Raw genomic sequence first — 144,179 nt, 5'->3', positions numbered from 1 at the left:
CATTTTTATGCAGGCATCATTTCCTTGCAGATATTTTGTTAGTGTATGTAATTTACAATGACAAACATAACAGGCCTTAAGAGATTTGGGGAGAAAGGAAACTGACACTAGGCAAATGCGTAACTCACCTCTACTGGGAGAGGTGTATGGAAATTCCACTAACTGGTCTATTCCTTGTGACTACTCAGTGTACACTAGGCACTTTACCACAAGAAGGAAACAGCATCAGTGACTCAATAACAACTTATAAGGTAGCACTTGTGGAAGATTAGCAATTAATAAAATAAGGATTTTTCTAAGTCTATATAGTAATTTAAAAATCTTTTTTAAAAATCTAAAATGCTTAAAGATGCCAAGAAATAATTTTAAAACCCTTTTCTTTTTTTCTTTGGGGTGTGTGTGTGTGTGTGTGTGTGTGTGTGTGTGTGTGTGTACATTTTGTAGAGAAATGAATTACCTGCACAACTGGAAGGGATCTTCAAGAGATCCAGCCCAGTTCTCTGCTTTTAGAGGAAAAGAGCCTGAGTGCTCTAGTGGATACAGTATTGCCTATAGGAAACCTTGGTTTTGGAAATCATCATAAAACTGAAAATATTTTTAAAGTGGCCTTATTTGAGGTGTATAACATTTCTACTAAGTTATCTAGATAACTTCTCAATTCTAATGTTTCAGCATTTGTAACCTATCTTTAAGTTTCAGGTAGACTTATGAAGAGAGGCTTTTGGTGCTACTTCTAATGCTTTTCCTCCAGTTAGAATAAATTAATTTCCAAAGCATTTGACATGCCAAATTGTTCACTGAGTCAGAAGACCGGAGAATTATTATATTTTCTGCCTCTGGGAAGGGATATATTCAGCTTATTTAATTATCAATTAATCTGTGATTTAAAATATATAGTAAACAGAGCTATAACTTGACAAAATTGGTGCTACCTCAAAGGAAATTTACCAAGAATTGGGTGCATTATCTTCATCACCTCTCTCTCCCCCGCTAGATAATCTCTCTAATCATTTTAAAGAATACATTTCTGTTGCCCCTACCATTTCTCCAGTCTCTTTCTAATTTTTCCCTTGGGCACCTTTACTTTCTTTAAATAAAATTATATGTATGTGCTTTTTTGTTTTAATTTACCCTTTTCCCGTAAGTATTTCCTATGCATTCTTAGATTTTATCTTTTAGAAATTCTCCAATTCTCAATATTTTAGCACAAACTCCAACACAGCACTGCAGTAAATAATCTGATATATTACTTAATGATATATAATTTTATATTATATTCTGTTAGTAACATGGTTACATGGACTTGTTAGAATTTTTTTGTAATTTTCAACTTACGGAAATTTAGAAACTTAGATGACTTTTATAATAAAGCGGGCAAATACTTTCTGACCTCCACACATATTCAAAGATTTCCCTTTTATCATATCAGTACTGCACTGTCACAATTTTTGCCCCCTAGTAATAAGAATTAAAAGAAATTTTCTGCAGCTGAATTGATAGATACATGTCTATTCTAAAAGTATGTATGATACTGATTATACTTGTTGTTGTCTTTTAAACTTCGTATCTATGGCCTCAAATTTTCTGGGCCTTTGTTTTTGATGAGTAAAATAGACTGTAATATACCAAGGTCATTAACAATTGTGCAAGTCTAAAGCCAGCATTAGGTAGGACATCCTGGAAATGGGAAAGTAGACTGGATGTAGATAAAGGAGGAAAACGAAGTTGTTTAAAAACTGAGTACTCAGCTGGGCACGGTGGCTCACACCTGTAATTCCAGCACTTTGGGAGGCCAAGGTGAGAGGATTGCTTGAGCTCAGGAGTTCAAGACCAGCCTGGGCAAAATAGTGAACCCCATTGGTACCAGAAATACAAAAAAATTATTCAGTCATGGTGGTGTGAGCCTGTAGTCCCAGCCACTAGAGAGGCTGAGGTAGGAGGATCACTTGAGCTTAGGAGGCTGAGGTTGCAGTGAGCCAAGATTGTGCCAGTACACTTCAGCCTGGGTGAGAGATGAGACTGTGTCTCAAAAAAAAAAAAAAACCTACATCGAAAAATGGTGGATTTACCAAGAGTATCAGTTATTTTTGGCTTGATATATAAAACCGCACTTTCCTCCACTGTTTATCATACTGAAATTCCACGTTTTCTATTTAAAGGTGGCAATCCAAATTTGGTTGCCGTTTAAATAGTGTCTAGGGAAATGTGCTTGTATTTTCTTAAATGTTAAATATAAATATTTCTATTATAAGGAGAGTCTGTGAAGTAGAGTGTTTTATATTGCTTGGTAACTTCTTTTTAAAGGAAAAGATTTGTTTGATCATCTGCACCATAACAAGACTCACTGCGGTTTTGTCCTTAGTGTAGCTCGTACTGCACTCAAAGATGGTTTCACATTGTTAGTTTTAAGACTTTTCTTTAAAGTGGCATTTATATAAACTTAACATTTAGTATTTATTATCACTTTCTAAGATTTCACCAGTTAAATAAAATATTTCTGGGTACCATTGGTATACCTCAGTATTAAATTATATTATTTTTTCAAAGTAAATAGGCATGGAAATACCCTCTGTGTGAATCACGCAATTTTTTCTTACTTTGTACATGACTTAAAAAACACTACCAAAAAAGGAAACCCCTCTTCCCTAAAATTCCTTAATAGGGACTTCCTAGATATATCCAGCCTTATTAAGCTTACCTGCTGTTTGTTGAAACAGCTGCCAGTCCATCTTTCCATCTTTTGCCATTTCATATGTGGTTAGCTTTGGCAGATTTGCTGCAAACAAATCCGATTGTTGGTTTTAAATTGCATGCCTCATTAAAGCCTTTAGTTATTTGAGCAAAAAAGTGGTAATAAGTTCTTATGTGTGACGTATTTGTTGACTGTGACATAATTTTATTCCCGAATCATAAAAACAATAAAGTGAGGACCTGACTTAATGATAGTAAGAAGATTTTTTTTTCCAGTGGGAAAAGTGTTCACTTCAGTTTCTTAGCCAATTTCACTATGGATAATTTGTCTCTTGGCTTGAATGTTGCTTTTGTTTTCACTTGAAAGACCTTTGCTTTTGCAAAATCTACAGCATAGTAGCATCACAATATATAATGTGTTTATTTTCTAAATTCTTACGTAACTGTGACATTGACTTAAAAAAATGAGTTTTCAGTTGTTTCTATTTTAAAGTCACTTTTAAAATTTTTACTATTTTTTCTGTATATATAAGAAATACATCTATTACTTGAAAGAAAAAATAAAATATATTATAAAAGAGATACACAATTTGATAATTATAAAAAGACTTGTCCTCTTCCCAATAATTTATATAAAACTTGTAATTTTAATGAACATGTTCTACTTTTTCTTCAGATTTGTAGATTTTATGTACTGAGAACATTTTAAAAGAACTTCTTTAGTTATTACTAGACAATAAGCTTAATTTCATTGTCAAAAACATTTAAAATTGTATATCTTGCAACAGTTTGACTTAAAATTTCAGATTTGTGTAGAAACAGTGCAGTCAATTGTTAGTTTATTAGAACAAGATGGATGAGAATAAACATTACTCTTTCAGAGGATCACACTGCATGAGATTTTCAGAAGCATAATGATTAGAGATGCACTTTAAAATACATATTTCTAAAAAGGAATGTTAACTGAGTTCATTGGCATTTTTGCAAACATTTAAAAAATGAATAATGATGTTGTCTCTATTTGGAGATGATATGATCTTTATACGTAGCAAACTACAACGATTCCACCAAAACCAAAACAAAACAAACTGTTAGAGCTAACAAATGAATCAGTAAAGTTACAGGATTGCAAATCAACAGGCAACAGACAAAAATCAATAACATTTTTTATATACAAATAAGCACTTAGCTGAAAAAGAAATAAAAAACACTTCCATTTACAATTGCATAAAAAATTCTTACGGATAAATTTAACTGAGGAGGTGAAAGATTTACACATTGAAAATTATAAAACATTGATAAAAAAATCGAAGACACAAATATATAGAAAAATATTCCGTTACTGGATCAGAAGTATTAATATTATTCAAATATTCATACTACCAAAAGAAATATAGAAATTTAATACAATAAATATCAACATTCCAATGGCATCTTTACAGAAATAGAAAAATACAATTCTAAAATTTTTGTGAAACCACAGAAAAACCCAAATAGCTAAAGCAGCACTGAGAGGAAAAAGGTTAAAGGCATTACACTTTCTGATTTAAAACTATATTGCAAAGCTATCCTAATCAAAATAGTAAGCTACTGGCATAACAACAGAAACCTACATCAATAGAACAGAATAGAGAGCCCAGAAGTAAATTTAAACATACATGGTCAATAATTTTACAAAAGGGTGTGAAGAGGACACAAGGTGGAAACGGTAATCTCTTTGATACGTGGTGCTGAGAAAGCAGGATTTCTACATGCAAAAGAATGAAATCATATATTTATCTTACACCACACACACAAATCAACTCAAAATAGATGAAAGACCTAAATGTAACACCTGAAACCATCAAGAGAACTTAAGGGAAAAGCTCTCAAACATTGGCCTTGGCAATGATTTTTTGGGTAACACACCAAAATCTCAGGCCAAAAGAGAAAAAAATAAATAAATGGGACTACATCAAACTAAATAGCTTCTGCACAGGAAGAAAAACAACCAACAAAATGAAAAGGCAACCGACAGACTGGGAAAAAAATATTTGTAAAGCATATATCTGACAAGGAATTAATATCTATAAATAACTCTTATAACACAATAGGGGGAAAATAACCTTATTAAAAAGTAGGCAAAGGACATGAAGAGACATTTCTCCAAAGAAGACATAAAAGTGGCCAACAGATATGTATGCAAAAGTGTTTAACATCACTAATCATCAGGAAATACAACTTAAAATTACTGTAAGATATCACTTCATTCCTGTTAGCATGGCTATTATCAAAAAGACAAGATATAACAGATGACGACAAGGGTGTAGAGAAAAGGGAACCCTAGAACACTGTTGTTAAGAAATGTAGATTAGTACAGCCATTATGCAAAACAGTATAACCGTTCTTAGGAAAATTGAAAATAGAACTACAGTGTGATCCAAATTAGATAAAATCACCACCACATAAAGATATCTGCACTCTCATGCTCACTGCGTTAATCACAATAGCCAAGATACGGAAATAGCATAAGCATCCGTACATGAATGAATGGATAAAGAAAACATGGAATGTATATACATAAAATGGAATATCATTCAGCCTTTAAAAAGGAAGGAGATCCTCCCATTTGTCATAACATGGATGGACCTGAAGGACATTATGCTAAGTAAAATAAGCCAGACACAGTAAAATATTGCATGATCTCACTTACATGCAGAATCTTAATTTTAAAAAAAGGTCAAATATTCAGAGATAGAGAATAAAACCATGGTTTACTCTGGGCAGAATCAAGGGCAGGGGCAGGAAATGGGGAGATGCAGGTCAAAGGATACAAAGTAGCAGATAAATAGGATAAATAAGTCTAGGGATCTACTGTACATAAGGACTACATTTAACAAAATTATATTGTATTAGAGGTTTTTGTTAAAAAAGGAGATTTCAGCTGTTCTTGTCACAAAAATACTATGTGAAATGTTAGATGTGTTCATCTGTCTCACTATAGTAACCATTTGACTATCTGTACATATCACATAACATTATGTTATAAGCCTCAAGTATACACCATACAAATTATTTGTAAAATAAGTAAATAAAATAAAATCCTACTTTTAGCTCAGAAAAATAAAATTAACCCTATAGGTACAAATATGATGTAGGCCTTACTCCATATCCTAAATCTATTAATATTACACTTAAATTTTCATATTGGGCCTGTGAACAGAGAACATGGGCACTATTACTAAATAATGCATTAAGTAATTACAAATATCTTTAAGAACATAAAATTAAGATTTTCTGCGTTTGTTTTTTTTTCCAACCATACTGGTTCAGCTCTTGAGCTATGGAATCAAGCTATTTTTGTTTGCAGCCTGATATTTCCATTTTCTACCTGTCTAATTTTGGCAAGTTTATTTGTGTCTAGTGAAAGTGAAGGTAATAATAGTACCAATTAATACTTTGTAGACTTGTGGTTAATAAATATCAACTTTACCATTATTATTATAGTTATTACTGCAGTTTTGGTGATAAAAGACATAACTCTTCTATATAATAATTTTACAGAGTAATTTACTCATTACTTATAGATATTGCAAAATGTCTTTACGGATGTTAGGTGTTATCTTAATTATGATACTTTTCTAATTATGAGAATAATAGGTATTCACTTTTTCTGTAACATACTTTTCCAACCCACTGAACAATATTTTCCAGACAATATTTTATGAATCTAACCACACCTTTTAAACAAAGATATACAACTTTCTAATACAGTTATAATGAATTTTTTTAAAAAAATTCTCTACTTACATGCATCTTGGGATTACATTCTTTGGTTGTTGTTGCCAGAGCGCTGCTATACCCTTTGTATTCTTGTTTTTGTATGTTTAATATTTATGGAAGTATTTCTTTTGACCAGATGTGTATGTTGTTTTGCTGGAGCATCAGATATATACATTTAAAATACAAATTGATATACATTTAAACTAGCAAAATTCCTTGTCAAAAATTTTGGATTGTTTTTCCTCACTACTCATTTACCCAAACCATTACTAACACTTGGTGTTAGGAATCTTTCATTGTTTTGTCAATTTCATAAATAAAAGTTGTTTTTATTATATTGATTTGTAATTTAATGATAAGGGCCATAAGTGGCTTTAATTTAGTGGTGATTTACATTTTGTTTGAATTGTCTATTCACTTCCTCTTTCCGTTTTGTCCTCTATTGATTTTTTAGAAGCTCTTTATTTGGATGTGTTTTATCATCTCTGTGTGACAAACATTTCCTCACAGACTGATTTTTTTCTTTGCTTATGGTATATTTTCTTATGCAGAAGTTTATATCTTGATTTGGTCAGATCCATTGAGAATATCCTTGGCAGTTTATGAATTTTTATTCTTTTTAAAGATTTTAATTTCAAGATTATAAAATAGTCCCTCATATTTTTTTTTAATCTTACAACTTTATACTTAAGGTTTTTTATCTCTTTGGAGTTTATTTCATTTATTTTTATGTATTTTCCTGGCCTCTCTATTCTGTGCTGTGAGGACAGAGGAATGACTCTGCTCTGATAGGCAGTTTGGCAGACTATGACAGATGTGTCACATCCCAGAACTGAAATTTTTATTCTTATGATCAACAGGAAGAGAGACATTGTGAACTGGCACACAAATGGAGTTTTTTTGTGTGTTTCTATCTCTAATAACATTTGTTGAATATCTACCATTAGGAAAACTATTCATTAAATAAACACCAGGCTCAAGTATCACATTAAAATATTACAAAAAATACGATTTTATGGTATATTGTTACTTTCGGAACAAAATTCCTAAAGAACATACATGTAAAATGTTGAGCTCTTCATAAGGAGTGATACGACATTTTTTTCCCCAGCTCTCTGCAAGTTTTTGCCTTTTAAAAACTAACGTTCATCTTTTTAATCTCTTCAAATATGCTTGACCCCTCCCCAAGTTCTAGCATTAAAAAATGTGCCACAAATGCAAAAAATGATGACAGCTAGGGCGCATTTTAGCAGAATTTGAAATAGGTGGTTTAAATTTTACTGTACTGAAATCCTAAAGAACCAGCTCAATTCATTTCTTAGTGAAAAAGTCCAACTTAATGCGTTGTGCCTTCAGATTCAGGCATTTTCTTATCTGATCTCTTCTTGGTTTGTGTCTCAGTCTTCGGGAACCAGTATTACTGTGGATATAGCTGTGATGGGCGAGGCCCACGGCCTCATTACCGACCTCCTGGCAGACCCTTCTCTTCCACCAAATGTGTGCACATCCTTGAGAGCCGTGAGCAACTTGCTCAGCACACAGCTCACCTTCCAGGCCGTTCACAAGCCCAGAGTGAATCCCGTCACTTCTCTCAGTGAAAACTATACCTGTTCTGACTCTGAAGAGAGCTCTGAAAAAGACAAGCTTGCTATTCCAAAGGTAGGTAATAATGACATGCTCCTTAAAGGGTTAAACTGTTTTTTAAAAAATTGTCTTTTAGGTCTCCTTCCTGTCACCCCAACTTCACCCCAACTCCATCTGCAAATTCGTATCAGTGACTCAGGCAAGATGTGTTGATCATGGTGACAAAAGTAATAAATATTTAAACATAAAGACTTCTGTCCTTATACTTGATAGTTTTCTATACATAAAAATTTATCTTTTTATGTTAGTTCTTTTATTTAATCTTTCATGTTACTTGCAAACATTTTTCTATATGCCAGGCTCTTTTCTAAGATGGTAAGGATATTGCCACCACAAAAAGAAAAACCCAAAAGGCAGAAATCCTTGCTCCTTTCTAGTGCAGATTCTGTTTAAAATCCATTGACTCCTAAGACTGAAGGTTGTTTTACTCTTATTTTCTTGAATGATATACTTCAGAATACCCTCTGGACTTTCCAATACACAACCACGTTTGAATCCAGAACAGTTTTAGTCAATTATAGATTAAAGATGTCCTCAGTGATTTCTATAAATTCATAATTTATATGTAAAAAGGAAATTACACAAATGTATTATTTTTATATATAAGGTAAGAGTATTACAAAAGCAAATTGTAAGAGGATCCTCACCCATTTTAGATCTCAATATAGATTAAAAATAAGGCATATTAAAGGGTAAAAAAATCAGAATGTCATTGGACTCTGGCATATTCAGCAGACACTTATTTAGTAAACAAGCAGCTGTCCTTTTGAGCTGGTAGTCAGTAACATCTGTGTTTCTGCTATTGTGAGTCCCTCAAGAATGTGATCTTCATAACTTTATCAATTACATATTTACACAGTTTCTGTCTAATGTGCAATTCCCTGATATAGATATACCTAAGTGTAATATGACAGTAAGGAAATGGAGAGAGAGATTAACTGGTTCCTTCAGGTCTCAAATTAGACCTGAGTTCAGTGACAGATTTAAGGCCAGAAAGCTAGTATTTAAGAGTGTTTGACTTCTTCTCTTCCAACTGAATTACCTACTAAGATGTACATTCAGATATGTAAGAGATACTAGAAACTATTTAGTATCAAAGCTATTCTTAAATCCCAAGGTGACATATAATTCACTTCTCAAAATTTTTTACCTTCTTCAGAAGAGCAGAATGTCTTTGTGAACTACGCCTATGTGGTTGGTTTATTAGGAGTGATTAGCCACAAACAAAAGTGGGTTGTGGTTCTGTCTATTATGACTGTTGGTGAAGTTGTAGAAAAAATACCTTCAGTTTAACTTACTATTTTTTTTTTTTTTTTGAGTTGGAGTCTTGCTCTGTTGCCTAGGCTGCAGTGCAGTGGCACAACTTCATCTCACTGCGTGTTGGCCAGGCTGGTCTCGAACTCCTGACCTAAAGTCATCCACCCGACTCAGCCTCCCAAAGTGCTGGGATTACAGATGTGAGCCACCACACCCGGCCCAGTTTAACTTTTAAGGTTCAGATCTGCTTTAGAGTATTGGTGCTCATCCTAGTGATCCCAGACTCTTGCCTCAGTACAGATGATGCTACGTATCCTGCTTAGGATATTTGGGAAACGAAATAAGAAGGGGAAAAGCAGGCTGACCAGCAGGGTCTCCTATTAAGAGAAGTTGACACTATTCATATCTCTGATGTCTAAGTTACATTAATCATAAGAGAAGTGGTGCATTTTATGAAAGACTTACATTCTTACACTTAGCTCCTTTCGTTTGTAAATGAAAGTAATATAGCCAGTATACTTGGGGTGTAGACTAGGGTGCAAGATGATATAAATTAATCCATGCCCCCAAACAAGTGACTTTTGAGGAAAAGCTTCTCATAACAAGTAATATAATACATACATAAATCCTGTTGGATAAATATAACTACAAAATTATCTCAGAGGTAATTGACTGTCACTCCTGTAATCACATGTTTGTATAAGCATTGAAATAAATACCCCCAAATGTTATTTTTATATGCATTCATTTTAGCCAGAGTCTTTTATTAAATTTCTGAGCACCCAAATTTTAGATAGGTGGTATTCAACCAATATAATTTAATCAATTAACTTCTCATTAAAAGCTCATTTCCTTCTATGATATTCCATACAAATTAAGAAATATAAAATAAGCTTGGTAATGAAGTTAAGTCTCTTTCCTAGCGCCTGAGAAGGAGTTTGCCCCCTGGCTTGTTGAGACGAGTTTCTTCCACTTGGACCACCACCACCTCAGCCACAGGTCTACCCACCTTGGAGCCTGCACCAGTACGGAGAGACCGCAGCACCAGCATCAAACTGCAGGAAGCACCTTCATCCAGGTGACAAATGGCTCTCGCTGGTTTAATGTCTCTTAGAGAAGTTACTTGCCAAAAATGAGTTATAAATTACAGGAGAAGGAAGGCCAACCAATTACATTTGGTTGGAGGGTCAGCTTTGAAAATGGAAAGGGTGCCTGGTTTAAATGCAGAGCTGTATAGGGGTTAACATCAGATAATCAGGCTTAACGTCTGTTGTGTGGCCTTAAATATAAGTCGAAAGAATGACCTGAGCCGGTCTCTGCCATTGTGACCTTGGGAAAGGTTAAGCCGAGGATAAAGGTAGGCTAATTTTATCTACGTTGAGATTCATATGGAGACCCTTAAATCAAAAGCATCTAACTTGACATTTGCAATTGATGTGAGATGCCCCTAGCCCAGTCCTTAGCCTCCCACAAGACCAGCTGTCTTTGCTTTGGACAAAAGACAAAAGAGCAAATCAAAAGTAGGTCATACTAAGAACAGCTAGATATGTTCAAACATTTGATAATTTAAACTTTCCTGAGTATATTAATTCTGATTTTTCAAAGCAACTTAAAAGCTAGAATTATCACAACTGAAGAAAAGGTTATATTAACATCTAAAAAGAATTTTGAAGAAAATAGCCAAGGAAAGTGCATTTAGAGGGAGATACTCGGTCCCTTTCTATTTAGAATAAAAATGTTATACTTATACTTTATTCAAATTCATTAATTGTGAGAACACTTACCATATGATTCAGGTTTTTGAAACACATATATCAGTTTTATCAATGACCTAATGAATGAAAAATATCCACATCTTTGTCATATTACATGATAGCAATAACAGAAGTAATTTTCTCCTGATCTTAGCCTGGGATATAAATAAACCAACATACTGAGTCTAATAGAAATATTTCAGATTATAAGAATTTAATGACTGCTGACTTTTCTTGCCTTTTTGATTAAAAATTTTTAATTGGCTTCTTCCACATTAATATTTGTGTTCTAATAAAACTATAGAACTGGAAGCAAACTTAAATGCCATTTTATAATTTATATGTCAGTATAATTCCACTGCATCCTATTACCAGGATTTTTGTAAAACTTGTAAACAATACAAGAAGAGATTATGCAGTGTTTCATGAACATTTTCTGAAGTTTGAAACAGAAGTCAATGGTAATATTTTTCTCTAAAAATATTGATAATTAACACTTTCTACAGCAGCAAATACTGATAAATGTTAATAGTATTATAGTTAGATATTGCTTAGTAAAATGAATTATGTTTTCAGTGTGTATCATTAGAGTGCCTCTTTTGCCAATGCACCTTGCTAAATTTCCTTTCATAGTATAGGTAATGCTTCATGATTTCCTTCCCATAGAATGACTCTATCAATACTCATGCTTTCTCAAATGTCTCCTTTCTGTCTGTTATTCTTTGTTAATTCTAGTCAAATCTTATTTCCCCTCCCTGTCTCTTCTCTTAGTCAGTTAAATTAACTTGAGAGTTTAAATTGAAATCATGACAAGGCAAAAAGTTCCAAGAACTTTTAAGAACTTAACACCCAACGATCTTGTCATTCTTCTTTGTAAAATGGATACATCCAAATATTTACAGTAGAGATAAGGAATATCATATGATCCCATCTACTTTCATTCTCTCATCCTAAAAATACTCATAGATATCTTGCCTGGGTATATGTTTTCATCACTGCCTAATATATTATCTCATAATCTCACTGTCCTGTGAAAAGTTCTGATGTAAAATCTGAAAGCAATAAAATTTCTTCACCATTGTGAAGAAAGGAAATTCATTCTGAGTAGAATTTGATCTCTTTAAGGGAAAACCATTTATTACTAAGTGGCAGTAGTACCACCACGAAACACAACTAGTTTTGGCTTGATTATAAACCAAAGTTAAAATCTTCTTTTGAGTTTTAGCCCTGAAATTTCTTCCCTTTTAGCCCATTTATTCCTTTCCATATCTGTTCATTTATTGGGTCTCTTTGAGGATGACATTGATCAAAAGAATAACAAGAATGAGAAATAAAAATTAGAAACACAACTTATATCCCTTTACATATACAATTGGATAATTTACTACTGGGTAATTTTAAATACAGTCTGGTAGAAAGGACACTGGACTGAGAATCTGAAGGGTCTTGGTCTTAGCATTCAGAAATGTATTATGTTGTTACGAGCAAGTCATTAACCTGCCAGAATCCCTGTACCCAACCACAAGGAGTCATTAGGAAAAAGGAGAACTATGACATAATTGGAGGGTTAAATTAGATGGAAGAATACAAGTAGGTGCTTACCAAATAGGCTTTAGAGAAATAGAAAAAGTTGAAATAAATCAGACCCTAAATCATTCCAAGTTGACCTTGCAATTGACCCCTGCCTGTGTATCAAGGCAAAAAGAAAGCTGTAACCTTGGCAAAAGAGACTGTTACCTGATCAGACTTTAAGGACTTAGAATGGAGTCATAAAGGGATAATAAGAGCAAAAGACCACCTTTAAGAAGAGGATTGAGATCTTCCATCACAAGCACATACACAATTTTCCTCTGCTGTGCCAGTGTGAAGAAACCATGTAAAGGCATTTCTAAGCTGTTCTCCTTTACAGGATCCAAATTATTTAATATTCATGAAATCTAAACCAGAATCAGGAACTAAGGGCCAATGAAAAGCTGAAAACTATGGTGAGGGTCTCATAAAGCAATATATGAAAGCTCCTGTAAACTCTAATTCACTGATACAGAATATAATACATTGACTTATTGTTTCATTAATAGTAAAATACAATCAATATTTACTGTATTAATGGGATGTGACTAGGATATTATTTATATTGTGTTCATTAAATTGATATTCATTAAAGATATTCTAACATTTTGCAAACTTTAAAATGAACACATTTTAAATGTTTTTATTTGAACAATTTACTATTCAACAATTTATTTGAATAGCTAGCCTTCATAATATATCTTTCTGAATAATATTAGGCATTGTCTTTTAAAAGTCTTCTTAGAAAAGTAAAAGTAATAACCTATTCACTGTATAATGTATTGAGAACTGCAAACGCTGAGGCCACATATAGGTTACATAATATTTCTTTGCAGTAAATGTTTTCAGTTAATGAGTCCAGCAAAATGAATTAAAAGGGACCAACACCACCAGAAAATAGTCAGTGTAGTTCTCTGTTTCAGATCCAAAGTTTCTTTCATTTCATTATTTCCTAAATGCCAAGAACTTGTGAAATACCTAGGATGTGCTTTCTGAAAAGGATGTCACACAAATATTTTTGTGCCTCACTTAATTGCATTGTATAATTGCTGAAGGTCATACCACATTTCAGATGTCCTCACATATGGAAAACTGCTGTAAGAAGTAAGGAGAAAAGATAAAGTTTTAAACTACATTGGTCAATAGTTGAAGAAAAATCTTTCTAAGATGGAAAAAAAATTGAGATAACAAGTGTTAGAGTGTCAAATTGACCTCAACTCAAATTACAGATCTTACCCATTGCCAAATTTACTAGTAATCAAAGGATACAGACAATAGCAAGACACATACTTAGCATTCTTTCCTTTGAGAGGCCTGTTATTGCAATTCCCTGAAAGTCCCTTTATTCCACATGTTCTGGTTTGGATTTAGCATGCAGGGTTTTAAGCAATGCATACATAATATTACTTGCACAGAGGGAACCATTTTAGCTCTGGAACCTCTCCAAATTATATCCTCTTAATTATACAGCTTATATGGCAATCTTCATGCATCCATGAGCCCATAATTCTATCAATTTCAGGTTTATTTACAGTAAGCCACCCAGACAGAGAGGAGGCATATCCTGCTTACATTGCCAATCTAAGATTGGCAAAAGATCAAATTGTCAAATCATATTTGTATAAATTATAGAATGTACCCAGTACCAAATTTACTAGTTCTTGAAAGGACACAGGTGTTAGCAAAACACAAACTAAGCACTTTTCCCTTGGAGCAGTCCAAGATTGTCAATACAACTTTCAAATTCCTTTTCTCCCAAATTAGTACGGAGTCTATTTCAGATTCAATATGTAAATTTTGAGCAACTCAGAGAAATTTTGTCTTGAAATACCTCCAAAATTTATAACCCATTAATTGCATGACTTACATAATATTCTCTAGCTCAATCTTCCATGACTCTGTTAATATTGATTCCACATTTATTTACAATAAGCAACCTAGGCAGACCAAGTACATCCTGGTCAAAGCATTTGCTAGATGAAGATTCTCCATTATCTTTCTCCTGGTACATATCATCAACTCCATTATTAGCATGTCCCTTTAAACAAATTCCCTTGAAAAAATATGATGGAGCATTTTTTCATACTGAAAATATACTTCCCTCTTTTTATAAGGGAATTTGAATGGATCATCACTTTTTTTTTCTAGGTTATCACCAGTAAAGAGAAATTGTAAGCTAAAGACCTGCTGTTAACCATTTCCTTCATAAGGAAATACTGGAAAAAAAAAACATTATTTTTGAATGATTTTGTGGTCAATTTTTGAATACAGATGCACCAAAAATGATAGACTACTGAAGTAAGCATTATGACACTTACAGTTTATGTAAATTCACCTGCATCTTAACCTTAATCTGCAAGTCTCTTTTAGAAAATCTGCAAGAAATATAATTTTAGAGTACAGTGAGAAGGTGCTTAATTATTATTAATTGGAAAATAAGAAAGTTATCTTTCCTCTTTGTTAACCCAGCATGCTTGATGAGTAACTGCTATGTCCCTGCAACAGAGATTGTTTTTACATCATCTGTTTCATCCTTGGGAAGTACAATGATTCTGTCACTGAACCTGAACCAACTCTTAGATTGGCAAGTCTATTACAGAAATGATGTTTGGGTTCTGGCAAGATTGGCCCAATAACTGATGAATAATTTCTTGAATTTTCTTTTAATCTTGTGTTTATGGTGCTGTTAGTTCTGATTCTTGGAATAATCCAGGGATGATGACCCTCACCAAAAGCAGATCCTTCACTTCGTCCTATGCTGTTTCTGCAGCTAACCATGTAAAGGCTAAAAAGCAAAGTCGACCAGGTAAGTAACTTAACTGGAGAAGGTTACTGTGAGTGTGGAGTCGTAGAGTCTACTAGACCTTAAGTGTTGAAATATTCTGAGGGCCTCCTATATTCAGATATGTTTGGTTTGCCTGTTCTAATAATCAGTTATTTTTAAAAGCCTCAATAACCAATTAGTTATTTAAATTTCCACCTATGTGATGATACAGATTCCTTCACAGTTGTTGTACAAGATTTTCCATCTTGAACTAATTAGATGCATAGGAAATCACTTTTACCATCAGGGATAATCTCTGGAAGCATCATCTCGTAATAGAAATTCCAGTTTTATTTTTAGTGTCTATTAAAATTACCTTTCAGGAGTATGATATTTATAAGTTCAAGGAAGTGTTTCATTTACTACATATGAGCTATGATAAGGAATTTAGATATCAAAAATTTAAGAGTAATAAAGCTTTAGATAGGAAGATGAAATGATATGGGGGAAGATTAACCTCATGTGTTCAGGGTCTGTGCTCACCGAAAACTATACTGTAATAGGAGTTTTTGTCAGATTCTATCTCTGAATTGCCTTTCTCTTTAGAAGCCCAATTAAGAACCTGAGGTATTTCCTCTGATCTTTCCTTTTTGGAATCTAACTTCATGGTTTCACTTCCCAGTATTACAGAGAACATCAATGATTTTTTCAGAAACTTCCTGATTAATCTACTGCCTTGAGCAGTTTAAGGGTTCATCAAATGGTTAAAAGGAAAACTGCCTACTTCCCACTGAGATATGAAACATTCAAATTCTGGCTGCCATGGCAACCCCAAACTCCAATTTTTATGTCATCAGCCTCATGACATTGCTAAAAGCTCTGCTGGCTGCCTCCCAAATGGCTGCACCCCTCTGTCTGGATCCTCCACTTCTTGCTCCATGCCAATAGTCAGTAAATAATGCTATGAAGGGAAAAACAGTTTGCAGGATTTTGGCTCACCTTTCTGAGATTCTCTTCTTCATGAGAACCTAGTCCCTCAGAATTGTGTGCTTTACCTTGATAGCTTTTTTTGTACCATTTTATTGGAATTACATCAGTAAAAGAAACCGTGAAAGTCATCTGGTTTTCCAACAACTAATCTGGTCCTCTCTGCTCTTTAGAAATGTTCATTAAATTTTATCACTTTTAGAAGTCACTGACGACCTGCTAATAAAATTGAGTTTTCACCAGGGCCGGGCAATGTAGGATAATGTAGGCGAATACTTAAATGGAGATATCCCTGAGGACAAATGCAGATTAGCTCAGTAATAAGGAGAATCATCTGGGACTCCAGCAAGGTGGAGAAACTGTATTTGAGAATTCCACATTAAACCTGAGACTCTTAAAGGCACACGAAGGTGGATTAAGGTGGTTTGGGGTGTGTAGGACCCCTTGGCTCCCTATACAAATATATGCAGATAATTTTGGAAGGAAAGCATCACCAATTAAGGGCCATGAGATTTTATCAGATCATATTCAAACATGGAGCTTACAACCAGGATCGCTAATTGCGCAAAGAAACACCATGAGTTTGATTTAACAGAAACAACAAAAAACTTTTTAGATCTGTAAGAGGGTTGAAATATTTAAATTGAAATGCAATTTAAAAATTTACACATTTAAGGCAAAAGAATAGCCATGAGAAAAGACATAACTGCAGAGCAGCTAAATATGCCTTTTTAAATGTAGGTAAGGAAATATGACATAGCATAGTAGACTACTGAAGAGAGAATTAGCAAACTGGGTAGAGAAAGATTTGAAGAAATTATCCAGGATGCAACACAGATGAAAATGGGAAGCTCTAATAGATTTTAAGACATACAGAAAAATTAGAAAGTCTAATATACATAATACATGTCATCGTAGTTTTAGTAGCAGATGGAAGACATGAAATACTTAGGAGGAGCCTAGTAAATGGAAAGAAACTCACACCTAAGTACAAAATAATGAAACTACATAACACCAAAGATACACACACACACACAAATCCTAAAGTCTACCAGAGAAAAGACAAATTTCCTTTTCAGGAAAAGCAGTAAGGCTGAAAGCAGAATTATCAGAAATACTGGGAGTCAGAACACAGTAGAATATTTTCTTCAAAGTTCTGAAACAGTATGATAGCCTAAAATTTTGTGCCTGGCAGATTCATCTTACAAGAAGAGGAGTGAACTAAAGTCAATTTGAGAGAAGTCAACACACTGCCACCTGCCAAATCTTTACTAAAGGAATTTACAATGGATATATTCTAGAAAGAAGAAGAAGAATAGGAAGTTTGAGATCTAATAAAAATGTTAAACAAATCTGAAAACCGTGGGTCAATCCAAACATTAAATTCATAAATAATAATATTTCCAGATTTGTGAATAGTTTTTATAAGATTTTTTAAGGACAGAACTAAAATTTCAGACAGTCATAATATGTAATTCAAGAGATGGCATATAAATTTAAGTGTTCTAAATCTGTGTGTAGCTCAGAAAGGGGATTTAGATGAAGAAACCAAGGAAAAAGAAGGTTAAGTGGCTTGCTTTCTCTAGGTCATATGATTAATCCTGAGTACTTTCTTTTATCCTAATGACTTCATACTAGAAAAAAGTGAGGATGACAAATTGTCATAATTTAAAATTAGGATATTTTGGGTTCTGTACTTGGCTGGGTACAAGACAATAGGAGGGTTTGGTTTTCTCACCCTGTTTCTTCAGTTAAGTAATAACATAAAAATTATTGAATAACCAGCATGATAATATCAAGAAGGTGAAAATTATGGTTAGGGCACACACTGGAAATAACAGAGCAAATGATGGAACAGCCTTATATTCCTGTGTCCTGCTCCCCAGTTTGTGTGACAGATTCTAGAAAAAAAGAGCCAAGTGTAAAAAGAAAGGACTGTTCACATAAGATACTACACAGACAGATGGTAGAAATTAGAGCCACAGGCATAGCAAGAGCCCCTTTCCATTCTTGCCATCAGGTGCATAAGCTGTTTTCATCATGATCATTTTGGAGGGGCTTTTGCATTGTGGCATCTTTAGACAGCTGTCACAGCACAGTTAAATGTTTATAAAATAACCTATATCCCAGGCATGCCGCATCCAACTAATTAAATTCCTAAAGGTCTGCCAAAAGAGACAAAAACATCTATCAAGAATCAGACGGCTGAAAAGAGACAGCAACTCTCCCTAATGAGACGGGAGCTTCTGCTTTAAAAATCCTTGCTTCCCTGTTTGCATTGATGGAGCTAAGTGGTTGTGACATGTTTGATGCAGTTGACTGATGCATCCTGGTTTTCCATAAACTAGGAAAGAAGCTGGGAAGAGCCCCCTTGTGGCAAAGAGTGTAAGCAAGTGGAATCAAATGAAATGTGAGGAGTCTGAGGACACATGTAAGCAATAGGCAATGAGGTGAAGAGGAAGCAAGTATGAAGTAAGAAGAGACATACTGAAAGATAAATACTCTGTTTCCAGAGAGGACCAATGAAATTTGTTCTTTGTGCAAATCAAGCAAACAGTGTGTCCTCTAGTTCAGTCAATCAATGTTAATTTTAAATAGCTGAAACACAATTTATTATTCAATTACTAATGTAAAATAAATGAATGAAATCACATAGGACTCCTTTAATTAAAGCTTAAAAGCAGGAGGTTCAAATATATTTTATGTTTTCAATTTTGCTCTTCTAGTATGAGTCACTGACATTGTGGAGCTACCATGATATTATTCTGCTTTAAAAACTCCGTGAATTTACAGTTACTTTATTTGCAGTAGTCCTTCCCCAGATTCTTGTAAGTTTGGCTGCCCATTGCAGTGACAACAGGTATCTCTATACCTATAATCTAGACTCTGTTTTTCCTATACAAAATTTGAAATCATAGAGAACTTCAACTATGGTATTGGGACTCTTTTTCTTTGGCATTGTTTTAGATGCAATTTCTGTTTTGGAAAAATATTTGGGCTGACCACTTTCATATGGGCATGGAAAAAAGAGATATCTTTATCAGACAAGCTGGTTTCTTTTTTGTTCAATTAAAATTAAACTGAGAGAGTTTTGTAGCACAAAACAGATGGATTCATTTAAATAATTCCCCTGCAGTATTGTTTATTTTCTCTCATTGATTGCCCAAAATTCCTTGTGTCTTGACACACATTTTCTCATGCTCTCAGGAATAAGGAATTAAAGGCAGAATTACTCAAAGGAGTTGGCATTTTAGACTTTATTTTTAAAATTGTATTTTTAATTTTTTGTTTTTCAATGTTTTGATTTTAAGTATTTTACATTAGGACAGTTTGAATCATTCAAAAATTCATATTTCATGAGCTATGTCTTCTTCCTGGAATCTGCTAAAATTAATCAAATATAAAGTGAAGATAAACATTAATATGTTTGAGAGAATGCATGTTTATCTGAATCCCTTCACTTGTGTGTATGTAAATGTGTGAGTGTGCGATATATAAAATTAGATGAGAGTTTCAAAGGTTCTAACAGTCATCCCTCTAACTTTAGACATGATTACATTGAAACCTTTTTAGAAAATTTGTTTTTAAAGGTTTCCAAAGGTTATTCCTCCCAATTCCTTTGATGGTCCTCTTCCTGTAACTGAAATCATTTATTTATAGTATTTATAGTTTATCCGTTCTATAAAAAAAATTGGGTAAATGCAGTTGTTATCTGCATTTATCTCCCTATCTTTTTGAAGACTGATACGTGTAAATATGCAGGCACATTCTAATTCTTCCTGTTTTTTTAAACTTTAAGTAAACTATGATAATGCACATTGGGATGGTTTGGCTTTGGAAAAAAAAAAAAAAAAGAACGTATACTTTAATAGCTTTAGGTTCTCACCTGCAGAATAAAGTTATCCCTGCTTCTCAGGTTTGTTGCCAAAAGCTGTGCTTCACCCAGCCTGGAGTGTAGCAGGGGCGCCACCTCGGCTAACGGAAACCTTCACCTGCTAGGTTCAAGCGATTCTTCTGCCTCAGCCTCCCGAGTAGCTGGGAATACAGGCATGCGCCACCACGCCTGGCTAATTTATGTATTTTTAGTAGAGACAGGGTTTCACCATGTTGGCCAGGCTGGTCTTGAACTCCTTACATCAGGTGATCGGCCCACCTTGGCCTCCCAAAGTGCTGAGATAACAGGTTTGAGCCAATGCACCCAGCTGAATTATGCTTTTGATAGTGTTCAAAATATGTAGGCTAATACTAACGGGCATCCCCAAACTATGGCCCGCGGGCCGCATGCGGCCCCCTGAGGCCATTTATCCGCGCCCCCCCCCCCCCCACCGCCGCGCTTCAGGAAGGGGCACCTCTTTCATTGGTGGTCAGTGAGAGGAGCACAGTATGTGGCGGCCCTCCAACGATCTGAGGGACAGTGAACTGGCCCCCTGTGTAAAAAGTTTGGAGATGCCTGCTACAGAAGAACTTCTCTGTTACAGGTTTATTTAAAATTTCATCCCAGCCAGTACATTTGGTATCTTAAAATCTGCTTGTTTGTTTAAATTTAGTTAATCCATGAGTTCCAAGAACTCTAATGGTGTGTGAATTTTAAAATTTGTGTTTGAAAGTGAATTGCATGTATCTGAGGCGTCAACTGGCAGCTACTAAAACTTAGCAATGAAAAAAATCATTCTCATAAACTGCCTTCAGAAAATACATGGTGTCAAGACAGAAATGGACAATGTTCTCATGGGCTTTGAACTATTGTTCTATTTTAAAAAACTGCGTGGAAAACTGTTCCCAAACTCGCAGTTTACTATCAGAATAACTAAGGAATTGCCTAACACAGTGTCTATCAGGAATCTCTTTTTCTTATGGCACAGCAATTACTTTGAATTGCTGTTTTTGCAATTACTTTTTATTGAAAAAAAAAAAAACCACAATTACTTTTGCTCCAGCCTAATAAAACTTTGCCCTGGGCCTACCCAACCCTAACCAGACTTGCCCAGAAACCCTCTGACCACATCCCCTGCCCCTTTTCCTTTTTTTGCTAAGCTGCCAGCCACTGACCTCCTGACTGCTCTTCTGACTCCACCCCCTCCACGTCCCTCTTTCCTGAACACGCTTTCCCCAGATACTTCTCTACATGTCTTGCTTATTTTATGAGGCCTCCATTCAGATTTTATCCACCCCCACCCCTTCCAAGCCAGAGAGGCCTTCCCAGACCATCTTATCTAAAGAGCATCTCTGTTCTTCTCTGCCTTCTACTCTATGCATTGTTTTCTTCTAATCACTTGAATTTGTTAACTTTTCTTTTCTTCCTTTTTTAACTTTTATTTTTTAGTTTCTGTCTCTCCTAAAAAAGTGGGAGCTCCATTAGAGCAGGGATTTTATTTTTATCCTACTCCACCCATGGAGCAAGACTCACAATAACTACTTGTTGAATGAATAAATCATTGCGATTCCAATACAGATGCTTTGGTAAACAGTCTGCCACATCATACTAGGATTCAGCTCCTTAACAGTTATAGTGCCTTTCTAAGATTATCTGGAGTCCCTGTCTAAATCCAAAAACTAGTTAGAATTACACCAATCCTTTTCAACCTTTACATCAGAGCACCCTTATATGTGCTGTAATATTTGTGAATCTCATAGCAGTAGAGAAATGGGAAGGGATTTTGAGTTTGAAAACTAGATTTCCTTTATTTTATAAAATTATAATGAGAAAATATAATTATAAACTATTAGAGATAACATTAAAAATTGAGTTTATTCTAGAGTTTCCAAATAAAATATTTCTTTTTTAAAAAAATTTACCACCATTAAATAATTCACAGCAAACGCTTCACATAATGATACATTGTCTGGGAAATTCTGAGTTAAAACCTTTGTGAACTTTTCTTTTTTGGCTTAAGGAGACTATGTAATGTGAAGGATTGTCATTATCTTTGGAAAAATAAGTTTTTTTAAGAGAAGTAGAAATTGAAATAAAAACAGTAAGTCATGACATAAGGAGCAATGTAAATGCTGCCTAATAGGTCATGAGTTTTACTTTTCCCTTGGGTAGTCTCTGATAAAGGTACTGGTTTCTAAACCACATTTTACTAAGAATAGCTAGGTTTACTCTCTATTCTCCCATGTACTAGTACTGTGACTCTGGGGGTGGGGGGGCGCGGTTAACTTGTCTGGGTCTGTCTAAGTGGTTTCATTTGCTTAGTAGAAAGGCTGCAAGGGGTTTGAGCTGCTGATGAGGAATTAACAATAGATGTGTTGGAAAGAACTACAGGAGTTGTTGCTCTTCACACTGAAGCAAGGGGAGAGTGAGATTTCTCATCTTTAACAACTACAACAAAAATAACAGTGCCAACAAGAAATTAAAAAGAAAATTGCACACGCTCACACAAAATCCCTCAGCAACTTTAATATTCTTTTCAGTGGACCAGAAAACCTTTGGTGTGACAATTCAAACTTTTGAGGAAGCTAGACCCTGGAAGCAAACTTTGCTGAAAGCCAGCTGCCAGCTAACCACACACATAATTCCATGATGTGAAGGTGGATGGCTGTAAATTTTCCTAAGTGGTGAGAAACAGAGAATTGACTTTTAATAATTTCATTTCATTTGCCCCACAGTACATTGTTCAGCCATAAAATCAAGAAAACCTGTAAGCAGGTTGTTGGCCAGAAGTTATTTCTCTCCTTTTTTCCATTTTAAGTGCAGGGTGCCTTCTCTGTGGTTGGGAGAAAGTAACTTCAAAAGGCATTGTCCATGTCTTCCAACAGCTACACTTTGAAATGTCAGCCAGTGTCCTGTAAAATTCTCACAATCTAGAGTAAATACAGACGGTTTGGCACAAATACCCACACTTGAAGTGGAGGCTTTAGGACTATTGTTTGACCTGAAATCGATTATATTACATTTTAAAATGTTTTCTTCCAAAATTATTTTGATCAAAACACTCTTTCACACCGAAAGGCCTTGCCTCACTGAAACTGCGAATGGTTAAGAACGTTAATTTCCTCTCAGTAATGTATCTTCTTTATTTACATATTTTAAGCATCTGATGCCTGGTGAACTCTGCCCCAGATACTGGTTAATGTTTAAAACAATAGCAGATCCTGTTCCTGCTAAAACCTTCACAACCTAAGAGAAAGTAAACACATGGGAATATTTTAACTATGATTTCCATGTCAGAATGACAAGAAACAAAAATAGGGGGACAAAATAATATTCTTCTGTCCTGAAGTTACTCCAGGACACCAAGGCTCTGGCTGTATGTGCCAGCATTGCCACCGATTTTTTTAATGGTGATTCATTCCTCCCATTTAATGCTGTGAAGACACCCCAACCACACTGGCTCCAGATGTTGGTATGTGGAGGAGGCCAGCCCGGTGACCTGAGCAGGCACGTGGTTGTTATTGAGTCTATAAGGGTCCAGGTGAAGTTCAACTGTTGCAGTATTGCATTTTAAGGACACTTGTTTAGTTGCTTAGCTCTCATTCTTTCTCAGGTGCCCTCGCTAAAACTTCACCTCCTTCATCGCCCTGCTCCTCACCTCTCCAAGGAACTCCTGCCAGCAGCCTCGTCAGCAAAATTTCTGCAGAGCAGTTTCCAGAATCTGCGGCCACTGCGGCCAAACAAAGCCTCGGTTCTCACAGGGCCTTAACTTACACTCAGAGTGCCCCCGACCTGTCCCCTCAAATCCTGACTCCACCTGTTGTATGTAGCAGGTAAGGATTCTTTATGAACGGAAGTGTAATAATAAAACCATTGATCGTTTTCCCCTAGAAATACCTACCACCAGCCCACAAAGCTTGGGGTAGGTTTGCTACAGTCCTTGACAACCAAGAATGGGATAATGTGATTTCTGTTGAATAGGCTACAATAAAAACGTAGGTTTTAGTAATTTTCTATTAACAAAGATTAGAATCCATGCAGTTCATACAGCTAATCTTTAGAGAGGATACATGATTCTTAGCTGTATATGTTGTCTGTTTCCTGATGGAGAATATAGAAAAAAATGTGACTCAAAATTATATCAAGTATTCTGTTATAATTCTTCATTTTGTTGCAATGTTTGTACTTGTTCTCCAAACATGTTACATTGATATTAGCCGTATTTAATCTTAGTTTGCATTTCCCATTTTTACAATTTAAAAATGTGATGAATAATACATTGCACAGGATGGCTGGACTCATATAGTTATCTGAATGCAATTTAAACAATTGTATGTGCTATTCTATCACGTTGAAACAAAATTATAAAATGTTATCTATCACATGAGTTGAGAAAAAATGGCTGGAGTAATTATTTTCCCAAGGTTGTCACTAAGGAATAATTCTCTCTTCTTACTGGTTAATGTATTTTTATTGTTCTTAAGTAATAGCTTGAATAATTTATCTGAAAGCATTATGGTATTATTTAAGTAGAAAAACAGTTGGGTGTTTTTCTAGATACTATGAGAGTACCTTGAATAAAGTAGTATTTCATTTCTGAGGTTAATGAGGATAACTATTTGAATAAATGAGTAACATGTCGGTGTTCTAGTATCAAATGTTACTTCATAGACCCAGGTTTTATCAATATATTCAGTTTTAACAAATAGCAACTATTACTGAGCCTCACAATTTTCATTTTTATATTTTTTAGACAGAAGCTCTGTAAATTTAATAAATGTTGTTTATAATTTTTGTTTTTATTTCCTTTCTCTTGACAATTTTAAATAAGAAATTATTTTCATTCGTTTGCCCAGAGCCAAAGTTATTCTACTATGCACAAGTTATTCTACTGCCCTCTATGAGTTGTTTTTAATAAAATGATTTCTGTGGGACATTAATAGCATCTCTTTTCCACAAAAAAGCAAGTTCTATAGTAAAATATTGAGAAGATATATCATACTTTACTCTTAAAGATTCATAACACATATGGCTTTGTTAAAAGTTCTTGGAAGTTCTGTTAAAAGAATTTCTCTTTATTTTTGTTGTTGTTGTTGTTTCATTTGATGTTTTCGGAATTTATTTGACCACAGAACCAGTTTCTTTAGGTTAACACCCAATAGTTGCCCATGGATCTAATGTTTGGCAGAACACAATTAAGAAGCATTGTTTTATTATATGCACCCTGAGCCAAGATGAAGCCCTGTGGAGTAATCTTCATCAAGGACATCTGTGTTCAGCATTTTTAGGGAGAATCTCTCACTGTGGGTTCCAGACTTTTGGGAAATATGTCCCCTAAAGAAAGGAGAGAGATGTTCAGAAAAGCTCTACCACTCAGTAGCTCTTTTCATCATAGTGGTTTTTTTTGTTGTTGTTTGTTTGTTTGTTTGTTTGTTTTTGTATTCTTAGCAGGTATTTTTATAAAAGAGGTTTCAGAGAAAAACAAGGGGATTTTACTGTCTACTTGTTCAGTAATGTTTATAAATCCAGTAGTGTGTGTTTTATTTGTTTGGGCTTTATAAATCTATAATTCAAACCAGGTTTTATTATTGCCTTAAAGGCAGCCACCCATGTAGGCACAGAGAGGTCCAGAAACACACGACTAATTGTTGTGGTTTCCCCTGCTGAACTTGAAGAGTTTGGCTTCGAATCCCAGTCTCTTGGCTGCTGTAAGGTCTGTGCAACAAGCTATTTTTCTGGCATGAGAGCTGGCATATTTGAAGTACTAATTTAAATGGTCCTTTTAGGTATTATTTTGCAACGAAAAATTTTAAGGCTAATAAACTCTACTTCTGAGCATGTAAGCCTACCAATTGTATCTACCTTCTTTTCCCTTTTTGTCCGATCATTTTCTTTTTATTCTCTAAGCCATACTGACAGATTTAATAATTAGAAATATTTTACATGTAATGTTTTTCTGTTTACACTTAAGGGTTGAAAAGTAAAGTTACTTAGTATGTAGATATATCTAGCTGGAAAACGCTCTTCTCTGAGTGCACACACAAGCACAATTCAGGAAAAAAAAATGATGAGGTATTTAAGATACGAAACAATAAGCTGTCACTACTTTTTTCATTTTAGAGTGGGTAATCTGTGGTTAAATAACAAACAAAAAGATCCTCTGAGACCCTTTGTAATATTAGTCAGACGGAAAGAACCCAGCAGCAAAATGCAGAATCAAAATCTAATCATGAAGTTTTTAAACAAGATAGAAGAGAGAAGAGCCAGTTTATGGCCTCTGCTAGGCCATGTATGGGGTTACTGTTTAATATCTAAAACAGTCCAACTTCATTCCTCCAACACCCTCTGTTAGAGGGCATTGCCTACCTCTCTTACCTTTGTTTTTCTTGGTGGTCCACAGTGCCTCTATGGCCTGTTTCTCTCAACCAGCATCCCATGTAGTCAGTGTAGTCAGTTATACATTTGCTTTTCCTCAAAATGCACCTCTCTTTTGTTCATTTTCTTACAGCCTTAACGAGTAACTGATCAATCTGAAAAAAAATTCCACTTTTATTGTGTAGCAAAACATAAAATTCATATACTATCATTCTATTTCAACCTATGTTGTCTTTTCTTAAAGGTCTGTTTAGATATAAAAGTATCATAACCCAAAGAAATAAATCTAATAATGAGGCTTTCTTTTTTGAGGTGGTATCTCACTTTGTTGCCCAGGCTGGAATGCAGTGGTATGATCTCCACTCACCACAGCCTCCAATTCCTAGGTTCAAGCGAGTCTCCTGCCTCAGCCTCCCGAGTAGCTGGGATTACAGGTGTTCGCCACCCCGCTTGGCTAATTTTTGTATTTTTAGTAGAGACTGGATTTCACAATGATGGCCAGGATTGTCTCGAACTCCTGACCTCAGGTGATCTGCCTGCCTCGGCCTCCCAAAGTGCTGGGATTACAGGCATGAACCAATATGCCTGACCCATAATGAGGCTTTTAAGCAGGCACAAGGTATTTTATGGGGGAAGCTACTGCTGTCCAATATAGGTTAACACCTGCAAAATTGGTACTGTAAGTAGGTAGCAGCCTATCCCAGTATTTTCTAAATAATCTAACAAAATTTTACATCACTTTTACCTTAAATATGATCTGGGGTAAAGGAGGAGGAGAATGAGAATCAGATGCCCTAATCCTTTGTATTTATTACTCTCTCACAAAAAAAGAAAGTAGTACATTGCATATCAGCATTTGTGTATCAAACAAAATGAATATTTTTACAAAACAAATAAGTAGAAGGTAGAAATATTTTATTATTGTTGTTTACCTTAATGTACACTTAGACGGTATGTGCCTATGACTTTTTGAAAAGAGCAGGATATACCTACAGCTCTTCCAATATTTTCTAGCTGTGGCAGACCATATTCCCAAGGGAATCCTGCTGAGGGGCTCCTGGAGAGAAGTGGGGCGGCCACTCGGAAATCAAGCAGAACAGGTAATTCATTGTTTGGGATCCTGTTGCCCAAAATGGAAATTGCTTTATATTTTTTTCCTGATCAAAAGTGACCTACATTTCTGATTTTTGGGGGGGGGCAATGGGGGACAGGGTCTCACAGTGTTGTCCAGGTTGGTCTTAAACTCCTGGGCTCAAGTGATACTTTCACCTCAGCCACTCCTAGGATTACAGGCATGAGCCATTGTGCCCAGCCTGATTTTTAAAATTACAGATTGAAAAGGACAAGGGAGAAAACTAAAGTCATCTATAATCCTACTCTCTGGAGTTAATCATGGATAAAGTTTGGGTGCAGAGCTTTCCAAAATGTTTTTATACAGTTAAACATGTGTATATTTTTAAAACACAAGAGGCCATTTTATATAATATATAGAACTATATAGCAATGTTATTTTCTCTTGCTACTTCTGACATTGGAAGTGCTTTAAGTGGTTCCCAAAACATAGCAAACACTCAATAAACCTCCTTCAGGCACCTTACTCAGCTATGAGAAATGACATAGGAGCTCAGAGAGCATAGACTTCAGACTCCGGGTGTTTACTGATTGGTCTTTTAGTTAGCACAGTTTACTGCTGACTGAAATGGCAACAGTGAAGTGGGACAGGTAAGAAGGCAGTCACAGGATTCTAAGAAATGGGATTGGATACATAGGATTTCCCTTGCCCATAAGCACATGCCATCACTCTGCTCTACAGAGCACTTTACTCCTGGGTGTGTCAACTCAATGTCTTCCACCTTGCATCCCCATTCTACAGTAAGTGTTATAGTCAGTTATTCAGTGGGTTAATGTTTAGGGAGAGAGAGAGAAAAAAAAAGAAACCTAAAGTCACAGGATTTGTTCAAGGTATGAACTGTTGCTCTAAAAATATTATTGAGGAATTGTTGAATGCCATGCAGATTACAGATTATAATTTCCATCTGTTTTACTTTGTTAACAGATGTGTGCTTTTCTCCACCCTATAATCATACAGGATTATATGTTATTATATATTATTCTTGGATTATAAGCTCATGAAAGCAGTATTTCCCTAAACACTCTATTTACCATAAGCATCTTAGCAAAGTTTGCTTGAATGAGCCCCCTTTCCCCATTGTAGATCTCGTAATAAGTTGTTCTCTTTTAATTGTAGATGACACTGCTCAAGTTACCTCTGATTATGAAACCAATAACAACAGTGACGGCAGTGACATTGTACAGAATGAAGATGAGACAGAGTGCCTGAGAGAGCCTCTGAGGAAAGCATCAGCTTGCAGCACCTATGCTCCTGACACCATGATGTTTCTGGTAGTCCTATATCACTTAACTCACTTGTTTACTTGAGAAATCAGCTTCTGTTACAGATATTGGCTTAGAACTGAATCTTTGAGGCCTTGCATGGTGGCTTACGCCTGTAATCCCAACAATATGGGAGGCTGAGGCGGGCAGATTATTGAGGTCAGGAGTTTGAGAATAGGCTGGCCAACATGGTGAAACCCCATTTCTACTAAAAATACAAAACACTTAGTCAGACGTGGTGGCAGGCACCTGTAATCCCAGCTACTTGGGAGCATGAGGCAGGAGAATCACTTGAACCTGGGAGGTGGAGGTTGCAGTGAGCTGATACCATGCCACTGCACTCTATACTGGGCAGCAGAGTGAGACTCCATCTCAAAAAAAAAGAAAAAAAAAGGAAGAAATGAATCTCTGAAACATATTTACGGATGTATTTCATCTAGATTACACATGTATTATAACCCTTCCCATACATATCAATATATTTTTTCTCTTTTCAAGCATTATCAGTCTCTTAATGGTTCTATTATCTGGTTATTAAAAGCTTAAGTATTTATATTTATACAATGATTACAGATATTTATTAACCCAATAGAAAAGTAAATATAGGACAAAATCATTCATTAAAACAGCAGTTCATAAAGAAAGAAAGATGAAGGAAAGGAGGGAAGAAGATATTCATTGTCTTAGGGCATCTGTTGGTTTTCTCTAGTACCTCCTTGATGTAGAACATGAACCAATATGTGTTTTTCTTGTTATATTGTCGGGCGTATATTGACACTAGCCACCTATTAAAATATCCCTTAATGATGACATATTCTGTGTGTTTAAAGAGATCCATTTAAGGAGGATGAAAGCATACATTTGAGTGAGCTTCATTTTAGGGAGGTGGCAAATGGTAGAAAATTGTTGACTCTCAAGTGATCATCAATGGCTGCTATTATCATTTTTCTTTTACTGTGTTTGTATTTCTAAGTCAGAGAGATTGTCAGGTAAAATAATTTGTATGTTTCCTTATCCTCATTATCTTTCTTTCCTTCTTAAATTTTTTTTTTTTGGCAAATGTACTCATTTGGGACCATGTTATAAAAAGCCTTTACATTTACATAGTGCATGTTTCTCAGGAAACAGTAGATCACATGAAATAAATTAAAATCCCTGGAAAATGTGGCAGTTGTTATTCTATAGGATTAATGTCCATTTTGAAGCATTAATATAAACAATAATAATAGGAGTGATTAAGTCCTCATGGATTTTTTTTTGAGAGTTTAAGGAAGGAGCCCTCATCGCAGAAGAATTTACATAATTATGTAGAGATATAAAATTACATGTAATTTCAGAATATTCTGAAGTCTTTAAAACTTTAAGAACCTTGTAGTAGATCCAAAGCAGTTATACTAACTTATAGAAGAAACATCCATGTTTTTGCTGGAGTGTATATGAACCAGTGATAGGCAAGCACTTAATAGTGCAAAATTCATATCTGAAACAGCATTAGTTCCTTTCCTCCTTACTTTGGGGTCAATGTCTTGTTCATCTTGACCTTTTTTTTGGTAAAGATCACTCATTCACCTTGGAGTTTTAAGTCATTTATTTCCAATAGCCACAGTATTTATTGAATTTAGCAAAGCACAAATTTCCCTGTAGAAAAGTACATGCTGTTTAAGTATTTTAACCTTAAACATTACAGGACAAACCAATTCTTGCTCCCGAACCTCTTGTCATGGATAACCTGGACTCAATTATGGAGCAGCTAAATGCTTGGAATTTTCCAATTTTTGATTTAGTGGAAAATATAGGAAGAAAATGTGGTCGTATTCTTAGTCAGGTAAGAAATGCATTCATTCATACTAATTTAAACATAGGAAAAACAATTCCTTAGTTACTTAAAGCTCTGTAAATTCTTGACACTTGTGGATAGGTGTTGTGTGGAGAAAGGAAGTTGTAGAACACAACATTCTGTAGATTTCTTGGTGGTGGGTTAACCAAAGAAACTGGAACCTCAAGTGAGTTGAATGTCATATTCTGCAATTAAAATACTGTTAATTTTTTAAGACAAAGTAGGAGGGAATAGAGCTATATAAACAAGGGACAAACCATCTAGGATTCATAGAATTAAGCAAGAGAAAATCTGACACTAGCCCCTAAAAGAAGAAAACTGCCTATTTAGAAATACTAACTTATTGTCTGAAATAATTTTCAATGACATTTTAAAAACTTTTGAATATTATGGAGCTTATAATAGTAAACCTTATCAAAGATAAGATGTGCCAAAATGTGTTTCCTCCTATGCTGTGAGAAACACATCAAATAGAGTTCTCTGTATTTGAAAATCACAAACTCCTTTATATATGACAAGAAATAAAGAATAATACTGTTGCTGCCTAACCAGCCTTTAAGCATTGTTTTCTTTAGGCTAGACTACTTTCAAAGCTTTTCACATAGGTAATTATTTGTTTTGCTGAAGAAGAAAGAAAACATATAAAAATTAAGAATTTGAAACTGTTTGCTTTAAACCACAAAACAAAGTGATGGATTTGCTGTACTATGGAATAGCTGTCAAAATACACACCCTTAATTAAACAAGGAGGATGGTGCGATAATACGTATCAGCTTATCTTCACATTTTAGGTGTATTCTTATAAATTTGAATAAATATCAGAGTAGAGATAGTAAGGACCACCAAACCTGTGAATATAAGACTTAGGAAAGAATTCAGGACCCAACCCAGATTTATTGGTGCCACTAACACTTCTCAGCAAAACACTAGAAGAGAAATCACAGAAATGCTGATTTCTATGCAGTGCATCCGAGACAAGCTTTCTTTAGATCACTCAACATGTGTCTGAATGTGGAACTCTGTTTGGGGTGAGGATCCTGATCTGTGAAGACTGAAGGGAAAAGATAACAGGTGTTTCTTCTAGTGTTGAATTCTACAAGCACATATGGCTGCCCAGTCTAGGGGTACACTAACATTATTGATGGAATATGAGGCACAAAATTCTTACAAAGTCTGTTTAATATTCAGTTATTGCCTCTGCTGGACTCTATTCTGTCCATGACCATGTAGAGGAATATAATGGCAGCCCTTGCACTTTACTAGGAATTGAGAGTCCTGTTCTTCTTCCTTTCCTTTATTCTCAGTGCTAAGCAATGTCTCTTGTATTAGCTCATCTTAAGGACAGAGTTAAGGGTAGCTGTTCTGTCCAATTTACCTTTGCCTCATGCCTGAGGGAACCCCCTGGGAGACTGTGTGATCTTTTTCTGAAACTCATGACAAACTGCAACTTTGAGGGAGTGAGCTTTCCTGGAAATAAGCTTGTAATGGTACCACAAGATGTGGCAATGAGTCAGGAAGCATCCCCCCACCTCCTATTTATTTATTTATTTATGTTTTTTACTAGGGAGTGTGTTCCCTGGTATGGAGAGACATAGCTCATTTTGTTTTATATTTGATGTATGTTTCACAGAGTCTCGAAAACTTAATCTTCACAGTGACTTCAGTGCAGTGTTTTTAAAATATTATTTTACAGAAGAAGAAACTAAGGCTTAAAAAGAGAATATGCTACTCTTCTAAAGTCATATATTAAATATTCAACCCAGGATTCAAAGGTAGATTTATCCATATCAGAAGCCCTGGCTTTTTACATTCATTCAATTTCTTCTCAGATTTTCATAAAACACCTTGAGCTATTGCATCTTCACATTCTCCACATGAGAATTTGGACCTAGTAGAAACGTGGTTATGATAGCAGTCAGTTTTACAGCACAAATGACAGCATACAGAATTTCATTGCAGGTATCAACCACTCTTTTGAAGTTCTGTGAGCTGGGAATGGGAGAAAAAACTGGACCAAAAATGCCACAAAATGTTTTCTAAGACTCATGGATACCAGTAGACATTAAAAAGATTAAGAATAATTAACAGTTAGATTCCTGCAAAGTTCAGTGATGTATCTTTTGTTCCAACCATGTCCCAAAAATAGAGTAATATATTGATATATGGTCCTTATTAGTTACCGCTTACTTTTCCAATTTGCTAGACATTAAATTTTGAAAAAATGCAGCTTCATACGACTTGCTAAGTAGAACTTTTGGGGATTTTTCCTTTTATTTGAGTTTACAAGAACAAAAATCATGAAATTTTGATTATGGAACATATGTATATATTTTTTGCCATAGTAAGACTAGGACAGCTGAAGTGAATTAAGGTGAACATTCCAAGAAATCACCTTTTGGCTGAGACTAAATGGAAAAAGTCTCATTTCAAAAGACTTTTAAAGAGACACATGCAATGGAAATGAGTTAGCAGTTTCAGTATACAGCCTGCGTTTTGATAATTATCATTTTTATTTTAACCAATGTAAAAGGACATCCTTCAGATTTTGAAAAGGCGTTTAGTCTTTTCAGTTGCCAATGTTTACTTAGTTTCAGAACTGTTCTCTTTATGTCTGACATACAACTAGGGATGTTTCATAAGGCTTTGTCTTTTCTTTTACAGGTGTCTTACAGACTTTTTGAAGACATGGGCCTCTTTGAAGCTTTTAAAATTCCAGTTAGGGAATTTATGAACTATTTTCATGCTTTGGAGATTGGATACAGGGATATTCCTTGTAAGTATATGTGATTTGTGAAATACTTTTAAAATATGTTGAATTTGCTGTGGGTAAATGGGATAGTGAATCATTAGCAGGTAGCACAGAATGACACAGGGTAAACACTCACTGTGGAGACATTATATGATGATTAGGAAATATTGCCTGGCCCCTTTACTTTTAAGCTGAATAAGACCCTAGGTTTTACTTAACCTCTAGATGCCTCATTTCTTAGTTCATAAAATGAGAATTATAATACCTGCTTCATATGATTGTTAGGATCAAATAAGATTATATTTTTAAAGAGGTTATTGTAGTACCTAGCACACAGTAAAGCCAACTTAAGTCCACTTTAATATGGCTATTTTTGGAAATAGATAAATATTAAATTTATTGCTCATTTAATAACTCATCCCTTTTATTGGGTGAATTCAACTTTTGTTGTGGCATCTGAAGAGTTAAGTCGCTATATTTGTTTTCTCAACATAAGATAAAGTGGGCTGGTGTTTAGAGGGTCAGGAGGATGATGGTCTGGTTAATAAAATAGAAAAGAGACATCTGGAAGTGGTTATGGAAAAAATGATGAGAAACATTTTTTAAAAATCAGGTATATGGGAAGACAAAAGGAGAACACACAGTCAAGTGTTCAGGCTTTGAGTCTTGCAAGGATAAGTTTCCCATTTACATTAACAAAAAATTGGAACACACAGAAGATGTTAAGTTTTCATTATGTAGCATTTCAGGTATCATCGATCCGAACACATAAGTAAAATGGTCCTACAATGCTACAAAATATATGGTTTGGGAGACATGTCTAAAGGTCCAAACAAGGAAATTGTGGAGATATTAAAAAATCATGTAGCACATCAAGGAAATAAATATGTGGAAAGAAAGTTAATCAGACATAATATATTGATTGGAGCATGTCTTAGAAACATGTTATTTAAATCATATTTAAGCTTTTAAGTTTAAATTTTCTTTTATGCACTTCAGACTTCAGAACCCCGTAATGTTTTATGTAATTGTGAAGAGCTGAAGTTAAATAAAAAGAAATTAATTAATACTGATAAAGCACATTTCCAGAAAGGGGTATCACATTAACCTAGGGATTTATTATGAGCATGTTGTTTTCAGAAATCCCATCCACATGTACATTGGAATAAATAGACACAGCTGATAGTGTATCATAGAAGAAGAGAATGAAGAACTGAATTTACAAATGAGATTTTTCTGAAGAATACAGGACCAAAATACAGGCAGAGTAGGACAGTTGGAGTAAAGAGAGCTTAACAGTATCAAGGCCCCTGGGAACATCTGGCTGACAAATCCATGGAAGTTAGAAGAGAAATATGAAAAAAGGGGTAGTTGGAAAAGATCTCAAGATAAGCTTTGTGTTCTTAATACAGTTTTCCCAGGGCCTACTCTAGTTGAATGCCAGTGATTGACCTAAGTGTTCATGACTTCTCAAAGGCTAAAGAGTTACATAAGTAAGCTTTTGTAGAAAGGAAACCACAAAGAACACTAAAGAACAGCTAGTCACTAGACTGAATTTCCAAATTCATTGTTATATTTTCAAATGTATTTTAATGATATAATTAGCCATAACAAAGTTCCATTGAGTTCAAATTGATATTAACCTCCATGGACATAATAACTACCAACTTTTTCACAGGTAGTATATCATTGAATCATAGTTGAAAGATGGCAAGTATTTAAGGACAAAAATAAGTTTTCAGATTCTAAGATTTATTTACTTTTATATTTTATTACATTTTTATATATTACCAGTAAATAGATATTTTTTTCTCTGAAATTGCGGGTTCTTTATTCCAGGTGAAAATAATTTGTTATAATAAACTTGATTGTTCTATTAGAAGTCCTAGATACTTTCCATAAAGGGAATTTATTTACATCTTTCTATAGGAAAGCTCTAGCTTCATTTGTGATCACTTTTAATGAATATTTCATATGTGCTGGGATTAATTAATATGAATATTTATTAAAAGCTTCACTTACCATTAATTATAGTTAGTACATATAAAAATTTGCTATGTAACTACTTATTTTAATATTTACTTTGGATATATTTCTAATGGTTTCTATCTAAATGAATCCAGAGTTGAAATGAAGCCTAAGAGGAACTGAAGTTAAAATGGGGTTGGATTGACTTTAATATGATAATATATGCAAATATTAAAAACTAAATTTCTTATTATTGTTCTAAGTGTACCTCTAACAGTTTTCAAGAGAAGGGAGTATGTAGGAAAGCTTTTAAATGTGTAGTTAGAATCCTGATAAAAATTGAAGAATCTAGATTTAAACAGAGAATAAAAGAAATAAGTTTTATTGTAGTAGCAATGGAAAGACAATAAATATGGGCAACTCAATAATGTAAATGTGATAAAAATATATCAAATATATCATAAGTTTCAATCAAACTTATGAAAAATTAACGTATGGTCAGTACTCAATTGCATAGGGAGATAAATAATGTTTGGTGTCATTCATAGTCCTTTTCAGTTGGGCATTTTGCTTAATAAAGAAAAATCCATTCATATTCATTTATTGATGCTGTTATTTTTTAGGGTAGATTTTTTTTTCAATTTTCAAAGAGTTTCAGCTCTAAAGTTTAATCTCCCTAACACCTCTCATCCTTATTGAAGTTTGAGAAATGGGGAGAATGCCTCAGAACTACCTGTGATCATGTCATTATTTCATGGCAGCAAGAAGAATAGTCCTGCTCAACCTGTATTTAGTCCATTTTAATTAAGCTGTACATGATGTTCCCACTGATTCTAAAGCTAGAAACTGAAGTGACATGGTACAAGCTACAGGGAAAAGAAAAAACATATTTAAAGTGTTACCTTTATTCTTTACTACTTCCCCTCACCCTATGGTGCATAGGAGTATAGACATAATTTTAAAACTATATAAATTTGGATCTTAAAATCTGTGAATTTACATACAACTCCAACCCTCCATACCAGCTCACTTCAACTCTGTGCTTGAGGTAAAAGGAGAAAGTTGAGAAAACAAGTGTATCACGACGGAAGAGGGAGATGGGCGGACTCTGGGAAAGAGGTAGGGTGTACCATATGCTAGTGTATGCATGTGCGTCTATATGTCATTAAAGAGGGCGATGGGGTTGACACGTGAGTGAGGGCAGCATTGAGAAGACTAGGGTAATTTGTCCAAAATGCGGAGATGAAGGAAGAGGTATGATGATAATAAGGATAAAACAATGATAACTCTGATAGCATTTCTTACCCTTCTCAGTTGCTTACCCTGGCCAGAACAAGAAGAGGAATCTTTAAGCATTTTTATGTATCACATAGAAACCAGTAACTTACATTGACCTTGCTGGCTTCTTTCCTGGGTGTCTTTGCTCTTGGGTTGAGTTACCAGAGAGTTAATGGCAAGAACAGTGGAGATGCCAGCACTTGGCATAATACTAAATACATGCTAAGTGAATATTTGATTAATAAGCATGTTATTGACTGCTAACAGGACAGATGGTTTTCTATTCTTCAATCTAAGTGATTGATGACAGTGTTATTCTCCTAGATATACAGACATATAACTAGATGTATATATTTAAGCAGCTAGATTTGGTTAGCGATTTTTTAATTTAGTACTTTTAAATCTATACTCTTAATTTAGTACTTTTATCTATACTCAAAAGCAAAAGAAACATTTTAAAATATATATACTGGCTTTACCTAGCTTTTAAATCAAGATTGTACCAGCCTCATTGCAGCTTTTCGTCTTATATTTTCAGCACTAGATTATTTACTTAGGATTGCTTGCTTGTTGAAAGTTTGTAAAACAGAAACAAAAAATATTACCTATAAAATTTTCTGGTCCTAGGCCTTGGGGTGGGTTCAGGGCAGGGAAGATTAGAGCTCAAAAGCTGCGGGTTCACCTGGAATAGATGTTATCACTTCCTTACCCCAAGCAGGCTCTGGAAACACTATGATACTGCCCCGCCATCCACCTCTGCAATGCTATGCTCATGCACAGGTTTCTCTGACTTTCAATAATAATATAAGTAGTAACTACTGGCATATAGCAATCTTCCCAGCTTGCAACAGGAGAAGATAATTTAACTCAAAAGCTGGCTTCCAACTTACCTCCCAAAAGTGGAACCCTATTTCCAGACCGCCATTTTCCTGCCATACCAGGTCTCATTTCTGTCTTCTGCCTCCTTATAGGTGTAGAAGAGATTTTATTTTATTCTTACAAATCCAGCAATGATTCTTGGAGAAAGCTGGTGATCTATACTAGTTTTATCTTGTTCTACAGTAACAGTTTATTTTACATGAATAATATTTACATAAACTGTAAGCTCACTGTGTATCAGGGCCCTTAAAATATATTTCCTTCTGTAATTGTCACAATTGTACTATAAAGTTGGTAGTATTATTCTCATATTTTTAAGATAAAGAAATGAGGCTTTTTACTCTATCTTATTTTTAAGATAAGGAAATGAATTTTAAGTAACTCAATCAAGTTTGCATGGATAATAAATATAGCAGAAGTTAAAACATACCTGTCCGAAATCCAGAAAATTCTAGTATGATCAATTTCATAAATAGCCCAAGTACAGACATAAAATATGATTGTAATTGTGTTGCCTGTGAATTATTTGTAAATGGTAATGGTCTTATATCACTGGATATGGTCTATACTCAGGGATATAGATGCCGGTCTTCATAAAGTTGCTCTTTATGAAGTGCCATACAATATTAGTATTCATATTTACAACAGACACAGGTGTACAAGTTTTGCTATTTGCTCCTCAGGAAGCTAGGAGTTGAGTTTCTTTATTTTTTAAATTTATTATTATTATTATTTTGAGACAGAGTCTCACTCTGTCATCCAGGCTGGAGTGCAGTGGTGCAATCAGCTAACTGTAACCTCTACCTCCGGGGTTCATGTGATTCTCATGCCTCAGCCTCCCAAGTAGCTGGGACTACAGGTACCTGCCACCACACCCAGCTAATTTTAGTATTTTTAGTGGAGACAGAGTTTCACCATGTTGGCCAAGCTGGTCTGGAACACCTGACTTCAAATGACCCACCCACTTTGGCATCCCAAAGTGCTGGAATTATAGGCATGAACGACCGTGCCTGGCCGGCGTTGAGTTTCTTTAAGCTTTTCTGATGAGATCTTTTCAAACCTACATCCAGACCTCTCCACTGAATTTCTAGGGTGTTTACCTAAGATTTAGCTGCATATTATCACTTAAAGACCGATTCCTAACAGCTGCCAGAAATTTAGCACCTACCTGGGTGCTATAATTGCTACATTGACCATAGGTTTCATCTTCCTTCCTTTACTAGGGTATAGGTGTTTCTTTCATATTCTTATTGTCATTCTTGTTCTCTCCTGTTTCTCTCTTCTTCTTGTGTTAAGTATTATGCAGAAATGTAATCTATTATACTAGAGAAGGAAACAGTATCATGGTTGGTTAGCAGAAATATAATATGTAAAGTTGGTATATTTAGAATAAAGCATACTAATCAGTGAAGTATTATGAGAGGTCTGATAAACAAACAGAAGACTTGGAAGAACTGCACAGAAAAAGAAGGCAAGGGCACCCTGGGCACGTGGTTAGGGTTTGAAAGAAGTTCAACTGCACATGTGGAGTATGACCCCCTTCCCATGATGATGGCAATATGATTAGTAAATCTGGTTTTCTCATAGGTTTTAACTCTTCTAAATGGCTTAGCTTTCAACATTACTATACAGAGGTTTTTCTTTTTCATTTTAGGTATTTCTTAGAACTATATTCTCAAATTAGAATTTCTAGATCAGAGAATATAATTGTGGCTTTGCATTTTGCTTGTGGATATAATCTACATATTGCAGTGCTTTAAGATTGATACAGAAAAATGGTATTACATTCTATTCTTAGATTATATTTGAGTACCGTTTATCAGAGATGGAATATTCTGTCTGATCTAGTTGAAGTGTGTCATAGCTATTACTTTTATTCTGGTTCTCTGCACAGTTTTATGCAGGAGCATGAAAATAAGTACAAGAGTAAACATTACACAGTGAGTTTCCTATATACATAGTTTGTGGTCAACTATTGACACAGATTTTCCTACTTCAGGTATCAGCATGCATAATTAATGTTACAAGTAGGGTTTTTTTTTCTTGTTACTATGGATATTACAGAGTTATAGAAGAGTAATCAAAGAATATTTGTCCTAGAAAGTTTGGCTTTCATGGAAATAGTAAAATGTTAGGACTAAACTGTTTGTCCAGTAGATGGCACTCTTAGTTCTTGGACCCCAGAGTTCGTAAATTGATGACTGTTGTGTTCACTGATTACAGATCATAACAGAATCCATGCCACTGATGTTTTACATGCTGTTTGGTATCTTACTACACAACCTATTCCAGGCCTCTCAACTGTGATTAATGATCATGGTTCAACCAGTGATTCAGGTATGTAGGAAGTGAATCTGCACTCCTTTGTGAGAAATGGGAGCAAGGGTGTTTTTTCAAAAAAAAAGTAAGTGAAGACAAATGATGTCAGTTTAATAGTTTTAAAAAAGATTTCTGTGACTCTCATTTTCTCTTCTCAGATTCTGACAGTGGATTTACACATGGACATATGGGATATGTATTCTCAAAAACGTATAATGTGACAGATGATAAATATGGATGTCTGTCTGGGAATATCCCTGCCTTAGAGTTGATGGCACTGTATGTGGCTGCAGCCATGCATGACTATGATCACCCAGGAAGAACTAACGCTTTCCTGGTTGCAACTAGTGCTCCTCAGGTAAATATTTAGATTTTGATTAGGAGAAATAATTTAAAGATTTCTCAAGAAAGTAAAGTGTGACTTATAATAGGCATGAAGTTTATATAAGCCAAACTATATATAGTCTTAAACCTGAAAATTCTCAGAGACCATGCTAAAACCATGAATTCTTCATTCTGAAAAGAAACCATGGATTCTTCCGAGATACTAATGGCAGGTACACAACTTCATTATCCATGGAAAGCATTTCTCAGTTGTCTTCTTAGGAAGAAAATCTATTTGAATTCATGTTAATGGACCCCTTCAACAAACAAAAGGCAACCTATACAAAAGCCCGTTTCTGAAAAGATAACCCAGTATTTCTTGGACTTCTAAGAATATAAGGCTTCTTTGTATATAAAGATCATTTTTTTGAAATATATTCATAACAATTATGATTCTTATGACATATCTATAGGATGGTAGAATTATAACGTCAATTTGTTTCATTTGAGGAAATTATTTTTGCCTCAACATAGATTCTAAAAGCAGTGAATAAATTTAAATTTCATCTTGGTGTATAATTCAATCTAAGTAAAAAATTCATCATTGAGTATCTAGACATGCCCATTTATACAATCAAATATAGCCCCTTATTTATTTAATTGGCTGAACCCTTTACTAAACATTCTGAGATCCTCTGTTCTTCTATAAGATCTAGAGGCCAATTTCATTCTATGTTACTTTTCTGTTTTCTTCTTTGCCTCTTCTGTCCCACTGGTATCCCCTTTCCACAGCTGATCTTATAGTCTGTTCTATAGTTTCCCTTGGATCTATATACAATAAAAATTATCTGATAATTTTTTCTTGATTATCTACCTTTTTTCCACTTGTTTTTCATACACCAGAATTATTTTTTTTAAAAGACAGGCAAAAATCCACTGGCCAGGATAATTTGCCATTCAGATTTTTCTACATGTCTACATTTTTATATACTTTAATATTAATATTTAGTGCTTAGTGCTTTGTTTTTGTCCTTGTGTCTTTTATTTTCTCCATAGGCTCTCTTGCAAATTAGTGTTTAGGCATTCTGTAGGCAGTGTTTTTTAAAAATTCTCTAATAAAACTACTCTCCACATTATTCAAACAAGTAAATATCATTTTATATCTTCAAATCCTAGAAAAAATGTAATATTTTCTATGGAGTGGAGTGGGAATGTTTTGAATCATGGACACTTTGAGGATTCCATTTATTTTTAATAGCTATCTGTGTTTAACAGGAGGTAATGCCATGCCAGATACAGAAAGTAACCTAGTTACCTCTTGAGGTATTGGTATAATTATATTTACATATATATGTGAATGTAATTTTTTTCTTTGTCTCCCTGCCTCCTCTTTCTTTTCTATTTGTATATCTTTTTGATGTTTAAATTCCTGTACCCTACAAAGAAATCTAAAGAAAAAATTTTTTAAAGTATCTTTTAAGATAGGCTAGTGCCCCCTCACAAGAGTTTCTGCTAAAGTTTCAAGGAAAGGAATTTATCTTATGAAAAAGGGAAATTTAATCAAGAGAAATAATAGAGTAATTATATAGTAATAATTGATTCTTTATAAGCAGGAGTCACATGATTACATTTCCTTTTTGTATGATTAAAAAGCAATTTCAGAAGCATTGCATATTACCATAATTTTTGTGGTATTTTCTTAAAAAGTTGAACTATTAAGTCTCTTATTTGCCTAGGCGGTGCTATATAACGATCGTTCAGTTTTGGAGAATCACCACGCAGCTGCTGCATGGAATCTTTTCATGTCCCGGCCAGAGTATAACTTCTTAGTTAACCTTGACCATGTGGAATTTAAGCATTTCCGTTTCCTCGTCATTGAAGCAATTTTGGCCACTGACCTGAAAAAACACTTTGACTTTGTAGCCAAATTTAATAGCAAGGTAAGTAGAGTTGTACCAGTCTTCATTTTATAGACACATTGAAAGATATCATGGAAGCAAACCGTTGAACAGAACATGTTACTATCAACTCTCATATGTCAAATGTGAAAATGGAATGCAATAAAATGTTTAACCAGAAGCGCACATATACATATTGATCTGATTCTAGATGCCCAAGAAGTTAAGATCCTGTTTTTATAGATTATGTTTTGTGCTACAGAGGAATAACACATTCTGTCATTGTGGTTTTGGTTTCATTTAATTTTTTCTCATCTCTATGGCATATTTATATAAATTATCTGGCAGCAGTACAGATCAAAAGTTGAAGCAAAATTTTATACCTCAAAAGTAAATGCCCAAATATTAAGTTATAAAAATGTTTATGATTTGTAACTATATTATTTTAATAGTAATTGAGAATAAGGCCCAGTGCAATGGCTTAGGCCTATCATCCCAACCCTTTGGGAGGCTGAGGCAAATGGAACACTTGAGGCCAGAAGTTCGAGACCAATCTGGCTAACATGGCAAAACCCCATCTCTACTAAAAATACAAAAATTAGCCAGGTGTGGTGGCGCACACCTATAGTCCCACCTACTTGAGGAGCTGAGGCAGGAAGATTGTTTGGATTCAGGAGGTGCAAGTTGCAGCGAGCCAGGACTGCGCCACGGCACTCCAGCCTCAGAGACAAAGTGAGACTCTATCTCAAAAAAAAATAAAAAACAAAAGTAATTGATTATATATGCCAATTTTAAAAAGCATTTAGTTGCTAATACAATAATTAATGATTTTTTAAATTTTTATTTTTGTAGGTACATAGTGTTTCTATTTAAGGGTTACATTAATAAATTCATGTAATGCATAATAGTCATAACAGTTAGTGTGGTATCTGTCACCTCAAACATTTATTCACTGTGTTATAAACAATCCATTTATGTTCTTTTAGTGATTTTTAAATGTATGATTAAATTATTTTTGTCTATACTCATCCTGTCACCCATAATTATTACTTTATCCATAATTGATCATTTTACTTTCCTGATGAACTATTGTTACCATTAATTTACATAGGCCAATAACACTTTAAAATAGCTGGAATTTCCCAATTATTTGGTATTGTGATCCCTCTATAATATGAAGACAATAAATGTTCTTTTGTTTTCTGTTCCACTTTTGTTTTTATTGAAGCAAAACGTATTTTAACTTTGTCTCAACTAGGTGAATGATGATGTTGGAATAGATTGGACCAATGAAAATGATCGTCTACTGGTTTGTCAAATGTGTATAAAGTTGGCTGATATCAATGGTCCAGCTAAATGTAAAGAACTTCATCTTCAGTGGACAGATGGTATTGTCAATGAATTTTATGAACAGGTAACTGACAACTGTTCAATATATCTCAGTCTGTACTTACAGGTTGCCTATGAATTGCTCAAAGCCTCTAATGGCTGTGAAAATATGATCTCTCTATTTTATCCTCATACTTTGATCAGAAAATGCATTGTCAATTTTGATCAGGAGATAAAAAGTGATGTGTAAACATTTGACTAACATATAATCTAACCCTCTATGATAAAGTTATTTGCAAGCATTTGGGGGAAAGAAAATAATTGAGAAAGTTGTCAGACATTAGGAAGCTCCTTGAAATACTGTTCTTTTATAGATTTATTAATTATCACAGAGGTAGTTTAAATGTATATGGGTATAGTTTATAGGTATATGGTAGTTTAAATGTATATGCATATCACATTAAGTTCACTTATCTTCCTAAAAAAATTTATTTATTATCATGGAAGGTAGTTTAAATATATATGGAATAGTTTATATGTATAGGGTACTTCAAATGTATATACATATTAAATTAAGTTCGCTTTTGTAAGAAAAACTAATAACAATAGTATATGAAAAAGCTAAAAAGAAATAGGCATTTCATTTGACATGATAATGTGAGAGTTAGCTGACTTTTTAAAAAGCTACCACAATTACAAAAGCCAGGAGTGATCCTCCTGACATTATCCTACACCAGTCAGATTGCACCTGAACCTTCCTGTTTGGAACTGTGAACCACTCTTAAAAAGAATGTGGAGGTGAAGAAGCATGCATAAAGGACAGAAATAAAAGACAGAAAAGCACATGAAGAAAATGAAGATATTTTCTCTGGGGGAAATATAACTATCTTCTGATATTTAAAGGAGTGACATACTAATTTAGAAATAGGTTAATCGTAACATTGCTGTGGAGATTAAAGAAGATAAATTATATAACATACTTAGCACAGGATCTGATTCATAAAAAGAAGTTAGATCCCTCTCTACTGCCCTAAAAAAGGTATGACTATAACCAGTCTATAGAAGTCATTGGGAAGTAGAGATCAGGTCAATGTCAGAAAGAAACTTATATTGTTAAAGGTGTCCAAAAATAGACTGAGACATCTTATTAATAGTATTAAATTGTCTGTCACTGGACATATTTAAACAGAGATTAGAATGAACTTTTATGATTATTATAAGTAGGATTCATATGCAGAATGAAAGGTTTGTGCTTTTAAAAAATAACGCATTGCCTTTCTTAAGAAAGGGATTTATTAATAATCATTCCTGAAATGTGGAAATGCAGAAAAATGTAAAGTAAAGGAAAAATTCATGTATTGTAATACCACTTCTTAGGCATAATTGTTGCTGATATTTTGGGATATTTCCTTTATTAATTTTGCTAAGTAACCTCTGGTTTAAAAATCTCCTTTTTTTCTGCTCAAAAAGATTGGAAGCACGTCAAAATAAAACATTTATACAGTAATATTATTAAATGTTTAGATAAATAAGAATATCAGAAACCACACAATCACAGAAGATATATTAATAATTCAAAAAAATCTGGGATAAGGTAAACCCCTTGAATTTAGCAATAAATTCTTTTAAGCTTTCTGACAGCCAAGGCAAAAAATGAATATAGGCTACATTTATATATTTTTAAATAATTATTCTCACCATTGCTTTTTTTTTTTTTTCTTTTTTGATGGAGTCTTACTCTGTCACCCAGCTGGAGTGCAGTGACACAGTCTTGGCTCACTGTAACCGCCACCTCCTGGGTTCAAGCAATTCTTCTGCCTCAGCCTTCTGAGTGGCTAGAATTACAGGTGTCTGCCACTACGTCCAGCTAATTTTTTGTATTTTTAGTAGAGATGGGGTTTCACCATATTGGGCAGGCAGGTCTCGAACTCCTGACCTCATAACTCGCCCACCTCTGCCTCCCAAATTGCTGGGGTTACAGGCATGAGCCACTGTGCCTGGCCTCACCATTACATTTTAATGCATTTATATTCTCATATAACAGACACTGACTTGTGTGATAAAAATATTATCTACTGTTACATAAGACTTTAGACTTCATGTATTTCTCCTTGATAAAAAGCAAAAACCTCAAGATCACAAAAGTGTTAATTAGCAGCAAAGTCTTTCTGTAGGAATCCTAGCGATTGAGGTAGGATTTTTAGCTGTCAAGAAACGTGTGCATTAATGTCTGGGGTTTTGCTTATTTACAAATTTCAGATGCCAAGTGAATGCTGACTTGACTTGTATTGTATTTCTAGGGTGATGAAGAGGCCAGCCTTGGATTACCCATAAGCCCCTTCATGGATCGTTCTGCTCCTCAGCTGGCCAATCTTCAGGAATCCTTCATCTCTCACATTGTGGGGCCTCTGTGCAACTCCTATGATTCAGCAGGACTAATGCCAGGAAAATGGGTGGAAGACAGCGATGAGTCAGGAGATACTGATGACCCAGAAGAAGAGGAGGAAGAAGCAACAGCACCACATGAAGAGGAAACCTGTGAAAATAATGAATCTCCAAGTAAGTTCTAAAATCTAGTTCTAATGTGTTTTCCCTGGATTACTTTCTTACTTTAGATGAATTTTATGCTTCTCATGAAATATAGTACTTCAAGTCTGTTTATCATTTGCCAAGTTTGATTATGGATAGCTCCCTTCCCCAGAATCATAATACTAGAAATTCCAGACTTTGGAATCTGTAATAATAATATATATCATACTCCACCACCAGTACCTTCTTCTTCATTCTCTGCCATCTGAGCATGAACATGGAGTGAGTCCTCCGTACTGCTTCCACTCATCAGCTGATAGTGGCTTGGTTTGGCTTCAATGTCCAGTTGGATTTCCATATTGTTGCATTCTCTGTCCTGTGGGTTGTAGGAACTGATTATGGAACCGGCCATAGCACGAGTGCTTGCGTTGTCACTAATTGCACCAAGACTGGCTGTGTCTTTGGGGAAAATTTCCTTTTGGACATCGGCTTGAACTTCTAACCTGCTGTATTTTCCCTTGCCACTGAAGAGAATGCCGCCACTCAGTGTGCCCCCTGAGAGGGCTGCAAAGCTGGCTGTTTCACTGTAAGGACCTTGCATAACACTGAGTCCATCTGTAGGGCTTCCACTAGTGCTCAATACACTAGTCAGGCCATCGATGCTGCTTTCCCCAATGCTGGGATTCCTGAGGGCTCGCCAGGCATCTGCCACTGTGATTGGACCATCATCTTCATCAAATTCAATTTTCACTCCTTTTCCATTGGCTGTGCTAACTCCACAGCCACCTCCACGACAAAGAGAAATGGGCACAACCCATATCTTCTCTACCGTGAAGTTAAAAAAAAAAAAAGAGTTGAAGTCTATTCTTCAGGGTATCTTAGTGATTTACAAGTGAAAGGAATTTCAGTTACCATTAAAGCCAATGGGTTTTTACTGGCTTGGTTAAGGGAACTCCATGTGAATAGGAGGTAGTATGCATTTGTTCATTCAACAGACATTGATTGAGAACCTGCTCTGTGCCAGGCATCATTCTAGGTACTAGAGATAAAGCTGTGGGGAAAAAAAAGACCAAAAAAAAAAAAAAAAACAATCCTTGCCCTTATAGAAGTATATTCTAGTGGGATCGGTAGACACTAAGCAAAACAAAACAAGTCAGTATGTCTATAGTATGTTAGATACAGTAATATTTACTGTAGTGATAAATACTGATAAATATGAGAGTAAATATTTTTATTAAAGGAGGGAGATGTGAAATATTATAGAGATAGGTTAAAATTTTAGGTAAGATAACCAGGGATAGGAAAAGGCCTGCAAGAAGTAAGGGGATGCTCCCTGGGGCTATATGTGGGAAGACGATTCCAAGGAGAGGAGAAAGCAACCTGTGCAAAGGTCCTGAGGTGTGCCTTGGGTGAGGTGTTCAGGGAGCAGCAGGAGAACTGAGATAGCTGGAGCAGCAAGACAGAGGCAGCGGGGAGCCAAGGTGTCCAAGGAAGAGAACACAGTCATGGGTCCTTAGTTTCTGTTTCTGTTTCTGGTTGGGCCAATAAAGCCCCTTCCTCATCCCTCTTTTCTGCTTATCACTAGAGACAGCATAGCTTCAGATGCTAAAAGCCTAAAGCAAAACACAGCAAAACAACAGCAACAACAAAGAAGTCGGCCTGTACAAGCTTGGAAGGTAGGGCTCTATAGGTCACAGTAAGGGTTTTGGCTTTTGCTCTGAGTAAGATGGGAAGTTGTCACTGGTCTTGAACAGAAGAGTCAGTAGACTCAACTTACATTTTAACTGGACTGCTTCAGCTGCTCTACTGAGAATATGCTGTGGTTGGGAAGGGAGCAAGAGTAGACATGGGGGAGCAGTTAGGAGACTGTTGAAATTATCCAAGTGAGAGAGGACTGTGACTTTGGACCAGGGTGGTAGCAACAGTGACAATGAGAACCTGTCACATCTGTTAATTGGCTGGAGTGCATCATGTGGCCAATCTAACCTATTTAGTTTAATCGACTATAAAATCATTTTTCTTTAAGCCTCTAAACCTACTCTCCTGTTTATCGTGTCATGAAACAAATAGTGACTAATAGCATAATTAGTAAAAATCCAGGACCCCTCCAATGACATTGCACAGATACTATTCCTGTGTTCCTGAGAACACAGTGTGTGATTTCTGTCTACCTTTACAGATAATGTACAATCTTAATATTCCCAAAGCCCTTACCAAAAATATGACCAATGAAAGACTTTCTGATCATTTTGTGCCTATTTTATAACAGTCAGGAAAATGCACAACTTGGTTCATTCCAACTATCTTGTAAGGAGATTAACCGTGTACTGATTCATTTTGCCCTCATATAAGTACCCTGTTGCAGGCACATATAAGCAAACATAAAGAAGTCATTATCAATTATGAACTGATGAGGTAGATTTTTGCAAATTGAGCTTCAGGTCAGATCTGGCCAATCTGTTAATTTTTTTACAGAATGGGGGAAATAAATGTTGTTTTTCTTCAGTATTCTCCTGTCAAAGTAATTATATTTTATTTATCTGATTCAAGTCAAAAGGCTTCCATTAGAAAGTTTGTATTGATCTTGGGATTCAGAGCCAGAAGCCAAGACTTGGAATTCATGAGTTACTTATTCATTTTTTTTTTTTCATTTAATAAACATGTATTAGTTTTCTCTTTTTATTTGTTTTCATTTCAAAGAGCCAGGTAGTTTACTGTCTTCGTAAGAATGAGACAGTTTTTCCACTGAATGAAGGTATTGTCGGCTTAGCCTCTGGAAAAGCTTTGTTCCCAGGGGCCCTGACTTACGGCTGTTTGAACTCAAACACATGGAAAATGCAGACATGCAGATTCAGGCACTGGGAATTGAAGGACCCAGGCCAGGAGATTTAACAGCCTCAGCTTGTCAACCTAACCTTTAGCAGCAAATTTTATAGCCACATATTCCATTTCTTTCTGTTCTATAGAGTTGTCATACCTTCCCATTTTTATCAAGTTCACTAAAACAGGAATGAGAGTTTTTTGGATTGTTCGCTAATACCTTCCAAAAGTTAACTGACCACATTATATTAAAATTGAAAAATATCCCATTCACAATGATTTGATACTGTAGCTTTGGAAATCTTATCTTTAAAGTATTTCTTTACAGCCAAGAAAATGATAAATATGGAGCAGCATTAGTATTTACCAAATATTGCTCACTTAGAGTAATGGAATTTTAGAAATGAAGAGGGAATCGATCCTTAACAGTTTAGCTGCCTCACTTTACATAAGATTAGACTAAGGCTCAGAAATTTAAATAACATCCCAAGGTTGTAGAACCAGAAAGGAAAACCAGGTTTCTTAACTTTTAACTTCAATGCTTTTGGCTCTCAGTAATTTTAATTTCAGAGTTCATATTGGCTAAGATGGTTACCTTGACTTCGCCTAATACTTAGGTTCCAGAAAAAAATAAATAAGCACAGATAACTTCTGTAGTTTGTAAAACTTGGAGATGTCCCAGGAAACACAGAATAAAATGTTTCAATATGGTATCCTAGGAGAAGAAGGTTTTTACCCCACCTCATAATTAAATCTGAAAGATTCCTACAGCGAACTAAGAGGTTTCTAATGAAGTACTAAGCTGCATTTAGAATTTGAGCAATGAAAGGCTCTTTGTTCTGCTTTCAAAAGGTTCCAGTATTGAACAATTTGGCTCTCAATACAGGCATGTTTCAGACCACCTGCAGACTCTAATCTACGCAAATTTATTTGGTACAAACTTTCTTCTACGTCACCTTCTTATTCAGTATAATTCCAGAGAGGTTTATTGCTAACATTTAACAGTATTAATAAGAGAACAGCTGCTCTCATGGGGACTGTCCTGAAAGGAACAAAGAGGAAAATTGAGCTTTTGTTAGCTGCTTCCCTATGAATGTACTGCCATCAATGTGTAACTTTAAGTAATCACCTTGAACTGAAGAGCGTTTGCTACAACTGTGATTCAAACCTGTCCTTCAGCCAGGGTCCTTTGTAACTCTTGATTCAAAGGATTCGGTTAAAAGTATATTAATAGTAAAAAATTTCTCAACAGAATTTGATTTGTACTTAACTATAACAAAAACAAAGTAGAAAGAGACAAGTAGAGGTAGAAGAGTAATTTTTAAGTTGCTTTTTAAAAATCTGATATAATGTATTTTATTGACTTTCGTAGAAAGAATTCAAATTTATTTCAATTTCACTTATATCTATTGCCCTTGTTAGGAAGCTTTCAAATAAGGAATTGATACAAGGGGTCATGACCTGTGCTTCATACACTTTTGCCTATGTCCTGTTCTTCAAACTTCACTTGGAATATATCTGGCCCCTTTTCACCCAGTGTATTTAATTCTCATTACTTAGATCCAGCCCAGGTACCAGGACTTAAAAAAAAAAAAAAAAAATCTACCTAATTTTCTTCAGTTTGAGTCTTTAGTGTTGCCATGGATTGACATATCAAAGAGATTGCAGCAGATATTTGTTAAAAATGGCAATGAAGGCTTTATTGAAGACTATTGTAATAGAGGAGACAGATAATAGAACTCTGTTGAAGCAAAAGGCGGGAGAGGAGTTAAATGCTACTGTGAGCCAGTGAAAAAGTGCTGGAGGACATTATGGGAGCATTGACTAGTGGGATTAAACCGCCTGTTAATTGGTACTTACTAAAGCTGGGCTCCTACCTGCCCACAGAGACTAGGAGATAGGCCTGCCTGCTGGCCTACCTTTCTTCTTTCCTTCCATCCTTTCTTCCTTCACTTAAATCTTCTCTTTTTTTTAATTTGAAAATTCAAATTTTATTTTGTGAGACTGTAAAGCTAGTTAAAGGCTGGGAGAAGATGTACCTATATTCCAGAGGGGCAGAGAAAGAATTTGCTGTTGAGGGCCGGGCGCGGTGGCTCAAGCCTGTAATCCCAGCACTTTGGGAGGCCGAGGCGGGTGGATCACGAGGTCAAGAGATCGAGACCAACCTGGTCAACATGGTGAAACCCCGTCTCTACTAAAAATACAAAAAATTAGCTGGGCATGGTGGCGCGTGCCTGTAATCCCAGCTACTCGGGAGGCTGAGGCAGAAGAATTGCTTGAACCCAGGAGGCGGAGGTTGTGGTGAGCCGAGATCGCGCCATTGCACTCCAGCCTGGGTAACAAGAGCGAAACTCCGTCTCAAAAAAAAAAAAAAAAAAAAAAAAAAAAAGAATTTGCTGTTAATAGGTTTTCTAAAGTAAATGCTCTCACAAGAGGGAGGTCAGAGTCCTACAGTCTAGAAGTCTAAAACTGAGTTAAACCGAGAGGAATGGCAAGCCCATCCTTGTCACAAGAATATGTCTGTCATAAAACACAGCAAATGTATTTCAGTGTTTATCCTCTTGGCACTCTCTCTCAGAGACAGAGAGTGTAAGCTCTTTTAAGGAAAGCTCTGAGCCTAATTGATTTTTGTTTTTTCCAAAGCATCCTGGAAAGTATTTGCCAGTTAGTTTGAGTCCATCTCTTGAAGAAATGATGAATAACCATAAATACAGATTTTTTATTTTTTGCTTTTGACTCTGCCTGTGTTCATTTCCCTCAGCACTCATTCAATTTAATAATTGCTGTTCTGTGTCCATATGGTTCAAAATTAATTCAAGATAATTTAATATCCTTTTTTTCCCTGTATTTTAAAAATTTATTGTTCTGTAAAATATAAGAAATTTCTGTAGCATATTGTAATAAAACTGTTAAATGAATGACTAGCACTTCCACAAAGATGTTGGTAGATGTCCTCAAAGTTGCTTTGTCACCTCCCAGATCACTTGGCTTTGGTTTTTTGTTTCATTATTGTGCTAATCAAGTTTTTCTTTTTTTTCTTCAATTTACTGTAAGTCATATCTACTTCATTAAGTAGACCCAAATATCCCTTTTGATCTTCCTGCTAACTTGCACTTAAAAAAAAAAAAATGTTTATTTACTTTTGTAGAGACGGCAGTCTCACTTTCTTTATTTCTGTGGAGACGGGGCCTCACTGTTTCTCAGACTGGTTTTGAACCCCCAACCTCAAGTGATTTTCCTGCATCAGCCTCCCAAGTAGCTAGGATTACAGGCTGCATGAGCCACCACAGTCAGCTTGAACTGTTAACTCTTTAACGCAGTCTCAATTAGATCAGAATCTCCTGTAGACCGCTTTTTCTTATTTTATTTTTACCACTTCTGTAAAAATTAATCTCCTATAGACCACTTTTCATATTTTATTTTTACCACTTTAAAACTTCATGTTTTATTTTTACCTCTTATCAATATTTCATTATTTACCTGAAACTGTGGAACAAAAACTAGAGAGAAAATTACTCATTTAGTAAATGTTTACCATACACTTTACTAAAGTCTAGAACTTCACAGATATTATATATACACAAAAGAAGACAGAAAAGCCTCTATACCAGGTGATATGGTTTGGCTGTGTCCCCACTCAACTCTTACCTTGAACTGTAGTTCCCATAATCCCCATGGGTCATTGGACGGACCTGTTGGGAGGTAACTGAATCATAGGGGCAGTTACCCCCATGGTGCTGTTCTCATGATAGTGAGTGAGTTCTCACAAGATCTGATGGTTTTATAAGGGGCTTTTTCCCCCTTTCCTTGGCACCTCTCTCTTTGTGCCACCATGTGAAGAAAGATTTGTTTGATTCCCCTTCCACCATGATTATAAGTTTCATGAGGCCTCCATAGTCCTGTGAGCCAATTGAATCTCTTTTCTTTGTAAATTATCCAGTCTGAGGATTTCTTTATAGCAGGGTGAGAATGAACTAATATAGTAAGATGGTACCAGAATTGGGATGCTGCTGTAAAGATACCCAAGAATATGGAAGCAACTTTGGAACAGAGTAACAGGTAGAGGTTGGAATAGTTTGGAGGGCAGAAGAAGACAGGAAAATGAGGGAAATTTTGGAACTTCCTAGAGATTGGAGGGTGATATTGGCTGTGTCTCCACCCAAATCTAATTTTGAATTCCCATGTGTTGTGGAGGGCTCCAGTGGGAGGTATTTATATCATGGTGGCAAGTCTTTTCCACACTGTTCTCATATTAGTGAATAAGTCTTATGAGATTCAATGGTTTTGAAAAGAGGAGTTTCCCTGCAGCCATCCATATAAGATGTGACTTGCTTCTCTTTGCCTTCCCCCATGATTGTGAGGCTTCCCCAGCAACATGGAACTGTGAGTTCTACATTAAACCTCTTTCCTTTATAAATTGCCCAGTCTCAGGTATATAGCCTTTGTCAGCAGAGTGAAAGTAGACTAATACAGTACACTGATACTGGTAGAATGGGGTGCAGCTGAAAAGATAACCAAAAATGTGGAAGCAACTTTGGAACTGGGCAACAGGAAAAGGTTGGAATAGTTTGGAGGGATCAGAAGAAAACAAGAAAATATGGGAAAGTTTGGAACTTTCTAGAGACTCATTGAATGGCCTTGACAAAAATGCTGATAGTGATATGAACAATAAAATACAGACTGAGGTGGTCTCAGATGGAAATGAGGAACTTTTTAGGAACTGGGGCAAATGTGACTCTTGTTATATTTTAGCAAAGAGACTGGCAGCATTATGCCCTTCACTAGAGATTTGTGGAACTTTGAACTTGAGAGAGAAATGATTTAGGGTATCTGGTGGAAGAAATTTCTAAGCAGCAAAGCATTCAAGAGGCAACTGGGTGTTCTTAAAGGCATTCCATTTTATGAGGGAAGCACAGCATAAAAATTCAGAAAATTTGCAGCCTGGCAATGCAATAGAAAAGAAAATCCCATTTTCTGAGGAGAAATCCAAGCCAGCTGCAAAAATTTGCATAAGTAATGAGCTGAATGTTTATCCCCAAGACAATGGGGAAAATTTGCCCAGCACATGTCAGAGGTCTTCATGGCAGCCCCTCCCATCACAGGCCTGGGGGCCTAGGAGGAAAAAGTGGTTTCATGGGCTGGGCCCAGGATCCGCAAGCAGTGTGAAGCCTAGGGTCTTGGTGCCCTGCATCCCAGGTCCCATTTTCAGCCAGGTCCCATTGTGGCTGAAAGAGGCCAAGGTATAGCTTGGGCTGTTACACGAAAGGGTGGAAGCCCCAATCCTTGGTAGCTTCCTGTGATGTTGAGCCTGTGGGTGCACAGAAGTCAAGAATTGAGGTTGGGGAACCTCCACCTAAATTTCAGAGGATGTATAGAAATTCCTGGATGTCCAGGCAGAAGTTTGCTGCAGGGGTGTGGCTCTCGTGGGAAACCTCTGCTAGGGCAATGTGGAAGGGAAATGTGGGGTTAGAGCCACCACACAGAGTTACTACTGGGGCACTCCCTAATGGAGCTGTGAGAAGAGGGCCACTGTCCTCCAGACTCCAGAATGGTAGATCCACTGACAGTTTATACTGTGTGACTGAAAAAGCTGCAGACACTCAATGACAGCCCATGAAAGCAGCCAGGAGAGAGGCTGTACCCTGCAAAGCTACAGGGGCAGAACTGCCTAAGACTATAGGATGTTCCTTCTTGCCTTCCACCATGATTGTCAGGTCTCTCCAGCCATGTGAAACTGTAAGTCCAGTAAACCTCTTTCTTTTGTAAATTTCCCAGTCTTGGGTATGTCTTTATCAGCAGTGTGAAAACAAACTAATACAGAGAACTCAGAAGACAGTAAAATGTGGGGAAGTTTGGAACTTACTAGCGACTTGTTGAATGACATTGACCAACATGCTGATAGTGATATGCACAATAAAGTCCAGGCTGAGGTGGTCTCAGATGAAGATGAGGAACTTCTTGGGAACAGTAAAAGTCACTCTTACTTTGCTTTAGCAAAGAGATTGGTGGCATTTTGTCCCAGCTCTAGAGATCTGTGAAACTTTGAACTTGAGCGAGATGATTTAGGGTATCTGGCAGAAGAAATTTCTAAGCAGAAAAGTGTTCAAGAGGTGATTTGGGTGCTATTAATAGCATTCAGTTTTATGTATTCAGAAATACATGGTTTGGAATTGGAACTTATGTTTAAGAGGGAAGCTGAGAATAAAATTTCAGAAAATTTGCAGCCTGAGGATGTGATAGAAAAGAAAAACCCATTTTCTGAGGAGAAATTAAAGTGGGCTGCAGAAATTTGCATAAGTAAAAAGGAGCCAAATGTTAATTGCCAAGACAATGGAGAAAATTACCCCAGGGCATGTCAGAGACCTTAGCTGCAGCCCCTCCTCTTATAGGCCTAGAGGCCTAAGGGGAAAAAATTGTTTGACAGGCCAGGCCCCAAGCCACCTGCTGTGTGTAACCTAGGGACTTGGTGCCATGAGTGCCAGCTGCTTCAACCATGGCAAAAGGGGGTCAATGTACAGCTCAGGTCATGGCTTCAGTGGGGTCCAGCCCCAAGCTGTAGCAAATTCTGCATCATGTTAGGCCTGTGGGTGTGCAGAAGACAGCAATTGAGGTTTAGGAACCTCTGCCTAGATTACAGAGGATGTATGGAAATGCCTGGATGTCCCAGAAGTTTGCTGCAGAGGTGGAGTCCTCATGGAGAACCTTTTCTAAGGCAGTATGGAAGGGAACGTGGAGTTGGAGCTACCACACAGCGTCCCCACTGGTGCACTCCCAGTGGAGCTGTGAGAAGAGGGCCTCCATCCTCCAGACCCTAGAATGGTAGATCCACCCACAGCTTGCACTGTACATCTGGAAAAGCCACAGGCCGTCTATTCTAGCCTGTGAAAGCAGCTGTGGGGTGCTGTACCCTGCAAAGCCACAGGGGCAAAGCTGCCCAAGGCTGTAGGAGCATACTTCTTGCATCAGTTTGACCTGGATGTGAGACACGGAATCAAAGGAGATTATCTTTAAGGTTTAATGACTGCACTATTGAAAATTTTAGACTTGTATGAGGTCTGTAGCCCCTCTCTCTTTTTTTTTTTTTATTTTGGCAGATTTCTCCGATTTGGAATGACTGTATTTACCTAATGCCTGTACCCCCATTGTATCTTGGAAGTAACTAACTTGCATTTAATTTTGCAGGCTTCTAGGCAGAAAGGACTTGCCTTGTCTCAGATGAGAACTTGGACTTGGACTTTTGGGTTAATGCTGGAATAACTTAAGACTGGGGGAATTTTAGAAAGGCAAGATTGTGCTTTGAAATGTAAGGATATTAGCTTTGGAAGGGGTGAGGGGCAGAATAATATGATTTGGCTATGTTGCCACCCAAATCTCATCTTGAATTCTAGTTTCTATAATCCCCTTGTGTTGTGGGTGGGACCCAGTCAGAGGTAATTGAATCATGGAGGTGGTTATTGTCATACTACTGTTCTTGGGATAGTGAGCTCTTATGAGATCTAATATTTTTATTAGGGGCTTTTCCCCCTTTGCTTGGCTCTCTTCTCTCTTCCTGCCACCATGTGAAGGAGGACATGTTTGCTTCTTCTTCTGCCATGATTATACATTTCCTGAGGCTTCCCTAGCCCTGTGGGACTGTGAGTCAATTAAACCTCTTTCCTTTATAAATTACCCAGTCTCAGGCAGTTTTTGATAGCAGGATGAGAATGGACTAATACACCAGGGAAATTCACAGTCTAATGGAAGGATCTTAGCTGAACTTCTGAATTCTTGGCTCAAGTCTAAAATCATCATTGAGATGAGGGTACTGAGAGTTATATGATATTCTGGCAGCTTGAAAAAGAGCAGACCTCTCTTCTAAGCTCTTGACCAGTTGCCTACTTTACATCTCTACTTAGAGGTCTTCCAGACAACCTGTATTAATTCCCTTCTGATATGGTTTGACTGTGTCCCCACCCAAATCTTATTTTGAATTGTAGCTCTGATAATTCTCATGTGTTGTGGGAGGGACCCAGTGGGAGATACTTGAATCATGGCAGCGGTTTCCCCCATATTGTTCTCCTGGTAGCAAATGATGATTTTATAAGGGGGTTCCTCTTTTACTTGGCTCTCTCATTTTCTTTTTGCCTGCCACCATGTAAGACATGCCTTTTGCCTTCTGCCATGATTGTGATGCCTCCCCAGCCATGTGGAACTCTGAGTTCATTAAACCTCTTTGTTCTTTGTAAATTACCCAGTCTCAGATATGTCTTTATCAGTAGTGTGAAAAGGGACTAATACACCATCATATCTACTTCTCATCCAACCTTCCCTTTCTCTTAACATCTTATAACATACTCAACTGCTCAGGCCAGAAAACAGCGTCGTCTTTGATTCCTCCTTCTTTATTTCCTACCTCTAATCAGTCGCCAAGTTTTGTTAATTCTACCATACAAATAAATTTTGTATTTATTGACTTACCTTCATTTCCATTACCCCTCTCCTAATTCAGCCACCACCTTCATACAATATTGTACCAACTGGGTCATCTCCCTCCATTTCTGCCAGCTTTCAAAGACTCCCTAAGACTCAGTGTAATTGTACTTGCTGGTTCACTATCTTCCTACTAGAGGAAAAGCTTGCTGATGGCAAGCATCATATTTATCTTGTTTATCAGAGGGTAACTAAAACTAAAGACAATATTTGGTACATATCAGGTGATTCATAAATAGATAAGGAATTAGAAGCCTAAATAGTGAATGCTGACATTAATTTAAATAGTCGTCTTTAAAATATGTTATTTTTTTCTGTTTTGAATTGGGTTTATTATTTTTCCTCAATCAAAGGATGTAATTCTGTGAAAATTATTGTTAATATTTCCATGTGGAAAACTTTAAATCATTTGGTGAAAGAAAATGTATTTATTTTTTAAATGAATATTTCCTGATATATAAGATCTATACAGGTCTATACAAGGCTCCGTCAAAGACCCTATAGTCTAGAAGATAAACCATTGTTTGGAATATATGAGAATAAGATTTGAGTTTATTTTTTTAAGTACTCATTTATTCAGATTAATAGATAGAACCAAATAGTTTTCCCAAGTCGATGTAAAAATGTACATTACGATAAGCAATATATTAGTTCTAATTGTTAAATTCCTTGCCTACACTTGATTTTTTAGTCATTTTCATTTTAGCTATTCCAGTAGGAATAGTGTTCTTATATTACAGTTTTCATTTACATTTCCATGTCTTATGTTATAAACAACTTTTTGTATTTTTAATCAACATATATTTGAACATATTTATGTGGGGTACATGTGATATTTTGTTATATACATAGAATTTGTAATGATTAAACCAGGATATTTAGGGTATCCATCACCTTGAGTATTCCTTCCTCCTCCTTCCTCCTCTTCCTCCTCTCTCTCTTTCTCTCCCAGCCCTCCCCTTCCCTCTCTTCCCCTCCCCTCTCCTCACCTCTCCTCTTTCTTTGACAGAGTCTCACTCTGTCCCCCAGGCTGAAGTGCAGTAGTGCATGGAACAATTTCAGCTCACTGAAACCTCTGCCTCCCGGGTTCAAGCAATTCTCCTGCCTCATCCTCAGCCAAGTAGCTAGGATTACAGATACGTGCCACTATGCCCAGCTAAGTTTTGTATTTTTAGTAGAGACGGGATTTCACCATGTTGGCCAGGCTGGTCTGAACCCCTGACCTCTTGGCCTCCCAAAGTGCTGGGATAAGAAGCATAAGCCTCTGCACCGGGATGTATTTATCATTTCTGTGTGTTGGCAAATCCCCTCTTCTTGTTGTTCTGAAGTATGCAATACATTATTCTTAACAATAGTCACCTCACTCTGCTATCAAAGATAAGAACTTACTCATTGTAACTAGCATGTCTATACTCATTAATCATTATCTCTTAATTCCTCCTAACTCCCAACCAATACACCCTTCTCAGGCTCTGGTGTCTATCATTCTAATCTCACTTCCATGACATCAACTTTTGTAGTTTCCACATATGAGTGAGAACATACAATATTTTTCTTTACTAAGCTTATTTCATTTAACATCATGATCTCCAGTTTCATTTATGATGCTGCAAATGGCATGATTTTATTCATTTTATGACAACATTCCATTGTATATGTAAACCACATTTTATCTGTTCATCAAGATGATATCTCATCGTCATCTTGATTTGCATTTTCCTGGAGATTAGTGATATTGAGCATTTTTTCATATACCTTTTGGCTATTTGTATGTCTTATTTAGAGAAATGTCTATTCTTGTCTTTGCCAACGTTTTTTTCTTTTTCTGCTATTCTTCAGACTACTTTTTACTGAACTATATGTCTAAAGATCTTTTCTTGCCAGTATATATTTAGTCATTTGATTTTTTTTTTTAAGTTCACTTTAAGTTCTGGGATACATGTGCAGAAAGTGCAGGTTTGTTACATAAATATATGTGTGCCATGGTGGTTTGCTACCCCTATCAATCCATCATCTAGGTTTTAAGCCCCGGATGCATTAGGTATTTGTCCTAATGCTCTCCCACCCCTTGTCCCCAACCCTCAACAGGCCCCATGTGTGATGTTCCCCTCCCTGTGTATTTTATTCTTATAAATAACTGCATAGCATTCAATTTTATGACTGTAATATCTCTTTAATCCAATCTTTGTTGAATTTTTACATTATTTCTGATTATTTTTACATTATTAAATATTGGTGCAATGTACCGTCTTATACTTAACATCTCTGCATATCACTGTGAGCAATTTTGTCATATAAATTCAAAGTAGTAAAGTTGCTGGTTCAGAGTTTGGTTTGCACATCTTTGGTTTTAATAGTGCCTGCTAGAAAGGCTGTCACAATTTACCTTAATAGAGATGCCAGAATGACTATCACAATTTACCTTCCCATTAGTAATGACCATTTCTCCACACTCCTCCTCACCAATTTCAGATACTGGTGATCTTTTTAATCTTAGACAATGTGAAGACTGAAAAAAATCTCCTTTCTCTTTGCATTTCTTTGAGTACTAATGAGGTTGAACATCACTTCATGTATTTTTTGGCCATTTGTATTTCTTCTGTGTTGCCATTTTATATCCTTTGCCTGATTTTTTTTAATTATTATACTTTAAGTTCTGGGGTACATGTGCAGAACATGCAGGGTTTTTTTTTCATAGGTATACACGTGCCATGGTGGTTTGCTGCACCCATCAACTCGTCATCTACATTAGGCATTTCTCCTAATTCTATCCCTCCTCTAGCTCCCATGCACCAACAGGCCACCGTGTGTGATGTTCCCCTCCCTGTGTCCATGTGTTCTCATTGTTCAACTCCCACTTTTTTTTTTTTTTTTTTTTTTTTTTTTTTTTTTTTTTTTGAGACGGAGTTTCGCTCTTGTTACCCAGGCTGGAGTGCAATGGTGCGATCTCGGCTCACCGCAACCTCCGCCTCCTGGGTTCAGGCAATTCTCCTGCCTCAGCCTCCTGAGTAGCTGGGATTACAGGCACGCGCCACCATGCCCAGCTAATTTTTTGTATTTTTAGTAGAGACGGGGTTTCACCATGTTGATCAGGATGGTCTCGATCTTTTGACCTCGTGATCCACACGCCTCGGCCTCCCAAAGTGCTGGGATTACAGGCTTGAGCCACCGCACCCGGCCCAACTCCCACTTTTAAGTGAGAACATACAGTGTATGGTTTTCTGTTCTTGTGTTACTTTGCTGAGAATGATGGTTTTCAGCTTCATCCACGTCCCTGTAAAGGATATGAACTCATCCATTTTATTTTTATTTTCATTTTTTATTGCACTTTAGGTTCTGGGGTACAAGTGCAGATTGTGCAGGATTATTGCATAGGTACACACATGGGGATGTGGTTTGCTGCCTCCATCCCCGCCATCACCTACATCTGGCATTTCTCCCCATGTTATCCCTCCCTGACCTCCCCACCCACCCACTGTCCCTCCCTTGCCCCCCACCAACAGAACCCAGTGTGTGATGCTCCCCTCCCTCTGTTCCTGTGTTCTCATTGTTCAACACCTGCCTATGAGTGAGAACATGCAGTGTTTCATTTTCTGTTCTGTGTCAGTTTGCTGAGACTGATGGTTTCCAGATTTATCCATGTCCCTACAAAGGACACGAATTCATCATTTTTTATGGCTGCATACTATTTCATGGTGTATATGTGCCACATTTTCCTTGTCCGGTCTATTGTCGATGGGCATTTGGGTTGGTTCCAGGTCTTTGCTATTGTAAACAGTGAACATAAGTGTGCATGCGTCTTTATAGTAGAACTATTTATAATCCTTTGGGTATATACCCAGTAGTGGGATTACTGGGTCAAATGGAATTTCTATTTCTAGGTCCTTGAGGAAGCACCACACTGTCTTCCACAATGGTTGAACTAATTTACACTCCCACCAACAGTGTGAAAGTGTTCCTATTTCTCCACATCCTCGCCAGCATCTGTTGTCTCCAGATTTTTTAATGATCACCATTCTAACTGGCATGAGATGGTATCTCAATGTGGTTTTGATTTGCATTTCTCTAATATTCAGTGATGAACATTTTTTCATATGTTTTGTTGGCCTCATATAGGTCTTCTTTTGAAAAGTGTCTTTTCATATCCTTTGCCCACTTTTGGATGGGTTGGTTGGTTTGTTTGTTTCTTGCAAATCTGTTTTAGTTCCTTGTAGATTCTGGATATTAGCCCTTTGTCAGATGAGTAGATTGCAAAAATTTTTTACCATTCTGTTGGTTGCTGGTTCACTCTAATGATTGTTTCTTTGGCTGTACAGAAGCTCTGGAGTTTAATTAGATCCCATTTGTCTATTTTGGCTTTTGTTGTCAATGCTTTTGGTGTTTTAGTCATGAAGTCCTTGCCTAAGCCTATGTCCTGAATGGTTTTGCCTAGGTTTTCTTCTAGGGTTTCCATGGTGTTAGGTCTTATGTTTAAGTTTGTAATCCATCTGGAGTTAATTTTAGTGTAAGGTGTCAGGAAGGGGTCCAGTTTCTGCTTTCTGCACACAGCTAGCCAGTTTTCCCAACACCATTTATGAAACCGGGAATCCTTTCTCCACTGCTTGTTTTTGTCAGGTTTGTCGAAGATCAGATGGTTGTAGATGTGAGGCGTTGCCTCCAAGGCCTATGTTCTGTTCTATTAGTCTATATCTCTGCTTTAGTACCAGTACCATGCTGTTTTGATTACTGTAGCCTTGTAGCATAGTTCGAAGTCAGGTGGTGTGATGCCTCCAGCTTTGTTCTTTTTGTTTAGGATTGTTTGGTTATGCAGGCTCTCTTTTGGTTCCATATGTAGTTTAAGGTGGTTTTTTCCAGTTCTGTGAAGAAGGTCATTGGTAGCTTGATGGGGATGGCATTGAATCTATAAATTACTTTGGGCAGTATGGCCATTTTCACGATATTGATTCTTCCTAACCATGAGCATGGAATGCTTCTCCATCTGTTTGTGTCCCCTCTTATTTCCTTGAGCAGTGGTTTGCAGTTCTCCTTGAAGAGGACCTTCACATCCTTTGTTAGTTGTATTCCTAGGTATTTTATTCTCTTTGTAGCAATTGTGAATGGCAGTTTGCTCATGATTTGGCTCTCTGTTAAACTGTTACTGGTGTATAGAAATGCTTGTGATTTCTGCACACTGATTTTGTATCCTGAGGCTTTGCTGAAGTTGCTTATCAGTTTAAGGAGGTTTTGGGCTGAGATGATGGGGTCTTCTAATTATACAATCATGTCATCTGCAAATAGAGATAATTTGACTTCCTCCTTTCCTAATTGATACCCTTTATTTTTTTTTTTCTTGCCTAACTGCTCTGGCTAGAACTTCCAATACTACATTGAATAGGAGTGTTGAGAAGGGTCATCCTTGTCTAGTGCTGGATTTCAAAGGACGTGCTTCTAAGTTTCTGCCCATTCAGTATGTTATTGGCTGTAGGTTTGTCATAAATAATTTATATTATTTTGAGATATATTCCTTTGATATCTGGTTTATTGAGAGTTTTTAGCATAAACGGCTGTTCAATTTTGCCAAAGACCTTCTCTGCATCTATTAAGATCATCATGTGGTTTTTGTCTTTGGTTCTGTTTATGTTGTGTATTATGTTTATCAACTTACATATGTTGAACCAGCCTTGCATTCCTGGAATGAAGCCTACTTGATCATGATGGATAAGCTTTTTGATGAGCTGTTGCAATTGGTTTGCCAGTATTTTATTGAAGATTTTTGCATCTATGTTCATCATAGATATTGGCCTGAAGTTTTCTTTTTTTGTTGAGTTTTTGCCAGGTTTGGTATCAGGATGAAGTTGGTCTCATAAAATGAGTTGTGAAGGATTCCCTCTTTTTGTATTGTTTGAAATAGTTTCAGAAGGAATGGTACCAGCTCCTCTTTGTACGTCTAGTAGAATTCAGCTGTGAACCCATCAGGACCTGGGCTTTTTTTAGTTGGTAGGCTATTAATTGCTGCCTCAACTTTGGCCCTTGTTATTGGTCTGTTCAAGGTTTCAACTTCTTCCTGGTTTAGGCTTGGGAGGGTGCAAGTGTCCAGGAATTTATCTATTTCTTCCAGGTTTACTGGTTTGTGTGCATAGAGTTGTTTGTAGTAATCTCTGATGGTAGTTTGTATTTCTGCGGAATTGGTAGTGATATCCTCTTTTTCGTTTTTTACTGCATCTACTTGATTCTTCTCCCTTTTCTTTTATATTTATCTGGCTAGTGGTCTATTTTGTTGATCTTTTCAAAAAACCATCTCCTGGATTTATTGTTTTTTTTTTGAAGGGTTTTTGGTGTCTCTATCTCCCTCAGTTCTGCTCTGATCTTAGTTAAACTCATCTTTATTTTATGGATGCATAGTATTCCATGGTGTATATGTGCCACATTTTCTTTAACCAGTCTATCATTGATGGGCATTTGAGTTGGTTCCAAGTCTTTGGTATTGTGAACAGTGCCGCAATAAACATATTTGTGTATGTATCTTTATAGTAGAAAGGTTTATAACCCTTTGAGTATATACCCAGTAATGGGATTGCTGGGTCAAATGATATTTCTAGCTCTAGATCCTTGAGGAACTGCTACACTGTCTTCCACAATGGTTGAACTAATTTACACTCCCACCAACAGTGTAAAAGCATTCCTATTTCTCCACATCCTCTTCAGCATCTGTTTCCTGACTTTTTAATGATCACCATTCTAACTGGTGTGAGATGGTATCTCAATATGGTTTTGATTTGCATTTCTCTAATGACCTGTAATGAAAAGCTTTCTTTTATATGTTTGTTGGCTGCATAAATGTCTTCTTTTAAGAAGTGTCTGTTCATATCCTATGCCCACTTTTTGATGTTTTTTTTTTTTTCTTGTAAATTTAAGCTCATTGTAGATTCTGGATGTTAGCCCTTTGTCAGATGGATAGATCGCTAAAATTTTCTCCCATTTTGTAGGTTTCCTGTTTTGATGATAGTTTTGTTTGTTTGTTTTGTTTTCCTGTGCAGAAGCTCTTTAATTAGATCCCATTTGTCAATTTTGGATTTTGTTGCCATTGCTTTAGGTGTTTGAGTCATGAAGTCTTTGCCCATTCCTATGTCCTAAGTGATATTGCCTAGGTTCTCTTCTAGGGTTTTTATGGTTTTAGGTCTTACAGTTAAGTCTTTAATCCACCTTGAGTTAATCTTTGTATAAGGTGTAAGGAAGGGATCTAGTTTCAGCTTTCTGTATATGACTAGTCAGTTTTCACAACACCATTTCTTAAATAGGGAATTCTTTCCCCATTGCTTGTTTTTGTTAGGTTTGTCAAAGATCAGATGGTTGTAGATGTGTGGCATTATTACTGAGGCCTCTGTACTGTTCCATGGGTCTATGTACCTGTTTTGGTACCAATAACATGATGTTTTGATTACTGTAGCCTTGTAGTATAGTTTGAAGGCAGATAGTATGATGCCTCCAGCTTTGTTCTTTTTGCTTAAGACTGTCTTGGCTATATGGGCTCTTTTTTGGTTCCATATGAAATTTAAAGTTGTTTTTCCTCTAATTTTGTAAAGAAAGTCAATGGTAGCTTGTTGGGGATAGCACTGAATCTATAAACTACTTTGGGCATTATGGCCATTTTCATGTTATCAATTCTTCCTATTCATGAGCATGGACTGTTTTTCCATCTGTTTGTGACCTCTCTTATTTCCTTGAGCAGTGGTCTGTAGTTCCCCTTGAAGAGGTCCTTCACATCCTTTGTTAATTATATTTCTAGGTATTTTATTTTCCTTGTAGAAGTTGTTAATGGGAGTTTACACATGATTTGGTTCTGTATTATTGGTGTATCACAGGAATGCTTGTGATTTTTGCACATTGATTTTGTATCCTGAGACTTTGCTGAAGGTGCTTATCAGCTTACAGAGAGTTTGGGCTGAGTTGATGGGGTTTTTAAAATATACAATCATGTCATCTGCAAACAGAGACAATTTAACTTCCTCTTTGGCTATATGAATACGCTTTATTTCTTTCTCTTGCCTGCTTGTTCCAATTTTTTTTTTTTTTTTTTTTTTTTTTTGAGACGGAGTTTTGCTCTTGTTACCCAGGCTGGAGTGCAATGGCGCGATCTCGGCTCACCACAACCTCCGCCTCCTGGGCTCAGGCAATTATCCTGCCTCAGCTTCCTGAGTAGCTCGGATTACAGGCATGCGCCACCATGCCCAGCTAATTTTTTTTTGTATTTTTAGTAGAGACGGGGTTTCACCATATTGACCAGGATGGTCTCGATCTCTCGACCTCGTGATCCACCCGCCTCGGCCTCCCAAAGTGCTGGGATTACAGGCTTGAGCCACCGCGCCCAGCCCCAATTTTTAAAATTATCTTTTGTCAGGGAGACGACTTTTTCCTGAAGGTGTATCTATGGTGTGGGTTGGAGAAAGTTCCCTGGCTTTCATTTTGGGTGCAGGCAGTAGTGTAGTCTTGGTATGATTTGTTTGATTGTAACAGTATCAATAGTATCTATGATTCCTTCAGTGGCTTAGAGTGCAGTTATTAGTGGAAGGCTGTTGTAAAATTTTGCTGGGTACAGGGATGTGATGTGAACCAATTTTTAGATCCCATTGGTGGCAGCAGTGGGTCACATGTGCCTCTCCTAAGCTGCTAAGGACTTGAAGGATGTGTGAGTCGTGCTATGAGCTCCCTCTTTGAAGCAGTGCCATCACATGATTTCTGGGCAGTTGTCTGTATCAGTTTCAGGCACCACGTGGGTTGACAGACTCTCCCATAGCTAGGAGTGCAAGAGTCCATGGTGGGAATGTGGATGGCTGGGTTCATTCACTTCTTAATCTTTCCTCATTTTAGGGAGCCTCTCCAGGCTCATAGATGATCCCAGCTGAGCAGGCTATCTTCATTCTCTCTCCTTTCTTACTTTAGATATTTTCCTGTCATTTCTCTATTGAGTTCAGAATTATATTTTAGATGATAAGTCTGATTGCCTACTTAGTCCAGAGGTTCTTCTTTATGGAGGAGGCAAGTACCAGATGCCTCTAACCTAACATCTTGAAGACCTCTTTTTTTTTTTTTTTTTTTTTGAGACAGAGTTTCACTCTTGTTACCCAGGCTGGAGTGCAATGGCGCGATCTCAGCTCACCGCAACCTCTGCCTCCTGGGTTCAGGCAATTCTCCTGCCTCAGCCTCCTGAGTAGCTGGGATTACAGGCATGTGCCACCATGCCCAGCTAATTTTTTGTATTTTTAGTAGAGACGGGGTTTCACCATGTTGACCAGGATGGTCTCAATCTCTCGACCTCGTGATCCACCCACCTTGGCCTCCCAAAGTGCTGGGATTACAAGCTTGAGCCACTGCGCCCGGCCAAGATAAGTTTCTTAAAAGAGGTATACTAAGGTAGAACTTTTTTTCTGGTTACAAATTATAAAATTCCAATGGGATGAGCATATACAAAAAGAGAATATAATTGGTTCATGTAAACATGATGTTGGCCATTATCAGTGCTTGCTTGTCCTGCTTTTGTCTCTGCCTCACCTAACAGCTTGTTCTTTCAGCCTTGCTTTCTTCATCAGGCTGAAATGAGAGCCAGCTGTAAGTTCACGTCATTCCAGATGCATAAGCAAAGGAGAAAGGATCTCCAATTACACCTCTCAAACCCACATTCATTCTGTGCTACTGGGAACTATCTCAGGGAAGGACTCTGGCCTGACTTGGGTCATGCACACACCCATGGGCCACTGTGATACAATTTTGTAGACAGGATATGAGTGAGGAAGTAGTAGAATTTAACAACTTTTTCTAGAACCACGTAAGTGAAGGAAAGGGGGAAAGTTTCTCCTAAATGATTTTGGATGCACAGTTACCAGAAGAAGAGATGATAATGATAAGGAGCAGAAAAAGGAAAAAAGGAAAACAGGAACAGTATATATGCTGGAAGGTACACATGGAGTAACATGGGAATGTAGAAGGAGGAGTTCATTTCTTAGAAAAATTCAGTGAAATCTGATGGAGTCTTTAAAAAATGAATGGATATATACTCTCCGGGGTTGCAAAGAGCATTTCAGAAGGATAGGAAGTCCCAGCCTGAAGATATGGCTTTAGTGTAGATTTTTTAAAAAACAAGAAAAGCAGAGTAGTTAAGTGTAGCTAAAGGCCAGTCTACAGAAGGGAAAGAATGCAAATGAGGTCCTCTGCAAGCTTATGGGAGTACTTTGAAATTAATTTTTTAGTCCACATAAAGCAGAGGAGGAATATCAAAACTATCTTTTTATCAATCTTGTAGATGTTTGTGAATTAAATTGACAGAGGCAGACATTAACGAGAAGTTATTTCAATGATCTATGTGGAAAGTCTTGAGAGCCTGAATGTAATGCGAACAATACCAAGATACAAGCAGAATCTTGCTGGACATTGCCAAATATTAAATACTGTGCAGAGTTATTTCTCAGTGATATTTTAATGATTATTGCCATTTTCCTCTTTCTTCCCCATTCTCCAAAACTGCGTAATAATAACATACACACCAGGGTTATGGATTAACTCCTCTTAATAATCTGAAAAGAGATAACTTTCATGTGCTCAGCACAAAACTAAGTAGTCTAATTTGGTGTGTTTTTTTTTGTTGTTTTTTTTAGAAAAAAAGACTTTCAAAAGGAGAAAAGTCTACTGCCAAATAACTCAGCACCTCTTACAGAACCACAAGATGTGGAAGAATGTCATTGAAGAGGAGCAGCGGTTGGCAGGCATAGAAAATCAATCCCTGGACCAGACCCCTCAGCCACACTCTTCAGAACAGATCCAGGCTATCAAGGAAGAAGAAGAGGAGAAAGGGAAACCGAGAGGGGAGGAGATACCAACCCCAAAGCCAAACCAGTGACAATGGATAGAATGGGCTGTGTTTCCAGACAGACTGACTTGTCAAAGACTCTCTTCAAGCCAGCACAACATTTAGACACAACACTGTAGAAATTTGAGAAGATGGGCAAATGGCTATTACATTTTGGGATTCTTCGCATTTTGTGTGTATATTTTTACAGTGAGGTACATTGTTAAAAACTTTTTTCTCAAAGAAGCTTTCACATGGCAACACCAGCTTCTAAGGATTTTTTTAAGGAAGAAATACATATGTGTGTGTGTGTGTGTATATAAGCTCCCACATATACATGTAAAACAATATTCACACACATGCACGCACACACATACACACTGAAGGCCAGAATTGCTGGCTCCACAATTTAGTAACATTTATATTAAGATATATAGTGGTCACTGTGATATAATAAATCATAAAGGAAACCAAATCACAAAGGAGATGGTGTGGCTTAGCAAGGAAACAGTGCAGGAAATGTAGGTTAGCAACTAAGCAGCTTTTGCTCTTAGTCCTGAGGGATGAAAGTTCCAGAGCATTATTTGAATTCTGATACATCCTGCCAACGCTCTGTGTGTGTGTGTGTGTGTGTGTGTGTGTGTGTGTGTGTGTGTGAGAGAGAGAGAGAGAGAGAGAGACGAAGGGAACAGTGTGAAAGGGTGCTTGTGTGTATATGTAAAGAGATTTTTGTGGTTTCAGTAATTCATAGAATAGCTGTAGCAAATGACTGAATACATGTGAACAAACAGAAGGAAGTTCACTCTGGAGCGTCTCTGGGAGGCAGCCATTCCAAATGCCCTCCTCCATTTCCTTCAATAAAGGAGCTTTTGCAGATGGAGGGCACTCAAGGGCTTGGTGAGAGGGCTACATGTTTGTTTGGTGTTACATTACTGCTATGCACCACTTGAAGGAGCTCTATCACCAGCCTCAAACCTGGAAGATTGAGGCATTTTCCAGTCCACTTGCCTAATGAATGTATAGGAACTATCTATGAGTATGGATGTCACTCAACTAACATCAGAGCACCATTTAAGGAGATGATGGCATTTTTTATACATAAACACCTAGGAAAGAGCTGGAGTCAAGTCTTTTAATAAGGTTAGAATTCTAAATCATGCCAGAGAAGGCTTAGGAAATTATACTTCAGCATGATCTCCTGTGTCTTCTTAATTTGCTGCAAAATGTGTGGTAGAAAAAGAAAAGGAAACAGTAAAACCACTCTGGGTTATGTAGCAAGAGGTGAAGGAGAATATTTCAACCTAGGGTTTTTGTGTCGACATAGGAAAAGCAACTTACAGTTTGCTTGTAGTTTGGCTTTCAGTGGTGAAAGTCCCACTGACAGCCCCTGTTGTGGTATTCCACACGCTGTTGGGGTAGCTTCCATCTGCAATCTGGCCGGTTGTCAGTCATGCTTCTTCCAGCAGGGGAGACTAGAGAGAGATTGTTTGAGGATCAGGTTATTATTGAAAGTCTTTTTGTTTTGTTTTGGTTTGTTTATCTACACTTGTTTATGCTGTGAGCCAAACCTCTATTTAAAAAGTTGATACTCACTTTCAATATTTTATTTCATATTATTATATATGTCATGATAGTTATCTTGATGTAAATATAAAGATTTTTTTTTTTGTTTTTGTAGATAGTAAATTCTTTTTTAAAAAGGAAAAGGGAAACATTTTTATAAAGTTATATTTTAATCACCATTTTTTATACATTGTTGTTATTTCCAAGCCCAGTAAAGGAATGATTCATTTGCATGGAGGTCGATGGACAGCCAATCATATACCTATTCTAATTTAAATGATAATCTGATATAGTTATTTTTTTGCCAATTAAATGAGAATGCTGCAAAGAATTTTTTTCACTAGTAACTTTTACTAACTGACTGAATGCTGGGTCCATGTCTCCCAGATGAAAGACTATTAACCAATATCAAATTTTTATAGTTGGTGTCCATTTCTTTCTAACACTGTTTGGTTATGATTCTTCCTTCAGTACAATATACACACATGCTCATTAGCTAAACAATCTTAGCTTCTAAGTAAACCTTGATTGTGATTTCTAGTTTTTGTTTTATCTGAAGTAATGGAAAGGATTGTTTACATTACAATTACTTATGTTACTCTTAAATGGATATTGTACTCTCTCTTTCAAAGCATTATTTTACAGTAATTCATGGCATTAAAAAATAAGGCAAATATAATACAATAAAAAATAAACATAGTTTCAAGGCAAATTCTCCAATAAGTAGAAAAATATGAAAAGGATCAAGTGGATGCAGACTCTACCTAAATATATTTCAGTATATTTCTGAGTTAACACCAGGTCTTCATTACTTAGAGCTTACTAAATTGTTTTCATTTTCTTAGCTTTGCCTGTGTGTCTCTATGTTTGCAAAAATTACTGGGAGTCAAATTTTGCCAGTGAATTTAACTATTCTTACCTTGCAATTAAGAAAAGGGGAAAAAAGCATTTATCTTCTCATACCCCTTGAATGTAATTACTTAACAAAGCCAATATTTTCCCATTTTCCAAATGCTGTCCATCTTTAACATAAATATTAACTGAACAAAAAGCTATGTTTGGAGTGAGTGGACTGGCGGGAATGTTGGAAGTCCATCCTAGTCTACTGGCAGTTTCATCAAAGCTGTATAGTCCACGTAGGGGGCCAGCTTGGCTACTATAGTGGAAGTCTCAGCAAACTGCCAGGTTTTGTTTGTTTTGCTTTAAGGTACAGGAAATAATAGGAATAATAGTGTCAAAAGCAATCAGAGCATCTTTATTTTAAAATTGTGTTCATCAATCAAGGCAGATTGATACATTTTTCTTTAAAAATAAATTGCTATTACAGCTAGAAGTCAATTGCGATAAATAAAGGGATGAAGACCCTCCTAGTATGTGACTTTCATACACACCCAGTACATCTCATAGGATGCTAAGGGACATTTTCTGGTAGTAGGGTTCTCCCCCTTTTTTGGTGACAGCAATATTGTCATGTTCACATCCAACTCCAGAGCTTACTTCCTGTGGTGCCAATCTATTTGTTGCAATTTACTACAATTTTATATGAGCCTATTTATAGGTGCCATTAGATAAACTCAGGTCTTTCAAATGAAGGAGTTTCTAGCCCACCTAGGTAAAAAGATAATTGTTTAGACAACCATAAAATCAATGATAGGAAAAGTTGGAACTGGTTACCTGGATGGCATGGTCCTCTGTTAAGTAAAAGACCAGGTATATTCTGAGTGTCATCAGTGTTATTTTCAGCATGCTAATGAAAACATCTTTCCAGTTATATATCTAAACCTTTAAAATATTGGTTTCCTTGGTAAAAGCACTGCTTTTACTTTTGTTAGCTGTAATTTTTGTTTTGTTTTGCCATTTATGTAAGACCTGGTTTTGCTCTCAGTAAAAGACGAAGACAGTAGCTCTGTACAGGGATATGGCTATATTAGTCTTCATCTGACAAGTGAAGAAATTTTCTCATATTTTGTTCAAGAAAGTATTCACTTCCTAAAAATAGAATATCCGATTCTAAGTATTCCCTTTTGGTTGAATAGCAGAACAAATCTTACCATTGCAATCCTAAAACTAAAGAAAAGGAATACCTTACAGACTGTTCATGTTAGATGTATGTAGACTGTTAATTTGCAATTTCACCATATTCCCTGCCTATCTTACCCAGAGAACTTTCTTTGAAGGTAAAAGCTGTGCAGAAGGCATGAGACTCAGGCCTACTCTTTGTTTGAATGATGGAAAAATATAAATTATTTTCTAAGTAATAAAATTATAAAAATTATCATTATAAATAAAGTCTAAAGTTTGAAATTATTAATTTATAAAAGTGAACTAATTGTGTGATTATCAAATCCTGATTAATGAGAAGTGAATAATCTAAAAATCATTTATATTCTGCTGTGGGAGGTATTCTTGGTGCTCTCATGTCAGTATGGGACTCTCTGCTGTCCTCATCATTTATAGTACTCCTAAAATAATGATGGAAACCTCGGTAACGGTTTGTCCTCTTCTGTCATCATCACCCTGATTCCAGTTTAACGCCTTTCCTGACTATATGCTATTTGCAAATAAACTGCCTCTCAAACTGGTTGAACATTCACTCCAATAAAACAAAGTTCTATGAACTTTCATAACCTAGAAAAAACCAACAAGATTCCCCTTCTTTTAGAGATTATTAGCTAATATTTGTGTGGAAGAAATATTAATAAAAGTTCAAATGCCAGTAGCTAAATTCCAGATAATTAAAAGCTAAAATATTTATGTATTTTGAAACCAAACTGAGTTTATTTCATTGATTGAACCAGCTGCAACACATTTTATGACATTGTCCTAGGTGATTTGTGTCTTTAAAGTATGAATTTGCTGATACTGTCAGTTCATTTTTTAAATGTTCAACAAAATTCAATTTTAAGATTAAGAAATCAGCAATTTTAGGTAAAGAATATTCCAAAATTAAATTTTTCTTATTAAGAAATAGATCAGTTTTAGATCCTATATTCACACATCAAATTGTTCATCTGGAAGATATTCAAATTCTTATTAGGAATGAATTACACTAAAAACAATGAGTTAAGCCAAAAACTATATATGACTTAAATTGAGACTTGCAAACGTAGTTATATGTTTTATACCGATGAACCATGCTCAGAGAACAGTAACATGTTTTTCAGTCTATGTTATGCACCATGGATGTTAGGCAATGTGTGCTATTGCCTACCTACTGCATTTGTTAAAATAAATGTTGCTTTTATCTTACCTAATGGTGCTTTTACCTAACTTGAATTGATCTTTGTGTTTCCACTAGCAAATCATTCTAACAGCAGGCTAACAAATGGTGAAATAAAACAAATACTTCTTTTTGCAAAATATGTTTGAAGACATGACACTGAATATTAAGGCTTTCTTTACGTGGTGGAACTCAATGTTCATCTGTTGATTCAAAAAAAACTGATCTAGTATAAATTATTTTAGCGTAGGTAAGACCACAAAATACGGTATATAGAATTATGTATAAATGGAAAACAAAATTGGCTTTTGACATATGTTTAAGGTTCTAAAGGGAATCCACATTTTCTTTCCAATGACAGCTAGCTTTTCTCCATATGTTTTTAAGGTTGATTACTTGACACACATTGCTATCGTTGGGTTTCTGCTTGCTTGAAAAGCTGTGGAGCACAGAGGAAAAGCCTTCTTACGAATAAAAAATAGTTGAACATGTTTATGTTCCGACAATGAAGCAATGATTTCCTCATTGCTTCACATTAAGAAGTGGTTCTTTATGCAAATAATTAAATGTAACCAAAAATGCTTTAAAGAGTAATAATAAATCATTATAGGTAAGTATTCTCAAGAATGTTTAAATTTGATTTATTTTCTGGAAGCAAAGCTTTTTTTAAAAATTTTTCAATTAAAATGAAACCCACAAAATGACATTCCATGGTACTGAATATTTTCATATAATCAGAACTATAACCTACGGATTATTTTCATATAATCAGAGGCTGAATACTTTGATATAATCATACTTAGTAACATATAACAAAAAACTAGAAAGAATATTTAATTCTTTTTCTAATATTCTCCATGCCTCATGGAGAAAAATGTTTTATGAAGGAAGGGTTCAAATACACTAAATAAAAATTAATGTCAATTTAACTTTGTACAAATTATAGTTTGAGCTCTTCTGAGTTTTCCCTAAGACAAAAGAGTATATTATTCAGCAATTTATGTTTTTTGTTATTATAAAATAAATGTTCTATTAATGTATATTTTATTTTACTAAATTCTCACACAAAAGGCCAAATATTTACCATTCTTACTAAGAAAAATTAAACCTTATTCATCTTGACTTTCACAGATGAAACACTGACCAGTCAATAAACCACACTCACTGCATTCATCTGCCCAGCATGATCAGATAGGTTAGAATTTCAAATTTGTTAATAAAAAAGTAATAACAAAACTTTGTAAGCCTTAATGGTTTAACTAATATTTCAGTGTCATTGAAAGTTCCTATTTCAAATTAAACAAATAACAGCAGGATATTTTTCCTTTCCTGTTTCAAAACAAAAACCAGATGAACTTCCAAAGACCCACTAGACTGTCAGCTGTACCATGTATTCTCCACTGAGAAAATGAACAAAATCCTATGTCTTAACAGTTATGCTCTAACTTTTTGAAAGCTTTTTGATGTAAATATTACTAGGTTAGAAACTAAAAGCCTTTTAATCTTGCAAAATACAATTTGAATGATACAAGGTTGTTCAAATATTGGCTTTCTATAAAAACATCATTGTGTTAGACTGTAATGTAATATCAAAAAAATTGGCTACTTGGACAGTTTTAGTTACTACCTTAAAAAAAAAAAAAAAAAAAAAAAAAAAAGATGAAGAAGAAACAAAGCCAAACCCATCAAAGAAAGGCATGGCTTCTCTTCAATTATACTTCTCTTACTCAATGTCAGTAACCAAAAAATAACGAGAAATTCTCCCCTGCCATAATAGAAAGAATAGCCTTCAACTTAAGTTCTAGTTCCCCAGCCTGGTTTCATTGTAAAGCCTATGGAACTGAGAAGCATAAAAAGCAAGAGCTGTGGATTGGGAGTGAGCACTACGTAAAACTTGCAGGGCATCCCAGGACACCCCTCCATCTTTGATACACACCAACTTAGTTTCTCTGGAGTGAAATGACCTGTGGATCTACTGTTCAACCTTGACTTCTTTTGTGACAAAGAGCATTCAGACATGTTTCCAAATGTGAATTGGCCCTTGAATTAGCTTGAAAACTGCTACTTGAATAACTTCTGAAGAGCAAGATTTTCTTTCTAGTAATTTTACTCCCTAAAAAAGACAAAATACTCAGATGTTCAATGTGAAATTAAAAACAGTTGTTTGAAGTATAGCTACTTCAATAAGTAGTGCTTTGTGTGTATAAAGTGTTAGCAGTTTTCCTGTCCCTTTTTAAATTCCCAACTGATTATGGGTCAAAACCACCATCTTACATTAGAGATTTCATTTTAACTATTCACAAATATAATTTAGTATTATAGTATTGCTAACTTTAAATAATAATTCTAACATCTATATGTCACCTGTTAGTGAGGTTTTAATGGCTTTACTTAATATATATATTTGTTTATCAGCTTAAAAGAAATCACTAAATTTTTTATACTCTGTAAAATATTTGCATGGGAATTTTAGCATATTATGTTTGCTTAACTGGTGTTTTTTTTTTTCACTTACGACTGTCAGTTTATGTCTTAATATATTCTCACAGAAGAATGCATACCATTTTGTTCCAATAAGGACAATCTGTTAGTTGATAAGCAGTGGAAATAAATATCACCACCCCATGATATTTCTTCCTCAAGATTTCTATCATGCAAATCACAAAATGAAAATTGGTGCTCTTATGGATATTCTGATTCTCAATGCAAAATAATAAAAATGAGATTCTCCCTGGCTTTCTATATTAGAATACGTGACTGAAGATACTTTAATCTGAATTTAGAGTGTTTTGGGTTTTGGTTGGTTTGAATAATTTGATTTGAATCTTTGCATTAAAATGTGCTTGAATTTCTGTGGGCAGTTGTTCTGACCAGTCATTACCTCTTCCTGACAGAAAACAAAGAAAAGAAAAGAAAAGAAAAAAAAGCCTGGCATTGGCAAGTTCTAATTAATATGGCCCCAAAATTTGACCTTGAAGGATATTTGTAAACCAGAGAGTATTTAATTAACTGAATTTGCTGTTCCTAAAAAGCAATATTTTCAAATAACTGCCAACCAAAGTGACACTGTAGTGATGTCATTTGTACATTACAATTTTTAACAATTAATTCTTACCACTCTCGACAGACCTGAATATGTTTATTAACTAACAACTTTGCCAAATTTTTCAACTTCTAGAAAAACAAGAGGCTTTTGAACTCAAGTAATCATTTTGCAATTGAAATAAATATTGTCCTTTCACCTGCATCTTCCATTTAATATATGTAGCAACAGTTAGTATCATCCCATCACAGGCATTGTTAAGTGACTGACTTAGCAGCTGAGAAATGTTTTGTAAAAGGTAGAATCTGTACAAAAAAAAAATAGATAAATTGTATTTATTTTTATTTTTTAGCTTAGATGCTATGTTGATGCTCTTTTTGCCAGAATTACTGGAAGTGCCTCTTGATTTTATATATGTAAATATAAATTATAGTAAATATATACTCAAAATTATTGAAATTATGTCATAGATGATGTTGATGTTATGATGTGAAGATAATGTATAATATAAAAATAATTCTGTGATATTATGATTTATGTAGTATTTGTACAATCCACGTCCTCCAGTCCTCTAAGGCATCCTTTCCTCTTATATGCAAATAGAGTGGTGTGGTACCTAACCTGTTCTGTGGTGAGACAGACATCTCTTGGCCGTCCTACAATCTCCAAGGGACCTTGTTGGGCTTATTTTCTCATGGGTACATCTTTCTCTCTATCACTAATGAATTCACAGCCACATTTAATTATCCAACTTTCTGCAACTAAGCTGTGTCCTTTCTTTAATCAAATAACACCAAAGCCAAAAGACCCACATTTCTGGCATTCAGCTTTAGAGTCCTAGAAAATCGACAGTTATATTTCTACCTGTGGTTCCCTAAGGAATTGATTCTCCAATCTACACCTATTATTTCCCCATTACTTATTATATCAAATCCCAACTCCTAAGACTGGTGTTTTCAAATTCCCCTTTGCTCTGGCCTGAAACTACCCTCTCCAGTGCATGCACACACACACACACACACACACACACACACACACACACACACACACACACTTCCAATTATACATAGCACAAGAAGGCGAGATTAACTGTCTTCTTGAGTTGTGAATTTTACCCCTCTCTTACGGTCATGCTATGGCTCTGAGTGGAAGGGAGATTATTTCTTGGCAGTCTAGTATGAACCTTCAACTCCATCCTTCATTTCAGTGTTCTCAAAACAACTTTTAAGGAAGAAAAATTCAAATTACATAGTATAAGGGGTAATAGTGGGTAAGTTCTAACATCCAGGCCAGAGGAGAGGGATTACTATGATCATTACCTAATATAGGAAGCCTCAGACATCAGATTAGTGTATCCTTGTTCACACGAATTCACACTTAGTCCAGCTTTACAGGTCACCCCCAAGCCTGCTGAACCACATGGGGTAGAATTTGATATACGGGTACAACACCCTGACCAATGGAAAATGAAAAGAAAAAATCAGTTCTTAAATAACTAGAAACTTCCATTTGTTAGAATAGATTTAAGCAACAGCCTTGCTAATTTTAGTCCTGGAGCTGCTTCATGTCCTGAATATTCATTCTGACATATTGCTGGCTTACGAAAGGAAGCCCAGGCCCACCTCTGCAGAAATCTATCAGACTTGATGTAGTAGCCTATGCTTTCTGGAATCTTCTGGGTTACTGGGACCAGACAGAGCTGGGAAGGTGTGAGAAAAGGTTTGCATCTTACTCAGCACTCAGTGCAGTCGAGCAGAGACTTGTATTATCAATTGGATTGGCTTTTCCCTGTCAGATGCCTGAGGTGGATTCATTGATGGCCTGGTCTCTGGTCTTCAGGAACTTTGAAGTAGATCAAAATGATATATTAGTTTTCCATTTATGCTACACTAACCACAAGTTGTGTAACTTAAAATAATGCACATGTATTCGTTTACAGATCTGTGGGTCAGAAGTCCAGATGAGCTTGGCTGGGTTCTCTGCTTTGGGAATACATAAGACTAAAATCAAGGTGTTGGCCAGCCAGAGCTCTACTCTAAACGCTCCAGGGTAGAATCCACACCCAAGCTCATTTAGCTCCTTAGCAGAATATAGTTCCTTGAGGTTTTAAACCCGATGTTTCCTCTTCCTTACTGGCTGTCTCTGGGAACCCCTTTCAGCTTCTTAGGGCCACCTGCATTCCTCCTAGCATTGCTTCCTCACCCATTTTCAGGCCAGCAATGCCACATAATCCTTTTTTATACTTTCAGACTTTCTGACTTCCACTTCTGACACATCTTTTCAGTTTCCAACTAAAGAAAGTTGTCTGCTTTTAAGGACACATTTACACAATATTATTATATTGGGCCCAAACAATCCAGGATGATCTTCCTATTTTAAGGTCTGTGACCTTAATTACATAGGAAAAATATTTTTAGCCATGTAATTTAACATATTTACAGTTCCCAGGGATTAGTGTATGTGGACATTGTGAAATTCCATCTTCCACAAATCAATAAAACAATGAATAATATAAAGAAGACATGAAGGCATACGGGCCACACAGTTGTTCCATCCACGTCATGGTAGCTCATGCTCATAATGAAATTGGTGGTCTAATTGCAAAAAGCAACAATGACAATGGGGAACGGAAGAAAGACCCAGTCAAGAATGTAGAAACAACCTCCTGAAAATTGAGGCCACTTGTAACTCCTGTGAGGTTTGGTTGCAATCTGATAATGGTAATGCTCTTAACCATTTACACTCATATGTGAATATTTGTCCTAAAAGCCAAAATATGTAGCTATTGGAATTAAGGTGTGAAAGTAGGAATTGTTCCCCTCATGATTATAGTTCATAATCAACTGATTTTGCTTTCTATCTCTAAAACTTTTGGTTTAGTTTGTTCAGACGAAATAATTACCAAATGAGGGATACTTTCACCACAACACACAGTGGTTCCATTGCCCTGGAACCAAGCCCACTATTCAGGTATTTTGTTGTCTCATGTTACTGAACCATCAGGGGAGGAAGTGACTGATCCCAATTTACCAAGCTGAAGTATGATTTCTGATACAAAATAGTGGTATGAAAGATTGTGTCTGGAACACAAAGAATTCTCTGTGGAGCCCTTAATGCTTCCATGTTAACTAGTAAGTGTAGTGGGAAACTAGAATCACTCAATAAAAACAGAACCACTAAGAAAATTGACCATGTAAGAATGAACTTGCAGGTCATTCTATCAGTAAAAATGTTTCTCCAAGAGCGTCCCTAAACCAGGGCAAGGAAAACATGGAGTGGATAGCAGAAAACAAAAGTTTTATATCAACTATTGGCTCCATAGCCAATAAAAGAAATAAATTTGGAATTTATCCACTAACACTTTTTAATCTATTTACATATGTATATATCTTTCTCTGTATCATTTATTTAAAACTCGCTATGAAAAATTTCAAATGTATTGATACCAGAGAGAATAGTAAAGTGAATACCAGGTGCCTATCACCTAGCTCAAACAATATACAGCCAATCTGTTCCATATATACCTCCAAATATTTAGTGCTTCTCCTCTAAATTATCTTAAAAATGTAAGTATAACATATCCTTTTATTAGTAAATAATTTGTTTAAAAAAAGCAATGCTATATTTACCTCTAAAACAATGACATCACCATTATTATCTCTAAAAAAACTAACACAAATTACTCAATACAACAAATATCCAGTGTTCTCATTTCTGAAGTTAACAAAATTTCTAAGAAGATTACAAAGAAGTCTTCTTGTTATAGTTTGTTTCTTTTTGAATAGGGGTACAAAGTCTATACATTGTAATTGGTCAGTTCATTTCTTAAGTTATAATATACAATTTCTCCCTCATCTCCTGTTTTCCTTGCACTTTTTGGTCGGAAAAAAATTATTGAGTTATTTGTCTTAAACAGATTCTTTACTTTCTGTTTTGCTGATGGCATCTTTGCAGTGTCATTTAACATGCTCTTCTCTTCCCTATATTTCTTATGGACTGGTATTTAAATCTCATCTGAGAGTTGATACGTTTATTTTCTTTGGAAATATAAAGGAGGACTATTTCAAAGATGATATTTCAAGCTTTAAACTTCCATCAGGATGTTCAAAATGGCTTCAGTTTTTTGATGATATTATTGGTCATTGATTACCTTTCTCTAAATTCATTACTTAATTGAGGATTTGAAAATTATAACATGCTTACTTATAAGTGGGTTTAAACATTAGGTACACGTGGGCCTAAAAATGGAAACAATAGACATGGCACACTACTTGAGGGGGAAGATGGAGGAGAAAGGTAAGGACTGAAAAACTACTTATTGGGTACCATGCACGCTACTTGGATGACGGAATCATCTGTACCCCAAAACTCAGAGTCTCACAATGTCCCCAAGTAAAAAATCTGAACATGTACTCTTTGAATCTAAAGTAAAAATAAAAATTGTAAAAATAAATATGTAATAGCTTAGTTCTAGAAATTAATCAGCTTGCAGTTAATATAGAATTATAAAAGCTTTAATATATAGAGGGTCTGAACTAATTATATTAACAGGTGTTTTTCAGAACCATTAAGAATCATCCATATAAATAACTACTTTCTCAGTTTCTCAATTGTGCCACACAAACCAAGCTATGCAAATAAAACCCATTAGAGCTCTACCAATCTAAAAGCAATTGAAAATTATAGTATATTTCTACTTTTTTTTTCTTTAAACTTTGCATTTGAATCAAATGAGTTTGAGGATTTTGCATTTTTAATCTTGTTTTTATTAAATTGTTCTAGAAATAAATTTGTCATCTCTGGAGAATAGTCACTGTTTCCAGGCTATTTGTTGGACTGAACCAAGGTTGCACTGGTATTAACTTCAAAACCTTATCAAATGCTTTCAGGATACTTTAAGATTGGATTATAGTTAAATAAATATTAATTACTCTAAGAAAAAAAAGAAAATTATGAAATTCTTATTCTCTCATCCTTTTTTATTATTTGAAATCATTCTATGAAGAGAAATTTGTCTTTATTCTGTAATAACTCTAATGAAAGTATGGAATAGGAAAGCTAGGATAAACACAGAATTTCTCCCTAAGTACCACTAGTTTTAAATATATTAATATTTAAGTTGTATTTAGAATTATTCCAAAGTGACTACATGTTTTTATAGCATTATTAATTCATAAATTTTATTATTTTATATGTTTCAACCAGTAGTTATTTTTTTTTTATTGCATTTTAGGTTTTGGGGTATATGTGAAGAACATGCAAGATTGTTGCATAGGTACACACATGGCAGTGTGGTTTGCTGTCTTCCGTCCCCTCACCTGTATCTGTCATTTCTTCCCATGCTATCTCTTCCCACCTCCCCACCCCCCCGTCCCTCCCCCATTTCCCCCCAAAGGACCCCAGTGTGTAGTGTTCCCCTCCCTGTGTCCATGTGTTCTATTCTTACTGATGCTCAAACTTTCCTGTATTTGATTAGCAGCAGCCTGTTCAGGTTGTCTTCTGAATCCTATTGGCACAATGTACTCTTCACGGTATCCTAGCTCTTTTCTACCACAAGATGTTCCAGGCCCATCTTATATCTTTACACCTGGTATTAGTCACATATCAAGGATCCATGGTGTCTTTATTTACGGTGCTAGTTGCACCTATTGCTACTTAGATGATTATTGTTTTTAGACCTTTTCAGTGGAGAGAGCTAATACACCTCTCTCTCTCTCTCTCTTTCTCTTTCTCTCTCTCTCTCTCTCTCTCTCTCTCTCTCTCTCTGTCTCTGTCTCTCTCTCTCTCTCTCCTGCATTTTTCCAGACTGAAAAACTCTTAACTCAAATTTGGGACTACAAAATATTCCCTAACCTCATTAGATCTTGTATTATATATATACTTAAAGCCATGACACCAGATGAGGTCATTAAGGAAGTAAATATCGACAGCAAAGAAGATATTCCACAGATTGAATTTTGGAATACTCCAGCAATGAAAACTAAGAGCAAATGACCACTGAAGTAGGAGAAAAAACAGGGGAGTGTGGTGAAACCAGTGAATAAAATGTATCAAAGAGACGAGCACATTAATGGCATACAATTCTGCTAATACACCAATTAAAATGAGGTCTGGATATTGATCACTGGATTTATTGCTGTGAATACCTTTAACGTTATGGACGAAGATACTTGCATGGGAACGGTGAAGGCAAAAACCGATTAGAGGTTGGTGAAAAATGAACTGGATGAGAAGAATTATATACAAGGAATACAGACTAAAGTTTGGGCTTTGAAATATGGACTGTAGGTGCAAGAAGGAAGACAGCTAATAGCAACAGACATTTGGGTGCAGAATAGATGTCATGAGGACAGATTGTAAAATTTCTTCTTATAATTGTTTCGTTAGTGAATTTCCTAGACAAGATCATCAGCTAATAATCAGGGTGCAGCAAGAAATGAAGATTTGAGAGAAGTAAAGTGACTTGGTCATTAAAATGTATTACTTCTAGCAATGCCTCTATGACTCAGTGAGTTTAGTGGATATACACATAAAATAAGCACTATGGGTATGTTCCTGACTTGTTCTTCAATCATTTAAAACAGTTTAGGAGGGATAACATGGGGAGAAATGCCAGCTATAGGTGATGGGGAGGAAGGCAGCAAACCACACTGCCATGTATGTACCTATGCAACAACCTTTCATGTTCTTCACATGTACCCCGAAACCTGAAATAATATATATACTAAAAAAAATAAAGATTTTCTGATTGGCAAAAAAATAAAAATAAAATAAATAAAACAATGTGGATGCAAATACTAAGGAGACAGAAAACGGATTCAACTGAGGTGAGGTTTTCCCGGGAAGATCAATAAATTGAAAGAGAAACAGGAGAATTGAGGGTACATAGAAGAAAGTGATTAAAATAATTGCATGAACCAATTCAAGTAAGGAGGAAAATGAGAATATGAGTGTCTTGGCTTGAATTGTGTCTCCCAAAAAGATATGAGGAAGTCCTTACCTCTTGTACCTGTGAATGTGACCTTTTCTGAAAACAGAGTCTTTGCAGACATTATCAAGTTAAGATGAGGTCTTTAGGGTGGACCCTCGACAAAGAAAACTAGTGTCTTTTTAAGAACAGAAGACAGAGATAAAAAGGGAGAAGATGGCCATGTAGTAACAGAAGTAGCTGTTGAAATGATACTCCCATAAAACAAGGAATTCCAAGGGCTGTCAGCAAATACCAGGAGCTGGAAGAAGTAAGGAGGATTCTTCCCTACAGGTCTCAGAGGGAGCATGGCTGTGCTGACACCTTGATTTTGGATTTCTGGCCTCCCAAAGTCTGAGACAATAAAGTTCTGTTTAGGTCACTCAGCTTGTGGTACTTTGTTACTGCAGTCTTAAGAAATGCATTCATTTATATATTGTCTGTAGTAAATTTACCACCACAATGGCAGAGGTGAGTGGTTGTGATAGACTGCATAGTTCTACAAAACCTAAAATATTTATTATTTGTCCCTTTATAAAGAAGTTTAACCCCTGGTCTAGAGTTTGGAAATGGAATGAAAGATTGAAGTAGGCTACAATCCAATGCAAGGTTGCATATAAGAGCTCTGAATAAGCGTAAAAATTAACCGTAACATTAACCATGGGCTCTGGAAATAAGAAAAGGAATCATGTTGGAGAGTGAAATTGAGTCAGTTTGGAATAGATCAAATTACATTCTCAGGGGAGAATTTCATTTCTTGGTGAGGAAAACTATGCCCTTTGGGCTATAAATGTGATCTCCTCTTTAATAAAACAGCAGCTTAGCCACCTGTTAGACACTGAAAAGTCTAAACTAACACTCAGTGTATTCAAATGTTTGCTCACTATTTCCAATGGAAAAGTCTGGTTTGATTGTTAAAATAAAATATTTGGCCTTTCAGAGTCTGGATACACCATTGCTTCATTGAAAGGTTTAAGATAAACCCTATTTGTCTTGCATTTTCTTTTCTTTCTTTTGAAGTAAAATGTGCTTGAATGATATTGATTAACCATACTGACTCTTATGCGAACTAAATATATAAAAAATGATACCATCTAGTCATTTATTTGCAATGTGCTTTTGAATACATTATATAATTTAATTCTTAAAACAGCCCTATAAATCTGATTTTTTTTAAGAAAAAATTCTGCTTTACAAAGAAAGAAGTTGAGACTCAGTAAAACTAAGTGACTATCCCAGAGTCTCAGCCATTTAAGAGGAGGGTGAATCTTGGATAATTCTGGCAGCCAATTTATTTGTTGGTAGAAAGCACATGCAAACTATAATGCTTAAGACCCTCTAAGGTTGTTCTCTTGGAAAAGGAATTTATTAAAAGTGTAGACTTTCTCAGTGCAAGGATTTCTTTATCCTTGAAATTAGGCAAAATAAATAATTGAATGCCAAAAATTCAATGTGTTTTTTTCCCCATTTTCAAAACTCATAGAAATTGTAAATATGAGCAACTGATCATGTCTCTGAGAATTAACTTTTTCTGTACAGAGCCCTGCAGAGCTTTGTTCGTGACCTGATACTTGGTCCTTAAAGATTCTAGAATACCAATGGAAAAGAAAATCATGTAGGAAACTAGCCCAAGAACCATTAAAAGCAAAACAAAACAAAACAAACAAAAACAAACAAAGAAAATATAAGGATCCCAGTGATGTCCCTAAGGAATAGTTGGCTTAAAAACTTTTTGGAAGGAGGAGGGGTCTTTGTTATAAACTTCCGTCCCTCCTCTGGCTTCTGTTCCCTTACCCTCTGCCCCCTGCGGAGTTGTGTTTTCTGGGAATCAGCAAGTAAGATCACAAGTGGTCTTTTCTTTTTTTCCGCTCTCTCCCATAAAGAAAGCTTTATCACGTGTGGCCTTAAACTTGCAGCAAATTGCAAAGAAATGGCTCAAAAGCTTCAGCTCTTTCTGTGCCCTGGGAGCTGAGATGCACGTCAGTGGCCTTGCCAGCCTGGCCAATTCTCTGCTGACTGCCAGAAAAAAGAGGCCAGGAGGAAAGAGGAAAGAGAAGCGACTCCTGAGGGGTGAGACCATGCCCTTCATCTTTTCTTTTCCCTAATCTGCTCTGCCTGTGTCCACCCATGCTCTCCCCACCTGATAAAATTGTTCAAAATTGCTGTGGAGTTTACCTCAGTTTCCTCTTTCAGTCTTGCTGAGCACATTGAGAGGAACTGGCTCTCTTTGATCTCTATCTCCAGGTAAGACTTGGTTCTCTCATTTCATGTTTTGTGATTAATAGATCAGATTGTTATGGGAGATTAGTTAACCCTTAATTTCTGTGCTATTTAGGTTTTATCCACAAAAATTCTCAATGCGAGGTGATAAGCCCCTCATTAGTTTCTGGTGGAAATAAGAGAGGAGATTGGTTAAAGAAATCAGATAAACTCAAAACTGAGCTCAAATTTTGAGTCTGATACTTAGAAGTTGTTTAGCTTTCAACAAGTCACTTAATTGCTTTGGGCCATCTAATTTTAAACATAGAATTTTAATACTAAGCTTGTTGAGTTATTTTAAGGATTAGAAAAGGTACATACATCACCACACACAAAAATAGTACTTATTAAATCTGAATCTGACACAAATAATTTGTATTGGGTGGGAAATTAGTTTCCAAACAACAAGCATTCCTCTCCAGCAAGTGCCATGAGGCTATTTTTCAGCTCGTCTGAAGGCAGTCATCCTGGTGTCTAGAAGTCAAGCCAGGACAGAGGTTTTCCTCATGGGAGATGACCAGAAGAGAGAGAGGAGCGTGGTTGCCTTTAGGACTTTCTCTGTGGCAGTCCTTGGAGACTGATTGCTGGACAGAGTCCGAGTCAACTGCAGAGCAGAGGGGTTGAGTACATCTGTGTGATCTAACTACAACCTTCGTAAGCCACTTGCTCTCTACATTTAAAATCTGGAGAGATGATTATCAAACTCATGAGGACAGATTATTCAATTTTTTTGAACTCAGAGGAAGAGAAACTGCTTGGCTTGTTTTTCTCTGACTTCACTCCAAACCCAGGATATTGGATGAAAACTGTCATATGTCTTTTCCTGGAAGAATCTATTCAAGAGGCCAGAGATCAATTAACGATTTGCCAAATGCAAATCATTCTGAATAACTGTGTACTCTTGCTCTACTTCTGCAGTTGCAAATGAAGAGAGAGAGCCTGAAGGCTCCAAGGATCTTTCCATTCATGTCATTGAGCTTCCTTCCCTCTCTTTTTACAGGAGATGAACCGTAGCCTCCTTGGAACGTACTACACTTGCAATAATTTGTGCATTAGACACCAAGACACTTCAGTAAAGATAGGCAGTGCCAATAGTTTAAGCTGGATACTATTTTGCCCTAACACAACGTGAACTAAGATGACTATATTTATCTTTCATTATCACTTTTGAATTCCAGTTACAGTGATTTTTGTGTCAACACCTCCATATATTAGATAACTTAAAATGTGTTACAGTATCTCAAGCTTTTCAGCAGTGTTTTTAACATAATTATTTTTCTCTTTGGCATTAGCATTCTAGATGTAACACTTTGGATCTTTTAAAGACAAATTTGGAATAAGTAATAGCATATTTTATTATTAAATAATGTATGTGTATTTTCTGATCACTAGATTTAATATTATGACTTATGAGAAATAAGATGATATCTGAATCCCTAAAACAGAAGGCCAAGTTTAATTATATAATTTCATCCTTTGAAGAAGATTGCAATTTAAGCTATAAATTTAAGAATTATTCATTTCTTATTTTAAAATATTTCCAGTTTGTATATCTTTCGCTTGATAATATATTTTTACTCTTAGTTTTGTAGTAAAAATATCTATTTAATATTGTAGAACTCTGTGCTTCCCAAACCCTGTTTTCATTGTTCTGGAAAATACTGTTCTAGAAAAGTAGTCCTAGTGACTCAGTAGACTGAGGAAGTTGGCTGATGTTATCAGATTCTGGTGAAGAAGAATATCTATATTCTTCATTTCTTAAACTTTGTTTTTTAAATCAGTAATAGATGTTGAATTTTATCAACTGATGTTTTTATCTACTGAAATTCTATTTTTTTAAATCATTCACGTGGTAATTTAGGTGAATGAATTCAAGTAGCCAATTTTTGCATCTTTTAGAATAATTCTAATTATAGAATAAGAGCTAATGTGGATTTGCTAGCATTTTACTTAGAATTTTATAATCTTTGGGCTGAATCTGAAGTTTTCCTTTCTGTGCTATCTTTATGCTGTTTTGTTACCAAGATGATTTTATTTTTGTCAAACTAATGGAGACAATTATTATGTTTCCATTATCTGCTATCTTTCCTCAAAAAATATCCCTTGATAAAGTACTTCTGGTATATCATCTATCCTTACTATCTTTGTTTAGGGAATAGTTTCAGAATATTTTTGATAATGTCTTTCTTGGCTATTTTTCTTTTCTGGTTTATATCAATAGAGGTAATGAATATTTGGTAGAAAATTATCCATTAAGTCAAGGTATTAAACTTATTTCTATATTCTATGCATCTTTTTATGTTTTATATTCCTAAATATCTGTGTTTTTAGGTCATTAACATATATTTGTGTCTTTTTTTCAATCTTGATTAGCATTATTAGCTTTTTGTTTAGCTTATTTTTTATTTTTAATTATTTCTGGTTTCACTCTTTTCTTTTTCAATTAAAAAAACTAAAGTTATGCATGTTTATAAAATGAATCAAAAAGCCTAACAATCATTTGTTGTAAAATCAGGCTCTTGTGCCTCATCTTTACTCATTTCCAACTCCCTAGAAGAATCCACTTAACTTTTAAATTGTTGAGGTCTTCTATGCTTTAATTTCATATTATTAATATAAAACAAATTGTGTATACTACTATTACTTGATTTTTCAGTTTGAGATGGTATCTACGAATTGAAATAATGAAGGATGAAGTTTAGTAAACACAGAACAAGCACTGCAGAAAGTCAAGGGGATATACACATAGTTAGAATAAGTTTCTGCCATAATACACAAAATCTGACTCCTAATGTTATTCCTTTGGTATGAGGTGGATGTAGCAGTTCTCTACCAATATACCATTGTGTCATCTGAAAATACTAGGAAGACCCAGAAATCATTTTATTTGTTGAATTACTGATTTAGGTTAGATTATCAGGCAGGCACTGAGCCACGTGGAATTCTAAAGAAGTAGGGGCACAGGATATGTACATATTGATGTGAACAGAGAGAAAATAGGTTCAGTGTGTGATCCTGTCCTGTGAAGGGTGGCGGGAAATGGAGCATGGGAAGCAAGGCCATCTTTTTTACTTTAAGGCAGATCAAAGACTGCCTTTTCACCTGAATTAAATCTAAGCCCAAAGCACAAATCATTTTGCTTCCTTATTTGTCAAACAAAAACAATACACAAATTGGACCTCTTCTTTTTCTGTCATATTTTAAGCCTCACTTTGGGTGCTACAGGAATCATTCATAAGGTGGTATAGGGATCTATAATGAATGTCAAATTTTTCTATTTGTTTTACTAAGAAGATAGATTTAAAGGCTTTAAAGACTTTATTCTAATGAATCAATATTCAAATAGTTGAATTCCTCTTTTTCCTTTCCTGCTTACTCCCAGTTTAAACTGGCAAGACCACAAAGTTAGCAAAATTCTGCCTTGTTATTTATTCCAAAGGCAACACTTAAATTTATTCTTTGCCATAATGAGGCTTAAACTGGAGGGATTGAGAAAGAATGCTGGCTACAGAGTTCCAATAATAGCAGGATTAGTTAATCAAATATCCTAGTTGATTTTAATTGAAAAAATTTGCCAACTTACTGTGACAACAAAAGGTAGATCCACTTTAAATTAGGTCTATAGAATTGTGGTATACTGTCAAATTTTTAAAAAAGTAATAAATGTTGTAGTATTTATTTTTACTTTAAAAACTAACTTTGACAGATCAGAGTCAAGGAACGTTTTTATAATGGACACTTCATCCAAAGAAAATATCCAGTTATTCTGCAAAACTTCAGTGCAACCTATTGGAAGGCCTTCTTTTAAAACAGAATATCCCTCCTCAGAGGAAAAGCAACCATGCTGTGGTGAACTAAAGGTAGAGTAACCAAGAAGTAAATGCGGTTAATGCGCTTAGCTTTCTATCCAGGTATCTTCTATATAATGAAGTTAGAATAAGTTCTTCTCCTTTTAAATTAACTATCTTAGATGTAATTTACTAAAACCACACCTTGCCAGACAGTGCAAGCAATCTCTGCCTGATTACGTGGGTTAAATTACTTTCCTGGGCTCATTTAAATGCCCCTCCTAAATAGAAAAGAGAGAGACAGTAGAAACTAATATTTATTGAACTTCTGCCATGTACCAGATACTATGCCAAGCACAGATATAACATTTAATCTGTGTAGCATCATATTACTCCAATTTTGCAAATAAAAATGGGAATAATATTACACAGTAAGAAGTGTTGCTTTTTAAAGCGTGCTTTCTGTGCTCCAAGCTTCTGTTCTTTCTTTATACAAATATTCACTCAACAAATCTTTGCTTTTTTCATATAAATGCTAACCACCTTCCCTATGAATGTTCCATCACAGACTCATGTCTAGCAAACTTTGTAAGCTAGATATCAAAGACATGTTTTCCATTGAAAAAAATTTGATTATGAATTTAATAAGTATAAACATAAACACAAGGAATAATAGTTGCACTTTTTCAGTCTATGCATTATGATTCCTGCTGGTGCATGCACCACCCTGTGAAATACATAATTCCAAGTGCTGGACTTGTTACAAGATGTCAAGTGTTTGGCTTATGGTTTCATTTGTTTTATTTTCTTAACAATGAATGACACCATACACTGACTCTTCAATATAAGACTCCTTTGAGTATCCCTTTGGAGCAGGGTGGAAGAAGACAAAAGAGAATTCAACACACACTTCACATAAAAACAAAATATATATTTTAAATTCCAAGAGCATTTTTGAACTTTTGAAAATCTACATGTGTTGTGTTAAAGGCTGATGGAAACCTTGACTAGTGTTTCAATTAAATTTTCAGTGATAATAAAGTTGATATTACGCATTGTTCTTTGTTATTTGTTTTGTATTTGACTGCTTAGTAAGTTTCCAATTGTGTGTCCAACTGGAGTCAGACTAAGTGTGATCTGTCATGTTTTCCAGGTGTTCTTGGGTGCCTTGTCCTTCGTTTACTTCGCCAAAGCATTGGCAGAAGGCTATCTGAAGAGCACCATCACTCAGATAGAGAGAAGGTTTGATATTCCTTCTTCACTGGTGGGAGTTATTGATGGTAGTTTTGAAATTGGTAGGTATTACAGATGCCTGACTCGACTTTTAAGCCCAAGATCTTCTAGGCATAGCTAAAGGACATCTTCTACATTCTGTTGCCTGCTGGAATCTGACTCTATTCATAAAATCTTTTTTTGGACAGCATTTGCCATGATATTTTTCTACAGGAGAGGCAGTTTTCTCTTTCAAGCAACCAACAGTAAATTTCTCTCCCCAGGTTTTCAGTATTGTATGGTTCATACAATTCAGAGCTCCACTTAAGAGTAAGAGACTTTCCTAGAGGAGAGGGTGAGAGGCTAATTGTTATTTTGAGTTACAAATCTATAGAAGTATCTTTACAGAAGAACAATATACCCTGGGAGCCCTATGATTCAATTTTAGAAATGTGAAATAATCCAAATGGACTCTACAATGGGAACATTCAAAGAGAATCAAGAATGATGAAAGAAGTTACATCATAAAAGGGATGTTTCCACCCAGTGGCCTAGAAAGAAGAATAAAATGATTCTATTACCTAGAACACAAGATCAGAGCAGGCAATAAAAATTCTACTCTTAGGTGTCTTCAGTTAGCCATTGACTATGGACTCCTTCTTAGAACTTAAAAAGACCAAGTAATTTGAGTCACTGTTTTAGAAGTAATTTAAAGAGGATGATCCTAGTTAGTCTGCTCCTGAACTGGTAAACTAAAACGCTTGATTTTTTTATTGAAGTAAACCAAATAGTACTCTCTCTGGTCCTTAATTCTTGTTTAGATGCAGGTCTATGCTATAGCAAAAACCAATTTTAGCTTTACCTGGTGAACTTTCAGAAAAAATTAATAAATATTTTTCAACTCTTCAACCATTTCTCTTTGTTCATACTATGTGTTTAGTTCTTACTCTGAATGTTACAGAAAAAAAAAATAAAATGAATAAGTAACCTTTTGCCTTCAGGCATTGGCTTCCCAAATTCACCTTTTATCACCCCTCCAGAATGACCTTTCTTAGTGCCAATCAAATTTTAATGTCCATACAAATAACTGGGCAATTTTTAAACTCTTTTTAAAAACCTGATTTGGTAGGAACAGGATAAAATTCTGCATTTCTAATAGGCTCCTAAATGATGCTGATGCTTCTATTCAATAGATCACATTTTGTGTAGCAAGTTTCTAAAACATCTTATGCCATCCATCGTTTATGTCATCTGCTGAGACTGGCCCAGATGGTTGATTGATTCCTTGACCCCTGTTCTCCTGTTAACCCTACACTGAATGAAGAGAAGGTAAAGGGTGACAAACTGCATCATGGGAGGAAGCAAGGAGGAGGAGGAGGTAACTGGTGCAGATAAAAGAACAGAGCAGACACGGGCAGCGAAAAAATCATATACCATGATGCTTTGATGTTTTTCTCTCTCTAGATTATTGTATAAAAATATGTTAGAGCTGAAGAGGCACAGAAATTATAAGGTCCAAAGTTTTGTTTGGGCTCCCAGGGCCCGGTGAAACTTGAGAGAAAAAGTCTATATTTGATAGAGAGTGCTAAGTTTTCATAGAAAATAGCAAAAAACCATGACCCTAGATTCACATGAATTCTTCCAGACCATCCTAGGTAGATAAATTATTTATTGGATTAGTTGCCTTATAATAGCTTAAATGTTCTCTTACTTCCATTGAAAACCTTTATCCCAAACATCACTGGTTTGCCCTAATTATCTGAATTATATAAATTTCCAGACAAGTGACTTTCCTGAACATAATCTTAATTTACTTCTTTTGCCTCTTTTCACATTCCTTCTTTCCAAGATTCTGGAACCGATATCATCTTCTATCTTTATGTTATTTGTATGTGGCAACTTTGTTGAAATTCTATTAGTTTTAATTGATTTTCCATAGAAACTGTAGAGTTTTCAAAATAGACAAAATTGTCTGAAACAAAATATAATTTCGTATCTTTCTTTGCAACTCTTAGATCTGTTTTTTCTTATTATTACCCCATCACACTAGCCTCAGTACTACGCTAAAGAGAAGCATTTACAATGGACATCTTTCTCTTATGTTTGACCTTGATGCAAATACTTTTAAATTTTTAGTATTAAGCAATATGCTTGCTTTGTGATTTTGATAGATACACTTTAAAAACTGGTTTGCTCGGATTTGTTTTTTCTTAACATAAATGATTAATTTTATTGAGTGCTTTTACTTTGTTAACCATGGAATTATTCCCTTCCATTTGTTATATAGTGATTTAATTAATAACATTTATACTTGGTGGTACTCTTGTACTTCTATAATAAACTGCTCTTGGTTTGGATATTTTTATTTTTATATACTATTCAGGTTGCTAATATTTTGTTTAGAATTTTCACATCTATCTTCATAACCAACTTTGGGCTCGAATTGTTTTTTCTTACACTGTCCTTTTTTAGTTTAGTTTTAAGAAAATAGTAGTCTCACAAGATGAATTGAGTAGCTTGCTTTCTTTTCTGTTATCTGAAGTGTGTGTGTGTGTGTGTGTGTGTGTGCATGTGTGCAGAGGGAGACAGAAAAAGAGAGAAGAGAGCAAGAATCTGTTACTTTAAAGTTTGGTAAGACATATTTCTAAAACTTTCTGTACCTTTTTTTTTGTGAAAGGCTAATGGTGGTAGATGTGGAAGAATTTTGATATCCAAGTTCATTTCATAAAGATTATTTATCATCGGCCGGGCGCGGTGGCTCAAGCCTGTAATCCCAGCACTTTGGGAGGCCGAGGCGGGTGGATCACGAGGTCAAGAGATCGAGACCATCCTGGTCAACATGGTGAAACCCCGTCTCTACTTAAAATACAAAAAATTAGCTGGGCATGGTGGTGCGTGCCTGTAATCCCAGCTACTCAGGAGGCTGAGGCAGGAGAATTGCCTGAGCCCAGGAGGCGGAGGTTGAGGTGAGCCGAGATCGCGCCATTGCACTCCAGCCTGGGTAACAAGAGCGAAACTCCGTCTCAAAAAAAAAAAAAAAAAAAGAAAAAAGAAAGAAAGAAAGATTATAAGATTATGTATCATCATTTATCTTCCAAGTGTATCTCCTGAAAACTCAGAAAGGATACCAAGGAGGCAAAAACCTCTATAGATATAGTATATATCAATATACCATATATATATATATATGTGTGTGTGTGTGTGTGTGTGTGTGTATCTATATGTGTGTATACACACACACACACACACACATACACACTCTACAGAAATAGCTTGTAAACAGGAGTCCTTTATTGTGTGATATTGATGAAGTGTAGGCGAGGGTAGCAGAGAACTGCCTATGAAGTAAAAGTCAGCTTTCATTTTATATTGGTTTATTTATTGTGGTCCATTTATTGTGGGACATATGTTGTGTTAACAAACATATGGATAGAATTATCAAAACAATATGATATACAATGTCTTCTACTAAATACATAAATTTCAAATGAGAAACCTTGTGCTCATGTACTAGTGTTTTAATCTGAACATTAAGAAGAACTTAATTCTTCCTGGAGCCATACAGACTAGGAACACTGGGCAAGTAATGTATCTCACTATCATTATTATTATCCTCAAGCCTATAAAAATTACTACTTTATTTCCAGTTTACCAAAGCTGGCAATGTGACTGAACAGTAGCAAGTTAGATGATTGCTTACAGGTGTAGGGAAACATGCTCTACCTCAAAAATTGGAACTGAGGAGAGCTTCAAAGCAAAGCCACCCATTAGCCATCACAGTCCATTGCTGGGAAATTGTTAAATTCTTACTCTATCTAGCACTGTACATCTTAAAAATTAAATGTCTCAAATAAATGTAGCTAAAACTTTAAAATCCCTTGAAGTCTAAAACCCTAAACAATGTTTGTCAAAGCATGTTCCAGGAGCCATCCTTATCAACACGCTTGAGTCAGTATTAGAAATGCAGATTTCTTGGCTTGACCCCAGATCCATAGAATCAGAAGCTTTTGGTACTTGCCAAGAATCTGCATTTTTGACAAGTTTCCATTTTCTTAACCATTTCCTTTCAGTATTTTTATGCACAGCAAAGCATGAGAAATATTACTTGATTAATATGTTTAATCACTTACTACCATCATCAACTAAAAGTCATATATCACATGCTTTACTAGAGACATTTTAGAAAAGCCTAATTTCTACTTTCAAAAAAACCCCAATAATTTTAAACCATTTTTCACAAAAGAGATAGATGGCATATTTTATAAAGACTTTGTATTTTATCAAATTTGTGTTATGTTTTGTCTTACTTTTAGGCATATGTTGAGGTTATATACTTGATGTATACCTAAAGTTGCCTATGTGGAATAATTTTATTTCTATTGTGAGTCAATCTTTTTTTTTTTACAAAGTGTATGAACAAATCATAAAGTATCATTTGTGTACATGTGTTTCATCATTTTATTTCATTTAAAGTGAAATGCGGTTGTGCTTAATTTTTCTGTAAAGAGTATCAGCAAAAGAAAATTTGTTATGTATATTTCACAAGCAATTAGAACACTAATGGAAGTTTCATAAAAATTTTAATGAATGAAGAAAAAAGAAGTTTACTTCAAAATTAGTAAAAAAATATTTAAGAGAGAAGGTAAAGGATGCCTTACAGCATTTGACTTACTGATAAATTATTTTTTTTTGAGACAGAGTCTCACTCTGTTGCCCAGACTGGAGTGCAATGGTGCAATCTCAGTTCACTGCAACCTCTGCCACCCAGGTTCAAGTGATTCTCCTGCCTCAGCCTCCCAAGCAGCTGGGGTTACAGGTGTGTGCTACCACGCCTGGCTAATTTTTGTATTTGTCTAGTAGAGACAGGGTTTCACCATCTTGGCCAGGCTGGTCTTGAACTCCTGACCTCAAGTGATCCATCCGCAGAATATCAAGAATCATCTCAGATTAAAGGAAAAAATAAATGATGTGGAGATAGCTTAGTCAAAAGAAAACATTGCTTGATCTGCTATATACGTTCATTCAGTTATGCTGTTGACTTCTAAGTTCTCTAATTTATGATGTTTTATTTTTTTTCCTCAAAGGGAATCTCTTAGTTATAACATTTGTTAGCTACTTTGGAGCCAAACTTCACAGGCCAAAAATAATTGGAGCAGGGTGTCTAATCATGGGCATTGGAACACTGCTGATCGCAATGCCTCAGTTCTTCATGGAGCAGTAAGTCTAAAGCAATCATGTTTTCCTTGCCTTTATTTAAATTTAAGCTTGACTCATGATAATTTTGTCTTACTTTTATTACATTGTCTTTGGATAACATTTTAGAACAATTTTATAATTTTTCTTCTGACAAACTATAAAAAAATTGATAGATTACTGTACAATGACAAGATTCAAGATTAAAGAAAGATTTTTAACTACTATGTTTTGAGTCAAATGCTTTAATTTAGCTGTGGAGGAAAAATATATAACTGAAAATAAATTAACGTGGTAAATGTCAAATAGATAATTATTAATGAATACTACAGATAATAAATTCTGGATTATGGAACACTGGCTGGTAGATAATTACCTTGGGGATATATTATCAACTCACACAACTATTCAGTGTCCAAAAAGTATCTCTTAGACCTTTATCAATAGAAGTGGGGTGTCTATATCCTCTAACCCAAAAGTCTACTTTTGGTACTTTTGTTAATATATGCATACAACTTTAGTAGTTCTAAAGATTTTTACCCATATCATTTTTACCCTTACAGCAATCTGTCGTGTAGGAGAGCATAGTTTATCTTTTTTACTTTAGAGCTAAGAACCAGACCCCATGACTTGAAGAGTCTGATGACTTTTGCAAGTTTAAGTGTCTTGTAATTATGAAACCAGAACCCTAAAACAAGTCAGCTGACTTCTGTGGCAGCAGCCTACATGCATATCTGTTTCACTGCCCTTCTCTCTGTTTATCTATCGCTGAAAAGGAAATGAATACCAAAAGGTTTCAAAGTAAGAGAATATTTTTAAAAACTTATATTTCAAGTGATACTTTATTGTCCACTCCAAATCATTGTATCAAGACAGTTTAGAGCCAGAGAGATTTAGAAATAACCTAGTTTGAACTTTTTCTTGAATTTCTAGACTACTTATATAAGTACAGTCAGATTTTGACCTCCCTGGCCAATCTATCAAGGTAGGGCACAGAATCGTCTGAGTGGGAGCTTTTCTACCCATTTGGATGAATTCCCTGGACCCTAAATTTTTACTTGGAGGTGGTTCTGTAGTTTGGGGATTTCTGCCTGCTCTTTGGACAACCTCCTTCCTTTATCACTGAGATTCTGTAGAAATGTTTTATGTGTTCAGCCCGCAGAAAGAATGAGAAGGAGAAGAATGAGAAAATGGGTCTCCAATCTGCTTAATTCCTGCTTGATCCTTAGTGGTGTTGCTGTTATCTGTTGATTCATTGATCCTCCATGTGACAGTTTGCTCAGAGGGAAAAATAGTTCCACTACTGAAAAAATTTAAAAAGTGAAAGTAGTCACATAGGATAGATAAACCCATTACTCCAGACTTAAATCACTATGCAGTGGATGTTCTATGTGGCAGTGGCTGCATTACTTAATTTTTCTAGGTCTCAGTTTCTGCATCTTAAAACAGGTTTTAAAAATAATACCTAGCACATAATGTCATTGCAAATATTAAGTGAGATGACACAGGTAAAATGGTTATCATGGTTACCAGCCTAACTAGTAGCTGTATTATCATTGTGTGTTATCCATCCTCTTAGCTCATTAAGCCACCTGGTTTTAACCAGCAATGGTTTTGTCTTAAAGCTGCTGTATACATATTAATAATTTTGTTACTTTAAGTTAGTGTCAAATATAGAACACCCACATAAGAAAATCAGAGAGAAAAATGTATCAAAAAGAAGGTGGGACAACCAGACAGGCTAATGTTGACAAAGGATACCAAAAGGGACAGACAGATTCTTATCCAATATTTTTGATATGCTAGAGAACATATTTATTTATTATTTAATATACTTGCCAGGTACAATGTCAGGTAATGGATCTATTTCTGTGAGAAAGCAAAACAAAACAAAAACACACACAACCCTTCCTTCATGAAGCTTGCTCTCTACTGAGGATTATCTAATTTCTTTCCAGCTTTATACAGTATTAGTCACTAATTGGGTGCTTATTCAAAATGTGGTATTCATTCTCTAAGAGATAACTATGCTGTCTCCTTTACAGAAATATCCTTGATGTCCAACAAAAGCTATTAATCATGGATAGCAACTACTGAGGGTCTATTCCTAATAGGCTGTTTCGTTTTATGTGTAAGCTCATTTAACTCATTAATTTAGCAAATATATATATATATATATATGTATAATTTTTCTAGGCAGCAAAGAAAGAGTAGTGACAAAAAAAATCTCTGCCCTAATAGATTTTTTGAGGAAGGGACAGAAAATAAACAAATACAATATGTCAGAGAATGGTAAGAACTATAGAGAAAAATAACCCAGTGAAGACACATAAAGAGTGTGTGTGGTTGGTCGGGGTGGCTGAAGTACAAAGTAGGCTAGTCGGCCGGGCACGGTGGCTCAAGCCTGTAATCCCAGCACTTTGGGAGGCCGAGGCGGGTGGATCACGAGGTCAAGAGATCGAGACCATCCTGGTCAACATGGTGAAACCCCGTCTCTACTTAAAATACAAAAAATTAGCTGGGCATGGTGGCGTGTGCCTGTAATCCCAGCTACTCAGGAGGCTGAGGCAGGAGAATTGCCTGAACCCAGGAGGCGGAGGTTGCGGTGAGCCGAGATCGCGCCATTGCACTCCAGCCTGGGTAACAAGAGCAAAACTCCGTCTCAAAAAAAAAAAAAGTAGGCTAGTCAATGTATGGCTCACAGAGATGGTGACATTTGAAGAAGACCTGATAATGGTAAAGGGGAGAGCCATATGGATATCTGGGAAAGAAGACGTCTAGCCTCAGTGAACAGTGAAGGCAAAGTTTCTGCAGCAAGAGGAAGTCTGGTGCACAGATGACCTGCAAGGAGGCCTGTGTGGCTACAAGGCAATGACCATGGGCAAGCACAGAAGACGCACGCTGAGAAGTAAAAGGGAATGAGAGGCTATGTCAAGGTTGTTTCTCACTTTGATGGGCATTGGAATCACCTGAGGCTCTTGGTAAACTGCAAATTGTGATTCAGTAGCCCTGGGGATGGTGCTGAGATTCAGCTGATGTTGCTGATCTGCAGACCATCCTTTGAGTCATAAAGTTAGGACAATTACAAATATTTAGCTTAGAAAGTTTTGAGTAGAGTGACATGATCTTTCTTATATTTTTAAAGCATCACACTTACTGCTACTTGGAGAATTGACTGGTGGGCAAGATTGGAAGCAGGGAGACTATTTAGGAGACTAACGTAAGATTTCTTACATCAAAGTCAAGAGTGCATCAGTCAGGATTGGCATGCAGGTCAGAAATAAATTCCCTAATATAAAAGCATTTCTAATATTAGTCCCAGATTTAATTAATTACATCTTTGTCTCTTCTCCAACAGAGTCTGAATAGATACAGACCACATCCATACCTCTCGTTTTTCAACTAAGAAAATTAAAACCTAAACAGTATTTTTTAGAGAATCACAGATAGTAATTAGTAACAAAAGTGGCACTTAAAGTCAAAATAATTATGATGCTTGCAACAGTAACCTGTTGACAGAAGAACTGAGTTAAAATAATTACAATTTTTCAAAATACTCTATGATCACTATCCATTCTCACTTCAATAGTCTTAAAGCATCATAGTAGTCAATGTTTTCTCTGTAATTATCAATGAAATAAAATTATATTTATCATGATTTCAATGCTAAATGGTGTCATATGTGGTTAAGAATTGAAAACAGTCAATTTCATTAAGTGATTCTTAACCTACTATGGTCAGTAAACCATTTGATAAAATTTTAATTACTGGAACCCTCTTCTCTTAAGCATTCACATAAAAACATGCATACAAAAATGTTCTTAATTTTTCAGTGGGGTTCATAAACTCATTGAGACGTAGATTGCACAAAACAGATTTAAGCTAATTTATTTATCAATGTGAATATTTTAGTAATACATCTTTTCTTTACTATGCCGAATAAACAGTTCTTTACTATTAATTCGCCAGTGTCTATTCCTATGATTACTAGCCTTTGGCCAACAGTGCCTGAATAAAATGAGAATCAAGATGATGCTGGGATGTTTTCTTACCAGATACCTCTTCCCCAAGGGGTACAAAGAGTGTGGAGAACATGGGGCATGAAGGATAATTTGAGTCCAAGAGTAGAGCTGGGGAAATTGTTGATTAGCATTATCACAGGATGCCCACTAAGCAATGGCTATTTATCCCAGCTGCTATCATAACCTTATAAATGGGGGAAAGAGCAGGATTAGAAGTAACTTTGTGCTATACTAGCAAGCAGTAGAGAAAAAGCAGAATAACATCAGGATAAATAGTACAAAATTCATGTGTCATTTTCTATTCTCCAGAATCAGCCTTGTAATTGTTCTACTAAATTTACAACTCTAAATAAAGTATGCTGATGCTAATATATTGTTCAATTAGCAATGAATAATGACTTTCTCTGACTCAGAAAATCATGATTTTTATCAAGTTGGATACTTTTTCACCTAATGGGGAGGTGATTTACAGTCATTAGTTTACTTTAAGATGAACCTCTATGAGTACTTTTTCTTTTCTTTTTTTTTTTTTTTTTTTTTTTTGAGAGCTCTGTGGCCCAGGCTGGAGTGTAGTGGAACTATCTCGGCTCACTGCAACTTCTGCCTCTTGGGTTCAAGCAATTCTCTGCCTCAGCCTCCCGACATATCAGGCACTCACCACCACGCCCTGCTAATTTTTGTGTTTTTAGTAAAGACAGGGTTTCACCAGCTTGGCCAGGCTGGTCTCGAATTCGTGATCTCGTGATCCACCAGTCTTGGCCTCCCAAAGTACTGGGATTACTTTTTACTTTTATTTTCTTTCATTAATTAACTGGCCCAGGTATAACGTAACACAAGGGTATCCGAATTTTGACTTCCCTGGGCCACACTGGAAGAAGAATTGTCTTGGGCCACACATAAACTATACTAACAATAGCTGATGAGCTAAAAATATTACCAAAAAATTTCATAATTTTTTAAAAAGTTTATGAATTTGTGTTGGGCTGCATTCAAAGCCATGTTGCGCTGCATGCAGCCCACAGACCATGGGTAGGACAAGCTTGGCGTAATCTATGAGCAGGATCTTCCGCCTATCTCTTCAGCAAAATCTGCTGTTAAATGCTAGTTTGGTTTGGTGAATCAGACTCAGAGACAGTTGCAAGCTCAACCAGGCACCCTAATGATTCGTGTAGCATACACGTAATATTTTTAGTATGATGTTATGAGTCTATCATGAAGAAAGCATTCTTCTTATACAGGTACAAATATGAGAGGTATTCTCCTTCCTCCAATTCTACTCTCAGCATCTCTCCGTGTCTCCTAGAGTCAAGCAGTCAATTACCAGTTTCAGTTATGGAAAAATCAAAATCCAAAATAAGTAAAGGTAAGATCATTTTTTTGACTTGACTTTTAAGCAAGCTTTTTAAAAAAAGACTTTCATTTGCTTTAGCGTGGACAAAAATGTCTATGATTTTTGCTCCCAAAAGCTTTACTACTTAAACTGAGATATCACAGTGCCATAAAAATTCCTAGATTACGAAGCAGTAAAGGATGAAATCCTTAGAAAATATACCAGATGATCAAAGCTTATGGAAAAAAGGAGCATTAATCAATAATGCCTGGGAAAATCTTCAATGCTTCTAAATAAGCTGGTCTCGAAAGCAGGGTGGCACTAGTTAGTTCAGCACATACAAATCTCAATCCATTGCTCAGATATGAAAGAATTTTTCCCATAAGTCAATATAATTTCTATGTTCAGCTACTTTTCATCAGAATGGCAAAAATGTAATCTCAATTTGTCCCTCACCTCCCTTTTTGTCCCCAGGGGTTGTTTACATTCTAGGGAGCTTATATAAGAGTAAAATGGGCAGCCGTGGCGAGAGTTCTCGATGTTCTCATTTCCCTGCCAGCTTATCTAAAACCCCTGTGGTCACAATGTTTGGTCATACTTGTCACCATGGGGCTATCTTATGTCCATGTTCATATTTTTCTTTCACAGCAGCTCTCTCTAGTACAGAAGTGGCCATCTTAGACACATGGAAGTAATTCTATTTTTCATCCGAGCTAGGATGCAGATGTTGTCAGTGCCTAGTGTTCTAGATGGCCGATGCATACAGCACAGCAATGCTTTGTCTGAGATACCCTTGGGAACATGGGAATGCTGTTTTCTATGTCACTGTAGACACTGGAAGTCCTGTGAATCAAAGGCAGGAATGCTGAACTAGAATGAAGTAGAGTCTTGCCTCCTGCCTGGGCTTCACCTGGCCAAGGTAACAGATTTTCCTTACTCAGAGTAGCCATGAATTTACCCACAGGTGTTTACTGTGTCTCTAGGACTCGGTATAGGCAGGGAGAGCAAATCCCCTCTTCTCCCTTCTGCTTCCCTTCAGCATCAGTGTGCTCCACACTCCTTCCCTGCCACCTCCCAATTTCACCCCCTACTCCTAACCTGAAGAATCACATTGTATACAGGCAGAATTGAAGCCTTTTATAAATTAATATATACCTGCTATTCATCCAAATCTCTTATCTATTCCACAAGACCTTTAGACTCCCCTCATATTCCCATTAGTACTTTCTGTTGAGATGCCTTTTTTTCTGGGCAATGAACACTGGATATTTGAATGAAGGGAGGGGCCAAAGGATTAAAAACATATGGAAATGTGAGAGGGGAAGAAAAGCGAGAGCACAAAAATGTAAAAAGCTTACCCTCTCCTGCTGTATCAAAGAAGGAACATGTTCTAGACAAAGAGGAGAACGTGAAAGGAGGTAATAGACATGTTCAGGAGGATGCATTCAAATCACAGGGCAAGAACAGCAGCCTTGTTTGTGTAAAAATATAATGGATACTAAAAATGATTTAGGTTCACATAAGGAAGCAGGGAGCTGACGGAAGGGCCTGCAGTTTCATCTGTATACAATACACAGTCAGGGAAGATGTTTTGTTTTGCAAGACACATGATATAAAGACAGTACAACAAGTTAGGAAATATGTAAGCCAGTAATGTTAAAAGGTGAAAAGTAAAACACAGGGCTTACAGTCAGTAATTAAACTGTTTTTTAATAAAGGGACAAGTTAGCAGGTAGATACAGAGAACGACTCACAACTCAATTATTTTCTTTCCTTCAAGTGAGGTCCTCCTCCCTTCAAGTTTGTTTTCTTAGACATAGTGGACACAAGGCTCACCCTTAAGTTAATGATAAGGATCTTCTCAAAAGTGCTCCCCATACAATCCTCATCTCCCCTGCAACATCTAGAGCAGAGCTGTCTACAGAACTTTGTGTGATGATGAGAATGTCTTCTGTCTTTGCTGTCCAATACAGTAGGCGTTAGCTGCATGCGACTATTGGATATTTGAAGTATAGCCAGTATGACAGAAAAACTGAATTTTAATTTTATTTAACTTCAATTTTAATAGCCACATGTGGCTTATGGTTACTGTATTAAAAAGCACCGTCCTAAGGTGTCTACACTCTTCTACTACAAGACTCTCCTACCAACAAGCTTCTGAGAATTACGCAATTGCTAGGGCTAGAATGTACGTTAGAGTTAATTTTTAGAAAGGGAATTCACATTATATTTTTGGAAGCAGAACAGAAATTCAGAGAAGACAAACGAAAATTCCATGATCACTTGAACTTTTCTAAAAGAGGCAGAAAAGTTTAAGATTTTGTAAAAGAGGCAGAAAAGTAAAAGATTCTATCTGACAAAGAGGAGAACGTGAAAGGATGTAATAGATATGTTCAGGAGGATGCATTCAAATCACAGGGCAAGAACGATAGAAATCAAATGAGATAGAATAGATAGAATCCAAATGAGTGCCAAGTAGTCTTTACTGTTATGCGGTTTGATTCACTTGCTCAAAGGTATTCACCTTGATTCTTCACATAATCTATTTTTCACAATCAAAAATTAAGAGTTATTAGCAAGTGAAAATAACTCCTACCTCATAGGCGAATTCAATTAAAAAATGCCTGCAAACCACTTAGTTCAGCACGTGGCAGAGAAAGAACATTCAGCAGCGATGATTATTGGAGGTTGTTAACATTATCAATTTTATTAAAGCACCTAAACCTTCAAAGCTATATTTCATTTATGACATGAGGGCAGTTATCCTACTGCACATGATCATATTAAGACACAAATTTTATGAAAGCATTTAAAAACTGTTATCCTTGAATTTTACTCTAAAACTGCTGTCAAAAGGTATCTTTTTGCTGGAATAACTATACTGCTAAAGTATATGGATTTATATTTTTTATGTAAATTTGTTTCCAGAGCCCTAAAGCATGGTTATTCATTAACAAGTATAAATGTAGGTAATACTGCCCAATGTTGGAATATCAACTGTATAAAAATTTGAATTTAAGATAAAACTGGGTCAACAATAAGATTACTTGTGATTTCTGCTGAAAAATAGAACTAAAAATTAAGGTGAGAAAGACTTTGTTCAAAATTTTCTGTTTTGCCACAGATAGATATTGAATGTCATTGCAGTGTGGGAACTCAAATAGCTCAGGGCAGGAATGAAATAAAAAGAAGAGAGAAAATAAAAAGTGAAGGCACCAGGAACAAGAAGCAATGGAGTTTCTTGGTGAAGTCTCTCAGGGATTTACTCTGCCTAAAAGGTTGAAGATATAAAACGTTTTTCAAACTTGACCAAACTCCCATTAAATTATGACTATTGCACAAACTTCTGCATTCTAGTTCTGTTTAAGATACACTGTAGAAATACAGAATAAATATTTTCATAGTGATCTATTTTCAATCCTCGTTTGCCTTTTTTTCAAGAATGTGAAGTTGACACTAGCTCTTCCATGTGGATTTATGTTTTCCTGGGAAATCTTCTTCGTGGAATAGGAGAAACTCCCATTCAGCCTCTGGGCATTGCCTACCTGGATGATTTTGCCAGTGAAGACAATGCAGCTTTCTATATTGGTAATATTGGAATATTGCTTCACTCATCTTTTTGGGAAGCAGGGTGTCTAGTTTTCTGAATTCTATTCTATGTTAAATTAAATGTGGAAGCTTTTTATACATCATATCCAACTCCTCTATTTAGCTCACACATTTCTGAAGAGCACACTTAAGATTTGGATGATGAAGACACCACAGTTGGAGGGAGCTATTGCATTAGAAAAGAAGCATCGGATTAAAAGAAAATAACTGCAATGACGTTTGACCTTGTAAAAGTAACTTCACAGGCTTCAGACTTCATAGGTTTTTTAGTGGGTTACCTATACTGCTAAAGCATTTAGGCATTTTAGTTTACTTAAAAGTTTGTTTCTTGAGCTTAGAAACTGCTTTCCATTTTATAAGCCCTGATTAATTAAAGCTATGAGGGATAGGCAACAAAAAATCTTGAGATCTCAAAAGCAGGTAAAAATGGGTAAAGAAAGGTATAAAAAAAATAGAAGTAAGGCCTGAGGCTACCTCATCTCTGGAACACATTCTAGGAAGTAGACCAGCAGCTAAAATCTCAAACACCAAAAGAATATAGCAAAGGCAAACTCCTAAGGTAAGATGCATCTAAACAGCATTGGTTTCCTCTCATGTCCTGATACTAAACTAGTAACACGTCAGTCTCTCCTTTTTTAATTGCTATTTTACCCTTTCCTGTGGTGCTGACACACGAGTCGCCATTTCTTGAAATTCTGATCCTTTAAAGGCCTCACCTTCAGGGACAGAGAGGCAAGATTTAAATTCATTGAGGGGTGCTAGAGTATAATCTTGAGGGGTCCACTGTATAATCTTGCCTGGACTAGGCTCTGCAGGACTCCAGAGGGTGCTGGTTACACCCAAATAGGCTATAGGTAAGATCACAGCTCTTACTCTAACAGAAAACTCCAGTGTAAATCAGGAACTGCAGCTACCACAAACACTTCATCAGCTGCACTAGGAAATAACTCTGGAGACTGGAGGAAAGGTCACAGCCAGGAGAAGCACACAGGTGCTAGGTGTCCCCCCTTCTTCTCTAGGAGCTCAGAACCTGTTCTCTTTTCCCTCTATTCCAAAAAGTAGCTGGTAACGGCTGTTTATTCTTCCAATTAACTTAATCTCCCATGAATACGTGTGTTTTAAGCCTTGTGGTGAAATGAAAGACACACTGGAGATATTTGGAAGGAAGAACTACCTTTCTGGTTACTAGAAATGGTGTCCTTTAGGCCATCTGTTTCACCTTCCTGTGAAGGTTGACCTGAATGGTCAAGAGGGTCCCAGAGAGCACTTTTCCTGCTCCAAAACCTAGCACCTTTACCAGCTGCATCTGGGGATCTGCATAGGCCCTGTTCTCACTAGTGATCCCACAGAACCTCGGAATGAATGGATGCACTTTTTTACTAAGGTGGAAGAAACCCATATGAATGTCAAGACAAGTCTTAGGCTTAACTGACCGTAAAACATTTTTGACAAACAACCAAAATTAATACAATTCCAATTTTTGTCAATGGGCAATCTAATCCTGGGAAATACAGTTTGCTCCCTTTTGAAAAATTAACTTCCTCAGAGTATTAATGTTATTTTCTTACTAAGACATAATTAATGCCTTAAATGTGTCGCTTCTTCTCCCAAAGCAGTGAAGGACTTATTACCTGATTCAGTGTGGTTTTAAAATTAAACACATACAAATGAGTTAAAACATTTTGGGCTGCTAACTGGATCTCACATTTCTTGTTTAAAATTTTACTAATTTATCAAAGTAAAGAAATGACAGCTTTTTCCCTTTTTCTTTCCTTGGTGCAGGGTGCGTGCAGACGGTTGCAATTATAGGACCAATCTTTGGTTTCCTGTTAGGCTCATTATGTGCCAAACTATATGTTGACATTGGCTTTGTAAACCTAGGTAAGGGAGTTTATTTTTTTATTTATTCATTTATTTTAGTTACTGTAACATTTTTAATAAGAACAGTTTGGAAATTATCAAATTGCCCTTTTATAAGTGACAGAATAGTAATCTTTCATAAAATGAAAAGTTTAATCCAATCATACATATTAATAAATGGAATATGAAAAACCTTGATGAATAGAACTAGATGACCAATGATTTGTTACTAAGATGTATCCTTTTTCACTATGATTTGTCAGTTTAAATGCATTCCAGCATAGTTAAGACTGAAAACTGTAGCTACTTGTTGGTGCTTGTTGGCTTCAGGTGTGTCAACATTTATTACAGTTATATCAATTGATAAAGTATTTGGGGACTTGACAGAAAGACCAAGGATTAAACATCTACTGGCATCCAAACAGCCCTTCCTTTTTGCTACTCTACAAGTCATTTTTAGGTGTAAGTATATTACAGCATATTATCAAGCAAGACTGGCTTTCCTTCTGGGATATTGCTTGTGTAGGAAATAAATGGCAAAGAAGACACTGATCTTTTCATAGCTATTAATCTGTTTCTATCTCTGTGAGACACCCCTTCTAGAAATAGATGGCATTTGTCGGTACTTTTTTTTTTTTAAAGAATTCCAAGAGATCAGTTACAAACTAAACAAGTTTCACTTAAAAAACAAACATGGAATTGCATTTTGAAGTCTGCCTGTTAAAACAGAAAGCAAAATTCTTGCATTTAAATCAAATAAACTACAAGGCAAGCTTCGAAAATGTTATTTATTCATTCATTAGTTCCTGTCCAATTATTTTGCATTGACTTTATGCCAGGTGCTATTCTACAGCTCTGAACAAATCAGTTGAGTTCCTTGACTTCATGAAGTTTGAAAACCACTCATGGATTTTTAAAGACAAGAAAATATAGATGTGATGAGCAGTACCGAGGAAAATTGTTAAGGGGAAGCAATTAACATGCAGTGATAAACTAGAAAAGCATTTTACCCAGTATAATGCAGTGGCAGTTGAGCCTACTTGTCAAGAGTCATGTGTTTATTTTGTTCTCACAGAGTGTTATGGTAGAATATAATAAATGTTTATAACTTCTTACACAGGAAGAAAACAACACCCACTTGGTTTAATTTAAAAAAAAGTCAATATTTACTTTTTAGTCAAATGGGAGATTATGTCAAAAACAAAGTTTTCATGATGAATAAGATACTAAAATTTTGCTTTACAAATCTTTCTTCATATCTAGAATAGCTCTGAAATATTATTAACCACTACTTAATAAAAAATATTCTGCTGATTTGAATGAGCCTCAAATTTACTATCATAATGAGAGTTTTCCATGAAGTTTGGACTGGAGGGTGCAAGGCATAACTCTTCAAGTAAAATCTCACACATTCAATCTGTAAATCAAATGAAAGTGGTGCTGAGATAGAGGAGCTGCCACATGAGGTTTTGACCCTTAAAAATTCTCCCTCATGTGTTGTCTTCCAGCAGGGTCTCTCTGCAGAACCTCAGAGCATAATTTAAAAATCATGAAGCCTCTTCCAGAATTTAGACTCTAAATTTTTGATCTAATGAACAAAATAAATTATCTTGCTCCAAAAAGCACTCTCTTTCCTTCAATAACAAAGATAATACAGACCTAGATTGTTTTACTGTGCATTACTTTATTGCATTTTGCAGATACTGTATATTTTTTAAATTTAAGATTTGTGGCAACCCTGTGTTGGGCAAGTCTCTAGGCATCATTTTTTCCAACAGCATGCTTTCACTTTGTGTCTTCATGTCACATTTTGATAATTCTCCTAATATTGCAAGTTTTTAAAAATTATCATCATTATACCCATTATGGAGATCTGTGATATGTGTATATTTGATGTTACTATTGTAATTGTTTTGGGGCACCACAATTGTGCCCATATAAGATGACAAATTGAATTAATAAACCTTGTATGTGTTCTGACTGCTCCACTGACTGGCCATTCCCCTGTCTCTCTTTTTGGACTTCCCTATTCCTGAGACACAATAATATTAAAATTAGGCCAATTAGTAACCCTACAAAGGCCTCTAGGTGTTCAAGTGAAAGGAAGAGTCACATATCTCCCACTTTAAATCAAAAGCTAGAAAAGATTAGGCTTAGGAAAGAAGGCATGTTGAAAGGCAAGACAAGAGAAAATCGAGGCCTCTTACACCAGTTGCCCATGTTGTGAATGTAAAAGAGAAATTCTGGCAGGAATTTATAAAAGTGCTACTCTAGTAAACACAAGAAAGATAAAGTGAAATAGCCTTATTGAAATAAAGTTTTAGTAGTCAGGAGAGAAGATTAAAGCAGCCACAATATTCACATAAGCCAACACGTAATTCGGAGCAAGGCCCTGCCCCTCGAGAGAGATGAGGAAGCTGCAGAAGAAAAGTTTGCAGCTGGCAGAAACAGGTTCATAAGGTTTTAGGAAAGTAGCTGTCCCTGTAACACAAAAGTGCAAGGTTGCTGGTGGAGACGCTGCAGCAAGTTATCCAGAATATTGAACTAGGATCATTAATAAAAGTGGCTATGCTAAACAACAGATTTTCCTAGTAGGTGAAACAGCCTTCTATTGGAAGAAGATGCCATCTAGGACTTTCACAGCCACGGAGGAGAAGTCAATCCTGACTTTAAAGCTTCAAAGGACAGGCTGATTCTCTTGTTAGGGGCTAAGGCAGCTGGTGACTTTAAGTTGAAGCCAATGCTCATTGAACATTCTGAGATTCCTACAAATAGACTCTTCCTATGCTCTATAAATAGAACAATAAAGATGTGCTGAACGACAGCATATCTTTTTGTAGCATGGTTTACCAAATATTTGAAGCCCAATGTTGAGACCTAATGCTCAGAAAAGAAAGATCCCTTTCAAAATATTACTGCTCATTGACAATGCACCTAGCCACTCAGGAGCTCTGATGGAGATGTACAGAGGGAAATGTATTCATGTCTCCTAACATACCATCCATTTTATACCCCATGAATCAAGGAGTGATTTTGACTTTCAAGTCTTTTTGTTTAAGAAACGTATTTCATAAAGCTAGAGCTACAATCAATAATCATTTCGAATGAATCTAGACAAAGTAAATTTAAAGCCTTCTGGAAAGGATTGACCATTTTAGATGCCATTAAGAGCATTTGTAATTCATGGGAGGAGGTCAAAATCCACATTAGCAAGAATATGAAAGAAGTTTATTTCAACCCTCCTGGATGACTATGTGGTGTTTAACACTTCAGTGGAGAAAGTAAGTGCATACATGGTAGAAATAGCAAGACAACTCTAATTAGAAACGAAGCTTGAAGATGTGACTGAATTGCTGCACATCTCACGATAAAGCTTGAACAGATGAGTTGCTTCTTGTGGATAAGCAAAGTGAATGAATGGTTTCTTGAGACGGAATCTACTCCTGATGGAGATGCTGTGAACATTACTAAAATGACAACAAAAGATTTAGTAAATTATACAAACTCAGTTGATAAAGCAGTGGCAGAGTTTCAGAGGATTGATTCCAGTTTTGAAAGAAGTTTTACTGTGGGTAAAATGCTATCAAATAGCATTGTATACTAGAGAAAACTTTCATGAAGGAAAGAGTTGATCTATGTGACAGACTTCATCATGTTTTTTTTAATGTTCATATATCACCACAGTCATCTCAACCTCCAACAACCACCGCCCTGATTAGTAAGCAGCCATCAACATTGATATGAGATCCTACACCAGCAAAAAAGACCAATATTCACTGAAGGCTCAGGTGATTGTTAGCATTTCTTAGCAATAACATTTTTTAACTTAAGGTATTTACATTTTTCAGACATAATGCTATTACATACTTAATAGACTACAGTGTAGTTAAACATAATTTTTGTATGCCCTGGCTAACAAAAACATTCATGTGACTCTCTTTCTTGTGAAATTCACTTCATTGTGGTGGCCTGGAGCTGAAACTACAAAATCTCCAAGGTGTACCTGTGATAATATCCAGCTCAAAAAAAGAAAAAATAGATGAATTACTAGGCATTTTCATGGTTATAGAGCTATTGCAAGAATATATTTTAAGTAGATTATTTTAACATTAGCTTTGCTGTTTGTATTACTTAGCCATCACCTCTGTCTTTCAGATTACGTAACCATTACCCCAAAAGATCCCCAATGGGTAGGAGCCTGGTGGCTTGGCTATCTAATAGCCGGAATCCTAAGTCTTCTAGCAGCTGTGCCTTTCTGGTATTTGCCAAAGAGTTTACCAAGACCCCGAAGTAGAGAGGATTCTAATTCTTCTGAGAAATCCAAGTTTATTACAGATGATCACACAGACTACCAAACATGCCAGGGAGAAAATGCAAAAATAATGGAAATGGCAAGAGGTAAGTCAAATTCTTGATTTTGAAGCATTTTTATTTTCCCTGTTGGGACATTAGGAGATTCATAAATTATATCCCTTCATGTATTAAAAAAATTGAGAAACCATATCAGAAGCAAAAATGGAAATCAATGTCAGCTTTATTACTGAACAACTGATTGCAGCACACTACCAAAGGCTTCACAGCCTTTCCTGCTGATGTCCTCAAAAAATATTTACATTTATAGAAATTCTTCACATGTCTAATCAGTAGGCTACATAATAGAAAAAAGGGAGACCAATGCTCATTTCTAGCACTTATGTTCATATGTTAAATGGAGATAACTCTCGTATTTCTTTCCCTTTAACCACAAGTTAAGTTTGAGGAATAGAGACAAGAAAAGTGAAGGTCTTTTTCTCCTGCCTGTGGCTCTGAAACAGTGGGTGAGGGAGTATTCTCATCCTTTTTGTCTTTTGCTCATATCAGCTAGAGGAATCTATTCTTGTCCGACTTTTACCTTTAATATAATGTATACTGCATGTCTGTAGAAATGGGTGCCTATGTCTGGATTTGAAGGTGGCCAGATCGCAGGCTTGATGCATGCCAGTGGCTTATTATACATAGTATGTGTGTACGCCACACTGTGACTACTCCCAAACTCCATGACAATAGGCTCCAGCCCTGTAAGTCCTGCTGACACAGCGCTGCTTCTGCCATGCATGACACCAACTTTAATTGCTCTATGTTATTTTTGTTTTATAGATTTTCTTCCATCACTGAAGAATCTCTTTGGAAATCCAGTGTACTTCCTGTATTTATGTACAAGCACTGTTCAGTTCAATTCTCTGTTCGGCATGGTGACGTACAAACCAAAGTACATTGAGCAGCAGTATGGGCAGTCATCCTCCAAAGCCAACTTCGTGATCGGTATGCTCATCTGCCTTTCCTGCTTTCTCAGAGGGACTCTCTTAGATGTATCTGGTTAACTCAGGAAACTTAGAGAAGATTGTTCCAAGATTTAGGTAATTTATGACATTTTAGATGAACTTAAAAAGTAGCAAGAATTTTTTACTAAGAATTATTCACATCTGTGGATTAGCAACCCAGAGAGCAAATAGTTCTCGAAGTGATGTCATAGAGATCAAAAATGCATTTTATGAGGAGACAGGTAATAATACTGGATATTTGTCTTCTAAGTACAGCCAAAACCTCAAAACAGTGGCCATTTTACATGAACAGTTTCTAAGATTATATAAAATGGACAATGAGGCAAGCTAAAAGATATTCACACAAAACAAAACTTGTATTTTTGCAGAGTCAAAAAAGCTTTTCTGACTCCTGGCAACTGGGTTAGTTCAAAGGGTTGTGTTTCTAGCACAGCAACACAGTCAATAATAAAAAAGAAAAGTAAGAAGAAATAAAAGAAGATACACCAGACCCTACAAACACGTGAACACGACCCTGGAAATAATTAGATATTTGAAAAATCTAGATTCGTTTCTTTAGTCCATGAAGATGTCATTTAAGGTTACTGTTTCAAGGCATAAAATATTTTGTTTCTTGGAGCATATTCCTTTATGATGAGAGACTCCAGTGGTATAAAATCATTTCCTTTGGTACTTTCAAAATCACTTTATATTTCAACCTCTGAAAGAGACCTGGAGGGAGAAAAAAACCAACCAAATGTATTTTAAGAGATGTAAGTTTTCCATGGTAATCTGGAGTAATGGGCACATAGCAGATGCTAATATAATTGATTCTTACTTTAAAATATTTTTCTCCAAAATTCTTGATGTTAAGGTTACATCACTGAATATTTTTACTTTTAACATCAATTGGTTCAAATTAATTTTATTACTTATTGGCTGACCTAAAGAAATATTTTGTGGCTTTTTTCCCAACATCACATGCATGTTAATCAATGCTTTACATTGATTTTAAGATGAATAGATGAGGATCTAAAGTTTAAGACAGACTTTTTATTTTTATGTGCATATTGAGATATAACTTATCCACAGTTAAGTCTACAGACCTTAAACAGATCAGATGGATACATTTTGATGTGTGTGTGTGTGTGTGTGTGTGTATCACATCCAGCATTCAGAATATACAGTATGTTTTAGTTCCCTAGAAAGTGTGCTTAAATCTCATATCAGTCAATACTTTTCCCCAAAGCTAATAACTGTCCTAAACTATATAATCATAGACCAGTCCTGCCTGTTTTTGAACTTCATATACATTAAATAGTATATTATATACTCTTTTGTGTCTAGCTTATCTCAACTGAAGTGAAATCTATGAGATTATTTCATGTTGTGAAATATTCTTTTTCATGCTATGTAATATCCTACTTCATAAATAAGAAATTATGTGGTGTTCTTTTTCATGCTATGTAATATCCTATTACATAAATATATCACAACTTTTTCATTTTACTGTTGATGGACATTTGTGTTGTTTTCTGCTTTTAACTATTTATAATACCATAATATATAATACATAATATATACAATTTTCTATATTATAAAATTATAAATACAATTATAATAGTATACTATTATTAAATTATACATATGTCTATAATTATACTATATTATAAAATATATTTTTAAAAATATATATTAATATGAATATGATACGTATTAATTACACATTGTGTAGATTACATATTATGTAATAATAAATTATACATTGTATGTATTACATAATATACAATAAATTATATATAATTATATATAGTAGTATATATAATAAATTATATAAAATAGAATTATGATGATATATAATTATATATGAAATATTTATTGATTATAATAGTATTATAAATATTTAAATTATAATTATTTATAAAAGTATTTTAACTAATTATAATAGTTAAAGGCAGTAAACAGAAATAAGAATATTATATATTTTAATACATATTAATATAATAATCTATATTATCATAGCATATTACAGTATATTATATGCTATATTAAAATTTATACTATATAGTATGTATGATATAGTAAATATACATAGTACTACTATAATATAGTAATATGGTATTATATATAGCATATTATGTATACTATATAATAATGTTATTATAAATAACATTATAATTTTTTATGATAGTTAAAAGCAGAAAACAACATTCCACATGTACATTGGTGGGCCACTTCACTCATTTTTCATAGCTATACTCTGGAGTGCAATTGCTAAGTCATAGGGAGCATATGTGTTTAAGTAGAATAGTTATTGCCAAAACACAGGGAGGTTGTGCAAATTCATACTCCTATTAGAAATGTTGGCCGGGCGCGGTGGCTCAAGCCTGTAATCCCAGCACTTTGGGAGGCCGAGGCGGGTGGATCACGAGGTCGAGAGATCGAGACCATTCTGGTCAACATGGTGAAACCCCGTCTCTACTAAAAAAAAAATACAAAAAAAAAAATTAGCTGGGCATGGTGGCACGTGCCTGTAATTCCAGCTACTCAGGAGGCTGAGGCAGGAGAATTGCCTGAACCCAGGAGGCGGAGGTTGCGGTGAGCCGAGATCGCGCCATTGCACTCCAGCCTGGGTAACAAGCGCGAAACTCCGTCTCAAAAAAAAAAAAAAAAAAAAAAAGAAATGTTAAGAGCATTCCAGTTGCCTCACATTCTTGTCAACACTTGGACTTGTCAGTTCTTTTCATTATAACCATTCTTATGGGGTGTGGTTGTGGTATTTCATGGTGGTTTAATTTGCATTTACCTAAAACTCAGTTCTTCAAAGTTTCTGACATGTCATGGTCTACAGATAATTTAAATATTTTTGTGAGAGATAAGTAATAGTATCTAACAATTTCACATCATTATACTAGGATCGTTCCTGAGATCATCTTGGTTTCACATTAGTAAGTATGGGGTGCAGACAACTAAGGGTAAGTGGGCAAATTGTTCAATTTCCCCTCACCCTTACTTTGATTATTTGTACAATGGTGAAAATAAATATATCACCAGGTTGAAATAAAGATGAAAAAATACAGATAAAATGCATAGTAAATGCAGATATCATCATTCAATAAATATTATTTTCTCTTTCTTCTATTCAACCTTTCTCTTTTTTCTTCATTTATTTTAACTTGTGTTGTGGGATAATGATCTTCCTGCAATAAAATATGAGATAGACACAAAGAAGACATATTTCCTTTCTGCTCTGAGAGAAGCCATTTGACATGCCATAGAGGGGAGAGTAAACAGAAATTTCCTAACATTTTCAAGGGCCAACAGTTATGACAACTTAGTCTTGCTGTACATGTTTTTAAATTTTAGCCACATTCCTTCTAGAGTTTAGAGATAGCATTTTTCTCATATTAATTACTTTAACTTTATAGAAAAATATTAAGGGAAAATAAATGACAATAAAATTTAAATTCAAGAACTAGGAAGCATACTGTGAAATGATTTTGCTTTTTAAAGTTTGTAGAATTTTAAAAAGAATTTTAATGAAATGTTTGGATAGACAGATTTTTATTTTTCTTTTGTTGCTTATTTATTTTTATTTTTCTTCTTTTATTTTGGAATAGTGTGTATGTGTGCAGGGCAGGTTTGTTACAATGGTATATTGCATAATGCTGAGGTTTGGAGTATGACTGAATCCATCACCCAGACAGTGAGCATAGCACCCAATGGATAACTTTCTAATCTTTCTCCTCTCCTACCTTTCCCTCTCTAGTAGTTCCCAGTGTCTATTGTTCCCAACTTTATGTCCAAGTGTACCCAATATTTAGCTCCCACTGATATGTGAGAACACATAGTATTTGGTTTTCTGTTTCTGAGTTAGTTCACTTAGAGTCATGGCCTCCAGCTCCATCTGCATTTGTCCAAAGGGCATGATTTCATTCTTTCTATGGCTGCATAATATTCCATGGTTAATATGTACTACATTTTCTTTATCCAATCCACTGTTGATGGGTTCCAGATTCCATGTTTTTGCTATCATGAACAGTGCTGTGATGAACATATGGGTGTATGTGTCTTTTTTTTTTTTTTTTTTTTTTTTTTGGAGAAGGAATCTCCCTCTTTCACCCAGACTGGAGTGCAGTGGCACAATCTCGGCTGTGACCTCTGCCTCCTGGGTTCAAGGAATTCTCCCACCTCAGCCTCCCAAGTAGTTAGAATTACAGGCGTCCACCACCATTCCCAGCTAATTTTTTGTATTTGTAGAGACATGGTTTCACCAAGTTGCCCAAGCTGGTCTCCAACTCCTGTCCTTGTGATCCACCTTGCTTGGTCTCCCAAAGTGCCTGGATTACAGGTGTGACCCACTGCACCTGGTCGCATGTGTCCTTTTGATAGAATGATTTATTTTCCTTTGGGTATATACCCACTGATGGGATCACTAGGTCAAATGGTAGTTTAACTCTTAGTTCTTTGAGAAATATCCAAACCGCTCTCAACAACAGCTGGACTGATTTACATTCCCACTAACAGTGTATAAGCATCCCCTTTTCTCCGTAGCCTCACCAAGGTCTGTTATTTTTTGACTTTTTAACAAAAGCCATTGACTGGTGTGAGATACTTACTCTTTTTTTTTTTTTTTTTTTTTTTTTTTTTTTTTTTTTTTGAGACGAAGTTTTGCTGTCATTGTCCAGGCTGCAGTTCAGTGGCGTGATCCTGGCTCACGGCAGCCTCTACCTCCTGGATTCAAGCAATTCTCCTGCCTCAGCCTCCCGAATAGCTGGGATTACAGGTGTCTGCCACCATGCCCAGCTAATTTTTGTATTTTTAGTAGAGATGGGGTTTCACCATGTTGGCCAGACTGGTCTTGGACTCCTGACCTCTTGATCCACCTGCCTTGACCTCCCAAAGTGCTGGGATTACAGGTGTGAGCCACCTCCCCCGGCCTCACTGTGGTTTTTAATTGCATTTCTGTGATTATTTATGAAGAGCATTTCTTCATATCTTTGTTGATCGCTTAGGTGTTTTGTGAAGTGTCTGTACATGTCCATTGCTCACTTTTTAATGGAGTTCTACCTTATTTCCTTGTTGTTTTGTTTAAGTTCTTTACAGAGTCTGGATATTAGATCTTCATCAAATGCATAGTCTGTGAATATTTTCTCCCATTCTGTAGAATTTCTGTTTACTTCTTTGACGGTGTCTCTTGCTGTGCAGAAGCTCTTTAGTTTAATTAGGTCCCACTCATCAATTTTTGTTTTTGTTGCAGTTGCTTTGAGTACAGAGACATAAATTCTTTGCCAAGTCTGATATTGATAGGGGTATTTCCTAGGCTTTCTTCAGGATTTATATAGTTTAAATCCATAAGTCTTTAATCCATGTTAATTTTTGTATATGATAATAACAAGGGGTCCAGTTTCATTCTTCTGTATATGACTAGCTAGTTATTCCAGTGGCATTTATTGAATAGGGAGCCCTTTTTCCATTTCTTGTTTTTATCAGCTTTGTTGAAGATAAGATGGTTGTAGATATGTGGCTTTATTTCAATTTAAGCTTCTCCTATCAATATTAAGCTACATACAAATTACCTTATCTTTTCCTTCTCAATACAGAGATTGTAATAATTTAGTTATTTTTACTTAATTTCTTAGAATGCTTTTTATAGACAAGATATATCGACTATCATTTATAACAAAGATTATCATTCTCAATTTTTGGAGGTGTTATACAGACAGTTAAGAAAAAAATTGGAGAATTATTTAGAGGAAAGTTGCTTATAAAACACATTATTGTTAATTTTGTTTTTGTGAAGGTTCAGGATATAACACGAACTTTACTAGGAGAGAAATTCTGAAACATCTTCAAGTACTATTATTATTATTATTATTATTATTATTATAACTATTTCAATCCAAGGCATTGGAAGGGAAATCAAAGCTTCTACATTGTTCTAATTGTGCTGACCATGTCAAACATTTTACACATCTCTCATAACTCCTTTTTACATCAGTATCAAGGAATAAGAGCTTTAACCTGATGAGTGTGCTAAAACAATAATAATTATATAATAAAATATAATAAAAACATAATAAGTTAACACTTAAATATCTCTAAGTTTTTCTGATATTTGGGTAAATATGCATGTTGAATTCAAAAGAAAACACGGAAAATAAGTTGAAACAAATTTTAGAGACTAGCGTAAATTAATATTTCCATTTGGACTACTTAGATGGTAAGAAATTTTAGATCAGCACATTTTATGGTGTGGGTAGGGAATAAATCAAAGTGTAATTTCCATCTCACTAAATGATTTTAAAATACCTAAAATGAAAGACAAGCCTGGGAGGGAAGAAACACATCTCACATGATGTAAAGGAAATTTGTTACCAACGTGGCCCACCGCGGACAGCTTAATAAATCTTATGAAATTTGAAAGGGAGAACCAAGCCAACAGTATATTTGAAATGTTCTAATCTTTTTTGGAATAGTGTTATAATTTAGTTATCTTGAAATAGGAAAGATATCCAGGAGAAGTGCCATAAATTAATACACTAAGATTTATTCATTTAGCACATTTTATTGGAAACTGTTGAAAGAACATGGGATTCAATGGTGAACACCATTCTTCCTTCAAGAGTTTGGTTGGATGGTGAGAGATATGAACTGGAAAGGCTAGCAGGTAATTGTTAAAGCATCAAGGCTGCTGCCTATGGGCCCTTGCACAAGGAACTCCTGATGAGCGAGAATATGGAGTTCTGATGATCCAGTTGTGAGCCCTGGTGCCAAATGAGTCCCCTGGAAGCCTCATATGGCTGGCGGAACCTGTGAGAAGGAATTCTACTTAGGGGAAACTCAGAGCACTCCAGAAGAACAAACCTAATCTTGGAATCAAGAAGAATTTTCTAGCAGAAGATGATGATATCTAAATCAAGGGAAAAGGATAAGAAGGTATTAAAAGATGGAAGTGTGGAAAAGAGAATGGAGGTTTTCATCAGACAAAGCAAGTATCTCGTGTAGAATGATCTCGAGTCAAGAGAATACATGAAACTTTCTGAAAGTTTCAAGAAAATACCAGCGTCCAAAAAGAGGTAAATCAGGACAGGATATTCCTGACTGTTAACAATTTATAATGAGTGTACAGATGTTTCTAGGGTAATTCCATTTCAATTTTCAGGCTATTCTAGGCTGCTGGGAGTGGGGTAAGTTCAATGGAATTCAACACAGAACATAGCTACAGACAAGGCTACACCTTGTGTTATGACTCCTTACATCCCAGGTTCAACTGGTACTTTACAAAATAAAATAAAAGGCTAGGGACATGCTCTGAAGTTTTCAGTTCAGAGATTGGTTTTCAGAAGATACTTTGTTCATAAACCAATTTTGGGGATGGAATTGAGAGAGAAAATGTAGTACTCTGCTGTTTGTGTCAGCTTTGGCTCTGTGGAAGGCATTCATAATCAGGTACTATGTTATAAATATTTATTGCATATATGTTTGTGTGTGTAAAAGTAGGCATTTAAAGGATGCATATCAAACTCATAGCAGCACTTACTTTGGGAGAAGGAAGATGAAAACTGAAACAAAGGAAGACCTAATTTTATCTACTTCCTCATCTTTAAAAATCAGAAAAATCAGGAGAAAATATTAGTATTAATTAACCTGGGCCATGAATAACTGGGTTTGTTGATATATTTTCTATGATATATTCATTGTTTTTAAAACAGTAATCATATTTCTCTTAGTTGATTTTTGGCTGTTCAAGGTTCTAGATTTTCATCTCTGTTGCTTGCCATACACAGGAACCACGGTTTAGCTGGAAAGCAAAATTTAGCATTTCTTCCTTCTTCCATTTCACTAATTTCATGATCATGCCCCCTTTAAGGTAGGCTGATTTCTAATATGATCATTTTAATGTTCACTTATACAACCTATGATTATATAAAAAGAAAGGAAATAAAATGTTCTTTTGTGATCTATACATGTTAGAAATTACTTTTTTAATAATGTAATAGCAAGCCAAAGACCACTGTATGTTGAATTTTTTTTGCGAATCTATGATGTTTTGTTAAGAAACTAAATATATAAACTTAAAAAGAAAGAACAAAAAGGAAAGGAAAGAAGAAAATTTGCATGTCATTATCACTAGATGTCAGTGTTTTCATTTTTATTTTACAATTTCACAGTAGGTTATGAGTCAGACATGCGTAGTTGAGATCATTTTTTTACCACAGCAATGCTGACGTTGTCTTTGAATGTTATCTGTTGACTAGTAGAGGTCATGCAAACTTCAGCTTTTTTATTATTTGAAAGAGACGTATTATCTCAAAACCTCAAGAAAACATGGACATCAATAATTGATAGGTAGACAATATGAGAAATAAAATCTAATTAGCAGAGAAGTTATTTATTTTTGAGTGCCAGATTGTTCTTCTCTAGAGTTACACCATTACAAACAGCACTAAAGTGCCTCTTTTCCCAAGCCTTCTACAAGTGTTTTACTCCCCACCCCACCTCCGGGATTTTCATCTTTGTAAATAAAATGGATAGCAATTAATTGCAAGATATTTTTGTGCTAAACATTGTGCTGATAACTCTTCATAAATAATAGAATTTAGTTCCCTCAACAATGCTATTATTACTTCCATATTATATATGAGGAGACAAGTTTAGAGACATTCAAAGAATTACCTGCAATTGCACAGCTATTGAGTGGTGGAACTGAGATTTAAACTCAGGCAGCTGGGTCTCCAGAGTCCAAGCTCTCAACCATTAAGTTGAACCTCTTCCTAGTGCAATTTATAGCTCACACTTAATAGATTCCTAGTGAGTTTGCACAGCTATCTAAAAAAATAATGTACATCTATTTATCAAGGATACTATTTCCCAAACCCCTGATGGAGAGGCCACATAGCAGTGATTAAAAGCATGGGGCTTGACATCAGTCTTTCTGCATTCAAATCTGGTTGCCTGCTTACTAACTGTGACTGCAGACAAATAGCTCTCCGAAGTGAGGCTAACAATATGCCTACTCTTAAGGTTGTGGTGAAAAGCGAGTGTGATAATATTAATATATCAAATGCTTAGCTCAGTGGCTGGTACATTATAAGCAAGTAAATAGAGGTGGTTATTGTTTTTATTAGGAAGGATACCACAGTCAAATGTAAGAAGCTGGCTCAATGAAAACAAATTTTGCATACATGGCGAGTGGGGGGGCAGAAAATAGGAATCAAGACTTAAAAAAAAGTTTTCTATATGCTATTTGCCTATTATTTTTTATACAGAACATTAAAGAACATTAATTGGCACCTAATTGCTACCTAATTGTACTTGTTAATGCTGGAATTGGACTAGAATAACCAGAGATATTTGATTCATTTGGTATTTGTTAATTTAATACTCTGTGCTAGACATTGTGCTAGACAGAACCTGAGACTGTGTAGTTGCATCACCATTAATCTATAACCAAGACACTCATCATACATTCTCTGAATATGTTAGATGATAGTGACTGAATATTTCTACAATTTAAAGTGAATATTTCTATAATTTAAAGTGACAAAGTCTTCTAGTAATAATACATTTGAAAGTTTGTGTGAGTGCACTCAGATCTTTTTTTTAGAGATTCACAAAATCATGTATTTTCTTGTTTCTCAGGGCTCATCAACATACCAGCAGTGGCCCTTGGAATATTCTCTGGGGGGATAGTTATGAAAAAATTCAGCATCAGTGTGTGTGGAGCTGCAAAACTCTACTTGGGATCATCTGCCTTTGGTTACCTCCTATTTCTTTCCCTGTTTGCACTGGGCTGTGAAAATTCTGATGTGGCAGGACTAACTGTTTCCTACCAAGGGTATGTTCCCTTATCAAATAATTTAAGGATATTGTCTTGTTTAATTAAATCGATTATTTGTGGAGTTACAAAAAACGAATTTGATTTTTAAACATCGTAACTATGGTAAGAGATTTAGTATTATTGTGGAATAACTGACAATACTTAGAATCGGTTATTGTCACCAAAATGTGTCATCTTTTTTTATTTTAAATATCTTAGAGAAATAAAAAATTGATAAACCCATATTTTACCCTAGAGAACCAACCTGATTAATTTAGAAAAACAACATGATAGTGGAAATACAAACCTTGAATCAGGTCTCTATTTTTAATGAAGTGATATATGGGCAGTTTAAACTAATCCAACTTCAATTTTCCCATCTTAAAAACAGAAGTAATGACTGCCTTTTAAGCTTCTGTTAGGTTTAAGCAAGTTAATGTATATGAAAGTGAACACTACTTGCCTAACACAAAATAAATGTGCCATTCATGGAAATATTGTATTTTTCTCCTTTGGACACCTGAGTAAGGGGAGTTACTTCTATGCAATCCTCCATAGTTGCTGTTGTGCTTGAATCCTATGAAGTTTCTGAAAAGAAATGCCTGTCCTTCAACCTGGTGCTCCCCATAAAATTTCTCTTTAGCTGGGTGTCTTGCAATTGGTCAGGATAATATTTAGGAATGCCCTCAGACCTGCCAGCTTACATGGGGTGGGTGATAATACATTGCTTGGTTTCCAGAGTTTCTTTCAATACTTGGTTGGATCTTGTAGGAACTATATTGCCCACTGAGTCTTTCCCATCGCTCTACTTTTTAACATGAGTTCCCAGAGGTAACTTTCTTCATCATTTCACCTGTCTATGCATTATTTATTTTCTAAAAAATTATTGAGGCTCCACCATGTGCCAGGAAGACCTCCCCAACTGTATCTGCCTGGCCACCAGAAACTCTGCCTGTGGCTCAAAGGCAAACATTCCTGACACTTTATGCTGTTTCCTGCCTGTTACGCAGCTTCTGGCTCACAGCCTGCTATCCGTCTCCCTTCCTACTCTTCCTTCCATGCTTATCTGCCTCGTCTCTATGTTCCAATTTCCATCATCTTTATTAACCTGGTGTCACCTGCTGCTAAATGAGCGGCTGTTATAGTTTTGGCCATCTACGATGTTCAGGAAAATTGGTGAATGCAAAGTTCATCAATTATGGCTTATGGGAGTTATCACAGCCAGATTGTTAGACTCAGCTGACTATAGTGCTGCCTTAGTGAAAGTCAGCAGTGTGGATTAAGAATGTTGTGACGATGAAATGAAAGAAGCTTCTAGAGAGAGAAGCCCAGTGCCATCTTTAATTGTCCCAGAGATCCTCACGGTAGAGGGACAGTTGTAGAGTACTTTATAGTTTGTGATTTACAAAACACCTTAACTTTCATGATCTCATTTGTATCCTCAAAACACCTTTATGACATTAGTTCTGTTATCCTTCTTTAAAGGCAACTGCATAGATCTGGGGCTTGAACACAGGCATGACTCAAAGTAGAACATCTTTCTACATCATAATTTCTAAGCCAAAGTAAACACAAAACAGAGAACCAACAGACAACGACAGACAACAAAAGCAAACTTTGAGGTTCCCATTAAAAGTGGCCCTACATAACCAAAGATTAAACATTTTAAGCAAATACAGGGCAACATTTTCATTAACTGAGTACTAGCCTCTTCAAAGCAGTCACCTTAAAAGACTCTGACTGTACTGCAGTAATGCTGTTGCTGTTGAAAATATTCTAAGGCTTGCCAGGCACAGTGGCTCATGCCTGTAATCCCAGCACTTTGGGAGGCCAAGGGAGTTCAAAGCTAGCCTGGCCAACATGGTGAAACCCCGTCTATATATATATATAAAAAAAAAAAAATTCTAAGGCTCTTCTTTTGAAATTTCCTTGTATATTTTTTAGAATATTCTTAACAAGGGCAAAGATTTAACCTTTAAGAAAACGCTCTCATCTTTCGGCATAACTATTTTGAAAGAAAATCTCATTTGGGTATAAACATTCTGGCATATTTGTTAAAACTCTTCTTATAACTAAAATTCTAAATGACAAATCTACTGTCAGCACATCCTTCAGAAAACATGTATGCCATTGATTCCTACTCCCGATGATAAATCAAACTTACTTTCAATAATACAAAGTAATTTTCTTTATAAAATATAAAATGGTTTCCATGGGTTTTTCCATGTTGCTTTATTCCAAACACTGTCTTGACCTGGACATTCAATAGGAAAACTGAAGATAAGCCTTAGATAGGATAATGGAAGAAATCTGTCTTCTGCAATAGCAAGGATAACTCTGATGTCAGATAAGAATTTACAATCAAGAGGCCTGGCAGGGTTCTGTTTCCAGAGTTGTCACTAACAAGCAGTGGGAATTTGAGCAAGTTACCCATCCGCTTGGGGCCTGACTTCCCTGATCTGTCAAACGAGAGGTCGGCCTAGATTACACCAAGGTTCTCTCGAGCTCCAACCTTCTATAATCTCAGCCCTACCATTTCCAGAGTTAAAATGATTCTAGACTTGTATAGGCAGTTTTATACTTTTAGATACTACAAACAGTCTCAGTTAACAATTAAAATTTTATGGAAGAGAACAGGATTAAACATTCCTATAGGACATCTCGGAAGGCCTAGTTCAATACCCTTTCACACTACATATTTGGAAACCTCTCAGAGGATTTTTATTTATACTTTTGAGGTGACAAAATTCATCATACCAGTCCTGCTAGATGGAATATTACTATCATTAAGAAATTATGGTTGCCATAATTAATGACGATGCTTCTTATAGGCAGAGGCCCAAGTGGTTAATTTCTTTCACCATAATACCATGTTTTTCTTGATTAACTTAACTAGAAATCTTGTTTCTTAGCTTGCTGTGTGACAGGAGTTATTACTGGTGCTGGAGAAATGGAAGTAAATTAAGAAAACAGTTCCTGCCTCTGCTGATTGCACATTTCAATGTATTTTTTTAGTTTATGCTCCTCAAATATCTTTGTACAAAATGGGGTGAAAGAGAGAAGGAATACGCAAATAAATAAATTTAAAAATAAGGAGTAGAAAAAATTAAGTATGGAGGGCCCAGGAATGGCACCTATCATGCAGATAGAAATGACGTGCCATTGCAAAAGTTCCCTTTGAGAAGAGTAGTGGGATATGAATAGCAAAAAAGGATAAAAGCAGAAGGATTAGGCCATTCAGGTGACAGACAAAAAGTGAGGGAGAGAGAATACTGGGAGAGAGGAAGAGTAAATACAAAAGTGAATGGCAGAGGACAAAAAAATATGAAGAGGAAAAGAAAGAATGTGATCACAATTTTGTGAAACAACTCAAAAAAGCTAATTTCTGGAGGGTAAATATTGTCTCATTAATATTTGTAATTATCTCTTTTTCTCCCAGAGCTAGCACTTAGTAGTTTTCCAGTAAAATTTTATGAACAAATAGGTGGGTGAGTCATTGAACTTGCTTGAGAATTTGAGTAAGAAAGGATCTATAAGATACGAAAGAGCACTGTACACTGGGAGAATACACAGGAGAAAGGTTGAGTGAACTGGGAATGCACTTATTGCCGATGTAAGACATACACAAGAGGACATGTAATTCCTGCAAACACTGAAAGAGAATTAAATGATTACCGATTGGCTACTTTTCCTTTACTGAACTATTAGCAACATCCATTCCAGTCAGACAACAATTCTGAATGAAATTTGCACACACACACACCACCTGTGATGCATTTAAGTAATGCCATAAATTGCTCTAAAAGTTTACTTTTCTAACCTTGTTAGCTATTTATATACACCTTTGCAGAGAAGTTATATTAGAGGATCCTAGAGGCAGCAGACTTTACTGAAAGCTATAAGCTAAGAACTGGACATGATATGAATTTGTAAGCTTCTAAAACCTTTCAAGATAAAGCTGTTATTAGTAAACCCACATTTCATGACCAGAAGCTGGCATTTCTGATGACAAATGTGTTTCTAAAAGGCAATTTTTTTTTTGGTAGTATCTTTTATATCACTCAAGAACATTGGTTTTTGAAAATATTCAGGTGTTACCTGCTAAGAGATAATATTTTATATTGTTATATTTCTTTTCAGAACCAAACCTGTCTCTTATCATGAACGAGCTCTCTTTTCAGATTGCAACTCAAGATGCAAATGTTCAGAGACAAAATGGGAACCCATGTGCGGTGAAAATGGAATCACATATGTATCAGCTTGCCTTGCTGGTTGTCAAACCTCCAGCAGGAGTGGAAACAATATTGTAAGAAATCACCTCTAAAGTATATGGCCATGGTCTTGTTACAATATAAATAACACAACTCTATGGGGGCTCACAGCAGACCACTACTAGCAGGAGGCTTGCTTCTTACCCTTTTTTGTGTACAAAAAGAAAATGTTATAACCATTCCTAGTGGTACTTGAGTTGCTGAAAAAATTAGGATGAGAATTAGAGTCATGAAATGGGGTGGAAGAGCTTTTGTAATTACATAATCAGTTTACCTCCTTTTGCTTATAAGAAGTGTTAGCCCTGAATGGGAATGTCTATCATGTGATCATATAACAAGATATACTTTCAGATCCATGTCTTCTGACTCCAAGACCAGTGGTCATTTGAGGTTTTAGGAGATGGACAAATATAAGTCGGTATTAGGAGGTTTAGCTCCAAAGATTCTAGACCTTGGGGTCAGAGACCTGATTATAAGGAGGTTGATAGTTCTAGGACAACTTTGCTTGGAAAATCCAGTCAATTTGTATTATAATAAGAGAGCAGATGGGCTGGATTGGAGGGTTTCTGTAGGGTGGAAGAGGAAGATGAGGTTGGAAATATAGGTAAAAATCTGTTTTAGTCAGTCCAGGCTGCTATAACGAATACACCATAGAATGGGTAGCTTAAACAACAAACATTTACTTCTCATAGTTCTGGAGGCTGAGAAGTCCAAGATCAAGATGCCAGCAGATCTGGTGCCTGGTGAGGACCTGCTATCTGGTTTGCAGATGGCCATCTTCACCTTCTATACTCACATGGCAGAGAGCAGACAGGGAGAACAGACTCTTATTGTTTGCTCTTTGAGACTGCTTTCTATTTATGACTGATGAAATTACCTTTGACAATTCTACAAGGCAGATAATTAAACCACTCATTCATTTCATTTATTTACATATGCTTATTAACTGGATACAAATGCTTAGGCTGTATATCCATAGATATACAGCTATGTTTGTTGATTGACTGTTCATTGTATTATTATTTTGACTTATTTAGAGCAGAAAGGATTGGTTTCTAGCGACAATGAATAACACTACCTACTCATCTGAAATATGTTTTCACCAAGCTTCTCTCTTCTTCTTTTCTTTGCTTTCTTCCTTTTGTTATTTTTCTTTCAGCTACTGTTATTTTTGTCCACAGCTGCATGAAGGTTTTTCTTAATGAGAGCTGCCATTTATAAAAGACATTATAAAGAAGGGCTAAAGATTGGTGTTCTAAAAACAAACTTGCATTTAAATCTCATGGTCCTGAAATAATTTGTATTATTTTCAGTGTTTCCTTATGTGAGAACTGAGGCACTGAGATACAAAGGACTTCTTTAACTCATTTGTCTAGTGAGCAGCCAGAATTAAGAATCAAAGATTTCAATTTGACCTTGCAAAAAAATCTACATTACTACTTTTTCTAGAAAAGGAAATTCCAGCTTTATTTACTGTCTAAAAACTCACAAACTCTTCTGTGATTAAATATAGCATTGTATAAAGGCATTAATAAATAAAATTTAAAGAAATAAACTGTCAAGGGTTTATACAAACTGTTTTATGCACCAGAATTATTTTTTTCTTACAGCCACCATAAATTCTGTCATATCCTCAATTCTGCCCATTTACTTAACTAAGTTTTATCAAATGCCTAAAATGAGAGCCTCTTCTACTCCCTGGTTGCATAATGATAGTAAAGCAAGCAGTTTCTTCTTTCATGGAGGTTACATTTTGTTGGGAAAGTATATTTTAAACATAAGTAAATATATGATATACTGATAGGTAGTAAGAAGCATGGTGAAAAAGACATGAATTAGAATAAAAGGGTAAAGAGATGGAAGTATTTTTTTTTTGAATGGGTAGTTGTGAAAGGTCTCTAATAAAATCTCTGAACAGATGCCTTACGTATGGATGCTAGCCATATAATCACCTAGAAGAAGAGCTGCCCGGTAGAGAAAATAGCAGGGCCATGAGACATGGATAAACTTGCCAGGTTTGAGAGGAGGTTTGGAAAGGGCAAAGTGGCCGTTTCAAGGGTCCTGTGTGTGGCTGACACAAAAGGAGAGAGGGAAGGTCACTGAATGGTGAGATTAGAGTGGCATCCAGGCGCTACATGATGGAAAAAGTGTAAACCGTTATAAGGATATGGGGTTTCATGCAAGTATAATGAGAAACCATTGGCAGGTTGAGGGTAGTGATGTGATCTGAGTGTCATGCTTAAAGGTCCACTTTGCTTACTGGATGGAAAACAGATTCTAGCTAGGTAAGAGCAAAAACAAGTTAAGAATAAAGGGTGCATTGCAACAATCTAGGCAAGAAATAATGATTACTTAGAATTGAAACTGGTAGTGAAAGAGGTAAGGTATGGTTAGATTAGGTAGGATTTGCTGGGAGATTGTTGTGTAGGATTAATACTTAGTAGACTGACCGTCTGCTATTTAGATAATGAAATGCTGTTTCTGTATAGACTTTGCTTTGTTCAATATACTCTAATACGGAAAAATAAAAGAATACTTCCTCATTGTTTATATAATGCATGGCTACTATACTGTAAGTTTTTTAAAATAACTATCTTTAATTTTATTTAAATGTCACTGCAATAACTGGACTTTTCCCTATCGTGTTACAGATATTTTACAACTGCACTTGTGTGGGAATTGCGGCTTCTAAATCTGGAAATTCCTCAGGCATAGTCGGAAGATGTCAAAAAGACAATGGATGTCCCCAAATGTTTCTGTATTTTCTTGTAATTTCAGTCATCACATCCTATACTTTATCCCTAGGTGGCATACCTGGATACATATTACTTCTAAGGTGAGTACCGATTCTCCCCATTCCAATTTTAACATAAGACATAATCATCTCAGGCAAGGATTTAAGTATTTTTTTCTGTAGAATCATTATGATTCTTCTTAGTTTTTTCAAGGAACTTGTCCCACATCCTTTTTTCACTTCTATATGTATCTCACTTGATATTAATACAAAAATGTGGCTTAAGAGACATTTTCTTAGTTAAAAATGTTTGCAAACTATTGCTCTAGAAAGCAATGTTAGTGCCTACATTACTAGAGTTGGTTAATAGATAATAGTGTACTGCTTCTAATGCTGGTAATAATATTAATTAGCATAGATAACAAGCATTTTAGATTAAATATAGTTTCACTAGATCATGGGAAATACAATTTACAAGACATTTTAAAGGCTTATCTAATACTACAATATTATGCATTTATTATTTATTTATTTATTTTGCTTTATCTGTGTATTTTTGCTATAACTAGAATTATCTGTGAGGGATTTCATGGCTTTTGGGTAAATTGAGGATGTTAATCCATGATGTTAATGACAGTATTAGTCTGTTTTAACACTACTGTAAAGAAATATCCAAGATCGGATCATTTATAAAGGGAAGAGGTTTAATTGACTCACAGTTCCGCATGGATGGAGAGGTCTCAGGAAACCTACAATACTGGGGAAAGGGAAAACAAACAAGACCTTCCTCAATAAGGCACAGGAGGGAGAAGTACAGAGTGAAGCGGGAAGAGCCTCTTATAAAACCATCAGATCTTGTGAGAACTCACTGTCACAGAAACAGCATGGGGGAACCACACCCATGAGCCAATCACTTCCCAAAAGGTCCCTCTCCCAACATGTGGGGATTAAAATTTGGATTACAATTCAAGATGAGATTTGGGTGGGAACACACAGAGCCAGACTTTAATCAATAACTTCAATCATTTTTGCTTATAAAACCCTAAAAATTTTGTAAAATTATGTAGCCTCTTATTTACGTACAAATTGACACAGAAAATTTTTTATCATAAGTTTAAATAGTAACTAAATATTGATTTCTGGTATATTATAAATATTTTCTTAAAAAATAACAATTTTAAATGTACATCACTTTCTAATGTAATTAATGGTATCCAAAAAATAGTGATTTGATAACCAACATCACCTGGTTCAGACTTGCATAACAACTACTTTAACAGTGACAGGCATTACATATTTCCTTCTTCCTGCCTTTATATCTCATTCAACTTCCTTACAGTTTTTTCTTCTATTAAAATACAATTTATGTTAAAACATTTTTTACTGATAACCCTATCACACATCTGTAAAAATTATATGAATCCAAATGCTAAAATAGTTTTGCAAATAGGAGTCTCAGTTATAATATTTCATCCTAATTGAGTTAGCTTTAGCTTTGCCAATATTTCTATTGTGCTATTGATAAAAAATCACCTAATAAAAAATTTGATATAATTATTAAGCGTGAAAAGTCAACATTTACTAGAATTCAATATTGGTGAGATGGACTTGGTGATTTTCAAATTAATTCATGTATTCAAGGATAAATACTAATTTTTTTCTAAAGGCTAACCAAAGCATTGTATACAGTTTTAATTTCCCACAGTTTGTATAATGGAAACTGTTTAGGAATGACAAACAGAAAACAGAACCTGCTATTCTCCAAACAGCTTTCACCAAATCATGGGAAATACAACATGAAGAACATGAGATAGTTACATTTATAAATGGTAGCCTGAGTTTGACAAAACGGCAAAACACTGTCTTAGACTTTCCAGAATACTGTGCTACATCTTCAACAACTTCTTATACTGTGCCAAGTGTAGAATCAGGTGCTTACCACAGAAAGCATTTTCCCACCACTAGTCCTTCATATTAACTATTGTGAATTTTGATGTCAGAAGGACTCCTTTGGGTTGAAGATGGGTTTTGTTTGTTTGTTTGTTTGTTTGTTTTTGCCTCTTTTAAAGCAGAGACTAAATGATGTAATATGTACAAAGTACTTAATACCATGGTTAACACTCCGTAGTCATTATATATTATCATGATTATTACTATTAAAATCCATAGGGAAATCACATTAAGCTTTACAGTCATATTAATGACTCTTGTTATTTAGGTGTTTTGCACTTTTCTGATTATTTCAAGTTCTCTCTCTTTAGCAGCAACTTTTAGCATGCCCCAGTGATTACATCAACTGATGAATTTGGTCCTGTGCTTTTAGTCCAAAAGCTGTAAAAATTGTAGGTTATTAATTCTTTATTTTTGCTTCAAATTCTAACAATTTTTTAGAAATTTGAGTTTTATCTCAAGTCTTTGCTATTTTGCTGGTTAAACTTAAATTTGACTTTACTAGCACCACATGAATATGGAATGTATGGTGATTTAGTTTCTAGAAATATTAATTATAAACATGTAGCATTGCATGAAATGGAATATGGCTTTTACATATTTTGCCCTCCCTATGTTAGCACACCAATAGGTTCACCATAAATGTCACTTGAATTCTAACATGATTTCATGTGTGTTACGCAGATTATCATTCGAATTTCTATTTGCTTTAATGAATTATATATTTATTATAATGGTGCTTTTGTTGATTTTAGGTGCATTAAGCCACAGCTTAAGTCTTTTGCCCTGGGTATCTACACATTAGCAATAAGAGTTCTTGGTAAGTATAATCTATGCTTTAATTTATGGCAGCCACCATAAATATATTTTGAAGACTTTTCTAAATATTTTGATAGAATTTCCACGCATAAATATATGTTGTAGTGGTAAAGTTAATAGTCATTTCTTTATTTCTTCCCTTCTTTTCTTGACTCCTTTCTTCTTTTGTTACAGAAATATTTATTGCCTAGTTTGTGCCTCAGATATAACAAAGAGATTTTGTGAGGTTAATCATAATTTTTAACAGTCTTATGTTTTCTAGCACTTGAGTGTTCTCACAAAATCTATAGCTTTTACAAGAGAGCTCTCGGAAATTAATCAGTAAGAAAGGCTGAAGCCTAAATATAACTTTTTCAGTTATTAAAATGGAAAGAATTGTTTTGAGCTACTCTCAATGCTTATCCCTTATGTCATTAGGTAGAAAGATAAGATGCTATTTAAATCAAGCAAATACATTTGAGTAGGTCATTCTTTCCATTGTAATTAAAATGTTTTTTTCTCCCTACCGAATTTTTAAATGTATATTGGTTAAAATCCACAGAAAACAGTGAATGAGACAAATAAAGCTTTTATCCTTAAAGAGTTTATAAAGAATAACATAAAATAATTTTGAATATGCCACTGTCATTTGGTAGAAAGGAACAACTCAGAAAGCAAAACAAACCCAAAGCTTAAACAATTTGAAATTAAATTTGGTTTACATAGTTCTTGATGTAAACTAGTTGCATAGAAAAATAATAAAATCCTGATAAAATTGAAAAATAAACAAACATGGAGTTATATGACATCATGACTGGCTCTAATTCTACAATATGAAAATAGGTGTTATCTAGAAAAGTGTCATATATTGAGTCTGTAGTATATGCCTGGCAAGAGTTGGCCTCCATATATACCTGTCTTCGGGAATACAGATGGAACCTACAGAACAAAAATTGTTCCAACTAAAATAAATGGTTTACAAAATTGATTTGACAAAAAAAATTTGAATTTGGCAAAATTATCATAAGCAAAGTCAAATGGCAAAAGATGAAGTAGAAATGAGTTTTGCAATTTATGTAACAGACAACTGGCTAATATTCCCATTATAAAGAAAAATCCTAAATTTTGAGAAGAAAAAGACAAGCAACAAAGTAGAAAAATGAATAAAAGATGTGAATTTTTCATGGAAAAATAAATGTAATTGCCTTTCAATATATAGAAAGATGCTCAAGTTCTCTCATAAAAAAAGAGTCAAGCTAGAACGACATTTCTTATCAGGCTGACAAATTACCAAATTTTGTTTGCAATGAATGCAAAAATAGATTATGCTTACACATCGCTGTTGGGAAAATGATGTTCTTTATTAGGCTTAACTGATGAAATTATATATAGATAGATCTTTTAACCTAATATCTTTACTTCTAAGAATTATACCAAAAATTTGATAGTAAAAATTGTAAAATAAATTTAATCATTATAAATAGGTGTAATAATTGTGAATTTTTATAATAGCAAAAACCTGGAAGTGATCTAAATGTCCATCAGTAGGAGATTGGTTGAATAAACTGTAGTACACCCACATAACAGAGCCATAAGGATGAATGGGGAAAATCTCTATCTAATGTTATCAAGCAATCTCCAGCATATAGTATTAAGTAGAAAGAAGCAAAATGGAGAACAATTTTTATTGGATGATGTTTTTGGTGTCAAGCGTGGAAAGGTGGAAATACTATAGGCATGTGCAAAGGCATTTTGCTCTTTTTAAAAAAAGAAACAATGGAAGCATAAACTAAAAACTAAAAAATGTTTACTTGTAGGAGAAGAAAGTTAAGAGGTAAGAAAGTTCAGGATGAAAGTAAGACTTTGTAAATGTAACTACTTATATGATTGTTTAAACAAGTTTATATAAGGTTTTTATATAACTGAAAATAAAATAACCACATTTTAAACTGAAACTATATATTTAATTGGTAACATAAGCCTACATTAAAAAACTTAAATGCCTCAAAAAATAAAATTTTTTACCAAATTCTCATAAACTGCATTTATAGTCATTACTACTAATATCAATATTTTTATGTTAAAACTATTATAAATTTAAGACAAAGCAGTTGAAATGTTAAGATTACTTGAAATCAAGGTTTTTAGTAAAATAGAAAAGTGATACAAGTATAAAATAAAATAACAAAGCTCATTCTTAAATTTGAACTTAAAACATCAATATGAACTCACATATTTTTATTTTAAAATAATGTGTATTTCATAGTTCCATCTTCTGAAAAATCTAGAAACTATGAAACCCAGAAGAAATCAACACTACACTTAATCTGTGATATCTAAATATAATCTCCCAGGAAAAAAATATGGTACCTTGGAGAAATGACTGGTTCAAGGTCTAGGGTAGAAAATACATAAGATGATATGGGACATCTTTTTATGCAAGAAAGTGACTAAGCTATCAAAGGCTAAGAAGGATATATCAAGGGCACTGAACCAATTTGAGAAGACTGGCCTCAAGGTGAGATAAACTGAAACTCACAATAGTAGTAGCAATAATAACAATAATGGTTACAGTTTATTGAAATATATACAATATATTTAAAAAACATGAGTTCCTAATGATACTTAAAAAATTTGGAGACTATCAGGACATCAAGTCATTATTCTGAAAACTGAGAAATAAAGGAGAAAAAAGAAATCATTTACCCTGCCTTTCTTCTATTAACTATATGTCAAAGTTACCAAATTAGTCAATTAGGGAAAATCCTTTTTAGAGAGAAACAACAAAGAGCTTCTATAAGAAGTAAAGATTTTTTTTTAAATTCCTGTCTTGTAGTGTTAAAAATCGCCAAAAGCTTTAGGTAAAAGTTAATGAGTAACTTCATAACGGAGGGATCAGACTGGCACAGCCTGAACTTCACATCTGTCTTAGCATTACTAAGAGTGGCAACTAGAGAGCATGTGCTGTCTAATTGAACCTGAATCTAATAAGATCTAACTACCAGAGTCTAGAAAAATGGAAGATAGGAGAATAAATTTAATCATATTATAAAGAAGCAATTAAACAAATCCAGACTGTGGCATATCTTATAGGACTTGGTGGTATCTTTTTTCAAAAATCATTAGTAAGAAAATGAAGTGAAGAGAGGATATTGCCATAAAGAGTCATCAACTAAATACAAAGTGTTTATTTGGTTTGGATCCTTATAAGAACAAACGAACTAAAAAAATCCTTGGTGACAATCCAAAAGCTTGAATATGTACTATATATTTTTAAAAAATTAAGAAATTATTATAAAATATGTTAGATGCGAGAATGGCATAGCGGTCATGTTTTTTAAAGATGTTATTATAATTGAAATGACATGATGTCTGCGATTGCCTTTAAAATATTAAAGTAAGAGTTCAGGCGGGGCACAGTTGCTCATGCCTATAATCCCAGCACTTTTGGGAGGCTGAGGTGGGTGGAACATTTGAGGCCAGGAGTTCAAGACTAGCCTGGCTGTAATGTAGCCAAACCTCACCTCTACTAAAAATACAAAAATTAGCCTAGCATGTTGTCACACACTTCGGGTCCCAGATACTGAGGGGGGCTAAGTCACAAGAACTGCTTGAACCCAGGAGGCAAAGGTTGCAGTGAGCTCAGATTGTGCCACTGTGCTCCGCCTGGATGACAGAGGGAAACTTTGTCTCAAAAGAAAGAGTTTGAGAGTGGAGAGAGAGATGAAACAGCAATGGTAAAACATTAATAATTGTCAAGGCTATGATGGTATATGAGGATTAATTATATCATTCTCTCTGCTTTTGTGAATCTTTGAAAATTTTCTATTATAATAACCTTAAAACATGTACAGAAAATTGCAAGCATTTGAATTTTTTGACTTGTCTTCATAGCACTAAAGGTAATATAAAATTGGTTATCACCTGGATTTTTTAAGTGGTAAATCATATATTTGGTTGGTTCTTGAGGTACCAAATAATCCAAATTGAATGGTAGATCAATTTTCTGCTCTTCTGGTTCATGGGGTTTTATGAAAAATAGAATCAATTAGTTATCCTTATAACAATTTATTTAAAAATGTAAACTTACACAAAGATAGCAAGAACTTTCTTTGTACATAGCAAAGATAGCAATGAACTCCAATTGATCCATATCCTATTTCAACAATTATCAACACACAGCTCATCTCAGGACATCTGTGTCCCTAACCACCTACCCCCACTAGCTTATTTTGAAGTAAGTCTCAGACTACTGCATTTCTTCCATAACATGTTTGGTGTGCTCTAATCAAAACCATAATGACTTATTTTAATCTGGTGAATCTTGCATCTTAAAAAATAACTTCTTAATATTAGCAAATACCCAATTACTGCTCAAATTCTTTAAATTATCTGATGTTTCCTTACACATGTATGTTGAATCAAGAACCAAACATGTATGTTCACACATTGCATTTAGGTGTCATACCTCTAAAATCTCTTTTAATCTATAGGTTTAACTTTCCTCTTTCTCTTTCTTCCATTTGTTGTGAAAATTTCAAACTTGCAAAAAATTTTAAATTACAATGAATTGTATAACTTTTGCTGAGATTTATCAAAGGTGTCCAAAAACCAGAAATCCCTCTCCTGTGTTTCTCTAAGTATATGTATGTTTTGCTGAATCATCTGAAAATAAGAAGTGAACATGCTGACTTCTTACTCCTAAAGACTTCAACTTGTATTTTTCTACAAGAGCAAGTCTATTGTCCTATATAACCACAGTGCCATTCTCATGCTTCAGAAATTCAACATTGATATGCTACTCTATCTAATATAATTCCTCATTTCATTTTTTTTTATTAAAACAATAGTGTCTCCTATAGTGATTTTTCTTTTCACCTAAGGTCAATCCAAGACCACATCCTGCATTTAGTTATCTTTTTTAGCTCTAAAACTTTCTCGTTTTTACTTTTTTGTTCTTTTGCAACGTTTATATTTTTTCAAGAGGCAAAATTGGTTGTTGTGTAAAATATCCCACCATTTGGATCTGTTTGTTTGCTTTATAACCAGGTAAAAATTGTTGGTGGCAATACTACACAGGTGATTTGCATGACAATTAGTGAATCACATCAGGAAGCACATGCGCTCAATTTATACCATCATTGGAATTTTAATTTTGGTCTCTTAGTGAAGGTGATGTGTGCCAGCTTTCTTCATTTAAAAAAAACAAATCCTTCTTCAGTTAATAAGTCATCTATAATTTGACACTTCGATGTTATGTCACCATTCGGTTCCCCAAAAATCTTTCACCCAAAATTTTGGTACCCATAAATGAGCCTGGATTGAATCAATTATTTACATGAGTATTTGCAAAGCTTAGGTAAACCTTAACATAGAAAATATTTTTAAATATTTTCATTTGTTATCAAAGAACACGTGGATAATCTCTGAAATTTAGAAGTGTCATAAATATTTAGATTACTTAAAAAAGTTAGTGAGATTATTTTGTTCAATATAATCATATAAAGCAATTTTGTAACAGAAGAAAACATATCAAAAAGGTTAAGACTCAAATGCCAGAAACAATAGGCAGTTGATGGAAATGAGTGATACAGGTAGAAAGAAAGCTGTAAGGGCTCACAGTGGAGTCCAAGCATAGGCAGAAAATGGGGAGTGAGACATGGAGGCAGCTGCTGCTCAACGCCAGCCAACTATGACCATGGACTGCCAGACAACACAATTCTTAAGAGAACTCAGAAGTGTGCAGGTTTACATGAAATCTCCTAGCTTTCAAATACTGGCTACTAACTACAAAACAAAGAAAAACCTACACAGACTAAATGACAGATGTTAACGATGCGTCAATTTAGAACATATAAAATATAAACTGAGTTGTGAACAACTGCTTAAGATACTTTCATTAATATCTGTACATGAGAGACATCTTTTCTCTCTAAGGAGGGATTACATTCCTAACATTTTCTTAGAACCTGCTAGGGTTTATAGCATGAATAAGGAAGATATGTTTCCTACCGTGGTGAGCTTACAGTCTAGCAGAGAAGGCAATTCAACAAATAATTACAGGAGTATTAAGAGTTTTAAGAGATGTAAAACAAGAGTTAATCCAGTTTAGTTCATCAAAATAGCCTACTCTGAAGGAAAATGTTCCAAATGAGATTCTAAAAGTGAGTGTGTATTAAGAAGGCGAAGAAGAGAAAAGCATTAGTTGGTATAAAGGAAACTACACAAGGTATTCAGACAAGAGGGGAGAACATTTTAGTCACTGAAAGAAAAACAAGAAAATTGGAGTCTGAAATGCAAGACAACAATCTTGCCCAAAGTGTAGCCACAAAAGTAGAAGGGACTCAATGTCCAGTTAACTACTCTTGTTTTAGAACAGATGTCTTGGAACGTCACCTCCTTAATTCAGTGATGCAACCTCTATATGATGGACAGATTCGAGAGGGCTAATGAGAGGAATCATGAACGGGCTGTTGCTTTACTTTAGGGTAGAAGGAGTGGCAGTGGGAATAGAAAGAAGAGAAGGTGTTTAAGACATACCTAGTAGGCAGAATTCGTATGATTCAGGGATAGATTAAATATAGTGATTGCCAGACAGAGGAGAGAAAGAAGGATCAACAATGACTCCGAAGTCTGATTTAGTGACTGGGCGGCCACCACTAAAGGGACAGGTCTGCAGGGGAAGAAGCTGAGCTCATGTTGAGTTTGAAGTGCCTGAGTGACATGCTTCTGGTGATAAATAAATGGTAGTTACTGTATGATTCTATGAGAAATGACTGAATTAGAGAGGTTTTGGAGATTTCAGCGTGTAATAGATGACCTTTCATCTCCAAAACAGTAATTAGACTAAAGTAGGTGGTTTCAGATAATTGTTCATAGCCAAAAAGATGTGCATGTTTTTTACAGCAATTATTTGTTTTTTTCTCACAGCAGGAATCCCAGCTCCAGTATATTTCGGAGTTTTGATTGATACTTCATGCCTCAAATGGGGATTTAAAAGATGTGGAAGTAGAGGATCATGCAGATTATATGATTCAAATGTCTTCAGGTACCAAATCAAAAGCATTCTCGCTTCTCATTGCTACAGCATCCCAGATTTACACAATGCCACTGACACTAACAAGTTTTCATATCATTTCACTGCTTGTAAGGTAAAGAATAGTCTAATCAAAAAGTGTGATCTGTAATCCTAGAATAATTCTATTATTTTATTAGCTCTTTGATTTTGTCCCTATTCATTACCTTGACTCCCATTTTAAATGAGTAATCATTTTAAAAATATGACAAAAGTGTCCAGAAAATAACTGAGTTTATGCACACAAATGGGCAAGTATTTCCCTGAAATTCAGAAGCATTTAAATTTAGGTCACATTTTGGGTTTAATTATATTCTTTTTCAAACTGAGCCAAACTGTACCATTTACGTCAGATATAATCCCCCTGGGCAAGAGTTGGATTTGGCTCTTAATCTGTCTTTTATTGCCAAACTGATGTTCAATTATTCCTGTACTTGAAATGCATAAAAGTAAAAGGTTTTCTCTGTGTGGGTGAGTATGGGGGAGGGGGGTTGGGTGGCATGGCCTTTTTACTATGGTATCATTCAGTTCAGCTCATCAAACATTTAGTCCTTTATTGCTTAAAGCAATGCTTCGTTGGCTTAAACACAAGAAAGATTTGTTAAAAGACTTAGAAGCTGAGCATTTTCTAGAGAAATAAACTTGGTGCTGAACCATCTAAGTTGGATGTGAATTGGGCACACCATCTCAAATAAATTTGAGTTAATAAGTTTTGATGCTCTGTGTGAAATTTACTTTGGTCTTTGAAAGGGACCCAATCTGTGAGTATAATTTAGGATGTACTCACACTTTTGCTATGGCTGTATTAACTGTAATGTAGAGACAATGTAACTCAATCAGAGATTGGGAGTATGTTTTCAAGATAACCAGAATGAGGCATTCAACCTGTCCTTTCAAACCTTAGCATCTTTCAACGAAACATAGAACTACAGGCTTCTCATGAAATAAATTGATTTAAATCTCTGGTTTATTCTGAAATCATTCTGCTTTACTGAGAGCTCCAATTCCCCTTAGCATTGCTTTATGCAAGTTTTCCAAAGAAATGAGTTTGGGAAAGGTCTGGGGATAGGGTAGCCACATAATTTATCATTCAAAACTGGGTTCTTTTGAGTGTGAAAAGGGGCACTATTAAAATTACACTGGGCCAACACTAGCATAAACTGGGGCTGTTCTAGGCAAACAGGGATATGGATACCTGATTAAGGGAATAATTTACAGAGAGGATGAAACTGATTATGTAATCATTAGTAACTGAAAATGATGGTGCTACTAAGACATTGCTTAATTTTTTAAAAATACTGTCAGTATTTATAAAATAGCCTTACATATAAGCTACCAAATGTACATTCTTAAAACCATCAGAATGATATTATTATCTACCTTTTTAAATTTTATTTAAAGTTGGGTAGTTGCAATAATTATAACAGAGATTCTCTCTTCTTTTAGACACATATATCTGGGACTAACTGTGATACTGGGCACAGTGTCAATTTTCCTAAGTATTGCAGTAGTTTTCATTTTAAAGAAAAATTATATTTCAAAACACAGAAGCTTCACAAACAAGAGAGAAAGAACAACGGTGTCTACAAGATTCCAAAAGGAAAATTACACTACAAGTGATCATCTGCTACAACCCAACTACTGGCCAGGCAAGGAAACCCAACTTTAGAAAAATGACAACTGGAAGTCATGTTATCTAACTGGTGGAAATTTTGCAAACAAATTTTAATCAAAAGCGCTCTAAATTTGTAATTTCTTTCTCCTTCTAAAAAATACCTACTTTGTTTTTGGCCCTAGGCATTAGATAATATAACTAATAACAAATATAATGAAACATATAACAGAAGATACAGATGATAAAACTAATTTTGAACTTTTTAATTTATGTAAAAATTTCTTATATCATTTACTTATTTCACTGTATTTTTCCCTGTGCTCATTATATACACCATATTCCTAGAAGAACAATGTCTCTATTGTCACACATGGTTATATTTAATGTTATTTCTGACCTGTGTAATGTGTCTAGGGTAAGAAAATACTGCTAAAAATTAACTCGTACCTTGGGCTCCTTGAAGTATAACTCTTATAGTATTTTCTCTCTTGTTGTCTTTATCTGTATATTTTAATAATGATCTTAGGATGGAGCAGAACATGGAAAGGAAGATTTCATTTTAAGCTCCTCCTTTTCTTTCAAATACAGTATTTTGTGTAGAAATGTGTAGAGGCAAATTATATTGGGGATTAGAACTTTGAATTATTAGCTTTTTTACTGTACATTTATGTGTGCTTTTTGTGTGGCACTATAAGTGACTATGGTTGTAAAGTAATAAAATTGATGTTAACATGCCTTATTCTTTTATGAATTAAATGAATTTTAAAATATTGTTAAATATAATACTGTTCCTACTTCAATATATGTAAGCAGCTTCCTACTTATACATAATATGTTCCTAAAACATGTTTGAAAGGTGAATTTCTGAAAGTCTACAATAAATGCAAGTGTTATAAAAGGAATGGAGAGTGATGGATGAGTGATGGGAAGTCTGGGTGTAGTACCTTTTGGTGCTCCACCTCCCACATCAAAGGGCTTAGGGACTCCTGAGCAGGGTGTTGCCACTGGGACAGGCTGCCAGATAGCTCTGTTTCTCTGCAACTGAAAAAGTCAAGCTAAGAGTTTCCTCTTTCCTAACTTCCTGGTGCTCCTCTGACAGGGGTTGTTAGATTCAGCAGTCCTACATCTTTAATCTTTAGCTCTATTACATGTTATGTTTCTTCCTCCACCATAGCTGTAAAGAAAGGCTTAATCCTTCCAAGAAAAGCAGACTTAAGACAGAGATCACACTATTGAGGCATCCTAGTCAGCTACTGCTGGCTCACCATCCAATTCTGTCTGCATTCTGCTAGTCTAGTACAATCCAGAGAAGACTAGGTGAAAGACAAAGGGTTAGAAGTGAGGCCACCGAGTCCGTCAAATGCACAGAAGAAGGACCCTTACTTACTCAGGAGATTTTCAAGGTTACAACAGGGACCCATAATTCTACTATGTATCAGCCACTCTAAAAATTGTATTACCTAATCTGTATAGCACTCTTAGTATCTGAATGATCACTTTACAGATGAAACTGAGGCTGAGAGAGGTTAGAAACATTGCTTAACCTTGGAGGGACACAGAAAGAATTAAACCGAGATTTAAATCTAAAGTTATCTTTCCACCAGACCAACATGACCCTATAAAGTTACACTAAATAAACTGCTACTATGATTTGCAATGTCTCTATATTACTTTATTTCACTGGATCAGTTTGCTCCTATAGTTGTCTTTATCTGTGTATTTCAAACCATCCATATCAACGTCTATAAACCACACAAATAATTTGGCATATTGTTTTTTCAAATGTTGTTGATTTATATTTTGAAATACTGTAGGGCTAGCAAAGAAACTCAAAACATTTAAGTCAGATGATCAAGGATAATAATCCTTTAGAATTATGGAAACTTGGAATCGCAACACAGTTTTTGGTAGTCTTTAGAACAATCAGCGCACGTCAACAGGACACTCCCAACAGAGAAGTCTATTTGAGACATTTCTTGAAGGCCTCAAATAGACTTGACTCCAACTAGAAGGCCAACCTCAAGAATATGGTTACCTCATTCATGTTGCCCCATTATGTTGCCTTTGAATTCCTGAGCTCAAGCGATCCACCTGCTTAAGCCTCCTGAGTAGCTAAGACTACAGGTGCAAGCCATTGCACCTTGAGGTGAAGTGATCAAACCAAACTCTTGTGTATTCTTTGAATTTTCCCTTTATATATCAATCTTGCAAATATAAGTGGGAAGAAAAGGAGATGGAAAATTTGGAATTGGAGAAAGAACGAAATGCTCTCTAAATACATATTAACCTTGTCAATTTATTTGAATTGGTGATGCTCGATTGTTTTATATTTTGCTATTTTTGAAAATAAAAAAACTTTTTAATTTTTATTTCCAGTTTTGTTTCCAGCAGGCCTACTTCAGACCTGCTGCTGCCCTGCTAGCTTGTGAGCAAGAATTCTTTTTGTCATCCCTGTATGAATCTTACCCATAACAAATATTTACTGAATGAGTAAGTGAGTACACTTGTCAAGAGTTTTCTTTGTAGAGGTATAATTAAACTTCAAATTCTTCATCTTGCCTTTGACATCATCTTAATTTTTCGAGGCTTTTGGTCACAATACCTTGAAAAATAACTTCTTTTCAAGTAAATTTCCAAACAGAATAGTTTCCAATTTATTCTTGAATAACTTGAAAAATATAGCACAAAGGATGATTAAATGATCATCTTTTTTATGAAAGAACTGAAGGTCAGTTTAAAGGAAGCATATTTTTAGGCATAACCATTGATTTTACAGAGGAATTACACATATTAAACTCAGCTGTATAACAAATGAGGTTATCATTTAGTGGGAAATTAAATTTCCTAAGAGGAACCCTCATAATTTAGATAAACTCATCTGACAGCGATAAGAAGAGTTTTTATGCCTCAGAAAGCATGATTCGTTTTTTTTTTTTTCCAACAAACCAAACTCTATTTCAGAAGTCAAAGAAATTCCCTAGTTCCAAAACCAAACTTTGAGGTACAGCTGTGATTGATGTGTAGGATCCCACAATCGCTCCAAGTTAAATGGGAAACGTTATTCTCTTATTCTGCAGCAATGGCCCCTAGAGGTGACCAGCATCCCCACTGAACATCTGATTCACTAGAACCTTTCGTCAGGAAAAGCTACAGCAATGTCATTTAATAGGTGGGGTGACTTAAATTGGATTAATTGAATTGCCCAAACAGGGTGTGTCCATTAAACTACCTAATTGTTTCACTTTTTGTTTAATTTTGTCACTTTCTTTCTTCTATTTTCTTTAGACATATTTTTAAAAACATTTTCCTAAATTATTGATTTGTAGGCTTGTACCTGTACACTCTCATTTAGTAAATCAAAGATTAATGTGATGCCTTGTACAGCTTTATGATTCCTAAGTTTGGACATGCTGTAGCATCAGTGAGGTTTCTCTAATTGTTTACAAATGCATTCTTGATTTTCTATTTGACTCAAAATTTCTACTCTAGAAGGAGAATATTTAAAATTTTTTTTGTGTTTGAATATTTTAATTTAAATTTGTCTTTCAAAATCATCAATTTGTAAAAATGTTTTAAATTTTGAAGAAAAACACATTCTCTTATCATAGAGGAAAATAATGGAAATATATTTATCAGATCAAACTAATAATTATATTATTCATATATTTGGTACTTATATTTTTTCTCTCAAAGCTTCAGAGTAGTAATATGCTAAAATTTTCCAATATAATTGATATTTTGTGAATTGCTTCCACTAAAAAGTTATTTTTATTTGTAGAATTTACTGCTATATCATATAACTATCATATTATTATTATATAAAGATTTGATTTTAAAAACTGTTGCTATTCTTAATTTTAATTCTATTTTAATATTAATATTGCCATATCTGCTACTTTATTGACTGATGTATCTTTAGTCCTCCCTTTACTTTTTAAATTTTTCTGTGTTTTGTTCATGGTTATTTTTTAATAGCAAGAAACTGGATTTTATTTTTACTTCATCTAAAATCTTGTCTAGTATTAAAGAAGTTTAACTGTCATATCTGATGTTTGCCTTTACTTCTGTTTTATTGTTCATTACATTTTTTAAAATGTTTCCTTATAGTTTTCCTTTTATTCTTTCATATACTAAATGCACCATATTTTTACTTTTCTTTTTTTTGCTAGAAATATGTATTTTAGCAAACTGAAAATTATTTTGTAATTAATGATTCACAAATTACAAAAATATATCTCAACAAGAATCATCTCTACTT

General features: G+C 35.4%; 2 protein-coding genes and 1 pseudogene across 12 annotated transcripts in view; 2 read left to right on the top strand and 1 right to left on the bottom strand.

The window, feature by feature from the left end:
* Nucleotides 1-74,747, top strand: part of PDE3A (phosphodiesterase 3A) — a 316,302-nt gene extending 241,555 nt beyond the window's left edge. For all 6 annotated transcript variants that reach the window (XM_074403199.1, XM_003934587.4, XM_074403200.1 and 3 more), the window contains 14 exons: nucleotides 7,855-8,112; nucleotides 10,278-10,432; nucleotides 15,368-15,483; nucleotides 23,916-24,135; nucleotides 27,692-27,777; nucleotides 28,926-29,080; nucleotides 30,759-30,896; nucleotides 33,570-33,681; nucleotides 40,006-40,119; nucleotides 40,260-40,459; nucleotides 42,162-42,365; nucleotides 43,582-43,737; nucleotides 45,953-46,211; nucleotides 68,099-74,747. In XM_074403199.1, coding sequence (XP_074259300.1) covers nucleotides 7,855-8,112; nucleotides 10,278-10,432; nucleotides 15,368-15,483; nucleotides 23,916-24,135; nucleotides 27,692-27,777; nucleotides 28,926-29,080; nucleotides 30,759-30,896; nucleotides 33,570-33,681; nucleotides 40,006-40,119; nucleotides 40,260-40,459; nucleotides 42,162-42,365; nucleotides 43,582-43,737; nucleotides 45,953-46,211; nucleotides 68,099-68,340 — 2,415 coding nt within the window. In that variant the 3' untranslated portion in view covers nucleotides 68,341-74,747. The remainder of the gene's footprint in view (nucleotides 1-7,854; nucleotides 8,113-10,277; nucleotides 10,433-15,367; nucleotides 15,484-23,915; nucleotides 24,136-27,691; nucleotides 27,778-28,925; nucleotides 29,081-30,758; nucleotides 30,897-33,569; nucleotides 33,682-40,005; nucleotides 40,120-40,259; nucleotides 40,460-42,161; nucleotides 42,366-43,581; nucleotides 43,738-45,952; nucleotides 46,212-68,098) is intronic.
* LOC141585034 (E3 ubiquitin-protein ligase RNF19B pseudogene) lies at nucleotides 46,405-52,677 on the bottom strand (annotated as a pseudogene).
* Nucleotides 74,748-85,003: 10,256 nt separating the features above from the next.
* SLCO1C1 (solute carrier organic anion transporter family member 1C1) lies at nucleotides 85,004-143,407 on the top strand. 6 transcript variants are annotated; one of them, XM_074403194.1, is made up of 16 exons: nucleotides 85,006-85,152; nucleotides 85,276-85,326; nucleotides 89,048-89,201; nucleotides 90,283-90,424; nucleotides 95,426-95,558; nucleotides 100,795-100,919; nucleotides 104,328-104,474; nucleotides 106,278-106,376; nucleotides 110,511-110,753; nucleotides 111,492-111,656; nucleotides 121,301-121,496; nucleotides 125,619-125,784; nucleotides 128,401-128,585; nucleotides 131,189-131,253; nucleotides 138,162-138,279; nucleotides 139,753-143,407. In XM_074403194.1, exons 3-16 carry the CDS (start codon nucleotides 89,073-89,075, stop codon nucleotides 139,973-139,975), a joined length of 2,136 nt encoding a protein of 711 aa, XP_074259295.1. In that variant the 5' UTR covers nucleotides 85,006-85,152; nucleotides 85,276-85,326; nucleotides 89,048-89,072; the 3' UTR covers nucleotides 139,976-143,407. The 6 variants fall into 6 exon arrangements, with proteins under 6 accessions (XP_010343438.2, XP_074259295.1, XP_074259296.1 ...); XM_010345136.3 differs by having other exon boundaries at nucleotides 85,004-85,326; nucleotides 138,162-138,382; XM_074403195.1 differs by having other exon boundaries at nucleotides 85,006-85,326; nucleotides 138,165-138,279.
* The last annotated feature ends 772 nt before the right edge of the window (nucleotides 143,408-144,179 follow it).

Source organism: Saimiri boliviensis, chromosome 7, assembly GCF_048565385.1.
Source record: "Saimiri boliviensis isolate mSaiBol1 chromosome 7, mSaiBol1.pri, whole genome shotgun sequence".
Classification (NCBI taxonomy): Eukaryota; Metazoa; Chordata; class Mammalia; order Primates; family Cebidae; genus Saimiri; species Saimiri boliviensis.
This window is presented reverse-complemented; position numbering and strand designations above follow the sequence as displayed.

What these genes read in the sequence shown, in the direction of transcription:
- SLCO1C1 (XM_010345136.3), top strand. Translation starts at nt 89,073, where the DNA reads ATGGACACTTCATCCAAAGAAAATATCCAGTTATTCTGCAAAACTTCA. An exon ending in TGATGGTAGTTTTGAAATTG is followed by an intron (nt 90,425 to 95,425) that starts GTAGGTATTACA and finishes TTTTCCTCAAAG; the next exon opens with GGAATCTCTTAGTTATAACA. An exon ending in ATTAGCAATAAGAGTTCTTG is followed by an intron (nt 131,254 to 138,161) that starts GTAAGTATAATC and finishes TTTTTCTCACAG; the next exon opens with CAGGAATCCCAGCTCCAGTA.